This window comes from Esox lucius, chromosome 11 (genome assembly GCF_011004845.1).
Source record: "Esox lucius isolate fEsoLuc1 chromosome 11, fEsoLuc1.pri, whole genome shotgun sequence".
Classification (NCBI taxonomy): domain Eukaryota; kingdom Metazoa; phylum Chordata; class Actinopteri; order Esociformes; family Esocidae; genus Esox; species Esox lucius.
The window spans coordinates 22,961,169-23,075,941 of NC_047579.1; the positions used below are offsets into that span (position 1 = coordinate 22,961,169).

A 114,773-nucleotide genomic window follows, 5' to 3' on the forward strand; every position below is an offset into this window, starting at 1 on the left:
TCTACAAGATGAAACTCAGTGTGAATTTCTCCAAGTCTCTTCTTATTATCCTAGCACATCAAAGACACTGTAATCCTGTCATAAATCATGACCCCCCCCCCCATCTCCCCAGAGCTCACCCTGGAGTGGGGGAAGGTCTACTAACCTAAGGATAAATCCAATCTCATAGGACAGAGTGGTGTTATCTTGAGGCCAGACAATAGCAAGCCGACCTTACACCTCAAAGAAGCTTCTGTTAACATTAACATTCCAATGATTGCCTACTAGGACAGAAATTAAATTATCAAAATTGGATATTCTAATTCTAATTTCACCAGTATGTCTGTTTCTCTTCTAAAGAGTTCAAACAAGTTAAAAACCCATCTCAAACAGCCCCCCCACCCCCACCATAGTGAGTGGAGTGCTCCAGGGTGTCTGTTCCTCTCTTTACAATTTAGACTATGTAAGACTTCTCAACTTGGTTTTCTAGAATACAACGTGATGCAGAATTACTTTCTCAGTATCAATTAAAACATGGCAAAATTTTGTAAACATGTAAGGAATAACAAAATGTGCTCCCTGCACATTTTTACCTACTTTTTCCATAATTCAAGAGCTTAATATGATGACTTCTAATCAAATATCAAAAGATACTGAACAGTAACAATCCCATAGTCACTTAGTCATCCCATCAAATTAGTTATTTCTTAACTAAACCAAGTTAAAATGGGAAGATGTATTCTACTCAACCATAATCATGTTAGATTTAGTATAAAACAAACTTTTCAAAAACCCAATTAGACAAACACTGTGAACGGACACTTAAGGGATGTTGATTTTAACAGATGCCAATTTTCTGTTATAACAATGGAAACAGAAAAACAAAATTCTTCATGTAACTCTTTAAATACCTATTTATTACGCTTTGAACTCTAAGTTCAACTCATTTTCAATATAGATAATCATTTCATACAATCCACCCCTGCCTTCACAACAGAGTCAACGGAAAATGACTCCAAGCGTGAAAGCAGAACCATAACAGGACGGACATGAAAAGAAAATAGATAGTTGGGAGGAATCTAACATTCATTCAGTAAAAAAGTCGCAAACTGAACATCTAACAAAAACAAATTTGAAAATAATAAAAACATCCACAAATGAAAAAAAATTAAATAAATGTGCCACACGGTCACTCGTGTGAAGGAACCCATAAAACCTATAGCCCAAATCAGCATATTAAAATGTGCATTTCCACAGGCAATGCCCAAACTAAGTGGAGACCTAGAGTCATCCAAAAAAACACCATGACTCAATTTACCTCCTAACGTCTAGGGAATTTTCTCAACTTTCTCAACAGAATCGCTACTTTCATGCAGATGTCATGCAAAGACATCAAGATTGTTCTAGCAATTAACAAGGTTGGATGACTCTAGGTCTCCACCCTTACAACAATTGATTACAAAATCATAAATTTTAACATTAAACCTATTGAAAGGAAAATGCATTTAGCTTTCACTTAATGTTTGATTATCCCAAAACTGAATACGCTTGTCCTGGTAAAATTACCATAGATGAGACCAGTCTGAACACCCAAATTGAACCTGTTAGAAATCGGCCATTTCGTATAGTGGTTGTAATAATTAGCATACCCGTTTGTCAAGGGAGAGAGAAAGTATATTATTTATTGCAGCATTAGAAAGTCTTGTTCATGAGGTTACGGACCTGGTCTTCCTTACACAACCTCAATCTCATCTCAGTCAATCTCTTCTCACTGTAATGTTGGTTACCAGCTAGCCTATACATTAAGGGCGTTTCTAACTTTTTAGAAGTCAATGCCATATGGCCATCGTAAACATTCCTGTAGAGCGCTACCTACTGAGAGATAATCTAAACAGAGGTGTTTCTGTTGTTCTCATTATCTAGGCACATTCACTTCCAATGAAACGTACATACATATTGTAATTGTTAATGCTCAGATTCTACAGTCCCCCCTATCAAACATTTAAAGAAAAACATTACATGTTTGATAAAACATTACAAGTACAATTCAATTCCTAATGAAAAGAAAAGGCCCATACACTTATTTTACAAATGACTAAGATGAAACAACAGAAGGAGTATCTGACCAATCAGGTCATATTGTTCCTCAAATGAAAATTAATGTAAACAAGATAATTGACACACCACACTCCGACACATAACTCAATGTATGACAGTCATCAATCCTGTCCCCACCTCAGATTATAAAGGTCAAGAAACATTGACATCAACAGGTTATTATCAGTGTTAACGGTGTTCAGCAGAAAACCAGACTCAACATGACATCATGATTAAAACATTTCCCCCAAAGTCCATTGAACAATCAAAACCCCCCTTGTCCGTATCATGATCCATGCGACAAAATCATACAAAAGACTTATGCATATCCTGTTGTACCTGTGACAGATTTCTACCTATAAAATAGGGAAAACATCTACCTTTGACAGGGACCACCTATAATAGGGAACACTTCCCTGTCCAAACATACCATGATAGTCATCATAATGTAGATCATTAAGCATCATCAAAAATATGCTGAAGTCCAATACTGGGATTGTCATCGTACAGAGTTTCCCACCTGTCTTGCGAGAAACAAACCTTCATACATATGAAATCACCATATCAGTTTATTTAGGAAAATCTCAAATTGTAAGGAAAGAAGTTAGTTTCCAATCAAGTGTCCTTCAGTTCTTGTCTTCAGTTGTCTTTGTCTTGCATCAGTGATGAAAGTTCCAATATCAGTTATTGCAGTCAGTGTGATGTGGACCCAGCAAATTGCCTGGTTGTCCTAACAAGTCAGTGTAGGTGTATAATGGAACAGTGAGTTTCCAACACTTCACTTAATCAAGATTAACACCACAACAGTGTCTTCCACTGTGTTGGGACCATGTGACCTTTCCAGTCAACTGGCCCGTGGTACTCTGACTTGTAGTTTGTGTAGTCCTTCAGGACTCCAGTGGATTCTCCTCATCTCGCTGTCGATGATTCAACTAGAAATGGATTGTGAAGCCAAGTGATCTGACCCTGGCATCGTTCTGCCATGTGAGTGGTCAGGAAAATTCGAAACAGATTCAACCAATGTGGTTGTAGAAGTCCTTCTTGAACATGTTGCTGGTGCTCACACACTCAGTTGTCTGTGTCCAGTCAGTGACGTGATGTATCATCAGAAAAGGGGTTGTGATGTCCTGATCTGTTGAAAGTATACCTGCAAAACAACGATTAGTGTGGTTCAACAGTCCATCGGACTTTCATCCACTGGGTATGGTTCCGTCAACTCCCAACAATGAAGACAATAGATCAGTCCTGGAAACTTGTGGATCTCAGAAGTTCCATCATAAGAGTGAAGTGTACACTCTATTCAGACAAGTTTCCATAAAAGTTTATGTCAAAGTTCCTTTCCCATCCAGAACTGGCTTGGTTGTTTTATGACTCCTTGTGCTATATTAATGCCCGATAGGAGCTAGCAGTGGAATCAAATTGTCAGACTTGACTTTGCTTAGCCAAATCAGAAATGGTTAGATCTATACTATTCAACCATTAAAATTTTAGACCTTACATCAAACAAAACAATTTCCAAATAAACCAATTAAAAACATCCTGTAAATGGAAAATGTAAAACATAACAGATGCCAATGCTCCGTTATAACTATGCAAAGAGGAAAAACTAATTTTTTCACAAAACTCCTTATAAATACCAATTTGATTTGCCTTGAGCCCTAAGCTCAACTCTTTCCAATCATAATCAATTATCATATCATACATCCCCCCTGCCTTCACTTCATTAAGTCAATGGAAAATGACACCATGAGTGAATGCAGAACAATGACAAATAAGGCTACAGGAGGCGCCATCCTGAACCCACACTGGCCATCTTTTCAGGACAGACATGAAAAATAGAGATTTGGTAGTAGGGATGGATCTATAATTCGATAAGGAGTTGCATCCTGTATATTCATCAAAACAAAGTGAACAAGTTAAAAAACACAAACATTCACTAATACAAAGACATCAATGTGCAACACGGTCGCTTGTGCGAAGGAATTATAAACCATATAACCCATTAACAAATTTTACCACATAGCTAAACAGCTCTCAAATGTGTCTTTGCCACAGTACCATCACACAGGTCTGTGAAATTGGCTATCATGCATTTATAATATCCTGTAGTTTCTTGGCACATGCCTAAATAAATTGTTTGGCCCACAGGGGATGAACTGTGTAACTAAATTGTAGGAGTGAAAAACTCCAGCCCATGTGCAGTGGTTTACCTGTTGCAACCACCAGGGCAATTGTATTAGCATAGCGACAGCATACAACTTTAGAATTTTTATAGGCAATGGCCAAACTACCTAGTGAAAAACACAGTGTCTTGAGCAACCTCCTAAATTTTTGGAAATTCGCAAAGTTTGATTCATTTTTATTCCAAATAGTGGCGGTCAGCTAAACCTTAAATCACAACTTTATGCTTTTTCTTTGTTCTATCATCAACAATGGGGGATGACTTTTGGTCTCTACCCTCACTTCAGTTGGTTTCAAAATCATACATTTCAACATTAAAGCTAATGAGAGAAAAATATATTTAGCTTTCACTTAATGTTTGTTTATCCCAAAACTGTATATGCTTTTGTTGATAAAATTACCATAGATGAGACCAGACTGAACACTCGAATTTAACCCTTAGTAATAGGCTACTCTGATGTAATGGGAAAGGTTGCTACTATGAGCTCCACCCATTTATGGTAATCCATTAAAAAGGCCAAATGTTAGTTTATGGTCCTCAGACTATCCTATCAATTTAGCCAACATCCTTTGTTAACTGGAGATTTTGATTTAGTGTCCAACCCATCTAATATTTTCGCAGTTTGTAAAAATGTGATCTATACAACAACTCAACATTAGGGTGGAAATTAAGAAACTCTTAAGAATGGCAATCCAGACAGAAAACAGATGTATGACGTCACTACAATCAAGGTACAATAAGTAATCCAAAGGAAACTCAATGTAGGCCTTAAACACGGTTACATCAATACTCTATTTGTTCATTAGTCAATTTACCATTTTAGAATTTGAACTCCATTAACGAGTATCAGGTGTTGGTTTTGAAAACAAGCATTATCCCAGTTATCGTTGGTAAATACAAATAAGAGAAACTATATTATTTAACCAAACTCAATTCAGCATTTAAAATACATCTAATTGTTATGTTGGGGAATATACTCGCTTCAGCTGTATTACCCTTTTTTTTTAAGGCTATGACTATATTGGATTCAAATTCAGTCCTCATGGGACACTGCATGTTTCCTTAACGTACAACTCTATCACCATGTGGATTCTCCATCCTACAACTTATACAATATATAAGGAGAGCGAAAACACAATACGTTAACCTTTTTGTAAGACAACCTTGAGACTATTTTACCAGATTAGAAAATCATTGAACAAAATCCTAATTCCTCATAGGTTTCAGACATACTCACTTGTGCTAGCGAACAGCTCAGCAAGCAACAGACAAGTACCACGTGGTGGGCCTTGATTAAGGCCTACCTACATTGTCGTGAGACACCCCTTGAGGCCTTACGGTTTTAAACATTATCATCAACGCAGTAAATACGTTTGACTCAAAATTACATAAGTACACATGACAAAGCACAACAAAACAGGTTATTCCTTGAATACCTATTAAAACATGTTCAAGCATGACAGAACAAAACAGGCTATTTCGAATGCCTATTAAAACATGCTATATAACATTCAATTGCTTCTCAAACTACATGTAATATTTAATTAAATAAGCTTGGCTATTACCGAGGAAGGTGATCAGGTTTCCTTGATAAGTTCCAGCTTCATTTAATGATTAAGTACGATACATTTTTAGGAAATAAACATTTAAGAACTCTGAATCAATGATTATGAAAGCTCACGTCAGTTCCTAGTATTGTCCATGATTCCAGGATCCCATAAGAGAGACTCCATCTTGAGACTACTGTCGGTCAGCCAGGTGGTCAAACAGAATGAATCTTCGTCCATTTCGATTGTCTCCTTTTGCGCCTTTCGACTGTTGTCCATTCTCGGCCATCTTAACTTTCCTCTGTCTTCTCTCTTCGTCTGTACCACACTCTCCATCTGTCCATATACAACTTCCTCGGAATCCATCCTGTTTAGCCGGAAAACTTTATTTTTCTTTCTGTCCATTTCGAGTCCAGGCATCGTTGTTATTGATCCTTTTCGTTCTTGATGATATCCTATTCGCGCCTTGCTTTTTAAACATGAACGCATCATGCGCGTCAGAGGCTGCAGTCCTCTTGTTGTATTTGTACAACTGGACGGCATTATATTTTTACTTGTACAAGTCACTGTATAATTGCCGAAAAATACAATATCACACACTAATCCCGAAAAGGAAAATGGAGTGTCATCATACTATGGCGACATGGAATACAGTTCAGCCCTGAAGCACACCGGTCAACACCCCAACAAATTGAGACGGACTGTCCGCACCTGCAGACAGATTCCACGCAATAAAAATCACGGCCTAGTCGGGTCGTCATAGGGCTTGTTTGACAAACTAAAGCTTTTTTGCAATCTTGACAGTTCGTTCTATGGCGTAGTTTTAAGTCTCACTGTTCAGGTGTCTTCAGCAACCAGTAACCGGGAAAACAACTTCTTCCTCATGATTGCAAATCGAGCCCCTAAGCTCTCCAACCGAAGTTCAGCAGAATCGTTTAAAACATATCCATCGGGTCGCGGCAGCATCATGTTAGAAATCGGCCATTTCGTATAGTGGTTGTAATAATTAGCATACCCGTTTGTCAAGGGAGAGAGAAAGTATATTATTTATTGCAGCATTAGAAAGTCTTGTTCATGAGGTTACGGACATGGTCTTCCTTACACAACCTCAATCTCATCTCAGTCAATCTCTTCTCACTGTAATGTTGGTTACCAGCTAGCCTATACATTAAGGGCATTTCTAACTTTTTAGAAGTCAACCCCCATGCCATATGGCCATCGTAAACATTCCTGTCATTAGAGCGCTACCTACTGAGAGATAATCTAAACAGAGGTGTTTCTGTTGTTCTCATTATCTAGGCACATTCACTTCCAATGAAACGTACATTCATATTGTAATTGTTAATGCTCAGATTCTACAAACCCTTAGTAATAGGCTACTTCGAGTTAACTCCCCTTCCTGAAGCTCTGAGCTCCACACATTTATGGTGAGCCATTAAAAAGGCCAAATGTTTGTTTATGGTCCTCAGACTATACTATCAATTTAGCCTACATTGTTAGTTAACTGAAGATTTAGAGTTAGTGTCCAACCCATATATACACTCACCTAAAGAATTATTAGGAACACCATACTAATACTGTGTTTGACCCCCTTTCACCTTCAGAACTGCCTTAATTCTACGTGGCATTGATTCAACAAGGTGCTGAAAGCCTTCTTTAGAAATGTTGGCCCATAATGATAGGATAGCATCTTGCAGTTGATGGAGATTTGTGGGATGCACATCCAGGGCACGAAGCTCCCGTTCCACAACATCCCAAAATGCTCTATTGGGTTGAGATCTGGTGACTGTGGGGGCCATTTCAGTACAGTGAACTCATTGTCATGTTCAAGAAACCAATTTGAAATGATTCGAGCTTTGTGACATGGTGCATTATCCTGCTGGAAGTAGCCATCAGAGGATGGGTACATGGTGGTCATAAAGGGATGGACATGGTCAGAAACAATGCTCAGGTAGGCTGTGGCATTTAAACGATGCCCAATTGGCACTAAGGGGCCTAAAGTGTGCCAAGAAAACATCCCACACACCATTACACCACCACCACCAGCCTGCACAGTGGTAACAAGGCATGATGGATCCATGTTCTCATTCTGTTTACGCCAAATTCTGACACATTCTTCCAGTCTTCAACTGTCCAAATTGGTGCAAATTGTAGCCCCTTTTTCCCATTTGTAGTGGATATGAGTGGAACCCGGTGGGGTCTTCTGTTGTTGTAGCCCATCCGCCTCAAGGTTATGCGTGTTGTGGCTTCACAAATGCTTTGCTGCATACCTCGGTTGTAACAAGTGGTTATTTCAATAAAAGTTGCTCTTCTATCAGCTTGAATCAGTCTGCCCATTCTCCTCTGACCTCTAGCATCAACAAGGCATTTTCGCCCACAGGACTTCCGCATACTGGATGTTTTTCCCTTTTCACACCATTCTTTGTAAACCCTAGAAATGGTTGTGTGTGAAAATCCCAGTAACTGAGCAGATTGTGAAATACTCAGACCGGCCCGTCTGGCACCAACATCCATGCCACGCTCAAATTTGCTTAAATCACCTTTCTTTCCCATTCTGACATTCAGTTTGGAGTTCAGGAGATTGTCTTGACCAGGACCACACCCCTAAATGCATTGAAGCAACTGCCATGTGATTGGTTGATTAGATAATTGCATTAATGAGAAATTTAACAGGTGTTCCTAATAATCCTTTAGGTGAGTGTACACTGACAGGGAAGGCTGCCTGTCACAAGTCCCTGAGGAAGAGCTTAAAGCCGCACAGCATGCAAGTAGGGAAAGATGATAGATACTGTAGATACTAGCAACATTGCTAAGAACTTATTCTGTAGGACACTAATTCTGGTCAACATATGTAGGAGACAGTGTTTACCTTTCATCTTATCACTATATTATCGTATCACTCTCTTGAGCTCACATAACTGAGGGTTGTTGAACAAGGAACAAAACCTTTAACCTGCTCCAGTTGTCCTTATGGCCTACCTTGAGGGCCTGAGTTGTGCACCTTGTCAGTCTTAACCCAGATACATTGTGGTAAATTACATGTGCTTTACCACTACTCAACTTCTCACTACTCAACACTCTTGCTGCACCACCTGCTCACAGCTGCACAAAGACAGAACAACGTTGGCACAAGCAAAGAACACTTGTGAATCTTAACAGTGCCCAAAACAATGCACATACATAAGTTATCCTATGTAATAGTAAGTCTGTTGCAAAAGATCGTTACTCGTTGTTCTTTAGGGTGTGAAGCCTGGTCCGGTTGATAGCATGGAGGTTCAGAAAACCAACTAACTTGTGTGCTGATAGAATAAGGTAAGGTTAGATACACCTCAAATTGATGTTTTAGAAATGTTCTATTTGGAGTTTGTAAATCTGTTATAATGCATGTTATTTCATGTTCACTGAGCTTTTACCCATTTAAGCCATCAATTATGCCCCAAAAAATGCTAAAAATGTTTTGCAGGAGTTCCTTCTACAAAGCTCTCCATGGAAAAATGCTTGACATGGACCTTCTCCACATCTCAGAAACATATGCTAACTTCACTCCACTAACTGCCCCTTGTGTGACAACTGTGGACATGCCAGCCAACTGATTAAGTCTGCCTGTGGGCCAGTGCAAGCTGGCAGTGTCTTATCAACCTCTACTGGCAAAAATACATTAAATTGTGAAGATACCTGATGCCCCTTCTACACCACCACTTCCATTAGATGGCTGCAGGCTTCCATCTTCTCAGTGTGTCTACATCCTTATTCATCAAGAGCAGCTCCATGACTAAGCATTAGAGACAACCTACAAGATGTCACATAAAAGACATTCTAGTTGAGAGGATATATAAAGTTCTTAAGGTTTCAAACACTATTAGAGAGAAGGCTGAACACAAATTTTTGCTTGCAGAAAAGTCTGTTTCACAACTGAATGTGTCCCCCTGCTTGGGTGCTAGTTCAGTTATTACAAAATAATATTAAGAATTAGTATTTGTTTGAAGTTGTTATATTTTAGCACCTGTTGAAACTCAGTTTTCAAAACAAGTATTGGTGTTCCTGTAAAGAAAAATAAATTATGGATTGTATGAAGAATATTTTAATGTGTATCATTTCAACAGTTCAACAAATAATAGTTAATATTCATTAATAAATGTAAATCTTCTGTATTCCATTGACATGCTGTTGAATCTTTCATTTTTTCTGTTCGGTGCTTACTAAAACAAATTTCCTTATTAAGGCCAATACAAGATCAACACAAACAACTAATATGCATTGAAGTGTAACAAGTTATTAATACATTTAATCCACAAATTATACATTTCATATTTTGACATTTGTGAAGTTTACCTGATTTGTGGTAGGCACACAATCTGGGAATATCCAATAAACATTTAATTATAGGTAACTATTGCTTAATGCAGTTGGTTATCTTTGAAAAAAGAACCTGCATGGTCAGAGTGACCCAAAGCAAAAACAAATGTACATTTATACCAGCTTGGTCCATGCTCTGACCAAAGGTCCATTTTGATTGACCAGCAAGCACGACTGCAAATAGTTAGTTGATGCTTCCTAAGACAATCAGAGGGATGACTATGTCAAACAGCTTGTGCTCCTTTACTCTCTGAATCATTCTTTTAACATGCATCCTTTGCCTGGCACAGGATAGGGCCTCCCTAACCTCATGCGCTGGCATCTGTGGCGCCTCTGCAGAAAAGCTGGCTGACATATCCCGCATGGAACAAGATCATCCACGAGGTAGCCCTCATCCACCATAAAGGCCATGATCAGGGATAAGTAAGGAAAGAATTCCTGGCTGCATAACAATCTCATTGTCACTCACAGAACCAGCATACAAAGAGGACACAAAAGTGACAACTCCGTGTGGTGACGTTCCCAACATGCCCTTGAAGGTACAGAGTGAAGAAAACACCTCACTTTGCAGGAGTAGGGAAGATGGTGTCTGGCAGCAAAGTTCAGTGCAGTTGATCACAACTTTGGTGTCTAGATAATTAGATCATTGAACTTGGGTGGCATGTTGGCTTTGATGTTATCTTTGGGGATCCTTATCCATACTAAGCCAAGCAGGAAGTAGAAGAAGTTGGCACAAGACATGATTATCTGGATCACTGTTGACTGGTGGATGTAAAAAAAAAAGAAGCCCAAATCCTTCTGTTTCAGACCCAGACCCAACAAGAAAAACTCATTGATTGGTGGGAGTGACTAGACAAAAAGAAAAACGTTTTAGTACAATATATTCCCCTTGCATTGGGTTAGGTCCATAACACAAATGAAGTGAAGAATAATAGATTTAAACAGAAGGAAAAATAACAGTATGATACATATTCCATATAAAGTAATGTATTCAATGGAGTTGTCACTTAATGTTTTTGGTCAAGGAACACTTATCTTGGACGTGTTTGCACTGGTGACTCTTAACTTGGTGTCTGCTGACCTCAATCAGATCCCAGTATGCCACCAGGAGGGTGTAGGTCGCAAATGTACAGTAAACCATTGTACACGAAAGTGGCGTTGTGTTGTCAGGTTTTCCAGCTTTGTTTGAAGCTCCTGATTTTCTCCTGCTTGCTCCTAATTCACCAATATTAAGGCCATATCCAGGGCTGCGGAATTCTGGCCTGCACAGTAATCATGCGTCTAGATTGGATCAGAAACTGCACAGTCCATCATTGTTAGCGAACATTTCTCGCTTTGTTCGTCTTCCTATGTAGGGGCAGGGGGGTTCGGTCACCTAGTGGTCTGGAGCACTTCTGTTGAGAGTAATTTGAAATGCTGCATTTCTGCAAATGTTGGTGGGATTTGGGCTGTTGCGGTTGTGTTCTGGGCTGATGCTGTTGTGATCTGTTGTAGTTTTCCACATCACCTCAGTCCATCTTAAATGAGCTTGGGCCCAGAGAATGCGACAGTGTTTTTGGATCTTGTTTATATATGTTTTTTTCTTTGCATGTTTTTAAAAAGTTCTAATTTGCATTTGTGGATGCAGCGACATCCACAAATACTCACAGACAATGGATTTTGGATGTGTTTCTGAGCCCATGCAGTGTTGTCCACTACAGAATCATGTCTGTTTTTAATGCCACTTTAGGGCCCAAAGATCACAGCCATCCAATATTGGTTTTCGTGTACAGAGATTTCTCTTTTAATGAAGTTTTGTGTTGTAGATGATGAGATCCCCAAACTCTTTGCAATTTTAGGTTGAGAAACGTTATTCTTAAGTTGTTGCACTATTTGCCTGTGCAGTCTTTCACAGAGTGGTGAACTACGGTGGCCCACGGGTGCACAACACAACAACATTTGCAATGCAAACAAAAGACAGCAACATAAAAAAAATGCAAAGAAAAAAGAATATATAAACAAGATCCAGAAACACTGTCGCCTTCATTGGGCCCAAGCTCATTTAAGATGGACTGACGTGAAGTGGAAAAGAAGACCTTGCTTATTTCAGCAAGACAATGCGCCAACACATTCTGTACATATTACAACAGCATGGCTCAGTAGTAAAAGTGTCCGGGTGCTTAATTAACTGGTCTGCCTGCAGTCCAGACCTGTCACCCATTGAAAACATTAGGAGCATTATGAAACAAAAAATACAACATAAGAGACCCTGAAATCATTATCAGCTGAAATCCTATATCAAGCAAGAATAGGAAAACATCTTCCTTTCATAACTACATCAATTGGTGTCCTCAGTTCCCTTACAGAATATTGTTAAAAGAGGTGATGCAACACAGTGGTAAACAGTGGTTGTCACCTCCTACCCACCACACCTAGACTCCATTTCCTTAAACAGGAAATCAAAAGATACAGCGAACAACAACTCGTCGGATAATGATCAGTCTTATTTAATGTGTGGTATCCACAAAATACACAGACCAACATCACTATTTCTCTATTGTCAATGTAAGTAGATACAGCATATATCTACATTTAGAGGTTTAATGTGCTTTATTGTAGCAGTAGCCTTTGGTTACATTGATTTGACTTAATCAACACAGAATTCCATAGCTGTTTTGTTATTTCTGTTCTGTTGGTGATGTTTCACAAGACAAAGTGTTTCTGTCTTTAATGAATTTGTTGAGAGCATGTCTTAATCCTTCAGTGAAGTAAAAAAAAAAAAGTTATTCCACTCTCGGTCTTCCCGCTGAAAGGCATACTCAAACCTCCTAGGTTATTTAATTAATTAGCAGTTACACACAAAAGTGCAATTATTATGGATAGTCAGATTCATTTATGACTTTGACTTAAATAATGAAATACTCTGAAAAAAACAACGAAGACCAGTGCACCTTTTTATTTCCTTTCCAAAAAAGTTGAAAAAGTATGTTTTGAGTGAGTAACAGAAGCGTTCAGTTTGCAGTCTCTTAATTTCAACCTTTCTCTTCCATACTCAAAACCTTAATTTTTAAGGCCCCACTGAAAAAGGTGCAGTGGCCTCTTAATTTTTTTCCGGAGCTGTAAATATTTAAATAATAATCTCGTTTAATGGACACAAAAAATCTGCCTTTTCAGTGGGGCTTTGTTTGGGATTAACCCCAATTTATACTATCTGAGAACATATTCACATATAAAGAAATGAAAGATCCTGGGCTGGATGTTTTCACCTTGTTGCTCTGTGATTCGATTTACGAGATGCAGTCTTGGCTGGAATTACAAGATCTACACAATACAATATCTACACAAACATTAATATGCATTGCAGTTTTACAAGTAATTGATACATTTAATCCACAAATTATACATTTCATATTTTGACATTTGTGAAGTTGTGGTAGGAACAAAATCAGGTAATATCCAATAAACATTTCATTACTTGTAACTATTACTTAATGCAGTTGCATGTCTTTAAAAAAAATTATGCATGGGTCACCAAAGCAACTCACTAACAATTGCTCCAAGTCACAGTGACCCAAAGCAAAAACAAATGTACATTTATAGCAGCTTGGCCCATGCTCTGACCAAAGTCCATTTTGATTGACCAGCAAGCATGACTGCAAATAGTTAGTTGATGCTTCTTAAGACAATCAGAGGGATGACTATGTCAAACAGCTTGTGCTCCTTTACTCTCTGAATCATTCTTTTGACATGCACCCTTTGCCTGGCACAGGATAGGGCCTCCCTAACCTCATGCGCTGGCATCTGTGGCGCCTCTGCAGAAAAGCTGGCTGACATATCCCGCATGGAACAAGATCATCCACGAGGAAGCCCTCATCCACCATAAAGGCCATGATCAGGGATAAGTAAGGAAAGAATTCCTGGCTGCCTAACAATCTCCTTGTCACTCACAGAACCAGCATACAAAGAGGACACAAAAGTGACAACTCCGTGTGGTGACGTTCCCAACATGCCCTTGAAGGTACAGAGTGAAGAAAACACCTCACTTTGCAGGAGTAGGGAAGATGGTTTCTGGCAGCAAAGTTCAGTGCAGTTGATCACAGCTTTGGTGTCTAGATAATTAGATTGTTGAACTTGGGTGGCATGTTGGCTTTGATGTTATATTTGGGGATCCATATCCATACTGAACCAAGCAGGAAGTAGAAGAAGTTGGCACAAGACATAATTATCTGGATCACTGTTGACTGGTGGATGTAAAAAAATCCTTCTGTTTCAGACCCAACAAGAAAAACTCATTGATTGGTGGGAGTGACTAAACAAAAAGAAAAATGTTTTAGTACAATATATTCCCCTTGCATTGGGTTAGGTCCATAACACAAATAAAGTGAAGAATAATAGATTTAAACAGAAGGAAAAATAACAGTATGATACATATTCCATATAAAGTAATGTATTCAATGGATTTGTCACTTACTGTTTTTGGTCAAGGAACACTTATCTTGGACGTGTTTGCACTGGTGACTCTTAACTTGGTGTCTGCTGACCTCAATCAGATCCCAGTATGCCACCAGGAGGGTGTAGGTCGCAAATCTACAGGAAACCATTGTACATGAAAGTGGCGTTGTGTTGTCAGGTTTTCTAGCTTTGTTTGAAGCTCCTGATTTTCTCCTGCTTTCTCCTAATTCACCAATATTAAGGCCATATCCAGGGCTGGGGAATTCTGGCCTGCACAGTAATCATGCGTCTAGATTGGATCAGAAACTGCACAGTCCATCGTTGTTAGCGAACATTTCTCGCCTTGTTTGTCTTCCTCTGTAGGGGGAGGGGGGTTCGGTCACCTAGTGGTCACCTAGTGGTCTGGAGCACTTCTGTTGAGAGTAATTTGTAATGCAGCATTTCTGCAAATGTTGGTGGGTTTTGGGCTGATGCGGTTGTGTTCTGGGCTGATGCTGTTGTGGTCTTTTGTAGTTTTCCACATCACCTCAGTCCATCTTAAATGAGCTTGGGCCCAGAGAATGCGACAGTGTTTTTGTATCTTGTTTATATATGTTTTTTTCTTTGCATGTTTTTAAAAAGTTCTAATTTGCATTTGTGGATGCAGCGACATCCACAAATACTCACAGACAATGGATTTTGGATGTGTTTCTGAGCCCATGCAGTGTTGTCCACTACAAAATCATGTCTGTTTTTAATGCCACTTTAGGGCCCAAAGATCACAGCCATCCAATATTGGTTTTCGTTTACAGAGATTTCTCTTTTAATGATGTTTTGTGTTGTAGATGATGAGATCCCCAAACTCTTTGCAATTTTAGGTTGAGAAACGTTATTCTTAAGTTGTTGCACTATTTGCCTGCGCAGTCTTTCACAGAGTGGTGAACTACGGTGGCCCACGGGTGCACAACACAACAACATTAGCAATGCAAACAAAAGACAGCAACATAAAAAAAATGCAAAGAAAAAAAGCATATATAAACAAGATCCAGAAACGCTGTCGCCTTCTTTGGGCCCAAGCTCATTTAAGATGGACTGACGTGAAGTGGAAAAGAAGACCTTGCTTATTTCAGCAAGACAATGCGACACCACATTCTGTACTTATTACAACAGCATGGCTCAGTAGTAAAAGTGTCCGGGTGCTTAATTAACTGGTCTGCCTGCAGTCCAGACCTGTCACCCATTGAAAACATTAGGAGCATTATGAAACAAAAAACACAACATAAGAGACCCTGAACTCTTTAGCAGCTGAAATCCTATATCAAGCAAGAATAGGAAAACATCTTCCTTTCATAACTACATCAATTGGTGTCCTCAGTTCCCTTACAGAATATTGTTAAAAGAGGTGATGCAACACAGTGGTAAACAGTGGTTGTCACCTCCTACCCACCACACCTTTACTCCATTTCCTTAAACAGGAAATCAAAAGATACAGCAAACAACATCTAGTTGGATAATGATCAGTCTTATTTAATGTGTGGTATCCACAAAATACACAGACCAACATCACTATTTCTCTATTGTCAATGTAAGTAGATACAGCATCTATCTGCATTTAGAGGTTCAATGTGCTTTATTGTAGCAGTAGCCTTTGGTTACATTGATTTGACTTAATCAACACTGAATTCCATAGCTGTTCTGTTGTTTCTGTTCTTTGGGTGATGTTTCACAAGACAAAGTGTTTCTGTCTTTAATTAATTTGTTGAGAGCATGTCTTAATCCTTCAGTGAAGTAAAAAAAAAATGTTATGCCACTCTTGGTCTTCCCGCTGAAAGGCATGCTCAAACCTCGTAGGTTATTTAATTAATTAGCAGTTACACACAAAAGTGCAATTATTATGGATAGTCAGAATCATTTATGACTTTGACTTGAATATTGAAATATTCTGAAAAAAACAGCAAAACCAGTGCACCTTTTTATTTCCTTTCCAAAAAAAGTTGAAAAAGTATGTTTTGAATGAGTAACAGAAGCGTTCAGTTTGCAGTCTCTTAATTTCAACCCTTCTCTTCCATACTCAAAACCTTAATTTTTAAGACCCCACTAAAAAAGGTGCAGTGGCCTCTAAATTTTTTTCCGGAGCTGTAAATATTTAAATAATAATCTCGTTTAATAGACCCAAAAAATCAGCCTTTTCAGTGGGGCTTTGTTTGGGATTAACCCCAATTTACACTATCTGAGAACACATTCACATATAAAGAAATGAAAGATCCTGGGCTGGATCTTGTTGCTCTGTGATTCGATTTACGAGATGAAGTCTGGGCTGGATGTGTAATATATTGCTTGCATTTGCATAATCTATGACTTGAAACACTGATACAGTATATCTCACTTTATTCACATGTTGTTGTGTAATAGAATTCATTTATAATTGATAGAATTTATATTTTCTACCAACAATCTACACACAATACAAAGCAAAAACACATTTTCTTTCTAAACTACTTAAATTATTGAATTCCAAGCCACATATTGTGATTGTTAAGCTCATTGAAATATATTGGACAAGGAGTTACGGTCCTCAAATAGGACAGTCACATCTGAATTTAGACCCCACCTTACACTGGTGTGTGTGACTCTGACAGCTAATATGCCTTTATAGTCTGAAATCAGATCCTCTATTTGTGTCTGTAACCATGTCTATGTTCTGTTTATCTGTACTGTAATGGGCCTGAAATGCTGGCTGCCTGTTGGATAGGTTATATAACATTTGGATCATAAATAGATTTACATCACTTAAAAAAAAGAAATGCAGCAACTCAGTTGTCCCCTCCTACCTAACACACCCCAGACTCCATTTCCGTAAAATGGAAACTGAAAGTTACAGTGAACTACTAGTATGATCAGTCTTGTTTAATGGGTGGTAGCCAGAACATTCACGGACCAACATCACTATTTCTAGAGCACAGACTGTCAGTCTGAGTAGATACAGCATTTATCTGCAATTTGAGGTTCAATGTGCTTTTTTTGTAGCAGTAGCCTGTGGTTACACTGATTTGACTTAATCAACAAATACTTCCATAGCTGTTCTTTTGTTATTTCTGTTCTTTTGGTGATGTTTCACAAGACAAAATTTTTTTGTGTTTATTGAAGTTGTTCAGAGCATGTCTTAATCCTTCATTGAAGTTAATTACTGTTTATTTTTATTTGCCACTCCAGGCGGTTCGAATGTTATCATTTGATTGAATGGGCGTTATCAGTGGTTATCAGCCTCATAGATATGGGTCAGAAGGGGCCTGCTAGCCTACTGGTAGGCTCAGAAGGCTGTTATCATCCATTCACATGGTTAATTTAGTATTTAGATCATTTAGTATTGACGAAATCATCACAGTTTAAAGGCTCTCATTTTAATGGTCTTGCCTGTAGACTTACCCTAACACTAACCCTGATCCATTTTAATGGTCTTACCTGTAGACTTACCCTTACCTTAACCCATTTTAATGGTCTTACCTGTAGACTTACCCTAACCCTAACCTTAACCCATTTTAATGGTCTTACCTGTAGCAGCGACCTGAATTCGTCTGGGATTGGATCTGGAGTCTTCTCGTGTATTTTTTCGTGATTTACCATGCGAATGGATGATAACAGCCTTCTGAGCCTACCAGTAGGCATAGCAGGCCCCTTCTGACCCATATCTATGAGGCTGATAACCACTGATAACGCCCATTCAATCCAATGATAACATTCGAACCGGGTGTCCACTCTCGGTCTTCCCGCTGAAAGGCATGCTCAAACCTCCTAGGTTATTTAATTAATTAGTAGGAACACACAAAAGTGCAATTATTCTGGATAGTCAGATTCATTTATGACTTTGAATTTAATGTTTTAATGCTCTGAAAAATACAGCTCCGGGAATAAAAGTTGTAAAAAATGTTGCAAAAGATTTTTACTCCTTGTTCTTTAGGGTGTGTAGCCTGGTTCTGGTTCATAGCATGGAGGTTCAGAAACCAACTAACTCATGTGCTGATGGAATAAGGTAAGGTTAGAGGCACCTCAAATTAATGTTTTAGAAATGTGCTATTTTTTGTAAATCTGTTATAATCCATGTTATTGTCATCAATTATGCCCCCAAAAATGCTTGAAATATTTGGCAGGAGTTCCCTCTACAAAGCTCTCCCTGGACAAATGCCTGACATGGACCTTCTCCACGTCTCAGAAACATATGCTAACTTTACTCCACTAACTGCCCCTCATGTGACAACTGTGGACATGCCAGCCAACATTCCCCTGATTAGGTCTGCCTTTGGACCAATGCAAGCTGGCAGTGTCTTAACAACCTCAAAAACACATTAAATTGTGAAGATACCTGATGCCCCTTCTACTTCAACACTTCCATTAGATGGCATGCTAGCTTCCATCTTCTCGGTGTGTGTACATCTTTATTCATCAAGAGCAGCTCCATGACTAAGCATTAGAGACAACCTACAAGATGTCACATAAAATCGAGGATGGTACAAGGGAGCAGAGCAGCATCACAGAATGGCATCAGCTCATGTTTTCCAGAGGTTTGCCATGTACCAGGGGAGACATCCACTGACCACCTAGTGGAACAGATGTCCAAGGGTTCTAGTATGCAGACCATGGAGATGAAAAGGTGGCTGCACATTGAACATTTTTTACTTCTTCCAATGTGGCTTTGTAGTCCACCAAGATGACCCATGGTTAGGATCGCCTCCAGGTGGCATCCTATTTGTAAGTTCCCACTTTGGTGTCTTGGAGGCTAAGTGGGCAAGTGTACAAAGTTATGTGCCTTACCTGAAAATACAGAATGGAGAGCTTAAGTTGAAGAGACCACATGTGCAAGGTGCAAGGTCAAATCTTTCTAACAGGTTGTAGCTGATGTGACTTTGTCATCTGTGCTCAGGAGGACATTCTAGTTGAGAGGATATATAAAGATCTTCAGGTTTCAAACACTATTAGAGAGAAGGCTGTACACAAATTTTTACTTGCAGAAAAGTCTGTTTCACAACTGAATGTATCCACCTGCTTAGGTGCTAGTTCAGTTATTACAAATTAATATTAATTATTAGTATTTGTTTGAAATTGTTATATTTTAGCACATGTAGAAACTCAGTTTTCAAAACAAGTATTGTTGTTCCTGTAAAGAAAAATCAATTATGGATTGTATGAAGAATGTACTTTAATGTGTATCATTTCAACAGTTCAACAAATAATAGTTTATTAATAAATGTATATCTTCTGTATTTCATTGACATGCTGTTGAATCTTTCATTTTTTCTCTTCGGTGCTTACTAAAACAAATTTCCTTATTAAGGCCAATACAAGATCAACACAAACAACTAATATGCATTGAAGTGTTACAAGTTATTAATACATTTAATCCACAAATTATACATTTCATATTTTGACATTTGTGACGTTTACCTGATTTGTGGTAGGCACACAATCTGGGAATATTCAATAAACATTTCATTATATGTAACTATTACTTAATGCAGTTGGTTATCTTTAAAAAAAAAAATCTTCATGGTCAGAGTGACCCAAAGCAAAAACAAATGTACGTTTATAGCAGCTTGGCCCATGCTCTGACCAAAGGTCCATTTTCATTGACCAGCAAGCATGACTGCAAATAGTTAGTTGATGCTTCCTAAGACAATCAGAGGGATGACTGTCAAACAGCTTGTGCTCCTTTACTCTCTGAATCATTGTTTTGACATGCACCCTTTGCCTGGCACTGGATAGGGCCTCCCTAACCTCATGCGCTGGCATCTGTGGCGCCTCTGCAGAAAAGCTGGCCGACAGATCCCGCATGGAACAAGATCATCCACAAGGTAGCCCTCATCCACCATAAAGGCCATGATCAGGGATAAGTAAGGAAAGAATTCCTGGCGGCATAACAATCTCCTTGTCACTCACAGAACCAGCATACAAAGAGGACACAAAAGTGACAACTCCGTGTGGTGACGTTCCTAACATGCCCTTGAAGGTACAGAGTGAAGAAAACACCTCAATTTGCAGGAGTAGGGAAGATGGTGTCTGGCAGCAAAGTTCAGTGCAGTTGATCACAACTTTGGTGTCTAGATAATTAGATCATTGAACTTGGGTGGCATGTTGGCTTTGATGTTATCTTTGGGGATCCATATCCATACTGAGCCAAGCAGGAAGTAGAAGAAGTTGTCACAAGACATGATTATCTGGATCACTGTTGACTGGTGGATGTAAAAAAAAAAGCCCAAATCCTTCTGTTTCAGACCCAACAAGAAAAACTCATTGATTGGTGGGAGTGACTAAACAAAAAGAAAAACGTTTTAGTACAATATATTCCCCTTGCATTGGGTTAGGTCCATAACACAAATAAAGTGAAGAATAATAGGTTTAAACAGAAGGAAAAATAACATTATGATAAATATTCCATATAAAGTAATGTATTCAATGGAGTTGTCACTTACTGTTTTTGGTCAAGGAACACTTATCTTGGACGTGTTTGCACTGGTGACTCTTAACTTGGTGTCTGCTGACCTCAATCAGATCCCAGTATGCCACCAGGAGGGTGTAGGTCGCAAATCTACAGGAAACCATTGTACACAAAAGTGGCGTTGTGTTGTCAGGTTTTCCAGCTGTGTTTGAAGCTCCTGATTTTCTCCTGCTTGCTCCTAATTCACCAATATTAAGGCCATATCCAGGGCTGGGGAATTCTGGCCTGCACAGTAATCATGCGTCTAGATTGGATCAGAAACTGCACAGTCCATCGTTGTTAGCGAACATTTCTCGCTTTGTTCGTCTTCCTATGTAGGGGCAGGGAGGTTCGGTCACCTAGTGGTCACCTAGTGGTCTGGAGCACTTCAATTGTGAGTAATTTGAAATGCTGCATTTCTGCAAATGTTGGTGGGTTTTGGGCTGATGCGGTTGTGTTCTGTTGTAGTTTTCCACATCACCTCAGTCCATCTTAAATGAGCTTGGGCCCAGAGAACGCGACGGTGTTTCTGGATCTTGTTTATATATGTTTTTTTCTTTGCATGTTTTTAAAAAGTTCTAATTTGCATTTGTGGATGCAGCGACATACTACAGTATGCTCACAGACAATGGATTTTGGATGTGTTTCTGAGCCCATGCAGTGTTGTCCACTACAGAATTATGTCTGTTTTTAATGACACTTTAGGGCCCAAAGATCACAGCCATCCAATATTGGTTTTCGTGTACAGAGATTTCTCTTTTAATGATGTTTTGTGTTGTAGATGATGAGATCCCCAAACTCTTTGCAATTTTAGGTTGAGAAACGTTATTCTTAAGTTGTTGCACTATTTGCCTGCGCAGTCTTTCACAGAGTGGTGAACTACGGTGGCCCACGGGTGCACAACACAACAACATTTGCAATGCAAACAAAAGACAGCAACATAAAAAAAATGCAAAGAAAAAAAGCATATATAAACAAGATCCAGAAACACTGTCGCCTTCATTGGGCCCAAGCTCATTTAAAATGGATTGACGTGAAGTGGAAAAGAAGACCTTGCTTATTTCAGCAAGACAATGCGACACCACATTCTGTACATATTACAACAGCATGGCTCAGTAGTAAAAGTGTCCGGGTGCTTAATTAACTGGTCTGCCTGCAGTCCAGACCTGTCACCCATTGAAAACATTAGGAGCATTATGAAACAAAAAATACAACATAAGAGACCCTGAAATCATTATCAGCTGAAATCCTATATCAAGCAAGATTAGGAAAACATCTTCCTTTCATAACTACATCAATTGGTCTCCTCAGTTCCCTTACAGAATATTGTTAAAAGAGGTGATGCAACACAGTGGTAAACAGTGGTTGTCACCTCCTACCCACCACACCTAGACTCCATTTCCTTAAACAGGAAATCAAAAGATACAGCAAACAACATCTAGTTGGATAATGATCAGTCTTATTTAATGTGTGGTATCCACAAAATACACAGACCAACATCACTATTTCTCTATTGTCAATGTAAGTAGATACAGCATCTATCTGCATTTAGAGGTTCAATGTGCTTTATTGTAGCAGTAGCCTTTGGTTACATTGATTTGACTTAATCAACACTGAATTCCATAGCTGTTTTGTTATTTCTGTTCTGTTGGTGATGTTTCACAAGACAAAGTGTTTATGTCTTTAATGAATTTGTTGAGAGCATGTCTTAATCCTTCAGTGAAGTAAAAAAAAAAAGTTATTCCACTCTCGGTCTTCCCGCTGAAAGGCATACTCAAACCACCAAGGTTATTTAATTAATTAGCAGTTACACACAAAAGTGCAATTATTATGGATAGTCAGATACATTTATGACTTTGACTTAAATATTGAAATACTCTGAAAAAAACAGCGAAGACCAGTGCACCTTTTTATTTCCTTTCCAAAAAAGTTGAAAAAGTATGTTTTGAGTGAGTAACAGAAGCGTTCAGTTTGCAGTCTCTTAATTTCAACACTTCTCTTCCTACTCAAAACCTTAATTTTTAAGGCCCCACTGAAAAAGGTGCAGTGGCCTCTTAATTTTTTTCCGGAGCTGTAAATATTTAAATAATAATCTCGTTTAATGGACACAAAAAATCAGCCTTTTCAGTGGGGCTTTGTTTGGGATTAACCCCTATTTATACTATCTGAGAACATATTCACATATAAAGAAATGAAAGATCCTGGGCTGGATGTTTTCAACTTGTTACTCTGTGATTCGATTTACGAGATGCGATCTGGGCTGGATGTGTAATATATTGCTTGCATTTGCATAATCTAAGACTAGAAACACTGATACAGTATATCTCACTTTATTCACATGTTGTTGTGTAATAGAATTCATTTATAATTGATAGAATTCATATTTTCTACCAACAATCTACACACAATACAAAGCAAAAACACATTTTCTTTCTAAACTACTTAAATTATCTAGCAATTTGGTTTGAATTCCAAGCCACATATTGTGATTGTTAAGCTCATTGAAATATATTGGACAAGGAGTTACGGTCCTCAAATAGGACAGTCACATCTGAAATTAGACCCCACCTTACACTGGTGTGTGTGACTCTGACAGCTAATATGCCTCTATAGTCTGAAATCCGATCTTCTATTTTTGTCTGTAACCATGTCTATGTTCTGTCATCTGTGCTACAATGGGCCTGAAATGCTTGGATAGGTTATATAACATTTGTATCATGAATAGATTTACATCACTTTAAAAAAAGAAATACAGCAAACTCAGTTGTCCCCTCCTACATAAAACACCCCAGACTCCATTTCCTTTAACTGGAAAGTGAAAGTTACAGCAAAATAGTAATATGATCAGTCTTATTTAATGTGTGTGTAACGTTAGGTACACGGAAATAAATGCCCGTTCGGTAAGCTCCGACTTTACCTGCGGTGGTTGCTGCCTGGTGTGCATTGTGTGCTGTTCTGCTGCTTGGTTCGAGGTTGACGCTCTGTGTGATTCACTGGAGGAGACAGCCAAGGTACTCTTCCTTTGTTTGATTGTCACCTTTACTGTATGTTTTGCCATGCCGGGACAGATCTTGACTTTTGTATTTGTTCTGTTCGTGTAGTGCACAGCGCCGCTGCTGTTTTGCCTAGTTTGAGTTTACACTTACTCATTTAGGTTACATGTTTTATTTATTTACATTTATCGGGACTGGAACCTTTGCCTGTTTGTGTATAGTGATGATTTCGTTTTATGTTTGTATTGAGGAGAGGTCATTTCTTTTGGAGGTCTTGCTTAAGGTTAGTGACTTTTATAATCTGGTTTAGTTTATAGAAACTTAGTGGTTGCTTAAATTATTTGTAGAGGTGGTGACATATAACTGGCTCATTTTATTAGGAACCTTGCATGGTTTTAGTGTGTTATTTGGTTTTCTGTTGATAAGTGCATGTTGTGTACATTTAACTTCCTTGTCTTTTGTTATACATCCACCCATGATGATCATTGCACCCACTTAAATAGTTTCCACTTTAATATCTTTACAATAGAAATTCTCCTCTCCTGTTGTGTTTTGTATTGTTGGTTGTTTTGTCTCTTTTTACATTGGTTCTGCTTTTCACTTATTTTTATGGTCAAATGAATATTGTCTTTGGAGTGTAATAAATACTTAGTTTAGTGGCTCAAACCCACCTTGTCTCTGATCATTTATGTGGGTTTGCCTGTGTAGTGGGAGTCCCCGTAATTGGTACCAATTGATATCAAATTACATTTGCAACTCTTTGGGTGAAAGTGGTGTTGTCGACGTGTTAAATTGCTAAATTTAGGCTAAGCCCTCTTTTGGTCCCGGTTACATGTGGTAGCCACAACATACACGGACCAATATCACTATTTCTGGAACACTTGTTGCAATTATTCTGGAAAGTCAGATGAATTTATGACTTTGACTAAAATGTTTAAATGCTTTGAAAAATACAGCTCTGGAAAAATGTAAGTGACCACTTTGCCTTTTTCTTTCCTTTCCCAAATAGTTGAAAAAGAAAGTTTTGAGTGAATGACAGAAGCGTTCAGTTTGCAGCCTCTTGATTTAAACCTTTTGTTCCTCACTCAAAACCTTACTTTTTGAAAGCAATGAAAAATGTGCAGTGGTCCCTTACTTTTTTCCGGAGTTGGAAATATTTAATTGATCATCATGTTGCATGGACACAAGAAAACGTCAGTGTTTTTTTTGGGGGGATTATCCCCAATTTATACTATCTGAGAACACATTCATATTTAAAGCAACATAAAGATCCTGGGCTGGATGTTTTCACTTTGCTGCTCTGTGATTTGATCTAAGAGATGCAGTTGTGGGCTGGATGTGTAATATGTTGCTTGCATTTGCATAATCTAAGACGTGAACTACTGATATACCTCACTTTATTCACATTTTGTATGGTACTTCACTATCTTGTGCTAAGTGAGGTACTGTATAGCAAACAGCTCTATAATTGAGAGGCCCCCTGACAACCAGAATATATGTGTGTGTGGAGCCAAATACTCAAGAGGGGACAGTATATACACTTACGTGATTGAAACACAGACAGATTGTGCAGGGGATGTGCAGAAGGTTTGGTCTAATATAAGTATGCTGTTAAAGACATTTGGAGAACATGTAAGAACTACGCAAGATTAACATCTTGGACTCAAGCTAAAAAAGAAGGCCCTCCCCTGACGTCAGGTTTTATGACTTTGAATTTGATGCCAACAACGCATTTAAAAACAAGCTGGGACAGGGACAATAAAAGACTGGAAAAGTTGTGTAATGCTAAAAAAGACCTGGTGGAACATCTCAAAACTAATTAGGTTAATGGCCTCAGGTCAGTCTTTCAGATGTAGAAATTGAGGGGTTCATCACTCTGTGAAAGCCTGCACAGGGAAAATAGTGCAACTATTTAAGAATAACGTTTCTCAACTTAAAATTGCAAATCATTTGGGGATCTCATCATTTACGACACATAACATCATTAAAAGATTCAGAGAATCCAGAGAAGTCTCTGTACACGAAAACCATAAACCATAAACTCTGTCGCCTTCTCTGGGCCCAAGAAAATTTAAAATGGACTGAGGTGAAGTCAAAAACTAACCTGTGATCTGACAAATCAAAAATTGAAAATATTTTTGGGAATTATGGACGTCGCGTCCTCCAGATTGAAAAGGAGACGGACCATCCGGCTTGTTATCAGTGTGGGGTATGGGGGTGTATTAATGCACATGTCCTTGGTGCCTTGCACATCTGTGAAAGCACCTTTAATGCGGAACAATAAATGCAGGTTTTGGAGCAACATATGCTGTCATCCTGACGATGTCTGTTTTCAGAGAAGGATTTGCTTATTTCACCAAGACAATGCTACACCACATTCTGTATGTATTACAACAGCATGGCTCGGTGTTAATAGTGTCCGGGTGCTTAATTAACTGGTCTGCCTGCAGTCCAGACCTGTCACCCATTGAAAACATTTGGCGCATTATGAAACTAAAAACACGACATAGGAGACACTGAACTCTTTAGCAGCTGAAATCCTATATCAATCAAGAATAGGAAAACATCTTCCTTTCATAATTACAACAATTGGTCTCCTCAGTTCCCTTACAGAGTATTGTTAAAAGAGGTGATGCAACACAGTGGTAAACATGCCCCACTCCTAACTTTTTTGAAATGTGTTGTTGGCATCAAATTCAAAACGGGCATACATTTCTCAGTTTCAACATTTAATATCTTGCCTCAATTTAAAAATTACCTCATTACCTAAACAATATTTTCTCTCCTTTATAGTGAAATCTCTTGGCATCTTCGTCTTTTGTCAGAGACCTGTTAACAAACTGGGGGCTCAGTGAATGTATTAAGAATTTTGAAGGTGAACATTTTAATCTATACATTGTATAATGGATTGTTTAATAAAACATAAATAATTATTTTAATATGTTTTTACTGTACATTGTATACCTACACAGCAGTAAAGATATCACCTCAAGTGTAAACAAATGTTTCATTGTTAATTTGATGTAATTATATTTTGAGATGCCTAATCATATATTCACTGAATTTTAGATCACAAAATTGATGAAGAAAGTTTGCGATTACTTGAGAAGGAAGACATACGTGAATTGATTCCAGAAATAGGACTAAAAACTTAAAGAATACGTAAGTGTATAGATAACAAATTATACCGTATGTACATAACTAATGTTACACAGACTGAGTACGGCCTGTATTTATAATGTATCCATACAGTAATGCAACATTAGCTGTTGGCATTTGTTGTAGTTCATGTCCCCTGCACTAGAATATATATTATTTGCCTAGATAATGTCTTAGCACAAGCACAGGTAATTTTATGTTACAACCATGTTTATATTGTGTTCTAACCACATTGTAAAATGTTCTTGTCCATCTCTTATATATTGACTTACAACCGAGAGACTCACTAATGTTTTTTACTTGCAGAAAAGGCAGAACATTCAAGAGGCCACATTATCATCAGCCTCCTTTATTATGGCCTGCAAAACTTCTTCAGGAAATGTATAATCTTTACCCTATATAAACATTTTCTCAACTAAGGACTATTATAAAATCACAATGCACAATATTGATCAGTTACCTTTGATACCCCTTTTAAACAAAGCTTCTATCTCCAGGCACAGAAACGTTGTCAAAAAGCCATTGTAACCCCCATCAGAAGTCCTAAAAAGGCTAAAAGGTAATCAACACATCATTCCTGCATTCATTATTGACTATAAATGTCCTATTGTTGGACATAATTACAATTGTTTTCACTCTTTTTCACCAGGATGATGGTAAACATGGGAAGTTTACCCAAAACCACCAAATCTGGAGTGGGAGAAATAGACAATGATCTGGTGGGTAAAATCTAGATATAATTTGTCCATGATCACAGGAGTAATACAATCCTGTGCTAAAGTCTGTGGCCACTTGAAAACATTGTTTAAAGCTATTTGTCTGGACAATAAGTCTGTATTTGTTCATAAAACACTATACAACATTGGAATAAGTACAAATAAAAACATCAATACAATAAAAAGTAATATAAACTATCCGTGCTTTGTCCGGTTGTCTTGACCAGTGCCTGTGACACACGTGCATAGCAGCATGAGATTAAATCTGGTCCAAATTGCTCCCTTCAATTTTTCCACTTTTCTGGCTAAATATGCCATACTATTTCTTGAGAAAAAATAAGAAAACTTTCTAGGGAGTTACTTGATATCATAGGAGATGGCTAGATACTCTACCTTCTCATCACCCCAGAAGACAGTTCCTTCTTAGTCACTAGGTTCCTTCTCAGTCACTCGGTACAAGACATACAGTGGGGAGAACAAGTATTTGATAGACTGCCCATTTTGCAGGTTTTCCCACTTACTAAGCATGTAGAAGTCTGTCATTTTTATCATAGGTACTCTTCAACTTTGAGTGACGGCATCTAATACAAAAATCCAGAAAATCACAATGTATGACTTTTAAGTAATTAATTTGCATTTTATTGCATGAGATAAGTATTTGATATATCAGAAAAGCTGAACTTAATATTTGGTACAGAAACCTTTGTTTGCAATTACAAAGATCATACGTTTCTGTAGTTCTTGACCAGGTTTGCACACACTGCAGCAGGGATTTTGGCCCACTCCTCCATACAGACCTTCTCCAGATCCTTCAGGTTTCGGGGCTGTTGCTGGGCAATACGGACTTTCAGCTCCCTCCAAAGATTTTCTATTGGGTTCAGGTCTGGAGACTGGCTAGGCCACTCCAGGACCTTGAGATGCTTCTTAAGGAGCCACTCCTTAGTTGCCCTGGCTGTGTGTTTCGGGTCGTTGTCATGCTGGAAGACCCAGCCACGACCCATCTTCAATGCTCTTAATGAGGGAAGGAGGTTGTTGGCCAAGATCTCGCGAAACTTGGCTCCATCCATCCTCCCCTCAATACAGTACAGTCGTCCTGTCCCCTTTGCAGAAAAGCATCCCCAAAGAATGATGTTTCCACCTCCATGCTTCACAGTTGGGATGGTGTTTTTGGGGTTGTACTCATCCTTCTTCTTTCTCCAAACACAGCGAGTGGAGTTTATCCCTGATGTCCTTACACAGCTCTCTGGTCTTGGCCATTGTGGAGAGGCTGGAGTCTGTTTGATTGATTGTGTGGACAGATGTCTTTCATACAGCTAACAAGTTTAACCTTTTAACGCGTGAGTTTCAAATATTCATTACCAACCCCCCACCGTGAGTTTTTTTGCACGTGACTTCAGTACTCTCCAGCATTTGAACTCACGCCAGCATTTGAACAGTCACCTTGCTAGGTAAGGAACACTAAATGCATTGCATTGCAAGCTTCTCTTGTTGACTTGAATTCTAAGAGCTGCAAAAGTTGGTTGATTTATAACTGTAGCTAGCTAGAAAACTTCAGCTGCCCGCTACCTTACAAATCGTGACCAGTTATTCAGTGCAGTGAAAATGAATAAACTATATAAAATGCATACAACAGGTAACGTAATTTCTAGAAAGTTTTTGCAATGGTTTTGATTGATAGTAGTCGCTAATATAATTCGTTGTTGTGTACTAGTGTTGGCTGTCTGTTGGTACGTAAGTAACACTTCTTGTCCCGATTTGAATGCTTTCGACCTGGTTAATATCATAGTGTGGCCTTGAAACAATTACAATCAGGAAATAAAGTTATAAACACTGTTTGAGCTAAATGTGAGTAAATAACAGCGCGGTCTGACCAGCCATTGTTACGTTACTTGTAGCTAGGCATGCTAATGGTGCGTTCTAAACACGACATTCTAATCACACCGGTGTGATCGTATGCTTCAGGGACCACTCTGGTGTGATTGTACGCATCAAACGGTTAAACGGGTGCAGTTAATACAGGTAATGAGTGAAGAACAGGAGGGCTTCTTAAAGAAAAACTAACAGGTCTGTGAGAGCTGGAATTCTTACTGGTTGGTAGTTGATCAAATACTTATGTCATGCAATAAAATGCAAATGAATTATTAATAAATCAATCAATGTGATTTTCTGGATTTTTGTGAAGTCTCACTGTTGAAGTGTACCTATGATACAAATTACAGACCTCTACATGCTTTGTAAGTAGGAAACCCTGCAAAATCGGCAGTGTATAAAATACTTGTTCTCCGCACTGTACTGTGCTGTGAAAAAGAACAAATAAGACATGCACCAAACTTTGGTGTCTTTTTGAAACCGAAATCTTTTGCCAAAAAGACACCAAAGGAGTAAATGTCCCCGACCGCCCGCCCGCCCATAAGAAACGTTACTCAGTTTAACACAATGTTTAATAGTGTCTAGCGACATATTCATACAATGTATAGCTACACGCTGTAGTGGTTGAAGACTCAGCCTCTTACAGGGAGACCCGGGTTTGAATCCAGGGTGGATAACAACAAATATTGCTTTTTATTGCAGGCCGGCTGAACTAGGCTTGCCTGGTTTTTAGTTTCTCTTAGAATCCCTTTATATATTACTAAAAGACACGCAAAGATGTGAACAAATTCAGTATGGAATTTTCTCAATTAATCATAAAATCAGATGGGGGGTTATGTTTCACTGCATGTTATGGGGAATTAATGCTTTTCATCTCACTGGTCAAAAAGTATCATGTTTTCTAAATGTTTACCTTAAGTCTGCTTCACCCCCTGCTTTTTAGGTTTATCTTAAATGTAGACTAATGTGCATCTGGTCAGACGTTATTGCTAAAGGCAGTCATGGTGAAACCTTCTCTAAGTTAATTCACATGGAATTGTTGACTGAATTTTAGGTTCAGGTTGTGGGCTGTGGTGATAGCTTGAGTCAACCCTGTTTCCTCGTTGAGGGAACCAGGGTTATAGACATAAAATAACATTTTCATCGAAAAAGAGATTTCTATGTGATTATTCTAAAACCTGCAAGATGAAAATATGAACATCTCCCACCAATGGTGTTTCCAGTAAATGTACTTGCAAAGAGAGTAAGCATTCTGTAACTACACAGTAAATACATCATTTTCTTTTTTCTTATTCTATTGAAAACCTCTTTAAAACTTGATTCTCATTTCAACCAATAATTCTGTTACAAAACATTTACGTTAGATGGCTAATATTCCCATTCTGGTCTTTGCTCCTTTGCTTTAGCCAAGCAGCTCATAAATGCAATGAGGGTTGCATGCCAGAACTATCAACATTAGCATGGCAGCCACGCATGATCGGCTTTAACAGAATATGTCTTCTCAGTGCAATTTCTCTACCCTGTCATCCTCATCGTAACTTGTAACCCATCCAACCCAATTGTGATAATTTAGGGGTTGTACATGTTTTTTTTAATAATGCCTTAACCATGATGAATATTTGTGTTTCTTCAGTGTCAGCCCTCAACCAGTATGGGACCACCTTCTCCAGGTAAAAAAGCACAAATGTTTCAGATTTCCATATACACTTACAAATAATGGTTTCTTGAAAGGAAGATATTTCACCTAAATAAAAAAATGACACAATGGTTTTCCTAATTAGTAAGAGGTCCATGGAAAAGATCCATGCTTTGATTTAGTATCCCTACAATGGTTTCTACAAGCTAATGTGTTAGTAATTGTGACATACATAAAATTCATGGTTTGCAGATTAGAAATTTTGGTGAATGTGAAAAGACATGCTAATTAGTAATATAACTTCAATGGGATTTGTTCCAAAAATGTTTTGGCATGTAGAAACTGTGTCAAAGAAACTAAACCAATCCTTTGCAGTAATACATTGTCCATAGACTTTACAAGGAAACCAATATATTGATTTCTAATTTGGGTGAAATATCCCTTTAAAGATCCTTGAATAATTTTGGGCTGATAAAGAACATTTGAGTTAAAGAGCCACCATGTGGGATCCCGCCTCTAACATTGATGAGACTGAATTTAAACAATAACATGTCTTCTAGTCTTCCTTTACCGAATATGAACAGAATATTACGTCGTCCAGGGTGGTTTAGGGTGGGGGATATTACATTGATGATCCTTCAGAGACCCTAACAAGTGAGGGCGAAACTTTGGTTTTAGAAGTGGGCAGACAGCCTGGCGGGGTTTTGCTATATAGCTGATTACAATAGTTATTGTTGGGTGCCATGGGTCAGTACGGGTCACTACGTAGTTGTCGGGTGCCATGTCACAATAATTTCATTGTGCAGGACGACGCTGTGTTGTTCAGTACATTTGACAAAAATAACCTTGAAACTTCATCAGATTTCTATTGGGCAGGACTGACCCATTTAAAAACTGTAATATAATTACCGTTTTGGAAATTTCTATGAAATTAAGTCTTTAAATTAATAGAGTTAGCGTGCCTTGACATTGATAGACAATTGGTATTGCTTCTTTGCAAGTCTTGCCATCCAATAGACACACAGTACCTGTGGAGAACCATACGTTCATTAACAATGATATTAAAACTTAATGGAGAATTAATCCACACTAAAGGTCCAAACAACCATTTATGTGTTCCTGATTGATTTGTCTAATAAATAGTTTTACTCTCACGGTTTGAAGTGGGTACCCTTAGTATCAAATGAATCCTGGTTTAGACTCTTAATTTTAACCCTGGATTAGTTAAACTAGTTTAACTAATAAAATATGATTTGTTAATGTTCAGTAATTTTTGAACTAATGTCTCGTGAACTTGCTACTTTTTCAAATAAACGCTGTTATTATTACTATTATCACTGCTGACCAACTAGATTTTCAGTAGATACAATATGGCACGGCAAAGGAGTTCAAATGTTTCGGCATTTGAAAAGATATTGCTAACTGAGCTAATGGAAGAGTTTGGCACAGTAATTGAGGACAGGCGAACTGAAGCAATTCAGTGGACAAGAAGGACGAGACCTGGCTGTTGTTAGCTGAGCGATTTAATTGCTCAACTGGCATTAAGGAGAAGAGGGACAGGTTCAATTTAAATCCTGCGGGAAAAACTTAAAAGCTAAAGCAAAAAAAATATGCGGGCAGAAGAAAGATGAGGAAAGTTTCCGACCGGCGGAGGACCACAAAAAGAGATGTAATCATATCATTGCATTTATTTGTAAAAGTAAAATGTTTATTTCAATCAAAATGGAAGTCTCTTGAGATTAATTCCTCCCTCTATGGATGGGAAAATAAGAAGCATATTAGTTATGTACGGTTTAAGTTAAACAAGCGCACATACATATCAATCAAAATATAATGCTTACCTTAATTAAGCTTCAAAGTGGTTTTCAATCAGTGTTCTCCTGACAGCGTTGCCATTTGCATTTACAACATTCTGTACTTGAGCATCTTCCAGATCCTCATCCTCAAGTGGGTCCTTATTTTCCTCTGGTAGCTCGTCTCCTACTCTCTTCCCAAAGTTGTATAACACAGCTACTGCTACAATGATGTTCAAGGTAGTGTCCAACTTGAGTCCCAACTGTAAACATGGAAATCTCAGCTTCCACACCCCAAACACTTTCTCAATTAGCCCTCTTGTTTTAATGTGAGAGTAGTTGTAGTTTTTCTCTGCCTGGGTCTGAGGGTTCAAAAGAGGAGTCATCAGGTATGCCTAGCCGTTGTCACCCACTAGGTATCCACTGATCTCCCCTCCTTCCAGCAGGGCACCAAGTTGACTGTTGTCAAAGATTCGACTGTCATGTGTGGATCCTGGCCATCTTGCAACAATGGGTGTGATCTTGGCCTGGTTATCAATCACAACTTGGACATTAATTGAGCAGTAGCTCTTTCGATTACCAATAAGTTCCCCATTCTCCCCACCAGGGTTAGTAATTGGAATGTGGGTGCAGTCAATAGCTTCAATTACTCCAGGAAAACCTGCTCTCCTGTATAATCCAGCTGTTATCTCCCTCCGTGGTTCGAATCGAAAATACTGACCCTTCAAACGTGCAATGCTTTTGACACTCTGCTGACAATTCTGCAGACTGTGGACTTGTGAACTCCAAAAAGATCCCTGGCAACCATTTGAAAAGACTCTGTAGCGTTCCTCTCACTTCCATGCTTGATAGCTGGTCCAACCTTCCCATTGAGGTAGATAGAATCTTTTGTAAATCTATACCGCTGGGAAAACTCATTATTGTTATAAAATTCCATTGGGTTTAACCTGTTTAACCATCCTTCAGTTTGTGCAAAATTCTGTTGGTTGTACATTAACTGAAACATTTTGGGAAACACTGGATACATGATCGTGTAATGGCAGTGAGTTACCCCTGAGGAGTAGAACCTAATGCCAAGACACAGCATGTACATTGATGTGCATTAGTGCATACCTTCTCAAATAAATGGTTAAAAGAAATACGTGTCATTTTCTGTCTGAACTGTTATTAGTTATATTTTGTGATTTCTGTGGTCCCCATGGAAAGTTCCTGCTGCTTTGGCAAAAGCTATTCGGGATCCAATTTAATATAAAATGATGTAACAGATCTAAATTCCACTGTGCATTCTTATCTGTGGTAAGGCCAAAGGCACTACCCCTGTATGGGGATGTTATTGTGGCTAATGGGTGTGTAGAAAAGGATGGGATACCACAGGTTCAATTCCAAGCTTGTAGTATTTAACTTGTTAAAAAATCAAGTAATCGGTTTCAGAGACATAAATGCTTGACAAAATCCAACAAAGGATATCCCAGGATGATTGTAAATGCAAGTTTCCTGAACTTAACAACAATTCCTCAGCCTTGTGACAAGTGGTTCCTCAGCCTTGCAACAAGCTGTTCCTTAGCCTTGAAACCAGCTTTTTCTCAGCCTTACAATAACCCGTTCCTCAGCCTTGCAACAGTCTGTTCCTTGGTTTTGCAACAAGTTGTTCCTCAGCCTTGCAACAAGCTGTTCCTTAGCTTTGAAACCAGCTATTTCTCAGCCTTGTGATAACCTGTTCCTCAGCCTTGCAACAATCTGTTCCTCAGCCTTGCAACAATCTGTTCCTCAGTCTTGCAACAAGCTGTTAATCGGCCTTGCAACAAGCTGCTCCTCAGTTTTGGAACAAGCTGCTCCTCAGTTTTGCAACAAGCTGCTCCTCAGTTTTGCAACAAGCTGTTCCTCAGACCTGCAGCAAGCTGTTCCTCAGCCTTGCAACAAGCTGTTCCTCAGCATTGTAACAATCTGTTCCTCAGCCTTGCAACAAGCAGTTCCTCAGTCTTGCAACAAGCTGTTCCTCACTTCTCTCTAGTCAGAGCTGAAATGCCCAAAAATAAATATTGTAAAATGTTTCAGATTGTAAAAGAAAAACTGAGGTCAAGAAGATCATGGAAAGTCTCAGAAGCAAACTGCAGAAAATGACTTCTACAAAACTCACAGACTTCCTAAGGTATGTTTAATTTTGTAGTATTATATGGAGCGACGACACATGAACATATTCATATAGGGCATTTCTTAAATAAAAGTGTTTGTTTGTCTTTCACTTTTAACAGAGATAAATTTGAAACATTGGAAAAAGATAAAAAAAAGATTGTTGGTGTTTTTGGGAAGACAGGAGCTGGTAAGAGCTCTTTAATAAACACCATCTTGGGTGAGACAAAACTGCTTCCTTCTGGAAACCAAGGAGCGTGTACCTCAGTGATGATTCAGGTGGAGGCCAATATGACTAATGACAAATACATTGCAGAGATCGAGTTCATTACAGTGCAGGTAATAGTATATGTTCCTTCTGTTTATGTCCTATCACACACTGTTTTTAGATGTGGTGCCAAGGAATAATACCTTGATGAAAACCAAGGCACCATAATAATATTAATTCACCTTGTATACGGTTTACAGTGCTTTCAAAAATAATTTAGAGCCCTTTACTTTCTCCACAGTTTCTTTTGTTATAGATTCAATTAAAAGATTTTTAAGGATATTTTTGCAATTAATCTACAACACATCTCATAATGATGAATTGAATATTTGTTTTTATAAATTTGTGCAAATTTCATTACAATTGAAAAAGAAAATCTCATGTTCCTAAGTATTCAGATATTCAGTGGATATAAAAAGTCTACACACACTCTTGTTAAAATGCCAGGTTCTTGTGATGTAAAAGAATGAGACAATGATAAATCATGTCAGACATTTTTCCACCTTTATTGTGACCTGTAACGAGAACAATTCAATTGAAAAGCAAACTGAAATCTTTGAGGGGGAAAAATAAAAAAACTCACAATAACCTGGTTGCATAAGTGTGCACAACCTTATACTAATACTTTGTTGAAGCACCGTTGGATTTTATTACAGCACTCAAGTCTTTTTTGGGTAGGAGTCTATTAGCATGGCACATCTTGACATGGCAATATTTGCCCACTCTTCTTTGCAAAAGCACTCCAAATCTGTTCAATTGAGAGGACATTTCCTGTGCACAGCCCTCTTCAGATCACCCCACAGATGTTCAATTGGATTCAGGTCTGGGCTCTGGCTGGGCCGTTCCAAAACGTTAATCTTCTTCTGGTGAAGCCATGGTTTTGTGGATTTGGCTGTGTGTGCTTTGGATCATTGTTGTGCTGAAAGGTGAAATTCCTCTTCATCTTCAGCTTTCTAACTGACGTCTGAAGTTTATTAGACAAAATTGCTCAAAACCTTCAGGAGTCCGTTAGAAAGCTGTTCATAATTCTCTGCACTGTTCATAATTCCCTCCACCTTGACTAAGGCCCCGGTTCCAACTGAAGAGAAACAGCCCCGAAACATGCTGCCACCACCTTGCTTCACTGTGTGTATGGTGTTCTTTGGGTGATGTGCAGTGTTGTTTTTGCGCCAAACATACCATTTGGAATTATGGCCAAAAAGTTGAACCTTGGTTTCATCAGACCATAACACATTTTCCCACATGCTTTTGGGGGACTTGATGTTTGTTTTTGAAAACTTCAGCCGGGCTTGGAGGTTTTTCTTTGTAGGAAAAGGCTTCCGTCTTGCCACCCTACCCCATAGCCCATTCATACGAATAATACGGGAATTGTTGTCAGATGTAGCACACAGCCAGTACTTGCTAGAAATTCCTGCAGTTCCTTTAATGTTGCTGTAGGCCTCTTGGAAGCCTCCCTGACCAGTTTTCTTCTTTTCATCAATTTTGGAGGGACCTCCAGTTCTTGGTAATATCTCTGTTGTGCCATATTTTCTCCACTTGATGATGACTGTCTTCACTGTGTTCCATGGTATATCTAATGCTTTGGAAATTATTTTGTACCCTTCTCCTGACTTATATCTTTCAACAATGAGATCCCTCTGACGCTTTGGAAGCTCTCTGCAGACCATGGCTTTTGCTCTGAGATGCAACTAAGAAAATGTCAGGGAAATCCTACTAGGACAGCAGAACTTTATTTGTGATTAATCAGATTAATCATTTTAAATGATGGCAGTTGTGTAATGACTTCTATTTAACATGAGTTTGAATGTGATTGGTTAATTCTGAACACAGCCACATCCCCAGTTATGAGAGGGTTTGCACGCTTATGCAACCAGGTTATTTTAAGGTTTTTATTTTAAATTTTTCCCCCTCAAAGATTTCAGTTAGTTTTTTCAGTTATTCACATTATAGGTCACATTAAAAGTGGAAAAAGTTCTGACATGATTTATCAAAACCTGGCATTTTAACAGGGTAGTGTAGACTTTTTATATCCACTGTATAACCAAGTTTCTTTAAATTTAGTTCAGATGCATCCTGTGTCCTATATTATCATTTGTAGCTAAAACTTGATTGGAGTCTACCTGTGGCAAATTAAATTAGTAAGGCTCACTTTATAAGGTCCCACACTTCATAGTGCATATTGTAGGAAAACAAAGACAGGAAATCCAAGGAACGCTCCATAGACCTCCAATATAGAGATATTAAGGCATAGATTTGGGGAAGGTAATAAACAATTGCTAAATCTTTGAAAATTCTCACAAGCACTTTGGAATCCATCACTATGAAATGGAATCAGAATCAGAGCGATTTGTTGCCAAGTAAATTTCACAACAAGCAAGGAATTTGTCATTGGAGCAACAATTAATCCAAAAAGAATAGGGGAAGTAAAAACAAATAAGAACATTGGACTTAGAATAAAAATACTAGACTGTGAAAGAATTACAAAAAGTATATGTCAGGTGCGAAGGGGCCGGTGCGAAGAGGATCGGGCGGCAGTCGAAGGCAGGGGCCTAGACAACCCGATCTCTGGACACGGAAACTAGCTCTAGGGACGTGGAATGTCACCTCGCTGGCGGGGAAGGAGCCTGAGTTAGTGCGTGAGGTTGAGAGGTTCCGATTAGAGGTAGTCAGGATCACCTCTACGCACGGCTTGGGCTCTGGAACCACACTCCTTGAGAGAGGATGGACTCTTCACCACTCTGGAGTTGCCCATGGTGAGAGGCGGCGGGCTGGTGTGGGTTTGCTTATAGCTCCCCAGCTCTGCCGCCATGTGTTGGAGTTTACCCCGGTGAACGAGAGGGTCGTTTCCCTGCGCCTACGGGTCGGGGATAGGTCTCTCACTGTTGTTTGTGCCTACGGGCCGAACGGCAGTGCAGAGTACCCGACCTTCTTGGAGTCTCTGGGAGGGGTGCTGGAAAGTGCTCCGACTGGGGACTCTATTGTTCTACTGGGGGACTTCAACGCCCACGTGGGCAACGACAGTGACACCTGGAGGGGGGTGATTGGGAGGAACGGCCCCCCTGATCTGAACCCGAGTGGTGTTCAGTTATTGGACTTCTGTGCTAGTCACAGTTTGTCCATAACGAACACCATGTTCAAGCATAAGGGTGTCCATCAGTGCACGTGGCACCAGGACACCCTAGGCCGCAGGTCGATGATCGACTTTGTTGTCGTCTCATCTGACCTGCGGTCGTATGTCTTGGACACTCGGGTGAAGAGAGGGGCGGAGCTGTCAACTGATCACCACCTGGTGGTGAGTTGTATCCGATGGCGGGGGAGGAAGCTGGACAGACTCGGCAGGCCCAAGCGTACTGTAAGGGTCTGCTGGGAACGTCTGGCCGAGTCTCCTTTCAGAGAGATCTTTAACTCCCACCTCCGGCAGAGCTTCGACTGGATCCCGAGGGAGGTTGGAGATATTGAGTCCGAGTGGACCATTTTCTCCACCGCCATTGTCGAAGCGGCCGCTCGGAGCTGTGGCCGTAAGGTCTCCGGTGCCTGTCGAGGCGGCAATCCCCGAACCCGGTGGTGGACACCGGAAGTAAGGGATGCCGTTAAGCTGAAGAAGGAGTCCTATCAGGGCTGGTTGGCTTGTGGGACTCCTGACGCAGCTGACGGGTACCGACAGGCCAAGCGGGCTGCAGCCCGGGTGGTTGTGGAGGCAAAAACTCGGGCCTGGGAGGAGTTCGGTGAGGCCATGGAGAAGGACTATCGGCTGGCCTCGAAGAGATTCTGGCAAACCATCTGGCGCCTCAGGAGAGGGAAACAGTGCCCTACCAACGCTGTTTACAGTAGAGGTGGGCAGCTGTTGACCTCAACTGAGGATGTCGTCGGGCGGTGGAAGGAATACTTCGAGGATCTCCTCAATCCCGCTGTCACTTCTTCCATTGAGGAAGCAGAGGATGAGGGCTCAGAGGTGGACTCGTCCATCACCCGGGCTGAAGTCACTGAGGTGGTCAAGAAACTCCTCGGTGGCAAGGCACCGGGGGTGGATGAGATCCGCCCTGAGTACCTCAAGTCTCTGGATGTTGTGGGGCTGTCTTGGTTGACACGCCTGTGCAACATCGCGTGGCGGTCGGGGACAGTGCCTCTGGGATGGCAGACCGGGGTGGTGGTCCCTCTTTTTAAGAAGGGGGACCGGAGGGTGTGTTCCAACTATAGGGGGATCACACTTCTCAGCCTCCCCGGGAAAGTCTATGCCAGGGTTCTGGAGAGGAGAATACGGCCGATAGTAGAACCTCGGATTCAGGAGGAACAGTGTGGTTTTCGTCCGGGCCGTGGAACACTGGACCAGCTCTATACCCTCTACGGGGTGTTGGAGGGTTCATGGGAGTTTGCCCAACCAATCCACATGTGTTTTGTGGATTTGGAGAAGGCATTCGACTGTGTCCCTCGCGGCATTTTGTGGAGGGTGCTTGGGGAATATGGGGTCCTGGGTCCTTTGCTAAGGGCTGTCAGGTCCCTGTACAACCGAAGCAGGAGCTTGGTCCGCATTGCCGGCAGTAAGTCAGACTTGTTCCCAGTGCATGTTGGACTCCGGCAGGGCTGCCCTTTGTCACCGGTTCTGTTCGTAATTTTTATGGACAGAATTTCTAGGCGCAGCCAAGGGCCGGAGGGTGTCAGGTTTGGGGACCACACAATTTCGTCTCTGCTCTTTGCAGATTATGTTGTTGTGTTGGCCCCTTCTAACCAGGACCTTCAGCATGCGCTGGGACGGTTTGCAGCCGAGTGTGAAGCGGTGGGGATGAAAATCAGTACCTCCAAATCCGAGGCCATGGTCCTCAGTCGGAAAAGGGTGGCTTGCCCACTTCAGGTTGGTGGAGAGTGCCTGCCTCAAGTGGAGGAGTTTAAGTATCTAGGGGTCTTGTTCACGAGTGAGGGAAGGATGGAACGGGAGATTGACAGACGGATCGGTGCAGCTTCTGCAGTAATGCAGTCGATGTATCGGTCTGTCGTGGTGAAGAAAGAGCTGAGCCGCAAGGCGAAGCTCTCGATTTACCAGTCAATCTACGTTCCTACTCTCACCTATGGTCATGAGCTTTGGGTCATGACCGAAAGGACAAGATCCCGGATACAGGCGGCCGAAATGAGCTTTCTCCGCAGGGTGGCCGGGCGATCCCTTAGAGATAGGGTGAGAAGCTCGGTCACCCGGGAGGAGCTCAGAGTAGAGCCGCTGCTCCTCCACATCGAGAGGGGTCAGCTGAGGTGGCTTGGGCATCTTTTTCGGATGCCTCCGGAACGCCTTCCTGGGAAGGTGTTCCGGGCCCGTCCCACGGGGAGGAGACCCCGGGGAAGACCTAGGACACGCTGGAGGGACTATGTCTCCCGGCTGGCCTGGGAACGCCTCGGTGTCCCCCCGGAAGAGCTGGAGGAAGTGTCTGGGGAGAGGGAAGTCTGGGCATCCCTGCTTAGACTGCTGCCCCCGCGACCCGGCCCCGGATAAGCGGAAGAAGATGGTATGGTATATGTCAGGTGTTAGATTTTGTCCAGTTGATGGTTGGTTTTGTATGTGGGAAGGCGTAATAGATTTGTCCAGTTGAGGGTTGTGTGTGTATGTGGGCGAGGTTTATAGATTTGTCCATAGAAGGTTGTGTGTGTATGTAGGGAGTGGGCAATAGTCTATAGTTTGGTTCCAGGGGCATGTTTAGCCTACTGCTGTAGGAAAGAAACTGTTCTTGTGGTGGGAGGTTTTGGTCCTGACAGACCTCAGCCTTCTGCCAGAGGGTAGAGCACTGAATAGTCCATTGCTGGGGTGAGAAGGATCAGCCCCAATTCTTTGCTGATCTCCAAGTCCTATAGGTGTGTAGGTCGTGTAGAAATGGCAGATTGCAGCCAATCAGCGGATGATGCTTTGCAGCCTGCCCTTGTCTTTGGCAGTGGCTGCAGCGTATCAGACGGTAATGGAGGTCAGGATGGATTTTATGATGACAGTGTAGAAATGGACCATCATAGTCTTTGGCACGTTGAACTTTTTCAGCTACCGCAGGAAGTACATCCTCTTCTGTGCTTTCTTTGTAAGATGTGAATGTAAGAGGTGATGTTTAGCTCCCACTTGAGGGCCTGGGCAATGGTGGTGCCCAAAAGCAAGAGGAATCCACTGAGTTGACTGGGGAGCCACATAGCATGATGGGGGGAAGGGCAGCTGGGCTTCTCCTGAAGTATTTTGGGTGTTGAGCTCCAAGTTGATCTGATTGCAAAGGCCACTCTAAAAGAGCTTTAGAGTTTTTCTGCAGCACTCAATCAATCAGGTGTTTATCGTAGAGTGGCTAGGCAGAAGTCTATATTTAAATTTCAGCACGACCACGACCAAAAGCAAACAGCCAAGACAACGCTGGAGTGGCTATTATCTGCTAACATCAAGGCAGTGACTCACTCCTGCAGGTTCATGGTCTGCATAATTCGTAGAGTACGACCTCAACTCACTCAGGAATCGGCCCAGGTACTTGTCCATCCACTTGTCATCAAGTCTGGACTATTTTCTTGGTGGGACTTCCGGTGTGTGTAACTCAACTCATTCCGAATGCAGTGGTTCATATGGTGTTCAACCTTCACCCCGTTTCTTCGCACTCAACATTGTCTTCCAGCTGAATCTCGAATCAGCTTCAAGGCTATGGTTCTTGCCTACAGAGCAACAAGACAAGTCAGGCAATGCTCAAACCCTACATCCATCAAATGTTTTGTGCACCAAAACATCTGACAATTTCACGAATACGGTCTAACAGTGTCACAAATGCCAGGAATGCCAACAACGCAGCCAGGCATAGCAATTTCATATACAAAACTGTTTCCAAAAAAGCTGTGAAGCTGTGTAAAATGCAAATAAAAACAGAATGCAATGATGTGCAAATCATTTAAAAGACATATCAAATGTTGAAACTGAGAAATCTTATAAATATATTTGCCCCCTTTCATTTTGATGCCAGCAACACATTTCAAAAATGCTGGGACAGGGTCAACAAAAGACTGGAAAAGTTGTGTAATGCTAAAAAAAAAAACACTGGTGGAACATCTCACAACTAATTAGGTTAATTGGCAACAGGTCAGTAACATGATTGGGTAAAAAAAATAGCATCTCAGATAGGAAGAGTCATTCAGAAGTAACGATGGGGAGTTGTTAACCACTCTATGAAAGAATGCGCAAGTAAATAGGGCAACACTTTAAGAATGTTTCTCAAAATAAAATTGCAAAGAGTTTTGGGATCTTATCATCTTCGGTACAGATTATCATTAAAATGATTCAGAGAATTGGGAGAAATCGTTGAATGCAAGGGACAAGGCAGAAAACCAATATTGGATGGCTGCATTAAAAACAGTCACGATTCTGTAGTGGACATCACTGCATGGACTCAGGAACACTTCTGAAAACCATTGTCTGTGAATACAGTAAGCCACGGCATCCACAAATGCAAGTTAAAACTCTACCATGCAAAGAAGAAACCATATATGAACAAGACCCAGAAACCAGTGGGAACTGTCAGGGCTCTCTATGCCCTCGCAGAGGGCCTTAGGATAGATATCTGTATCTATTTATGTATGTTATAATTTTCAGTTGTAATGATCTTCCAATTAAATGTCTTCAGTTTGTATTGGAAAGAGAAGGGTTAATAGCCAAGAGTAAAAATTTAATATTTGGTAGTGTCTTGATAGAAATGATCTAGTTGTGTTCAATGCTCATTGACTAGGCCCTCAGACTTTGCATAGAAGGCACCAGCCGACATCAAATATATTGACTTCAATTAGAGCTGCATTTTGTAATGACAGTAGAATCAACCAATCCCAAATTGTCTTGTAATAGGTGGGACAATTGTATGATGACAATTGTATAATGATCCTCTAGATAGCCTAAGTATACATCTATAATTCAGAGCCAAGAACAAGCCTTATCTAGTTTTCTCATGCTGGAGCCTCGCTAGCTAGCTAGCTTTTTGCAGTGAGTGTTTATAAGGTTGGCAATGGCCCGGCTGTTTGCCCTCAATCGAAAATTTAATTATTTCGGATTTAAAATCAAAAGACAAGCTACATGAACCTGCCATCATTCATTTCATAAACATTGGAGAATGGAATTTGTTTTTAAATTATAATCATATTGGTGAGTGGATTTTGTTTAATCTAGAGCTTGCTTATTGTTGCCATCTCATTCATATCATTTTAATACAGTGTGCAAAATATTATTTAATAATTACTTTAGATGCAAATGTTTCTTTGAAACAACACAAGCGTATTTTCTTCTAAATTGGTTCCTGCTATCAATTTTTGCAACTGCTGTGTACATTTGCTGCTTCTGTGAGCCACAGCCAAGGCGTGGCTTAGGTCCATTTGACTTTTTCATCAAATGATTCCTTCCCCTACATAAGTCTGCAAAAGAAAGGTCTCAAGTCATGTTCTGTACTGTATACACCAGTATCCGAGTTCTCTACATGTATGATGTCAGATGTTTTTCCACTTCTGAGGACCATAGTCAAGGTTCGCCACAGCCAGAAAAACTGTCGCCTTCTCTGGGCCCGAGCTCATTTAAGATTCACTGTTTAAGATGGACTGAGGTGAAGTGGAATACTGTCCTGTGGTCTGATGAAACAAAATATCAAACTCTTTTAGGGAATCATGGACACCACATCCTCCAGGCTAAAGAGGAGAGGGACCATTTGGCTTGTTTTTAGTGCACAGTTCAAAAGCCAGCATCTGTGATGGTATGGGGGTGCATTTGTGCACCATAGGTGGCATAGGTGACTTGCACATCTGTGAAGGCACTATTAATGGTAAACAAGAAGATTTTGGAGCAACATATGCTGCCATCCAGACTATTTCTTTTTCAGGGAAGGCCTTGCTTTTTTCAACAAGACAATGCCAAACAACATTCTGCGCATAATACAACAGCATGGCTCCGTTGTTAAAGAGTCCGGGTGCTAACCTGTCCGGCCTGCAGTTCAGACCCGCATTATGGAATGAAAAACACAACAAAAGAGACCCCAAACTGTTGTGCAGCTGAAATCCCAATTTTGAAATCAAGCAAAATTGGGAAAACATTTCATTTTTCAAATCTATGGCAATGTCCTCAGTTTCCAAACACTTACAGGGTATTGTTCATAGAAGAGGTGATGCAACCCAATGGTTTTTGAAACGTGTTGCTGGCATCAAATTCAATATGGGCATGGATTAAAACAATAACATTTCTCAGTTTTAACATTTGATATGTTTGTACTGTTTTCAATTAAATATCAGGATATATGATTTGCAATCATTGTATTGTGTATTCATTTGCATTTTCCACAGCGTCCCAACTTCTTTGGAAACAGGGTTGTAAAACAAAAGGATGGTGGTGCTGGTGACAAATGAAGGGATGTTCCATAGTCCAAATGTGTGTATTTGATGTGCACTAAAATACTGTTTATTAATGCCTATAGTTTTTTTTAAATAATTGTACCTTTATTTAACTAAATCCCATTGAGACACAATGTTTTCAGGTATTATCAGATTCAATATAAGACTTGTCAGCTAATTATCATGCCCCTGATTAGTGAATGTACATTTTCAGGGCTACAATGAAATTGTAATAGGTCTGCAGCAGTTGCGTCGTTAGGCCTGGGCAACAGGGGCTATAGCCCCAGATCTTTTATGAATAGCCCCGAATCTCAAATTGACCAAAAATAATAATAAAGAAATAGTACCTGATCTATTCATCAATAATTCCAATCGTGCATTATGACAATGCAGACGTGTAGGCCGCTAGTGAGTACATTGAAATATTCTGCATGTACATTCAAAACCCTCTACTTTCTTTCCCAGGCAGGGCAGGGGGGTGGGCTAAGCCCCGAATGTATTGAGATCTTAGCAACACCTCTGGTCTGTAGGTACTTGGGGAGTTGGTTGTATAACAATGGTATAAGCTATTAGCAAACGAGAGCCTATGCTGCAATACATATTATACATTTACGTTTTTTTATTGTTTAGGAATGGGAAGATGAGCTGTCATCCATCTTCATGGCCAGAACTTGTGAGTTGGGAGATGATGAAGACATGGATGACAGCAATGATGATGAAGATGAAGACATTATAACAGCTTTCTATGGAAATGTTGGTAGAGGGAAAAACTTAGAAGAACTGATGGATAAGAGGTGCTTCAGCAATATTCCAGAGTTTCGTTCAGCTTTGAAAAAATGTTTTCTTTGTGACACAGTAAGTAACTTTGACCAAAGTTCATAGACATTTAAATATTTCTGAACTAACTCATACTGAGCTTTTTTTCAAATATAAAAAATAAACAGCTATTTATTAAAAAAGAAATTTAAATGCAGATATTTCAATATTTTTCAGTATATCATGAAACTTTACATTCTATTATATTGAAAGATAGTTAGACTTACGGACACCATATTCTTTCCTTGTTCATCTTAATTAAAGAAATATACTGTAGATATGTATATTTTCATATAAAATATATACTTCACATATGTATGTTTTTATATAAAGAAATATACTGTATTATAGTGCTGCTTGAAAGTGTGTGAACACCTTGTTCAATTGTAGATTTTTGGATAGTTAGTTAGTACTCTCATAGATTGTGTCAAGCTTAATTCAATTACTTTTCATAGCCAATATCTATCACTGTCAATGTCTCCAGTAAAAAAATTGAGGTATGTCCGTTGGTGCCCCGCTCTGTGTTTTCCTGGTAAAAGAAGGGTTTGAGTTTGATTAATTTACACTTTTATTCATATTTACACTTTGCACACTAGTTTGTTATTAAGTAACATTAGGGTCACATCTTCAAGAAGGTATTTCTGCAAAAAGACAAATTGTCTTTTGAGTTGTTTTTAGCTAAAGATTTTATTTGTTTATATTAAAATTTTATACAAAATAATGACCATCCCTGTCGGGTTCACATACCTTTAAGCAGAATTGTATATATAAATGTTTTTGTCAATACATGTAATATGATTCCTGTAATTCCTAAAATTGCAGGCTGAAGAACTGTCAGAAAACATCTGTTGTTTTACACGGAGTGACACACAGAATGATGAACCACAGTATTGGCCCCTTGTGAAGTGTATAACCGTCAAGGTGCCAAACTCTAATGATTTACTGGAGCATGTTGTGCTGGTGGATCTTCCAGGCAATGGAGACTGCAACAAGAGCAGAGATGAGATGTGGAAAAAGGTAATTATTTTGAATAGTTTTTTGTGATCCAGGGTTCTGCTAATCATCGTAATCATGTTATTTTTATTTGGTGTATATTACAAGACTAAGGGAGTTTGTATGTCAACTCATACTTCTATACCAGTGAAACAGAATGTCACAGATGATAACTTAAGTGTTCCTAATTACTCAGATTATACTATACAGTGTATTCGGAATGTATTCAGACAACTTCACTGGATTGGAAATGTTGCTGCATAGCCAATGAGACAATCGGGTTCAAGTTTTGGCTCAGACTCTTTCTTCTGATGGCCCTTTCAGGTGCCTTTTGGAAAACTAATTGAGCTGTCTTGTGCGTTTTACTAAGGAATATCTTCTTGCCACTTGGCCTTTTGGAGGGTTCTCCCATCTCCACACAGGAACTCTCTTCTGTCACAGTGACCACTGGTTTCTAATTCACCTTCCTGACCAAGGCATTTTTCCACCGATTGCTCAGTTTAGCTAAGTTGTCAGTTATAGGAAGTGTTCCACATTCCTTACATTTAAGAAAGATGAAGGCCATTGTGTTCTTGGGGACCTTTGTTGGAATATATTTTTCGTATAGTGTTTATTTTAGTTAGAACGTACTCGGTAGAAAATCAAGGGAGAAAGAGAAGCTAAAAGCACTGCAGCAGAGATGTCTGATGTTTAATCGAACTCACTGTAAAGATGGTTGCTAGCGGTTATACAGTATACATTGAATGGCGTGTCTACCTAGCACAGTTCAAATTTCCACAATAAAAAACCATGCCAAATGGTCAATGTAAACATTCAACATTCCTGAGGTTGGCAGAGCGTGACCTACAGAGAGAATCTAAACACAGATGTTTCTGTTGTTCTCATTATCAAGGCACATTTAACTTTCAATGAAACATACACCGATCTGCCATAACTTTATGACCACCTGCCTAATATTGTGTAGGTCCCCCTTTTTGCCAAAACAGCCCTGACCCAACAAGGCATGGACTCCACTAGACCTCAGAATGTGTGCTGTGGAATCTGGCATCAAGACATTAGCAGCAGATCATGTAAGTCATGTAAATTGCCAGTTGGGGCCTCCATGGATCAGACTTGTTTGTCCAGCACATCCTGCAGATGCTCGATTGGATTGAGATCTGGGAAATTTGGAAGCCAAGTCAAAACTTTGAACTTGTCATTGTGTTCCTCAAAACTATTCCAGAACCAGGTTTGTTTTGTGGCGGGCCGCATTATCCTGCTGAAAGAGGCTAATGCCATCAGGGAGTACCGTTGCCATGAAAGGGTGCACGTGGTCTTCAACAATGCTTAGGGAGGTGGTACATGTCAAAGCAACATCCACATGAATGGCAGGACCCAAGGTTTCCCAGCAGAACATTGCCCAAAGCATCACACTGCCTCTGCCGGCTTGCCTCCTTCCCACAGTGATTCCTGGTTCCATGTATTCTCCAAGTAAGCGAAGCACATCCACATGATTCATCAGACGTGATTCATCAGACCAGGCCACCTTCTTCCATTGTTCCATGATCCAGTGCTGATGCCCATGTGCCCATTGTAGTGCGCTTTTGGCAATGGACAGGGGTCAGTATGGGCACCCTGACTGGTCTGTGGCTACGCAGCCGTTTTGGAGATGCTCTGATCCAATCGTCTAGCCATCACAATTTGGTGCTTAGATCCTTACGCTTGCCCATTTTTCCTGCTTCTAACACATCAACTTCGAGGACAGAATGTTCACTTGCTGCCTAATATATCCTGACAGGTGCCATGATAACGTCATTATCAGTGTTATTCACTTCACCTGTCAGTGGTTATAATGTTATGGCCTATCACTGTATATTCATAGGATTCTACACCGTCAATGCACATGCAGTTTTTCAGTACTTTTCCCCAGATTTGTGCCCTAACCCTAATACTCAAGACTTATTTTCCGCTTGGCAGCAACTTTTCCATGAAGACTTTCTGACAAGACCTCTCTGGACTGTAGAGGGGTTTACTATGGTTCCAGAGGTTTCTGCGGGTTCAGGGTAGATAGCAGTGCCAGACTATGAAATACTGGATGTATCTTTAATCTCCTGTACTCCGTTTCCATGGTCCACCACTGCATATCTGGTCCTGCATCTTGCATAAACAGTATTTGTACTTGTTTAGAAGAGCTTGGACAGCACATCTTGAAACTCCTGTCTCCCACAAAATTTCTGCTTGGGAGAGACCCTGCTGATGAGGAATGACCTCTTTGTGCCTTGTTGTTACGCTCACTCCATGATGTAATAATAAACTATTTGAATGTTACACTGTCACATGCAAATTCCTACACCTGTTTCAATAATCAGTTTCGTTCAGCTTATTATTGATCATTTGCCCTGAGCTAAACCTACAAGGTAATCATGTTTATATCTGAAAAGTCACCTATAACATGTTACTTTCATTTACATAATACAGGGATGGGTAGTAACGCGTTACAGGTAACGCAAATTAGTTAAAGAGTACCGTTTCAGAGAAACAAGTACTTTTGTAGTTACTTTCGGGGGGCTGAACTCTTTACTTTTACTCAAGTATTTTTTTTTTTTATAAATTGTGCTCTTTACTCCGTTACATTTCATCTACTCTTTCGTAACATTTTAGTCGTTTGTCAATTTGTTTTGAGTTTATTCGTTTCGTGATTTGATTTGAATTTGGGTGTTCCCACCCGCTCCTTAAATCTTCATCGGAGTTCGAGCACAAACATAGCTAATTAAATTACAGACACTGACATGGGAAGTTGTCAATTGGAGGACGTTGACGAGTGAAATTCCAATCCCTGGCCACAGTTGCACAACATGTTTCGATTTAAATTTGAAATAGGCAACACAGTGATCATGAAATGTTGTCTTTTTATTCCCAAAGAAGCAACCATCTATGCTTTTAAAAACTCATCATAGCTCCGCAAGCACATCTTCTTTTTTTTTTATTCAACTTTTTATTCATTGAACAAGTACAAGTACAGCATAACGACGTAATATATCGTAATGATAATTTAATATTCTAACTAACCTACAATATATATTAACCTACAACTTGTTAGTATATTTGTATTAGTGGTTCATTGGGCTTGACTTTATTATTTAGTAATCCACTTTAGTTAGCAGCCAATCTAGCTAGCTAGATTTTAGTTGAAAGCAATTGCTGCTCACTTGGTGGCTTAGTTGCAATGCAGTCAGTAATTCCACCCAAGACCTGAATTATTAACAACAAATATTTGATTGACAAAATGTACTGAGCATTACTACATGTATGATGGTCTTAATTTGCAAGAATCATATTTGCAACACAGATTAATAATAGAAATACAGTATTATTTTACTTTTGCAATTTATTTAGTTTTTCTGTTATGCATTGCTATGGGCTCTAGAAAACAAATGCCTAGTCAAACATAAAAAATGCTGTTTGTACTTTCTTAAATAATTTTTCCTTGTTGTTACTATCGCGTTATTATGTCTTGAACAAAATATGTAACTAGTACTCAAGTAGTTTTTTGACCAAGTACTCTTTTAGTCTTACTTGGGTAGTGTTTTCAAATTGTACTTCAACTTTTACTTGAGTACATTTTAGGATGAGTAATAGTACTTTTACTTGAGAACAGATTTTCAGTACTCTACCCACCCCTGACATAATTAAAAATATTTCTGTAACATTGCATTTAAAGGCAAATTAATGTTTGGAAATCAAAAAGAAATGCTTTTTTCTACTGACAAACAAATGTTTAGATAATGCAGACAAAAAACTAGATTTGTATAAAAATTCAGGGTACAAAAGACTTTTGCAAAGTTCCTTTGTAAAAGCTGTTACATGTTATATAACCTTGGAATGTAATTCATATGATTTTTCTGTAACCATTTTCAAATCATTTTAATAAAGTATTGAGAACAAAAGGGCATTTATTAAAATAAAAGTACAAACTAGGAACAATCTGAACATCTACCAACATACATATAAATAATTAAATAAAAGATGGTATTTATCGATATCGAAATATCACAATTATATTTATGCTCTTTTTTTATATAGTATGCATATATAATTTCTAAAATGTACTCTATCTATAATTTTTAGTTAGGTACGGCAACACTTCTGCACTGTTACACATGTCTAACTAAATTTGAAAAACTCTGAATACACATTTGCATTTCTTTCCAACACCAAAGTCACACAAGCTCTCAATAATTACCCAAACAAAAAAACTTTTAAATCCCATTTTCAGTCTGTAGGTGACTGCTCTGCTGTGTGGATTGTGAGCGACATTTCACGAGCAACTTCAGAAAAGGAATGTTGGGAGATTCTTAACAGCACTGTTAGCCTCTTTGGAAATGGTGGTGAATGTCAAAGCCTCAGTTTCATCTGCACCAAGACAGATGTCATTCAGATGAATCAAAAGGATTCACACACCCGTATTTTGACCAGAAATAAAACAACCAAGAAGAAAGTGAGAGACAAATTCCAAAAACAAAAAGAAGTAAAGGTATGCCACATCTGACAAAAACAAGAACTCTTTGATATGTCATCAAAATGTAATAGATACATTGAGGGGAAAAATGTTTGATCATCTGCTAATTTGATCCCCTGCTAAAACATATTCGATTTTGTATGTTTGCCCACAGACAACGAAATGAGCAGTCTATAATTTTGATGGTAGGTTTATTTGAACAGTGAGAGACAGAATAACGGATGTCAAAAATGTTATGAATTGATTTGCATTTTAATGAGTGAAATAAGTATATGATCCCCTCTCAATCAGAAATATTTCTGGCCTCCAGGTGTCTTTTATACAGGTAATGAGCTGAGATTAGGAGCACACTCTTAAAGGGAGTGCTCTTAATCTCTGTGTTACCTATATGAAATACACCTGTCCACAGAAGCGATCAATCAATCAGATTCCAAACTCTCCACCATGGCCAAGACCAAGGAGCTGTCCAAGGATGTCAGGGACAAGATTGTAGAAGGCTAGAATGGGCTACAAGACCATCGCCAAGCTGCTTGGTGAGAAGTTGACAACAGTTGGTGCGATTATTCGCAAATGGAAGAAACACAAAAGAACTGTCAATCTCCCTCGGGTTTGGGGCTCCATGGAAGATTTCACCTCATGGAGTGGCAATGATCATGAGAACGGTGAGGAATCAGCCCAGAACTACACAAGGGGGATCTTGTCAATGATCTCAAGGTAGCTGGGACCATAGTCACCAAGAAAACAATTGGTAACACACTATGCCGGGAAGGACTGAAATCCTGCAGCGCCCGCAAGGTCCTGGTGCTCAAGAAAGCACATGTACAGTCCTGTCTGGAGTTTGCCAGTGAACATCTGAATGATTCAGAGGAGAACTGGGTGACAATGTTGTGGTCAGATGAGTCAAAATCAAGCTCTTTGGCATCAACTCAACTTGCTGTGTTTGGAGGAGGAGGAAGGGTGTCTATGACCCCAAGAACACCATCCCCACCGTCAAACATGGTGGTGGAAACATGCTTTGGGAGTTTTTTTCTGCTATGGTGACAGGACTACTTCACCGCATCAAAGTGATAATGGACGAGGCCATGTACCGGCATATCTTGGGTAAGAACCTCCTTTCCTCAGCCAAGGCATTGAAAATGGGTCGTGGATGGGTATTCATACCATAGAAAACCAACATCAGCCTCGAAACCTTAATGACTTGGAGAAGATCTGCAAAGAGGATGCCTCCTTAGATGTGTGCAAATCTGCTGGCCAATTACAAGAAACGTCTGACCTCTGTGATTGCCAACAAGGGTTTTGTCACGAAGTACTAAGTCATGTTTTGCAGAGGAATATTTATTTCACTCATTAAAATGCAAATTAATTTATAACATTTTTGTAATGCGTTTTTCTGGATTTCTTTGTTGTTTTTCTGTTTCTTACTGTTCAAATAAACCTACCATTAAAATTATAGACTGATCATTTCTTTGTCAGTGGGCAAACATCCAAAATCAGCAGGGGATCAAATAATTTCTTCCCTCACTGTAGGCTTTTTGATATTAGCAGGTATGTCAGACAGATTACATTGTTAAGTATAGCCATTATTTGCAAATCTTGTCTCATATCACAACAACATTCTAAAAACTGTTAAATAATATGTATTCTATTTATGATAAGGTAAGACCTTTCTATCTTATCTGGTATTTCTCAGTAGTGTTCTTATTGCCCAAGCACAACCATAGAGCTTGAACATTTTGAATGTGTTATTTCTTGTCATTGTCTCATACATTTGTTTCAGAAACACTTCAGTGGCGTAAAGGACTTCTTCAAAGTGTTTACTGTAAGTTCCAAGGAATACAGAATGAGAAAGCATTTGGAAAAAGAAGAAACAGGTGCGTCAGCTGAACATGTTCCTTTCCTCTACAAAATAAGCAGGGTTTAAATCCCATTTGCAACACATTGTAAGGGGAATAATGTGTCAATTATGTTGAGCCTTATTGCTATTCTTGACTATTTAACAATAGTTATAGAGTACTTAAACTATATGTAGTACTTGTAAATGTTCTGCCCACTTCAATATGCATTTCTGGTTAGATGCTTACTCCATTTCGTTGTACTGTACTTGTACTGTTCAATGACAAAATGTTATCTAATCTAATAATCTAACCAGAATAGTAACCAGGCAAGCCTAGTTCAGCTGGCCAGCAATTAAAAGTATTGTTGACCTCTCTGCACTCACCCACATGAAAGGCTGCGTCTTTAACACCTACGCCACCATGTTATACATCTGCCCAGTCACTAGACACCATTAAGCATTGTGTTAAACTGACTAATGTTTCTTAAATTTACCGCCACCACAAATAGCATCTATGACTTATATGGCTTCTGCCACTGGCCATATTACTTATATCTAATAACTTACTACTTGGAATAGTCATGAGAATTGAGCAATTGCTAGCGAAACTGAAGATGACCTTTTCACTGACAGAGCAATTTCTAAAACATTTGTTTTTCATTCATGAATGACATTGATACAATAACTATTAACGTAGATGACAATAACTGCGGTCTATCATTTTTTTTTTACATTTTCTTTCATACCAGTGTTTTACTAGGTTCAAGGTAATAGAAAATAACAAATAGAAACCAAAATACAGGAACATTGAAAACACGAAAAGCAAAACAACAGAACAGGCAGACAAAGAACTTCACAGTGTATTTAACTCAAATAGTAACACGTCTGACTACTATTTAACAATTATAATTAAAAGACAAAATGTAATTGTAATAAACTTGAAAAAGTGCTAATTTCATATTACCAGAACACAAATAAATTAACTTGTTTACTCAATAACCTAATATTTGTTAATTGTCTTGACATATGAGTCTTGACATATGAGTCTTGACATATGAGTTACTACCACTTTTATGTTTCAAGTTCTACTTATGTTTATAGATGTTTTAGTACTCACTACCCAGTTAATTTAACGAGTTAGCCTGTTGCATAATAGCATAAAACACTTGTGCTAATAGCACGTTTTTAAGTTTCAAAAGGTTGCAACCCCCCTTCCCTTTGCCTCACAATGGTTTGATCCACTGCCCCCCCCCAGCCCTCACACTGTGCCAAATACCCCTGTTTCGTAGTCCTAGTTATCTTGACACCTCTTACGAAGGTTGGCAATTTCAGGCCAGTCGTGAGAGCTACAGTCTTTAATTACTCAACACACCAAAGACGGTTTATGTTGCGACTTTTCACGAAGAGGAACTGCAAAGGAACTATCAACAGTCAAAAACAGTTAGAATCCTGACTGGCAAAAGCTCCAGCATATGATATTCTTCTACTCTTCCCAACTTTTAACAAAACCCCACCACTGGGCATTAGGACATATCGCGACACACATACCTCACCATTGTTACAACCCACCCCCTGCTGTGAGGTATTAACATATCAATGGAGGATAGATTGTGATTGGCAATGATTCCAGACCTTGACTTTTAACAAGTGTCCACCAGTAAAGACATTAGGAGATTTTGCAACTTTTACCCCGTAACCCCCCCCCCTCCTCATCCCCCCGTTCTTTTTCCTATCCCCCCATGTTTATTCAGCCACAAGCATATACCAGTAAAATGGTTTTAATTATTTTTATGCAAAAAATACAGTATTTTACAATGAATGTGTACATATAAACAGATGTACAATTGTCAAAGTAGTGTAAACAAGTTCGACAAGACAATGCTTGTATGTACCCTCACAGCGATGTAGCAACAGAACGTTCTTTAAAGTTCACGAACAATTTAACAGGGTTACAAGGAAATATGTTACGTAAATTAATCAATAAAATAGTGGGACACATTACTTAAAACAGCAATTTAATTAAAGATGGTTTATATAAAAAATTGTTGATATAAAAAGTCTACACACCCCTGTTAAAATGCCAGATTTCTGTGATGTAAAAGAGTGAGACAAAGATAGATCATGTCAGATCTTTTTCCACTTTTAATGTGACCCATAATGTGAACAATTCAATTGAAAAACAAACTGAAATCTTCGAGGGGGAATAATTTTAAATAAATAATAAACTGGTTGCATAAGTGTGCACATCCTCTTATAACTGGGGATGTGGGTGTGTTCAGATTTAACCAATCACAATGAAACTAATGTTGAATAGAAGTCATTACTCACATGCCATCATTTAAAGTGACTCTGATTAATCTCAAATAAAATCAGCTGTTCTAGTAAGATTTTCCTGGCATTTTCTTGGTAGCATCTCAGAGCAAAAGCCATGGTCTGAAGAGAGCTTCCAAAGCATCAGAGGGATCTCATTGTTGAAAGATATCAGTCAGGAGTAGGGTTCAAAATAATTTCCAAATCATTAGATATGCCATGGAACACAGTGAAGACAGTCATCATCAAGAGGAGAAAATATGGCACAACAGAGACATTACCAAGAACTGGACGTCCCTCCAAAATTGATGAAATGACGAGAAGAAAACCGGTCAGGGAGGCTTCCAAGAGGCCTACAGCAACATTAAAGGAACTGCAGGATTTTCTGGCAAGTACTGGCTGTGTGCTACATCTGACAACAATCTCCCCTATTCTTCAGATGAATGGGCTATGGGGTAGGGTGGCAAGACGGAAGCCTTTACGTACAAAGAAAAACATCCAAGCCAGATTGAAGTTTGCAAAAACGAACGCCAAGTCCCCCAAAGGCACGTGGGAAAATGTGTTATGGTCTGATGAAACCAAGGTTGAACTTTTTGGCCATAATTCCAAAAGGTATGTTTGGCGCAAAAACAACACTGCACATCACCCAAAGAACACCATACCCACAGTGAAGCATGGTGATGGCAGCATCAAGCTCGGGGCTCTTTTCCTGAAGTTGGAACCGGGGTAGAGCTGTGGTGGTCATTCTGGCGACGCCTCTTCTCACTATTAGAGGGGTTGGCTCTCCTTCATTCATCAGCTGATTTGATCAGGTACTCAAACTCAGCAGAGTTCCAGCTAGGAGAGGAATCCAAAAATCCCCTGGGGTCAGACTCCATATCAGACCATGTCCTCAGTTGCCCTGGCAAACTGCAACTTGTCTTCAGCCAAGAGTTCTTTTAGCCAACTAGCCAAAGCATGTATAGTAGACAATAAATTGACATTCACATTTAATTACTCCAGCTAAAGGTGTTAGGATAAATGCAAATACATATTAGAATAATCAAGGTAATACAGCGACATATGTTTTTATTGGTAAAATATGTTACACACGTGTAAAAAAGATCTCCAAACAGGTAATTGCTTTTGTAGTTGTATAAAGAATGTGCATTCTTGTAACCAACTTAATATTTAGAATCATTAATAACACTTGCCAACGTAAAACACGGACACTCAGATATAAAGTGATAGTCCATGCACACCTGTCACTTTATATCATGCACATATGCCACTTATATTATGCACACCTGTCACTTTTACATTACACTACAGTTGTATAGTTATTATTATTGATGTGTGTTTTTGTATAGTGTTATTATTGATTGATTGTGTTAGTTTTAAAAATATATATAATTACTGTTACTTTTTAACTTGTAACTGCACTGTCGGGAGTAGGAAAACTAAGCATTTAATTTCCGTAACTTGTTATTGCAAATGACAAACCTTTTGAACTTTGAACTTTTGTCACTAAAATCTTGCTAAAACTATGAGGAAAATAATTTTTATTTGTAAATCACAGTCTGCGATAGTACGTTTCACAGCCTTTGCAAGTGGATATACCCATGAGGACTCATGATTGGCAGGCCAGAGTTTCAACCGGTTTTAACTCATAATGATGCAGAGGTAGAAAGACACGGCCAAGCACGGTTGGCTTCTCGTACCTCAGTTTTTGATGTGATAACAAACCTTTTAGATGATTTTCCACCTAGCTAAATCAATGCACAAAGTCTACTAGACAGATGTAAATGTCATTTAAAATGTAAATCTAGCAACTAGCAAGGAATAGACATGGCTACTTAATGTTTTGCCTTTGACATTTACCATGAGAATAATAGAAATTCACTTTCCAATAATAATAATTACAATTCATATTTTGTATTAGACTAGTTTTGGTGTATACATACCAGTTGAATATGGTTTTGTTTATCACTTGAAGTGCTTGCATTTGTTCTACACATTTGTTTGATCTGCTAAGACTGTCATCAGTTTTTAATTTTTTTCACTACATGCAGAATTATTAGGCAAATCGTGTTCCTCCAGATTAATTTTATGGTAGAACAAACACAGTGCTCTCAGTCAATCCAAAATATAACTGAACCTCAAACCTGAATGTTTAACAAAGGAAAAATTAGTTTTGAACTTTCTCAGGGGAATACATAAGTGTTATTATTAGGCAACAATTATTGTGCAGAATTATTTGGCAACTAAATTGCAAAAGTAATTTTTCCAACTCATGTTTATTCTAATTTTGAAGTGTAACAAATAAGTAACACACAATGAAAATTAAATAACATTTCTGGCCTTTCAAAAATATCCAGTGACCGATATAGCCACCCTTCTTTTCAATAACTGCCATAAGCCTTCCATTCATGCAGTCTGTCATTTTCTTGATCTGTTCATGATCAACTTTCGCTGAAGCAGCAACCACAGCCTCCCAAATGCTGTTCATAGAGGTGTATTGTCTTCCCTGACTGTAAATCTCACATTTGATAAGGGTCCACAAGTTCTCAATAGGTTTTACGTCAGGTAAGCAAGGGGGCCAGTTCATTATTTAGGCATCTTTGAAGCCCCTTGCTTGCTAGCCAAGCAGTGGAGTACTTGGATGCATATGATGGAGAATTATTCTGCATAAAGAACATGGTCTTCTTAAATGCTGAGGACTTCTATTTGTACCACTGCTTGAAAAAAATATTTTCCAGAAACTGGCAGTTGGTATGGGAGTTGAGTTGGACCATTTTTGGACCTTTTCGGGTTGAAAAGGTCCAACTACCTCATCGTTAATGATCGCAGCCCATACCAGTACCCTTCCTCCACCTTGCTGGCACCTGACTCGAAGTGATGCCCTGTGTCCATTATTTATGCCCACAGGCCCATCCATAAAACCTTTGAAAAGTCTGTCTTCAGGTATTTCTTTGCCCAATCTATACGCTTCAACATGTGAATCTTATTCAGTGGTGGTCTTCTTTCAGCGGTGTTGACCTTGGCCATGTCTCTGAGCACTTGACACTTTGTACTTCTGGACCCACCAGGTAGGTTGCAGTTCTGGAATATGGTGGCACTGGAGGATAATGGGTTCCTGGTAGCTTCATGTTTAATTATTCTCAAGTCTTTTCCAGTTGTTTTGCATATTTTCTTCCCCATAAATATTTTCACCCCAGTTGACTATTCCCAACAAAACGTTTGAGTGTCCAGTTGTCACGCCTCAATAGTTTAGCTAGGGTTTGGCATCCGTCTGAATGGCATTTTACAATTTAGGAATTTTCAGTGTCAGTTAAATCTCTTTTTTGGCCCATTTTACCTCAGGTCATGAAGCTACCTAATAATTATGCACACCTGACCTCTGTGATTGCAATTTTTTAATTATAGACTGATCATTTCTTTGTCAGTAGGCAAACATACAAAATCAATAAAAAATTTCCCTCACTGTAGTTTGCTAATATAATCAAAATCAGAAATTAGATGCATAACTAAGCCGTTTGGTGTTTCTGGAAAGCTGTGGATTAAATGTTTTGTGACTTCATAATCACATTCTAGAATGAGTACTGAAATCACATGCAAAAAACTCACTCTTGGGGGTAATATTTGAAACGTACTCATGAAAAGGTTTATCACTAGGATGGCTCTTCTCCATAAAAAATATAAGTAAAATATAAAACTGCACAGGTACGGCTAACCATAAACATAAACTAGATTTAGTAAGGAAAGCCAGTTTGTTTGATCTCTCATTTCATTGGTCCATTCATCTGGGTCATGCAATTCTATAGGTCACTCTCATTGTCTTTATTTAGTGCGTGGTGATACTGTCAAGTCATCAGGTTTGCCAGCATTGTAGGAACCCAGGGTGTGACAGCTGGCAGGGATGACAAGAGGAATGCAATTAATGACTTGGGCCAAACGACACTGGGCAAACTCACTGAAGCTGCAGGGAATTCACATTTATGATGGTGAGCATGGTACAAGACAACTATTTTGGTTGTCTATTCCGGTGGTCGATTGTCAGCTGGTGGATAAACTCTGTTTTATTCACTTGGACAGGATACTATCAACTTAGCCTAGTACTGCAGGTAGCAGGTTTGGTTTAGAGCATTTGTTGCTAAGCTTTCTGATCATGCTATCAATGCCCTTATCTGTGTTCCTCACCCACTTTTAACTTCTTAGATGTGTGCTTATTGGTTCAGGGAGGTAGGTCAATGTAAATGGCAAACAGTAATCTCTAATTGCAATGGTAGTCCATTCCAATTATCACATCAGATCACATGCAAAAACAAGGTTACATTTTTATTAAGGTTTAATAAAACATTAACATTTAATAAAAAGGCACTGTAGGTTATAAAACACTAAAGCACCTGAAACAGGATAATAAAACATATCAATGTTTATAAAGCTATAATCAATCAAAATAAAGTCAGTGTCATTTGTGAGAATGATATCAAAAGGACACTGATGTAATTTTTACTGATATATTACAGAAATACCTCACCTTCAGGAATTTCTCAGAAATCTCAATGGTCATCACACAAGAACTTCCGATTATATTTCTGGAGCATATGGGATACTGTCTTTGATCCAAGGAGCAAAAAACAGCAACATGGTATTGTACTTTCCATTTAATAGAAGTCTTCCTCTTTTTTATGTAAATACCTGTTTACAATACTAACTATGTGGAGTTGGATTCCAGACAGACAGCAAAGAGTTGTGCCAGATTTTGGAAAAGAAGCTGAAGGACAACCTTAAATCCATTGGTGATTCTATGGACGAATCTTGGGAGGTTTTTGACCGCTGCCTCTCACAAGGAGTTCAACAGTCAGAAGATTCACACGAGGAATTAATTAATAAAAGGATTTCACCTGTAAGCTAAGGACAAATTAAAACAATAGACTCATTCCTGCCATCACACATCTGTTTGAGCTAATTGTGCTAACACCAGAGGAGCTTAAAAATTAAGAAACTACAGCTATATTAGTGGCCACCACCACTTAGATTGTTAGATTGTTGGCCACTTTACATACCAAACATGCACCAATCATTAAAGACTGCTCACTTCACTAAGAATGAGTATCCAGAAAAAAGCCAATCATTGAGTATGCCAAGAAACTTGACATTTATCCTCATTCTTTTTTAAACATAATAATAGTTATAATATTTAAAGGAAGTAATAGATGAGAGTCTTGATTTAAACATTGATCTGTTGATAGCACAAATTGGCTCATGCAGAAATTGTCTCATTGGGTATGTGAAAAGTGGCCACTGAAGAGATCCTCAGCCAGGCTAGATTTCCAAAGATGTTCTGTAAAAACATTTGAAGTATTTCCCTTTTTTTTAGAGGGGGAAAAAACATGGTGGATACCATCAATTAGTAAAGTCCCTCTGCAAGCATGATGGCATTTACAAACCAAAAAGGAAGAAGAACAGAGGAAAGAAAATAAACCTAAATGAGAGTCTAGCCTCATGTATGCGGAGTTCCATTGATGAAGAGTTTAAATACTTTTTTCCGTAAGTTATTTAATCAAAAAACATTCAATAATTAAAACAAAACTTCCATCCACATGTAATGATAAGGTACAATCTAGTCTTGTAACCATAATTCTGATATGAAAATACTGTGTTTCAGAAATGACAAATGGGGCCCAATAAGGGAGCAGATTGAGAACTTCACCCTTGAAGCAACCAGCTTGATTAGGGACCACCCGATATGGTCACTGCATCTGAGATTCCTTGAGACGGAGGTAAGCTTTTCTCAAAAATCAGGAAATACAAAATTAATTGTTAGCATTTAAAAGATACCTTTTATACAGAACCAAAAATAATGGATAAAGGTTTTATCCTGGAAATAGACTGCTTTTAGGGTAAAGAAACCTATTTTTGTAGTTTTACCTAGACTTAAACTGAAATGTCAGGGCTTCTTGAAACCTACTTTTTATTTTGAAGGAGAGGGAGTTGAAGGCAGAATTAATCTGTGAACTTCGCAAGAAAAAGAAAGAAATCTACTTCACTCTAACCAAGTCAATCATGGACTCTATGCATTCATGCTATAAAAGTAAGTTCTGAAATAAAGTAATTAAAATAATGAGAATCAATAGAGACTATCATGTTTTCCAAAATGTTTAGAATGTACTAAAAGCATGTAAATGATAATGCAAACAATATCACTGTTTTAGGGGCATCACTGCATACAGGAAAAGATTCTCTGAAAAGGATGAAAGATGAGATACATCAGCACGTGAATAATGTGAATATTTTCCGGAAGGCCAAGGACGATATGCTGGTCCGTTTAACCGAACTGAAGGTTTGACACATTATAGTATGTTGGCATTAACATGAAGTACCATTGTGTAATGCCTGTATATACACTGCTGCTAAAAAAGTATGTGAATCCTACAGAGATTGTCATTATTTTTCTAGAAAATTCATAAAATTTCTATTTGAACCCCAATTTTCAAGAAAGTTATTCCAAATAAAGGGCACAAAGAAAGTATATGATATTTTCATTGTTTATTTAACAAAAGTGGTCCACTTTACAATAACTCAGATTTCTTGAGTGCAAAAATGGTTACCCCTTCAATCAATAGCAGTAGTAAATATAGGATTGCTCCTGTCACTTTCCCCCCCAATAGATTTTTGACCCTACTGGGTGGGACTTCTGGTTTGATTTGACAGGTGGGCGGGGCATCCTGTTTGGTGAGTGGGACTTCCTGTGTGACGTATGCTACCTGTATGGTGTGTGTTAGGGCAGAACTTCCGGTATGACGTAGACATGTCCGGTGAATTAAATAAAAGGTTTATAGCTGCTTCTTTTGTGTTTGATGATTAACAAGGGTTCCAGTTTGTCAAAATTCCCAGACAACTGCTACAGTTAGGTCCAGAAATAACTGGACATTACACAAGTTCTGTTATTATGGCTGTTTACCAATATATATTCAAATTATAGTAAAATAATCTCTCATCTTTTATAAAAAATCCATCCAAGAGATAACAGGAACATGTGGCCAAATAAACCGTTTGTTACATTCTGATAAAAAGAAATGCACTGTTGAGCTCTGCAACACAAAAAGGCATTTGACGTCCACAGAACACAACAGTGGTTGATGATCGTAGGACCTTTCTATGGCAAATACAGAGGGTGCACCTCTAGGTGTGCACCTCATAAGCCTCAAGTCTAGGAAGTCCAGATTTTGCCAAAAAACATCTAAAAAAAGCCATCCAAGAATTCTGGAACAGCATTCTTTGGACAAACTACGTTCAAACTGTACCAGAATGGAAAGGGAAGAAAATGTATGGAGACAGTTTGAAACGGCTTATGATCCGAAGCATACCACATCATCTGTAAAACACTGTGGAGGCAGTGTGATGGCATGGCCATGCATGGCTTCCAAGGGCACTGGGTCACTAGTGTTTATTGATGATGTGACAGAGGATAGAAGCAGCCGGATGAATTCTGAAGTGTGTCGGGATATATTGTCTGCTCAGATTCAGCCAGATTCAGTTAAACTTGATTGGACTTCATTGTCCACTTTACAGATGGACAATGACCCAAAACATACTGCGAAAGCGACCCAGGAGTTTTTTAAGGTAAAGAAGTGAAATATTCTGCAATGGCCGAGTCACCTGATCTCAACCTGATCGAGCATGTATTTCACTTGCTGAAGACAATACTTAAGGCAGAAAGACCCACAAACAAACAACAACTGAAGACAGCTGCAGTAAAGGCCTGGTAAATCATCACAGAGGAAACCCAGCGTTTGATGATGTCCATGCATTCCAGACCTTCAAGCAATCATTGCTTGCAAAGGATTCTAGACAAAGTATTAAAAATGATAATTTTATGTATGATTGTATTAATTGGTCCAATATACAGGTGCTGGTCATATAATTAGAATATCATCAAAAAGGTGAACTTGTATATTACATTCATTCATTACACACAGGCTTATATATTTCAAATGAAAATCCAAAATTTAGTATCTCCAAAAATTGTAATATTACTTCAGACCAATACAAAAAAAGGGTTTTTAGAAATTTTGGAAAGTATGAGCAAGTACAGCACTCAATACTTAGTTGGGGCTCCTTTTGCCTGAAGTACTGCAGCAATGCGGCGTAGCATGGAGTCGATCAGTCTGTGGCACTGCTCAGGTGTTATGAGAGCCCAGGTTGCTCTGATAGTGGCCTTCAGCTCTTCTGCATTGTTGGGTCTGGCGTATTGCATCTTCCTCTTCACAATACCCCATAGATTTTCTATAGGGTTATGGTCAAGCGAGTTTGCTGGCCAATTAAGAACAGGGATATCATGGTCCCTAAACCAGGGACTGGTAGCTTTGGCACTGTGTGCAGGTGCCAAGTCCTGTTGGAAAATGAAATCTGCATCTCCATAAAGTTGGTCAGCAGCAGGAAGCATGAAGTGCTCTAAAACTTCCTGGTAGACGGCTGCGTTGACCTTGGTCCTCAGAAAACTCAGTGGACCAACACCAGCAGATGACATGGCACCCCAAACCCTCACTGTCTGTGGAAACTTTACACTGGACTTCAAGCAACGTGGATTCTGTGCCTCTACTCTCTTCCTCCAGACTCTGGGACCTTGATTTCCAAATGAAATGCACAATGTACTTTCATCAGAGAACATAACTTTGGACCACTCAGCAGCAGTCCAGTCTTTTTTGTCTTTAGCCCAGGCGAGACGCTTCTAATGCGACAGAAATCCATGTCTTGCATATGTCTGTGCGTGGTGGTTCTTGAAGCACTGACTCCACCTGCAGTCCACTCTTTGTGAATCTCCCCAACATTTTTGAGTGGGTTTTGTTTCACAATCCTCTCCAGGGTGTGGTTATCCCTATTGCTTGTACACTTTTTTTCTACCACATCTTTTCCTTCCCCTTCGCCTCCCTATTAAATGTGCTTGGACACAGAGCTCTGTGAACAGCCAGCCTCTTTAGTAATGATCTTTTGTGTCTTGCCCTCCTTGTGCAAGGTGTCAACGATCGTCTTTTGGAGAGACCATTTAAAGGCCTTTGCAGGTGTTTTGAGTTAATTAGCTGATTAGAGAGTGGCATCAGGTGTCTTCAATATTGAACCTATTCACAATATTCTAATTTTCTGAGATACTGAATTTGGGGTTTTCAACAGTTATAATCATCAACATTAAAAGAAATAAACATTTGAAATATATCAGTCTGTGTGGAATGAATATATACATTATACAAGTTTCACTTTTTGAATGGAATTACTGAAATAAATCAACTTTTTGATGATATTCTAATTATATGACCAGCACCTGTAAATATGCATCTCTGAAATTAGTGGACTGTGTATGAAAATGGTTCATACAATATTTTGGTTCTACCTCTTGAATTAAAGCTGAAAGTCTGCACTTCAATTGCATCTCAGTTGTTTCATTTCAAATCCATTGGGTTGGCATACAGAGCCAAAATTATGAAAATTGTGTTAGTGTCCAAATATTTCCAGACCTAACTGTACAACCATGAAGCCCCGCCTTAAGCTAACACAATCCTCAACACAGCACAAAAAACTCAGTCGGCCTGTGACTATTAAGCAGCCGACAGACTTGGTAAAACATGTCTCAAGAATACAACCAATCAGAATCTAAAGAATTACAAACAAATCGAAGCTGGTGGACTGGCTGTGTGATGTCTTGGATGACAACGCAGAATTTGGCTATGCTGATCCATACCCAAATGCCTTGACTCAACCATCTTACCCACCAAGAAACTACCATTGGCTTGACTGGTTTGGCGCTGAGCTAAGACCTCTTAATTTAACATACCTGCCAAATGTTGACAAGAGTAATGAATCGGACAACTGTCTCACCCTTGGTTTTAATGATCATCAAAGCAACATTGTGTTAGATCCTGGAAGTGGTCATTGCCGCCATTGGGTGTGAAGTGGATTATTCGTGTCAAAGAAGACATTTCTGCCTTGATTATTTTTTTGAGATTCATTTTGATGACTTTGTAGAGAGTTTTAACAACACGACTTAAACACGTGTTGGCAAAAGCTTTGGATGTATCTGGTTTTCAGGTGTAAATGAGCAAGATTCAGGTGGCAGCTGCAGTAAGAGGTTTCTGTTGGAACTTAAGAAAAAACTATACATCATACAGAGGTTCTGTGAGAATAGGGATAAATACATGGATGAAGAAAATGTGGAAGCAGTATGCAGTGTATCAGTGACTTGACTGTTGTACAAAGATAGGTAACTGTAGTTGTTGTTCAGGAACATAAAATTAATGTTAACATATACAGTGGGGAGAACAAGTATTTGATACACTGCCGATTTTGCAGGTTTTCCCACTTACAAAGCATGTAGGACTCTGTAATTTTTATCATAGGTACTCTTCAACTGTGGGTGATGGAATCTAGAAAATCACATCGTATGATTTTTAAGTAATTAATTTGCATTTTATTGCATGACATCAGAACTTAATATTTGGTACAGATACCTTTGTTTGCAATTACAGAGATCATACGTTTCCTGTAGTTCTTGACCAGGTTTGCACACACTGCAGCATGGATTTTGGCCCACTCCTCCATACAGACTTTCTTCAGATCCTTCAGGTTTTGGGACTGTTGATGAGCAATACAGATTTTCAGCTCCCTCCAAAGATTTTCTATTGGGTTTAGGTCTGGAGACTGGCTAGGCCACTTCAGGACCTTGAGATGCTTTCATACGGAGCCACTCCTTAGTTGCCCTGGGTGTGTGTTTCGGGTCGTTGTCATGCTGGAAGACCCAGGCACCACCCATCTTCAATGCTCTTACTGAGGGAAGGAGGTTGTTGGCCAAGATCTCCTGATACATGGCCCCATCCATCCTCCCCTCAATGCAGAGCAGTCGTCCTGTCCCCTTTGCAGAAAAGCATCCCCAAACAATGATATTTTTCAACACCATGCTTCACGGTTGGGATGGTGTTCTTGGGGTTGTACTCATCCTTCTTCTTCCTCCAAACACGGCGAGTGGAGTTTAGACCAAAAAGCTTTATTTTTGTCTCATCAGACCACATGACCTTCTCCCATTCCTCCTCTGCAACTTTAGACATTTGTTTTTCTGGATTTTGTTATTATTTTTCTGTTTCTCACTGTTCAAATAAGCCTACCATTAAAATGATAGACTTATTTCTTTGTCAGTGGGCAAATGTACAAAATCAGCAAGGGAACAAATACTTTTTTCCCTCACAGTAGTTGGTGTGCCTTTTATAGGATGCATCTTGTTCTAGTGTCAGATGTGCACACAAATGAAGAAATAAATAGTTGGTTGACTGAATGATGAGAGTTTAGGTGACATCTTAGGAGTTCTCATCTTGTTATTGGAAACAATTGTGTGTTTATTTTTTTGTCTTGTTATAGTATTTTTTTTTTAAATGTTAACTTATTTCTGGTAAATGCTAAGTCATGATGAAAGCTTACTACATAATATTTTGTTTTCCACTTTAGAACTTCATTGTGATGCAGCTGCAGTCTAAACTAGAAAGATCCATTGAGATCTCACTCAAGACATCTGACAGCCTATTCCTCCCAGGTAAATGAAAAAACTGCATTTCTTTACCTATTCCATACAACTAAGACCAGGCACCACAGTTAAAAAGAGTGATTTTGCATCCATTTCTTAAATTGTTAATTTTGGGATATTTTGCAACTTTTTTTTTCTATTAGCTTGAAAGTAATTCATATAAATACTTGATTTATATAATGTATTCTAAACTATGTCAACTACACCTAGCATAAATGTTGTTATTGTTAGCATGTTTCATATTTCAATCACTATTTCTAAAACGTTCCACAATGAATCATATATCATTCAAAAGCTTTTTTCCAAAGCATATCGTTAGCTAGTCCATTCGTATCTATATCCTTTGTAGATGAGGTGTTTTGTGCTGAAAGATGAGTCATTCTAATTTCTGGAAAATACATTCTATTTGCATTAGCCTATCTTCATTGGTCATTTTCTCAAAAAGGTTTTTCCCATGTGCCAGCCAATTTTCAACAAAACTACATTCATAATATTCCACGCACAGGTTGTTTGGTCTTAAAGACAGAAATATATAGAGGCTTTTTTTCTTTCTTGTATCATTTTGATTTTAAGTGTCATTTTATCGGTAAATATAGGCATAATATGAATCTGTCATACATATGAAAAGGTTTTACCATTGGGTGTCTTATCACAAAAGAAAAACAAAAAACATTCTGCGTCAAAATAATGTGTTGAAAGACGTATGCAAATTAGCATATATTTAAGGACATTTTGCCTCTTGCTTTCTATAGTTAAATAAAAATAAATAAAATAAATAAAATTTTATTTATGAATACTTTCATATGGTAAAGTTTCAGTCTGATAAGATTAAAGGGAAAAAAACACAATTTCAGGGTGGTGGCTGGCCTTAAATCAAATCAAGCACTAGTCCAAACTCAACAAGTTGTCCGAACTCAACACTGTACCAAGCACTGGTCCGAATTCAACACTGTACCATTCCAAGGTGTGGAATGGTACAGTGTTCTAGGCCACTGACTCCAGTGTACATATACTGCAGCAGCATGGGTTCATGCACGACCCACTGCTCTTTTCACTCTCCTCCTTTTAATCACCACTATCTGTCCACCCAAAGAAGCAATAAAAAACAAATATATCTTAAAAAAAGAAAAACGCTAAGTCTGCAAACTATAACAATTAAATGTTTAGCTACATTTAGCTTATTTCATAATTTCTCCTGAATCCCTTTTTTTTAATGCAGATGATGTCACTGAGGATTATAACAAGATTAAGAAGTTGATGGATTGCTCTAGTACAGTGCCGTTCACTTCTATGTTGGATCCGCAGCCAACAACTACTGCATTTCAGTCCATGTCGGGGAATGGAAAGAAGCATGTGCAGGTACGTTGGTGGAGAGTTAACAACCTTCACATCTCAATCATAGGAATTTAGGCTAAGAGTATTTCATCCTATGTAGTGGGATTGCCTTGTCATATCTCATACAGCAGCCAACAATGGTTTCTCCTTTACATAACTGTCATGACAAACACCCATGCATACAATGCCTAGCAAAGGTTTTCAAAACCCTGAACCAATTTGCTTATATTACTAGATTACAAATGGTACACTGAAATTCTGTTAAATTAACTTTTGTCTTTTGCAGCACTGAAAATCAATTATTGTAACTTAATATTGGTTTTATTTAGGGAAATATTTGTAAGAAAAAAAAATGAAATGTAATGATTGCATAACTAAATCCCACTTAATAGGGGCTATGTATCTGAAAGAAAATGTAAACCACAGAGAAGTCTACAGAAGTAGACTACAGAAGTTAAAGTAAAACAAAAAATTAATATATATAGCAAGCAGAATGAGTGATGAAACAAACAGTTTATCCTGCTTCAAACAATGGAAAGAAGCAGGAGACTGAAGTCAGAAACTCAATTTGAAACTTACCAGAAATGTAATGAGACAACCAAATCAACTGTTCACAGAAAGAAGTCACAGAATGTCGACTTTGGCAGCAGAACTTAAGGCTACACTGAAAGATGCAAGCCTCTCTTCCAGCACCTAATATTGAAAGGCCAAAATAGATTTATTTCTATATTGGCTGCCATAATAGAAAAAAATGCCACCAAACTCATTGGGCAGCACTTTACAATGCAACATGACCATTATACAAAACACACTGTCAATGAAACGAAGTTGTTATTGGAGTTCTGTGGTTTTGACTGGCCAAAGTCAATCTTTAATCTTTAATTCTGATTCAACAAGCATTTTACTTGTTGAACCAGAGACTGAAGTCAGAAACTCACCAGCAGTAGCTCCAAATGCCTGAGGAAAAGCTTGGCAAAGCATCTCAAAGTATGATACCATACGTTTGGGGGAGTCAATTGGTCAAAGTCATTGCATGCACGGGAATAGCAACGAAATACCAGCTTTTATAAATCTTACATTTGGTTCAATTTGAATTGTCTCGATACTTATGCTTGCATGAAATGGGTGTTAGGCACTGTAACTGAAATCCAAAGCTATTTCTATTGGAACGTTCTATAGGATTTGCTAAATAGTTTTTGTAGGGCCCTGTCATAGGTCTAAATTATGCTCCAATAACCTATTGGCTACTGTTTAAAACTGTAATATAACCTCTCACAAGCCCAGACAAACATAACTGTTCATTAACAGGTGTTTAGCTCTCTTTACGAGAGATACATTTTGACCATGGTGACTGTGTCTCAATTTGGTAATCTTGTCTTTCACTACTCCCATGCTCATTGGCTTTTTTCTTTATCTCATGGAACTGTGACAGGCTATCCTCATGGTGACCTGAACTTGTGAATGCATTTTCCTTTAACCATTCATAAGAAACAACCATATCACATTTTTTATTCTTTCTATCTCCCATGCCATGCCCTCAATGTTTGCTAAACAATGGTGAAGATCACAGCACCCATTGATCCTGACCCCCTGAATTTGCAACCTGCGCTCTTGGACAGCGAGAGTAACGATCTGAGAGGGTCAGAGTGTCTAGTTCCAACAGGTCAGTAAAATAACTTATTTTTATTAACCTTGTCCCCACAAAATAAAACTGTATTCAGATTTCATTATAAAAAAAAACTCTTAATGAGGTTTTCTTCTTATATTTTGAATCGCCTGAAATCCAACTGTACCTCTCAGGAATGATTTTCAGTATGAACATAAATCGGTGCAATTACAATCGCTATTAACATATGTCCAGTGCTATTGGTCCTTAGTGACTTACTATTACGTTGCTCCTTAATGTTTCATTAATATGTTGGTCCAAAACATAATCGATTGAAAATGAAAAATGCCTGGTTACGTATAACATTTAATGTTAACCGTTAGGGTTAAGGTTAGGCATGACCGTACTGGCGTTAAGGTTAGGAGAAAGGTTAGGTTTAGGTTACATAACAGAAAATGCCTGTCTAAACAACAAAAACATGTCTCGCCTCTTGCTGCAACCGAACTCGCTACCATTGGACTGAAAGTCGGTTGCGGAAACGCCTCTCACCATCCCTGACCTCAAAACCCTTGCAAACAGCTACTCTACTGAACTATTAATGCATTCATAACTGCCCCTATTGTACAGTTTCTGATGTTCAGCAAATGGAACTTCTCATACATTGACACTGAACGTGGTCTCGAGTCATCAAGGACCAATAGCACTGGGATATGGTGATATTCAACATAAAAGCACTGCTGATATGTTCATACTGAAAATAATTGCAGTTTACAAGTTTGTTACATATTAAAGTAATTCCTACAATGCGGGGTTGCTAAAATCAATTAGATCAATTATATGATCTTGTCATAATACTGACCTTGCATTTTATTTTCTGACATCAATCACAGATGCTGGGACTGAACTGAACCAGCTCTCTGATGTAGCATTTGTGAAAAAGAACAGAAATGCTCTTATTCAGAGGGTGAAAATGGTGGATGCCATAGCAGATTATCTGCTTCTGCATGATATGATCCAGGACGAAAAGTATGAAAAAATCTCTAAGGGTTCTACCAATCAGGAACAAATGAGAATTTTGATTGGAGCAGTACAAGCAGGAGGAAGAATGTCTACATCTGCCTTCTGCGTAGCTCTCAGAAAGCATGAACTTCGTCTTGTTGAGGACCTGGGTAAGATCAAACTCCTCTGTAGCTCACTTGGTAGACTAGAGAATAGTGACTGCAATGTGAGGATTGTGGGTTTGAGTTTTGGGACCACCAAAATGCAAATATATCCTGTATGTTACTTTGATAAAGAGCAGCTTCTAAATGGAATACATTGTATAGTCTGCTTGCAACATAGAGACGGATGACAAATTAAAGGAAAAATCAACATAGTGTCTGAGTAAGATGTTCAGCAACGAGCTGCCAGAACAGCTTCAATGTGCCTCGGCATTGGTTCTAAAAGTCTGATGAACTCTACAAGAGGAATGGAACACCATTCTTCCCAAAAAAAATTGCATTAGTTGGTGTTTTGATAATGGTGTTGGAGTACACTGTACATGTCAGTCCAACATTTACAATGGATGTTCAATTCGGTTAAGACCTGGTGACTTTGAAGGTCATACAGTAGCATATGTTTCATATCTTTTCATACTCATCAAACCATTTACTGACTCCTCGTGCCCTGTGGATCGGTTTCAGGTCCTGGCTGTAGGGAGGCCCCTAGCCCTCTATATGTTGGTCTAGGGGCGATAGTCAGGACCTGGCAGATGGGATGCCTCTAGGCATCTCTGCGCGTTACTTTTGGTTGTCCCAAATTAGAGGCACCTGCCCCGCATGGCCTCAAATTGGGGATCCTATTTAAGTTGAGTTTGGCCACACCACGATGTGGATCATTGTTTATGCCTTTTGCGTTTACGTTGCAGGTTGCTACTGCTCCTTTTCATTGGTTTTGCAAGTCTACATTAAAGGATTGTCTTACTACAACTCTGCGCCCGTGTCCTGCCATCTCAACCATGACAATCAGGGACAATCAACTAAAGTCACTTAGCTCTTGCCACCTAGATCCAAAAACGAGGTCAATTGAGCCGGCTTAGCATTTTTATATGTGCCACAGGGCATGATCATATGCTAATTGTATCATGCAATTCACCTGTATGGAAGCATCTTAATTCATTATTTTCCACCACCCATTTATTTAGTTTTTTCATTTAATGCAGATGATGTCACTGAGGATTATAACAAGATTAAGAAGTTGATGGATTGCTCTAGTACAGTGCCGTTCACTTCTATGTTGGATCCGCAGCCAACAACTACTGCATTTCAGTCCATGTCGGGGAATGGAAAGAAGCATGTGCAGGTACGTTGGTGGAGAGTTAACAACCTTCACATCTCAATCATAGGAATTTAGGCTAAGAGTATTTCATCCTATGTAGTGGGATTGCCTTGTCATATCTCATACAGCAGCCAACAATGGTTTCTCCTTTACATAACTGTCATGACAAACACCCATGCATACAATGCCTAGCAAAGGTTTTCAAAACCCTGAACCAATTTGCTTATATTACTAGATTACAAATGGTACACTGAAATTCTGTTAAATTAACTTTTGTCTTTTGCAGCACTGAAAATCAATTATTGTAACTTAATATTGGTTTTATTTAGGGAAATATTTGTAAGAAAAAAAAATGAAATGTAATGATTGCATAACTAAATCCCACTTAATAGGGGCTATGTATCTGAAAGAAAATGTAAACCACAGAGAAGTCTACAGAAGTAGACTACAGAAGTTAAAGTAAAACAAAAAATTAATATATATAGCAAGCAGAATGAGTGATGAAACAAACAGTTTATCCTGCTTCAAACAATGGAAAGAAGCAGGAGACTGAAGTCAGAAACTCAATTTGAAACTTACCAGAAATGTAATGAGACAACCAAATCAACTGTTCACAGAAAGAAGTCACAGAATGTCGACTTTGGCAGCAGAACTTAAGGCTACACTGAAAGATGCAAGCCTCTCTTCCAGCACCTAATATTGAAAGGCCAAAATAGATTTATTTCTATATTGGCTGCCATAATAGAAAAAAATGCCACCAAACTCATTGGGCAGCACTTTACAATGCAACAGGACCATTATACAAAACACACTGTCAATGAAACGAAGTTGTTATTGGAGTTCTGTGGTTTTGACTGGCCAAAGTCAATCTTTAATCTTTAATTCTGATTCAACAAGCATTTTACTTGTTGAACCAGAGACTGAAGTCAGAAACTCACCAGCAGTAGCTCCAAATGCCTGAGGAAAAGCTTGGCAAAGCATCTCAAAGTATGATACCATACGTTTGGGGGAGTCAATTGGTCAAAGTCATTGCATGCACGGGAATAGCAACGAAATACCAGCTTTTATAAATCTTACATTTGGTTCAATTTGAATTGTCTCGATACTTATGCTTGCATGAAATGGGTGTTAGGCACTGTAACTGAAATCCAAAGCTATTTCTATTGGAACGTTCTATAGGATTTGCTAAATAGTTTTTGTAGGGCCCTGTCATAGGTCTAAATTATGCTCCAATAACCTATTGGCTACTGTTTAAAACTGTAATATAACCTCTCACAAGCCCAGACAAACATAACTGTTCATTAACAGGTGTTTAGCTCTCTTTACGAGAGATACATTTTGACCATGGTGACTGTGTCTCAATTTGGTAATCTTGTCTTTCACTACTCCCATGCTCATTGGCTTTTTTCTTTATCTCATGGAACTGTGACAGGCTATCCTCATGGTGACCTGAACTTGTGAATGCATTTTCCTTTAACCATTCATAAGAAACAACCATATCACATTTTTTATTCTTTCTATCTCCCATGCCATGCCCTCAATGTTTGCTAAACAATGGTGAAGATCACAGCACCCATTGATCCTGACCCCCTGAATTTGCAACCTGCGCTCTTGGACAGCGAGAGTAACGATCTGAGAGGGTCAGAGTGTCTAGTTCCAACAGGTCAGTAAAATAACTTATTTTTATTAACCTTGTCCCCACAAAATAAAACTGTATTCAGATTTCATTATAAAAAAAAACTCTTAATGAGGTTTTCTTCTTATATTTTGAATCGCCTGAAATCCAACTGTACCTCTCAGGAATGATTTTCAGTATGAACATAAATCGGTGCAATTACAATCGCTATTAACATATGTCCAGTGCTATTGGTCCTTAGTGACTTACTATTACGTTGCTCCTTAATGTTTCATTAATATGTTGGTCCAAAACATAATCGATTGAAAATGAAAAATGCCTGGTTACGTATAACATTTAATGTTAACCGTTAGGGTTAAGGTTAGGCATGACCGTACTGGCGTTAAGGTTAGGAGAAAGGTTAGGTTTAGGTTACATAACAGAAAATGCCTGTCTAAACAACAAAAACATGTCTCGCCTCTTGCTGCAACCGAACTCGCTACCATTGGACTGAAAGTCGGTTGCGGAAACGCCTCTCACCATCCCTGACCTCAAAACCCTTGCAAACAGCTACTCTACTGAACTATTAATGCATTCATAACTGCCCCTATTGTACAGTTTCTGATGTTCAGCAAATGGAACTTCTCATACATTGACACTGAACGTGGTCTCGAGTCATCAAGGACCAATAGCACTGGGATATGGTGATATTCAACATAAAAGCACTGCTGATATGTTCATACTGAAAATAATTGCAGTTTACAAGTTTGTTACATATTAAAGTAATTCCTACAATGCGGGGTTGCTAAAATCAATTAGATCAATTATATGATCTTGTCATAATACTGACCTTGCATTTTATTTTCTGACATCAATCACAGATGCTGGGACTGAACTGAACCAGCTCTCTGATGTAGCATTTGTGAAAAAGAACAGAAATGCTCTTATTCAGAGGGTGAAAATGGTGGATGCCATAGCAGATTATCTGCTTCTGCATGATATGATCCAGGACGAAAAGTATGAAAAAATCTCTAAGGGTTCTACCAATCAGGAACAAATGAGAATTTTGATTGGAGCAGTACAAGCAGGAGGAAGAATGTCTACATCTGCCTTCTGCGTAGCTCTCAGAAAGCATGAACTTCGTCTTGTTGAGGACCTGGGTAAGATCAAACTCCTCTGTAGCTCACTTGGTAGACTAGAGAATAGTGACTGCAATGTGAGGATTGTGGGTTTGAGTTTTGGGACCACCAAAATGCAAATATATCCTGTATGTTACTTTGATAAAGAGCAGCTTCTAAATGGAATACATTGTATAGTCTGCTTGCAACATAGAGACGGATGACAAATTAAAGGAAAAATCAACATAGTGTCTGAGTAAGATGTTCAGCAACGAGCTGCCAGAACAGCTTCAATGTGCCTCGGCATTGGTTCTAAAAGTCTGATGAACTCTACAAGAGGAATGGAACACCATTCTTCCCAAAAAAAATTGCATTAGTTGGTGTTTTGATAATGGTGTTGGAGTACACTGTACATGTCAGTCCAACATTTACAATGGATGTTCAATTCGGTTAAGACCTGGTGACTTTGAAGGTCATACAGTAGCATATGTTTCATATCTTTTCATACTCATCAAACCATTTACTGACTCCTCGTGCCCTGTGGATCGGTTTCAGGTCCTGGCTGTAGGGAGGCCCCTAGCCCTCTATATGTTGGTCTAGGGGCGATAGTCAGGACCTGGCAGATGGGATGCCTCTAGGCATCTCTGCGCGTTACTTTTGGTTGTCCCAAATTAGAGGCACCTGCCCCGCATGGCCTCAAATTGGGGATCCTATTTAAGTTGAGTTTGGCCACACCACGATGTGGATCATTGTTTATGCCTTTTGCGTTTACGTTGCAGGTTGCTACTGCTCCTTTTCATTGGTTTTGCAAGTCTACATTAAAGGATTGTCTTACTACAACTCTGCGCCCGTGTCCTGCCATCTCAACCATGACAATCAGGGACAATCAACTAAAGTCACTTAGCTCTTGCCACCTAGATCCAAAAACGAGGTCAATTGAGCCGGCTTAGCATTTTTATATGTGCCACAGGGCATGATCATATGCTAATTGTATCATGCAATTCACCTGTATGGAAGCATCTTAATTCATTATTTTCCACCACCCATTTATTTAGTTTTTTCATTTAATTTGTCATCAGTCTGAATTTCCCCAGTTTTTTGTATTATCATTATAATTTTAAGCGTTGTTCCATAAACAGTTACTGCTTTTATAGATATACAATTTAAGGTTTTAGCTTTGAATCCTGGGCCATAATAGGACTAAAGAAATATCAACTAAAAGGCAACCAGTTTAAAATGGCTTTCTTAATTGGACAGTATAAACATATAGTGTGTAGCAAACCTGCTCACTTTTAAGTAGTAGAATTCTGGATAAAATGGACCTGAAAATGAGTTAGGAATTGTACACAATTCATTTAATATGGGCCTTTCATGCATTATGAAATACCAGTAGCCTTCTGTTAAATTGCCAAACATATGGTATATATTAATATATTGTTTGGACTTATTGCTTTTCTAGACACCCAATGTGCTTTTTCATAGCATGAACGGTAAACTCACCCCACCAATGTTTAAAATAACTTGCAGATTGAGAAATCTTCAAGTGATCCATAAGTAAAACAAAGAGAATACAATGTTAAAACACATGAATTTAACAGTGACCAATTAAACTAAATGTTTTTCAATATGTTGATATTCAATTCAATTGAAACCTACACTACAATTCAAAAGTTTGGGGTCACTTATAAATATCCTTGTTTTCAAAAGAAAAGCTAATTGTTTTGTCCAACAAAATAAGATCATATTGTTTAGAAATACAGTGTAGACATTGTTATTGTTGTAAATGACTACTGTTGCTGGAACAATTTCAATGGAATATCTACATATCTACATTGAATGGGCCTTCTTTAGACTAGTTCAATATCTTCATCATCAGCATTTGTGGGTTTGATTACAGGCTCAAGAACCTTCTTCTGAAACTTGTCACTATGCCTAGAAGGACAGCATCCCGTAGTCGCCTCTTCAATGTTGAAACTGGTCATTTGCAGACTGTACTAATTAACCAAGCTGCCAGTTGAGGACCTGTGAGGGATCTGTTTCTCAAACTAGACACTAATGTATTTAATCTCTTGCTCAGGGATGCATCCACACCTCTTTCTATTCCGGTAAGAGCCAGTTTGCGCTGTTCTGTGAAGGGAATAGTACACAATGTTGTATGAGATCTTCAGTATCTTGGCAATTTCTCACATGGAATAATCTTAATTTCTCAGAACAAGAATACAGTGATAATTTTCAGAACAACATTAGTCATTTACAACATTAACTAAACTGTATTTCTGATTAATATGATTATATTTTAATGGACAAAAAATGCTGTTCTTCAAAAACCAGGACATTTGTAAGTGACCACAAACTTGCAAACGGTAGTGTATATTCAAACTGTGCATTCTTATAGTGTGTTTTAATATAACTTACATGTATATGAAGATTTCTAATCACAATTTTCTACCTGTGGCAGAATTTGCTTAACCATTGTGAAGTTAGTGGCTTGGATTGGTCCTCAACTGCTTGTCAAAAGATGGGCCCTCTTCTAGAACAACTTGTGAGAATGCAACAGTCACTCCTTGGACAAGACTCTAAACACTAAGTGGACAGCCCCTAAGCTCTGCACTCTTAGCCCTTGATTGATATATTAGACAGTCACATCTGAGTGTACTTGCAAGTGAACTAGCCCAAGCAAGAGAGTGGTATATTCAGACTTAACTAACTCACTATGGACTTCACTAACTAGCTACCCACCACAGTCAGATAAATGAGATAAATTAAGTCTTGTTTATTAAATGTTTATTAAATGTGACACTGTGGCTACGGGAGTGAAAATGTTAATTGAATGAGCATCATGTTACCTGCAATAGAGTGAAGTTCTTCACTCATCTCCTGAAGCTAAATCAAAGGACGAGGGAGAAGATTTAGTAAATTGGACAAGCACTTAATGCAAATACAAACTGTATCTGGATTTCATGGGACTTCCCCAGAAGGACAGTGTTTAGGGCAAGTGCTTAGGGAATATCTACTTTGTGTTTAGGGTCCAGCCACTATCATCTTTATCTTTTTGGTAGGTACTTATAAAATAAAGGTGCACTCCAGTCACATGATCACCATATTGAAATTGCCTAGCTCCTCCAAAAACACATCATCTTAAAAGGTGATCTCAGGTGAAGGGTGATCTTAAAGTGATGTAACCTTTTCACACATAAGTTTTCGAAAATCTCTTAAAAGCCCCCTATATGATTTCTCAATGCATGTGATGTCAGTACACACTGACTGTTCGCAATTTTGATTATGACACCACAATACATTTCATCCACAGCTCCCTACAAAAACCATAAATATTGATTACATTATGAATTCTGATTCTTGCATATTTGGTAATGGACAATACAATCAAATAAATAATGTTGAAGGTTACATTGTGCTACTTTACCCAATTACTGTCGATGTGCAGACATGTTTATTTACATTGCACTGAATTCTGTGAGTCCTAAGGTATATCAGATTAAATATCTAAAAAAGGCCATCAACAAACCTGTCTGGAAGATGAGCAAATGTATATGACCATTCGATCTCAGAGTGACTCATCTTATCGCCTTTATCTTTGGTGGATTTGGATAAACCAACATAACAGCGCCCATGAATGTAAGCTACCTTCCTGTACAGGTGTGCAAAAGGTCGTTTGGGAAGGGGGGTACACTGCTGTGTCTGTTTTCATTGGCTAGAATTGAATGCCACTTTTTGTCTTCTAAACCAATGATTAGTTTGCAAGGTCAGACTTTTCAGCTGCAAAGATATGAGTTATGTCATGTGATTGGAGTGCACCTTTAAGGATTCTTATGACATTTTTTTTCTGTTATGTGAAATAATGTGTTTGCCTGGAGGATTCCAGTCTCTTTGTGCTTACATTCCAGTACACCTCCATTAACATTCCACAACTTGCCAATGAATCTGACAAGGAGTGAAATGTTATAAATGTTAGAACAACCCCACAGGATTCCTGCCAGCTAGTGCGTAATGGATTTTCTAATCATGTATCTTTTAAAATATATATTTTGCCCTCGTTGTTAGATTGTATTTCTTGTTATAGAGAGACATATTTTAAAAATGTTCTCAATTAATCATAAATTGATTTAGTGAATATAATGTACAATTTAACGTCGTAATGTTTTTAAATTGAACACAATTTAGTTTCTACAAATGTGGTGAAATAGTGGGAGAGGGGTCATGTTATAAATTGGATGATACATTTGTGAATCATGTTAAAATCATTGTTGAGTACTAAAAGATCTATTTGTTTTCCTTATATATTCCCTTACTTTGTGGATAAAAGTGTAATGAATTTATAAATTTTTTTCATTTTTAGTCTCCTGTTTGCCTCATTGGTCTGTATTTTAGAGGCCTTTATTATGCTAATAATTACCACGTTAATCTGCTGATGAATTATTTCATGTATTAATTTAGGAATTGTAATCATTTCTTTCATATTTTCTTTTTTAGTATACTAATGATGTGATTTATGCAGAATGTTTTAAAGATTTTGTGGACTGTCCTACTTAGTCTATATGTCAAGGATAGGGACACTGGAAAATCATGTTCTCTTATACAGTAGGTTTATTTCTAAATGTATGTGGGTAAATGTGGGTTATATAAATAGTTGGAATGTGATTTCTTTTAGGTAATTAACAAGATTGGTTAGGGGAGCAGTTTTAATGTTCAGCGTATTTGAAGTGAACAGTTAGGTCTGTAAATATTTGGACTATGACACAATTTAATTAATTTTAGCTCGGTATGCCACCCCCATGTATTTGAAATGAAACAACCGAGATGCAATTGAAGTACAGTCTTTAAGCTTTATTTCAAGGGGTTGAACAAAAATATCGTATGAAACTTTCATTTTCATACACAGTCCCCTTACTTGAGGGGCTCAAATGTAATGAACATAATCTTAAATAAAATTTTTGTTTTTAATACTTTGTCGAGAATCCTTTGCAGGCAATGTCTGCTTGAAGTCTGGAACACATGGAAATCACCAAATGCTGGGTTTCCTCCTTTGTGATGCTTTTCCAGGCCTTTATTGTAGCCGTCTTTATTTTTTGTTTGTTTGTGGGTCTTTCTGCCTCATGTTTTCTCTTCAGCAAGTGAATTGCATGCTCGATCAGGTTGAGATCAGGTGAATGACTCGGCCATTGCAGGATGTTCCACTTCTTTGCCTTAAGAAACTCCTGGGTTGCATTCGCGGAATGTTTTGGGTCATTGTCTGTAAAGTGGACAATGAAGTCCAATCAACTTTTTTGAATTTGGCTGAATCTGGAGAAGGAAAATGGAGAAGGAAAACTAACCCTACCCCCCGGCACAATAAAATAGCAGTGTAATACCTTGGGGCTGAGACAGGGGTTCCAGGTTCCTGTAACCCTATCCGAGGTTAACCTCATTATAACCAGTTAAAACTGCTAAAAAGATAACTTATTTTAAAATGACACACCAATAACAATATACAAATGAGATATAACTGCTGAAAGGATACCTTATTTTAAAGTGACTGTTACGTTGTGTGATGTGTGTGCGTGACTGGTGAGTGTTTGTTCGCAGGTGCCGGCGGTTGTGGTGATACGGTGGGCGTGGCAACCAGACCTCTGAAGCGGCCCACCTGCCAGTGATTTGCTGTGCACCTTATATAACAAATCCATTTGCTGTTTGCTCGAGAGAAACAGCGCCTTTTAGCCCGTTGTTTACTGCCATACACTGTCCTCCATGCCACTCATCTGTTGTCACCTGTATGCTACTCTTTTGTTACCTTCTGTATGCTCCTCGTTTATGTCTACCCCTTAGGAGAAGGGTCAGGTAAGACACCCTGGGGTTTACAGGGTACAAGCCACAAGAGAGCTAAAATGGCGCTGTTCTCTCTCCCTCCCCTGTTGAGCAGTGACACACCAATAACAATTTACAAATGGCGGATAACCACTTATAACTGCTGAAAGGATACATTATTTTAAAGTGACACACAATTAACCATTTACAAATGAGTCAAAACCAGCTATAACTGCTAAAATTAAGACCTATTTTAAAGTGATGCACCAATAACCATTTACAAATGTCTTAAAACCAGCTATAACTGTTGAAAGGATACCTTATGTTAAAAGCACCTGGCTACCTCGCCCCTTACCACAGCAAACATTGACGTTAACAATAACGTTAGTAATGATGAACGGCTAAACAGTTCATTTCTATAAGTATGTGAAAATCCTATTCTTTATCACTAACAGTGTTTGTCATCCCCAAAGGTTTTAATGATTGCTGAACTTATGCTACCATCAAAAATCCAATCAGATAATATAACTTAATTGTCTACTGTTTCTTAAATGTACAATACAATGTTTGTAGTTAAAGCAAACATGAAATTTAGACATCAATAGGAATCATTTAAATATGCTTGTTTACCTAAACAGTTACATGACCTATGTATTTCTGATTAGGAAGCCTTTGGATGCCTGCTAAAAATGTATGGCCATCTGCACAGCTAAATGCTCTCTAATTTCCTTTCTATGTTCCAGTGGTGTAGTGCAGGTTATACACTGGTACATGCCGTCAACCCACTTTTCCAGGCATCGCTACACCATTGCTTCCGCCTGTAGTTGCATGGTTACTGTGTTGCTAGTGGGAACAATAGTAGTAATATGGATCATGGCGCATAAACAAATACTGGTACTGTGACAAAATGTTTCCTGTTGAGCCAAAGCAAACTGTAACCATGCAACTATAGGCGGATGCAATGGTGCAGCAGTGCATGGAAAAGGGGGTACTTGGCATGTACCAGCGTATACCCTGCACTACACCACTATGTTCCTCTGACTCTTCAAATGAAACACATTTTATCAAGAATTAATGGTTTGATAGTTGATTCCAATCCCAACTGGTTATTGGAATCTCAAACATTGCTTTCATGAGTTAAAACTGGTAATAATGCCACTTTAATAAAGGTATCCTTTTGGTATGCCACTTTTTAAAAAGGTTTCCTTTCAGCAGTATAACGGGTTATAGCTCATTTGTAAATGGTTATTAGTTTGTAACTTTAAAATAAGGTATCTTTTGAGAAGATATAATTTTTTCTAACTCATTTGAAAAATTATTATTTGTGTGTCACTTGAAAATAAGTTGTCCTTTCATGAGTTATAAACATTTGTAAATCATATACAGATGGTCATCAACGTTTCAATAAATAAAAAAAGAAGAAAAATTAACACCAAATGAAAGGATCAGAAACCAAAGGTATGTAAAGTTACCATTCATTAGTGTGCACAATATATTTGGATTATTGAGTAAAACTGTTGAGATGTGAACAATATAGTGAAAGGTAACATAATGATTACATAATGCCTGTAGTAAATTTGAGCAAAGACACGTAATTTAGATATGACCATTAGTTGAAAAACCAAGCACTCTTCATTGGAAAACACCAACATGTCCAGCCCAAAAAGTGTGAAACTAGCAGCATAGAACTGCATTGTCCAACTGCAAGTATTCACAATGTGGTATGTAAGGGTTCATCATAGAAACAATTGTAAAAGCTTTATAAATGCTTATAAACTAAATAAAAATTGTCTCAGTATTTGGCAAGAACTGACATGCTTGCACACTATTTCAAGCAACGTGTTATAATGTTTTTATATATGATGTATAATTCATTAACAAATGCTTCAATAATGATTACTAACATGATTATGAAGACTTTTTAAACCCTTTACAGATGGTACCTTATTAGATACCGTATTATCCCCACTTGGGAAACATTTAGCCACATAAAGTACAAAGAGTTCTACAGGTGCTAGTCATATTATTAGAATATCATCAATAGGTTGATTTATTTCAGTAATTCCATTCAAAAAGTGAAACTTGTATAATGTATACATTCATTCCACACAGACTCTATATATTTCAAGTGTGTATTTCTTTTAATTGTGATGATTACTGACAACTAATGAAAATCCAAAATTCAGTATCTCAGAAAATTAGAATATTCCTTAAGACCAATACAAAAAAAGGATTTTTCGAAATGTGTGAACATGAAAAGTATGAGCATGTACAGCACTCAATATTTAGTTGGGCTCCTTTTGCCTTAATTACTGCAGCAATGAAGTCGATGCACAAGGAGGGCAAGATACAAAAGGTCATTGCTAAAGAGGCTGGCTGTTCACAGAGCTCTGTGTCCAAGCACATTAATAGAGAGGCGAAGGGAAGGAAAGGATGTGGTAGAAAAAAGTATACAAGCAATAGGGATAACCGCACCCTGGAGAGGATTGTGAAACTAAACCCATTCAAAAATGTGGGGGAGATTGACAAAGAGTGGACTGCAGCTGGAGTCAGTGCTTCAAGAACCATCACGCACAGACGTATGCAAGACATGGGTTTCAGCTGTCGCATTCCTTGTGTCAAGCCACTCTTGAACAAGACACAGCGTCAGAAGCATCTTGCCTGGGCTAAAGACAAAAAGGAATGGACCGCTGCTGAGTGGTCCAAAGTTATGTTCTCTGATGAAAGTACATTTTGCATTTTCTTTGGAAATCAAGTTCCCAGAGTCTGGAGGAAGAGAGGAGAGGCACAGAATCCACATTACTTGAAGTCCAGTGTAAAGTTTCCACAGTCAGTGATGGTTTGGGGTGCCATGTCATCTGCTGGTGTTGGTCCACTGTGTTTTCTGATGTCCAAGGTCAACGCAGCCGTCTACCAGGAAGTTTTAGAGCACTTCATGCTTCCTGCTGCTGACCAACTTTATGGAGATGCAGATTTCATTTTCCAACAGGACTTGGGACCTGCACACAGTGCCAAAGCTACCAGTCCCTGGTTTAAGGACCATGATATCCCTGTTCTTAAATGGCCCGCAAACTCGCCTGACCTTTACCGTATAGAAAATCTATGGGGCATTGTGAAGAGGAAGATGCCACATGCCATATGCAGGAGCTGGCAGAGGAGCAGGAGACGGGGGAGCCGGCGGAGGGTCGGTAGCTGACGGAGGAGCAGGAGCCGGCAGAGGGACAGGCGCCGGCAGAGGAACAGGCGCCGGCAGAGGGACAGGCGCCGGCAGAGGGACAGGCGCCGGCAGAGGGACAGGCGCCGGCAGAGGGACAGGCGCCGGCAGAGGGACAGGCGCCGGCAGAGGGACAGGCGCCGGCAGAGGGACAGGAGGCAGGAGAGCTGTCGAGGGTGCCGCTGAGGCCGGGACAGGCGAGGGCGCCGCTGAGGCCGGGACAGGCTGCGGCTCCCGGGCAGCGCGGGGCACTGAAAACACCCGGCATCTTGGGACTGGCACCGGACGTAGGCCAGGCGTTTGCCGCACCAAGCTGGCCGTGGACTCGTCCACTGGCGGCGAGAACCCGTACGGCGGGTCCCTAAAGCCCCACCAGTCCTTACTTCGCCTTACATCCGGGAAAGCCCCCACCGGCGTTGTTGCCCAACACCTAGGAGCTGGCACCGGGCAGGGCTGGGGCACCTGGACCACCCCGCACGTGAGCATAGGTGGCAAGGTCTCGTCCTCCCACCCCTCCGGGGATGGCGGCCACGCCTCAGGGTCCTCCGAGTGCCCCCACAGCAACCCCCAAGAAATTCTTGGGGCTGACACACAGAGGTTCGATTGCGCTGCCTCTGTCGACGTCTCCTCCTGGGTCGACGCTGGGTTGGCCCGGTGTGCCGCAGGGGACGATAGGGGTTCTCCTCCTCCGTGTCACTATCAGGCAGAGATGGGGACAAGTCACACATGATCAAGTCCAAGCAAGTCTCAACCATCAAGTTTCGAGTCAAGTCTCAAGTCACAGTTCAGGTAAATCAAGCAAGTCAAGGGTTCAACCTAAGCAAGTCAAGTCGAGTCCTTATAAGTTTCAAGTCAAGTCACAGTACTAAAGAGATGAACACACACACTGTCCTCTGTTTCTGACGTGCGCTCTGTGCAAAGCTCGATTTCAAAATCAAATATTTTTCTCCCACGCTGTACAATTTTTTGGGGGGACGAAGCGGAGGGATCTTGAATCAGCCTGAAGGGGTTGTATTCGCTATAACAACCGCCTCGCTATACCTTAGCCCGCTTATTACATGGCTACCTACCAAATAAATCAACAATTTGACACAAAATATTGATTTCAAAAGGAATTTATTGATTTAAAAACGATTGCTTCTTCTAAATAAAATAGTCCGTTCCGTCTCTGGTTAGAATCCTGCTGCGTCCATAGCAACGCGCTGTTTTTCATGGCAACGGTCTGTTATCAAGAAATAACACGCATTCTGCACTGGAATTCAGCCAATCCATGTAATAAGGGCTAATAATAACAACCTTATAAACTAATTATTGTGACTGAAAAACTGCCTAATATGTAATTACGCTGTAATTATTCTTGTCTGTATGAGTAAAAAAATAAATAATAAAACTCTTCGAAATGTTTAGGTGCTAGTAATCACATCGGCGCCTCCATGTTAGCCTTTCATGCAGTAAAGTTAACTTATGGTGTAAGCACAATGCTTTTTAGTTTCCACACGCAGTCCACAAACACTTGAAAATGCGCACATTTAATGCAAACATTATAGCCTAGGTGTAATAATATACATGCCCGCTCATTTTAAGATGCCCATCAACATTAAAATTCAGGCTATGCCACTGTTAGTCAAATTCCCTTACATTTATTTACCAGACGTATTTAGTAATGATAATGGTCACATTTCTAACAAGAAAAAAACAAAAACATAATATGCAACCAAGGCCAAATTATGACAAACAAAAGATTCATTCATTACATTAGTAACTTAATCGTTATAGATCTTAGTGAAACTGAATATAAAGAGATTACTTTCTTACCTTTCCTTGTGGTTCTTAAAATGAAGAATGACATTTGACGTTGTAGTGTCAGATACTCTTGTGTTGCATATTTTGCATCTGGCAAATCTTTTTTTATTCACACGGTCCAGTTCAAAGTCCTTGTATCCAAACGATACTATTTGTGGAGCTCAACTAACGTTACGGTCTGCCATGTTTGGCGCGGTTTGAATTGTGCAGCGTTAAAGGCAGCGTTGATTAGTGGTGCTGATTAGTGGTGCTAATGTCACAACATATAAAATAATTGTATTGCTGTTTGTTTATTATAAGTTGAAGTCATTGTCGAGTCTTCCACTTCAAGTCAAGTCTCAAGTAACTTGTTCTCAAGTCAAAGTCAAGTCATTTTCATACTTTAATCAAGCAAGTCACAAGTCCGGAAAATTGTGACTCGAGTCAAGTCATATGACTCGAGTCCCCCACCTCTGCTATCAGGCCAACAGAGGAGTTCCCCTACCGTCCATCTCTGCCGTGTCTCTTTCAGGTGGTTCATTCTGTCACGTACGAGGTTGCGGTAGGACACAGGCGCAGAGTTGAAGTTGTTCAAATAATCCATGTTTAATAACAGAAAGAATCAAACAAAACAAAACGCAGCAACCAGTGACGTGGGTTGAAAATCTTCAACAGGGGAAAAAACCAAAATGAACCACATCAGCATGGCCAACACAATGAACTTAAATAGGGTCCCCAATTGGAGGCAATGACCAACACCTGCCTCCAATTGGGGAGACCAAAAAGGATTAGAGGTGGCTAGATGCCACCTCCTGTCCTGTCCTGGCTATGCCCCGAGCCCAGCGCAGAGATGGCTAAGGGCACAGCCAGGACGTGACACAAACATTAATATTGCTATTTAATTTAAGTGCAAGCTGACTGATTACAGTCAGCTTTCATTCACAGTGATTGTCATTATGAGCAAGAGGAAGGGTGGCATTTTTTGGGCAACCTCAGAAAAGTTAAGAGCGGTGAGAAAGTGAGTGCCAGTCAGAGGACAGAACTATACAGCAGTACAAGAGATTAGTCTGTTTCTTGATATAATAATCATTACCATTCAGATCAGAAATGTTTAGTAATCCATTCCAGAACTTCATGGCAAGAAACACCACTTGTTTACTGATAATATTTATTTCATGTTCACTCTGGGGTGTTCAGAGTAAAGAGAGAGAGGATGAGGATGCCAACAGGGCAGGGAGAGCAGGTGACATGGGGGAGAGCGAGAAAAGGAGGAAATATTGATGACTTTGATATACCGCCGTGTTGGTATTGTTCCTACAACATCATAATTAATGTTGGCACAACTGAGGTTAGATTTAGGCACAGGTGTCTCTTAGATTAGGTAAAACATGGCTTTACATGTGCACTCAGTTTGATTTTAATGTATGTTATAATTTGGTTTTATTCAAAAGAAATTATAGCAGAAAGGGTGAAAATAGCAAAAAATTAGTTTATCCCATAAAATTAAATATACAATTTTATTGTAAGTGCTAAATTGGCTAGGGTTAATTAAGAAAATTTGTATATGTTTTTTTTATGTTTCTCTAGTTAGAGATGACATTGTGTTTTATAGAACAAGTTAGAAACTTGTCTCAGTTCTGAAAAGGTTAACTGACAAAAATAGTCCCACCCTTGGTTCAAAGAGCAGCGCAGGGGGAGTGCTTGAGCCAATCCCCCCACACACTGCCCTGGGTTAGAAGAAGACATATGCGTAATTGGGTGGTCATATCTGTTTTTAGTTTATTCATTATTTTTATGAATGTTTTGGAATCTCCACAATAACGTTAAGTTACTGTGTAGGTATGGGAGCACTCTTTACAACTTCAAAAGCATTGGATAGGATAGAATTTAAACCTTTGGTTAACATATGTCAATTAAGTTGAAGAAGAATAACATGTCTTCCAACAGGCATGGTGAAAATGTGCATTAAATTATAATTTAGTGTTTGGCTGACCGACAATATTTAAGAATAAAATTGCAAAACGAAACAGAGTTGAAGAATTTCCCTACAATTTTTGTGGTTCATTTGTGTTTCTCATGAGGTAGTTGGCCCATAACCTTTAAAAATGCTAAATTTGGGTGCTCTAACTGTCATGATGGTTGTGGGGTGCTGGATAGGAACCAGGCGCAGGCATGTCTCACGTTCATGGGTTTATATTTTAAAAGGAAACAAAACCAAACAACAAACGGAAACTATACCTTTTAACTGATAGAAATAGAAGTGCGCAACACTGCGTCTTATACATCCAATATTCAACACAGTTAATACAAAGGTTGACACTCACCAAATAAACTCAGTGACATGAAACAACACACACGAAGGGAGTGAACTAAATAGACAGATAACGAGACTAACACAAGACAGCTGGGAGTGAAGCACCGGTGTTAGACATCAACCTAATTAACTAGGGTATGGACAAGACAACAACATACAAGGACCACAGGAGAGCAGGACAACACGATAAACAACCTGCCCTACTCATTACACTATGCTAATACAATTGCCCTGGTGGTTGCAGTAGGTTACACATCGCAATAATAGTTAAACAGACATTCCCCTAGAGGGCAATTTGCTTATTTAGTTAGGTATCTGCCACCAAACTACAGGAGTTTATAAATACATGATAGCCAATTTCATTGATCTGAGAAAAGATTCTGAAGTGTAATTAAAAATAAGAGCTGTTTAGCTTTAAAATACATTTTTCAATGGGTTATATGGTTTATAAATCCTTCACACAAGTGACCAAGTTACACATTTGATGTCTTTGATTGTGTTTGTTTTCATGTTGATTTAGTTTTTTTAATATGAATATACAGTATGCAACACCTTCTTGAATGAATTCCAGATCCATCCCTATTACCAAGTGTCTACTTATCATGTCCGTCCTGAAATGATGGCCAGTGCGGCTTTAGGATGGGGCCTCCTGTGGCCGTATTTGTCATTTTTCTGCTTTCTCTCATGGTGTCACTTTTCATTGACTTAATGAAGGGAAAGCAGGGGGGGATGTATTATATGATAATTGATTATGAATGGAATGAGTTGAGCTTATGGCTCCAGGCAAATCAAATTGGTGTTTGTAAGGGGTTGCATGAAAATTGAGTTTTCTTCAGTTTGCATAGTTATAACGGAGCATTGGCATCTGTTATGTTGTACATCTTCCATTCACAGGATTTGTTTTTAATTTGTTTATTTGAATTTTGTTTTGTTAGATGTAAGGTCTAACATTTTAATTATTGATTATTGAGCATAGATCCACAAGTTTTCAAAACCGATCTATTGTCTTCATTGTTGCGAGTTGACGGAACAATAACCAGTGGATGAAAGTCAAATGGACTGTTGAAGCACACTAATCGTTTGCAGTTATACTTTCAACAGATTGGGACATCACAACCCCATTTCTAATGATGCATCACGTCACTGACTGGACACAGACCACCGAGTGTGAATACCAACAACATGTTCAAGAAGGATTTCTACAACCACACTGATCAAATCTGTTCCAAATCTTCCTGACCACTCATATGGCAGAACGATGCCAGGGTCAGATAACTTGGCTTCTCACTCCATTTCTAGATGAAACATCGACAGCGAGATGAGAGGAAAATCCAGCTGAGTCCTGAAGGACTCCACATACTACAGGTCAGAGTAACATGGGCCAGTTGACTGGAAAGGTCACATGGTCCCAACACAGAGGAAGACACTGTTATGGTGTTAATCCTGAGTTAGTGAAGTTATGAAACTCACTACTCCACTACACACCTACACTGACTTGTTAGGACATCCAGGCAATTTGCTGGGTCCTCATCACACTGAATGCAATAACTGATATTGGAACTTTACATCACAAGACAGAGATGACTGAAGACTAGAAGTACAAGACATTTGATGGGAATCTAGCTTCATTCCTTACAATCAATAGTTTCCTAAATTGAATGGCATTTTGATCTCATATGTATGTATGTTCATTCCTCATAAGTCAGGTAAAGGACTACATATGATCAATGCCCAAACATTGGTCACTGATACTTGTCTGACCAATTACATTAATTTCATTAATATTTCATTAATCATGTTAGGTCTGTTTCTGATGGACACGGGTTGGACTGATAGTAATCTGATACTTGATGTGTATGGTGGAGATCAATCATCATGATCGCCACGACTGCAATGCCATAGTGTTTTGTCAGGGCAAGGTGTGTCGATTGCATTTTCATTTCATTTAAGGAATAATAAAGCCTCATAGGCCAAATAATCCTTTTTATTATTGTTTTTTATTGTTAAGTGTTTGGATCTTTTCAGTTAGTTTGGAATTGGATTGTACTATTATTTTGCTAGTTTTATCAACATGTAATGGCTATTTGATTTAATAATGACAACACAACCGGGACGCCTCCAAACGTTTATGGCTCTTAACTTTGTCATTGGTTATGTGTCATCGTTCTTCATGTTACAACTATACCAGTTACATTAATTAAAATTGCGATATGGATACAGCTTAACTTGTTAGTTCAGGTAGTTGTATACGTTTGACAACCACATTGATACTCACGGTGTGGTAGAAACACTGTTCTTGTTAGTTATCGCAGCTCAGCCATGACATCAAGTCATTTAATTGTATCTATTAATGACAAACTCGTCTGCTTAGATACACTAGCCAGTGTTTATCATAATAAATCACTTCAAACATCATTTAAACATATAGTCCGGAATTCAGCAAAGAAAAATCGGATTTCACAAAATGCTTCAAATCATTACAAGAATGCAACACATCTTACCCAGAAGTCCTGCATCCACACACACACACACACACACACACACACAAACAAGGTTTCTCGAACTCAGAAATACTACAGTTTATAAGCCTTGTTGTCTGTTAAAAAATTATATCAATTTGAAGAAAACAATCTCGCGTTAATGCTTGTACATTAAAGAAAACACACTTACAAAAGTTTTGTTTACCTGAAATAACAGAAACTATCAACGAATCACCATTGTTCATTCAAATTTAAATTCAACCTTCAAGGTAACTTTGTAACGTTTGCCATATAATGCAACTCAAAAGTTAATACTGACTTAAAATACCCATTTTGATTTCACAAATCATCATTACTCATACATACACATAATTTTTATATTTAACAATATTTTAAACACAACCACAATACAATCCACCTAGCCATAATGTCTGCTCGATCCAGGCATAGTTTGTTCCTTCAGAATAACAACATCACGCGCACTATGTGTGTTCAACGTAGTGCTATGGTGGATTAAAAACCTAGTGAGAAACATGGGATGTTCATCAACCTGCATACACTACAGTTTGTACTAATGGTGATTTTAGTAACCATTACAATGGATGGATCTGATCTTGAGACACATTTCATATAAAAAAGTTTTTTGGGCAGAAACTCTCCTAAATCGTAAGTCCCGACCCCTTATATCTTACACAAAACAGCAAGATTAAATAAATGCTCTCACACATGAAATTCTATACACCATGTTAATCAAACACTGTAAAAAAAACATGAAAGTTTGACATCTATTACAAACCCACTTATGGTAACATCAACATATCAAAAATGTTTACAACTGTTATAACACTTCTGGGGTGTTTATCACTCGTTGTAAAACACCAATCATGAACCCAACAATGCAATCATAAGTTACAAAGTCACTGGACATGCATACATCATTCCGGAAGTTCCACCCTAACACACGTGATAAAGGTGGTCCATACGTCACACAGGAAGTCCCACCCATCAAACCTACAAAACCGGAAGCCCTGCCCACCTGTCAAATCAAACCGGAAAGCCCTGCCCAAATAATATTAATAGTTTCACAATTTAGGTACCTAATCTGTATTTCTGAGGGCTATAACAGAGGTGTCAAAATGGTTCCATGGAGGGCTGAGTGTCTGTGGGTTTTCGCTCTCACCTTGTACTTGATTGATTAATTAGGTCACTAATTGGTTAGTTTCTACCCTCACCTGGTTGTTTAGGTCTGAACTGGGAAACATTTATGTACATTTATAGGAAAAAACTAAAACCTGCAGACACTCGGCCCTCCATGGAACCGTTTGGACACCCCTAGACTATAACATTGCAGATAAAGGTTGGAAGGACATTGTTATGTGTCCAGCATATACATATCTATATCAATATATTTGGAGTGTTGGAGTTCGAAGAACTGCCTATTTTTTGGATTTTTTTGGATCCTTTCTTTTTGTTTTCTCAGTTCTCATGGAAATTCTAATTGAAGGAAGTCCAGTGGTGTGTGTCTGTGGTGGTTATTGTCCAATAAAGATAAGGTTAAAGTATAGACTGTCAGCTTCAAATTTGACAGCATTTTACTCCATATTGAATGAACCATTTAGATATAATTGGCACATTTGGTACATAGATCCACCATTTAAAGTTATCACAATTACATTTGCTGTATATTCTTAAGTAGCATTTTAGTTTTATTACATTATTGCTTGCACAAGAAAACTCTCAATGTGTAGTCATGATTATAGGCTTTGCATATGCATTTGAAGTTCATTGCTGGTGCCTGACAACATGCAACGTGATCTCATTGGAGGTCGTAGGTAGCCATAAGTTATATTATGTCCCCGCATATGTACACACACTTATACCGATCAGCCATAACATTAACAGCCCTGATGCACAGGCATGGACTCCACGAGACCTCTGAAGGTGTGTTGTGGTATCTGGCACCAAGAAGTTTGTAGCAGATCCATTAAGTCCTGTAAATTGCAAGGTGGGGCCTCCATGGATCGGACTTCTTTGTCCAGAACATCCCACAGATGCTTGATTGGTTTGAGATCTTTGGAATTTGGAGGCCAAGTCAACACCTTGAACTTGTTTTTGTGTTCCTCAAAACCATTCCTAAAAAAATTCTGTTTTGTGGCAGGGCGCATTATCCTGCTGAAAGAGACCAATGCCATCAGGGAATACCGTTGCCATGAAAGGGTGTACATGGTCTGCCACAATGCTTAGGTAGGTGGTATGTGTCAAAGTAACATCCACATGAATGGCAGGACCCAAGGTTTCCCAGCATTGCCCAAAGCATCACACTGCCTCCGCCAGCTTGCCTCCTTCGCATAGTGAATCCTGGTGCCATGTGTTCCCCAGGTAAGCGACACACATGCACCCCTCCATCCTTGTGATGTACAATAAAACGTGATTCATCAGACCACGCCACCTTTTTCTATTGCTCTGTGTTCCAGATGCTTACGTGGCAACTTTAGTTCTACCTGATGTCCCAATAGGTCCGGCTTACCTGGAAACAGTTCAGAAATGTTGATCTGCTAAACACTAGACATGGTGGCATTTTGTGCATCAGCATCTTGCTCCAGAAAATGGACAAACGATAGTAGTGAAGTTGGAATCATTTTTTTTATTATTAATGGTCTCAGCAATCTTGCAACAGTAAATTATGAATGTATGTTGCACACAAAAAATTATTACACATTATTACTGGATATGACCAGTATATGGCGTTGGGTAGCTTTTGTCCAGAAAAAGTAGCCTAGCTATAGCCTACTCTTATTTCTGCCCTCAAATTACCACACTACAGTTAGCATAACAAATTCAGTTAGCTAGCTAGCTCTGTTCAACTTATTGTAACTAAAATAGTAATATGTACATTGAAATTAAATTATAATATTTAAATGAATTTAGATAACATGTGTTATAATGTAGAATCACAGTTAATTGTCATCATAGGAAATAAATAAAAATTATATTTTTGCCCTGTTTTTAAAGTACTATTTTGTGTCTTCCTACATTAACTACAATATAGCCATTTGTACTTTCAAATGAACAAATTATTTAAAACAATTTCAAATGGATTAGTTTGTTAATATTCTGAAAATCAGAGGAATTGCTCTGCATGACAGTGGTTATTTATATAATATTAAGGAACTACAAGTGTATCTTTTATTGCTGTTTTAGAAAAGGTCCCAGGTAAGATGGCTGCCAAATTGCTCCCTTTTGATGAATAGTGGTTCTATGACATCAGCCAATTCTATTATCTATCCTTTTATGTACATACATTTGCCTATAAGCTACAATTTGGTAAATTCTGATTGGATGGCTTTGTTAGAGCAGTTAGCCTACTGCTAACAATAATGTTACTGGCTGTACTTCATGGAACTGTTGCCTGTGATATGACCAAACATTTATGGCCTACATTGAGGGCCTGAGTTGTGCACCTTGTCAGTCCTAACCTGGATACATTGTGGTAAATTACATGTGCTTTACCACTACTCAACTTCTCACTACTCAAGACTTGTGCTGCACCACCTGCTCACAGCTGCACAAAGACAGAACAACGTTGGCACAAGCAAAGAACACTTGTGAATCTTAACAGTGCCCAAAACAATGCACATACATTAGTTATCCTATGTAACAGTAAGTCTGTTGCAAAAGATTGTTACTCCTTGTTCTTTAGGGTGTGAAGCCTGGTCCGGTTGATACCATGGAGGTTCTGAAACCAACTATCTTGTGTGCTGATGGAATAAGGTAAGGTTAGAGGCACCTCAAATTAATGTTTTAGAAATGTGCTATTTTTTGTAAATCTGTTATAATCCATGTTATTGTCATCAATTATGCGCCCCAAAATGCTTAAAATATTTTGCAGTAGTTCCCTCTACAAAGCTCTCCATGGACAAATGCCTGAAATGGAACTTCTCCACGTCTCAGAAACATATGCTAACTTTACTCCACTAACTGCCCCTCATGTGACAACTGTGGACATGCCAGCCAACATTCCTCTGATTAGGTCTGCCTTTGGACCAGTGCAAGCTGGCAGTGTCTTAACAACCTCAAAAACACATTAAATTGTGAAGATACCTGATGCCCATTCTACATCACCACTTCCATTAGATGGCATGCTAGCTTCCATCTTCTCGGTGTGTGTACATCCTTATTCATCAAGAGCAGCTCCATGACTACGCATTAGAGACAACCTACAAGATGTCACATAAAATCGAGGATGGTACAAGGGAGCAGAGCAGCAGCACAGAATGGCATCAGCTCAGGAAAAGGAGAATAACAACCTCATGTTTCCCAGAGGTTTGCCATGTACCAGGGGAGACGTCCACTGACCCCCTAGTGGAACAGATGTTCAAGGGTTCTGGTATACAGAACATGGAGATGAAAAGGTGGCTGCACATTGAATATTTTTAACTTCTTCCAATGTGGCTTTGTAGTCCACCAAGATGACCCATGGTTAGGATCGCCTCCTGGTGGCATTATATTTGTAAGTTCCCACTTTGGTGTCTTGGAGGCTAAGTGGGCAAGTGTACAAAGTTATGTGCCTTACCTGAAAATACAGAATGGAGAGCTTAAGTTGAAGAGACCACATGTGCAAGGTGCAAGGTCAAATCTTTCTAACAGGTTGTAGCTGATGTGACTTTGTCATCTGTGCTCAGGAGGACATTCTAGTTGAGAGGATATATAAAGATCTTCAGGTTTCAAACATTATTAGAGAGAAGGCTGTACACAAATTTTTACTTGCAGAAAAGTCTGTTTCACAACTGAATGTATCCACCTGCTTGGGTGCTAGTTCAGTTATTACAAATTAATATTAATTATTAGTATTTGTTTGAAGTTGTTATATTTTAGCACCTGTAGAAACTCAGTTTTCAAAACAATCATTGTTGTTCCTGTAAAGAAAAATCAATTATGGATTGTATGAAGAATGTACTTTAATGTGTATCATTTCAACAGTTCAACAAATAATAGTTTATTAATAAATGTATATCTTGTGTATTTCATTGACATGCCGTTGAATCTTTCATTTTTTCTGTTCAGTGCTTACTAAAACAGATTTCCTTATTAAGGCCAATACAAGATCTACACAAACAACTAATATGCATTGCAGTGTTACAAGTTATTAATACATTTAATCCACAAATTATACATTTCATATTTTGACATTTGTGACGTTTACCTGATTTGTGGTAGGCACACAATCTGGGAATATCCAATAAACATTTCATTATATGTAACTATAACTTAATGCAGTTGGTTATCTTTAAAAAAAAAAATCTGCATGGTCAGAGTGACCCAAAGCAAAAACAAATGTACGTTTATAGCAGCTTGGCCCATGCTCTGACCAAAGGTCCATTTTGATTGACCAGCAAGCATGACTGCAAATAGTTAGTTGATGCTTCCTAAGACAATCAGAGGGATGACTATGTCAAACAGCTTGTGCTCCTTTACTCTCTGAATCATTCTTTTGACATGCACCCTTTGCCTGGCACAGGATAGGGCCTCCCTAACCTCATGTGCTGGCATCTGTGGAGCCTCTGCAGAAAAGCTGGCCGACAGATCCCGCATGGAACAAGATCATCCACAAGGTAGCCCTCATCCACCATAAAGGCCATGATCAGGGATAAGTAAGGAAAGAATTCCTGGCTGCATAACAATCTCCTTGTCACTCACAGAACCAGCATACAAAGAGGACACAAAAGTGACAACTCCGTGTGGTGACGTTCCTAACATGCCCTTGAAGGTACAGAGTGAAGAAAACACCTCACTTTGCAGGAGTAGGGAAGATGGTTTCTGGCAGCAAAGTTCAGTGCAGTTGATCACAACTTTGGTGTCTGGATAATTGGATCATTGAACTCGGGTGGCATGTTGGCTTTGATGTTATCTTTGGGGATCCATATCCATAATGAGCCAAACAGGAAGTAGAGGACATTGGTCCAAGACATGATTAACAGGATCACTATTGACTGGTGGATGTTAAGAAAAATGGCCCAAATCCTTCTGTTTCAGACCCAGCAAACAAGAAAAACTCATTGATTGGTGGGAGTGATTAAACAAAAAGAAAAACATTTTAGTACAATATATTCCCCTTGCATTGGGTTAGGTCCCTAACAAAAATTGTGAAGAAAAATCTATTAGAAGTGAAGAATAATAGATTTTAACACAAGGAAAAATAACAGTATGATAAATATTACATATAAAGCATATATAAACAAGATCCAGAAACACTGTCGCCTTCTTTGGGCCCAAGCTCATTTAAGATGGACTGACGTGAAAAATAAGGCCTTGCTTATTTCACCAAGACAATGCGACACCACATTCTGTACGTATTACAACAGCATGGCTCAGTAGTAAAAGTGTCCGGGTGCTTAATTAACTGGTCTTCCTGCAGTCCAGACCTGTCACCCATTGAAAACATTTGGCGCTTTATGAAACGAAAAATACGACAAAAGAGAACCTGAATTCTTTAGCAGCTGAAATCCTATATCAAGCAAGAACAGGAAAACATCTTCCTTTCATAACTACAGCAATTGGTCTCCTCAATTCCCTTACAGAGTTTTGTTAAAAGAGGTGATGCAACACAGTGGTAAACAGTGGTTGTCACCTCCTACCCACCACACCTAGACTCCATTTCCTTAAACAGGAAATCAAAAGATACAGCGAACAACAACTCGTCGGATAATGATCAGTCTTGTTTAATGTGTGATATCCACAAAATACACAGACCAACATCACTATTTCTGAAACACCTATTGTCAATGTAAGTAGATGAAGCATATATCGGCATTTAGAGGTTCAATGTGCTTTATTGTTGCAGTAGCCTTTGGTTACATTGATATTACTTAATTAACACAGAATTCCATAGCTTTTCTGTTGTTTCTGTTCTGTGGGTGATGTTTCACAAGAAAAAGTATTTTTTATTGAGTTTGTTGAGAGCATGTCTTAATCCTTCAGTGAAATTAATTCTATTTTTTATGCCACTCTTGGTCTTCCCGCTGAAAGGCATGCTCAAACCTCCTAGGTTATTTAATTAATTAGCAGTTAAACACGAAAGTGCAATTATTCTGGATAGATTAATTTATGACTTTGACTTAAATGTTTAAATACTGTAAAGACCACTGTACCTTTTTCTTTACTTTCCAAAAAAGTTGAAAAAGTATGTTTTGATTGATTTGCAGTCTCTTAATATCAACCCTTCTGTTCCATACTCAAAACCTTAATTTTTGACTTTTTTGGAAAGGAAAGAAAAAGGTGCAGTGGCCTCTTAATTATTTTCCAGAGCTGTAAATATTTAATTAATAATCTCGTTTAATGGACACAAAAAATTCTTTTCAGTGGGGCTTTGTTTGGGATTAACCCCAATTTAGACCATCTGACAACACATTCACATTTAAAGAACAAAAGATCCTGGGCTGGATGTTTTCACCTTGTTGCTCTGTGATTCGATTTACGAGATGCAGTCTGGGCTGGATGTGTAATATATTGCTTGCATTTGCATAATCTAAGACTTGAACCACTGATACAGTATACCTCACTTTATTCACATGTTGTTGTGTTATAGAATTCTTTTATAATTGATTGAGTTTATAATTTCTACCAACAATCTACACACAATACAAAGCGAAAACACATTTTCTTTGTAAACTACTTGAATTATGTAGCAATTTGGTTTGAATTCCAAGCAACATATTGTGATTGTTAAGCTTATTGAAATATATTGGACAAGGAGTTACGGTCCTCAAATAGGACAGTCAGATCTGAAATTAGACCCCACCTTACACTGGTGTGTGTGATTCTGACAGCTAATATGCCTTTATAGTCTGAAATCAGATCCTCTATTTGTGTCTGTAACCATGTCTATGTTCTGTCATCTGTGCTGTAATGGGCCTGAAATGCTGACTGACTGTTGGATAGGTGATATAACATTTGGATCATAAATAGATTTACATCAATTAAAAAAAAGAAATGCAGCAAACTCATTTGTCCCCTCTTACCTAACACACCCCAGACTCCATTTCCTTAAAATGGAAACTGAAAGTTACAGCAAACTACTAGTATGATCAGTCTTATTTAATGTGTGTAACCGGTATGTTAAGTACACTGTCACGTGAGGTACACGGAAATAAATACCTGTTAGGTAAACTCCGACTTTACCTGCTGTTTTCGCTGCCTGATCTGCATCGTGTACTGTTCTGCTCTTTGGTTCGAGATTGACGCTCTGTGTGATTTGTGGGTTCGCTGGGGGAGACAGCCAAGGTACTCCTGCTTTGTTTGATTGTCACTTTTATTGTATGTTTTGCCATGCCGGGACAGATCCTGACTTTTGTTTTTGTTCTGTTCGTGTAGTGCACAGCGCCGCTGCTGTTTTGCCTAGTTTGAGTTTACACATACTCATTTAGCTTACTTGTTCTTTTGTTTTTTTTGCCTGTTTGTGTATTGTGACGATTTCTTTTTATGTTTGTATTGAGGAGAGGTCATTTCTTTTGGAGATCGTGCTTTCGGGTTAGTGACTTTTAATTCTGCTTAGCTTTTAGAAACTTAGTGGTTGCTTAAATTATTTGTAGAGGTGGTGACGTATAACTGGCTCATTTTATTAGTAACCTTGCCTGGTTTTAGTGTGTTATTTGTTTTTTTGTTGTGTACATTTAACTTCCCTGTCTTTTGTTATACGATCCACCCATGATGATCATTGCACCCATTTAAATAGTTTCCACTTTAATTGTCTCTACAAGAGAAATTCTCCTCTCCTATTGTGTTTTGTGTTGTTGGTTGTTTTGTCTATTTTTACATTGTTTCTGCTTTTAACTTATTTTTATAGTTATGGTCAAATGAATATTGTCTTTGGAGTACAATCAATCTTTTTTTAGTGGCTTAAACCAACCTAGTCTCTGATCTTTTATTTGGGTTTGCCTGTGTAGTGGGAGTCCCCGGAATTGGCACCAATTGATATCAAATTACATTGCAACTCTTTGGGTGAAAGTCCCAAGGTGGTGTTGTCTACCCTGTTAAATTCCTACACGGACCAGCATATATCTGCAATTTGAGGTTCATTGTGTTTTTTTGTTTTGTTTGTTGCAGTAGCCTTTGGTTACACTGATTTGACTTAATCAACCAAAATTTCTGTAGCTGTTTTATTTCTGTTCTGTTGGTGTTGTTTCACAAGACAAAGTGTTTTTGTCTTTTTTGAAGTTGTTGAGAACATGTCTTAATCCGTCATTGAAGTTAATTACTGTATATTTTTGTCTGCCACTCTCGGTCTTCTCGCTGAAAGGCATGCTCAAACCTAGGTTATTTAATTAATTAGCAGTGGTCCCTTAATTTTTTCCGGAGCTGTAAATATTAAATTGATAATCTTGTTGCATGGACACAAGAAATCTGCCTTTTCAATGTGGCTTTGTTTGGGATTAACCCCAATTTATATTATCTGAGGACACATTCACATTTAAAGCAACATACAGGTGGTGGTCATATAATTAGAATATCATCAAAAAGTTGATTTATTTCAGTAATTCCATTCAAAAAGTGAAACTTGTATATTATATTCATTCATTACACACAGACTGATATATTTCAAATGTTTCAAATTCAGTCTCTCTGAAAATTGGAATATTACTTAAGACCAATACAAAAAAAACATTTTTAGAAATGTTGGCTAACTGAAAAGTATGTACAGCACTCAATACTTAGTTGGGGCTCCTTTTGCCTGAATTACTGCAGCAATGTGGGCCCAAAGATCATGGCCATCCAATATTGGTTTTTGGCCTTGTCACAGATTTCTCTAGATTCTCTGAATCTTTTAATGATGTTTTATATCGTACATGAAGTCAAATGACAACATACCCTTTCTGTTTTATTGTTAATGACAACATTTTAGGAGTGTTCTATTCATTTTTTCCAGAGCTGTATTTTCTAAGCAAAAATAACATTTCACAGTTTCAATAATTGGGCCAATTATTTTAAATGTTCTCTTTATAGCAAATCTATGTCCAGGAAAATGAGGTCAACTTTTTTCCTATGTTACGGAGTTTGTGTGTGTGTTTATGATCCAATACTGGTGTAGGAGGACATCATGTCTTATGGAGACGTTTAAGCGTTCATGATTAGTTGAAAAGCACAAGTCTAGTTTAATAGTATAATACTATTGGGCTACTGATTTTTAATGTCCTCTTCCTCTTTATAACAAATCCATGTCCAGGAAAATGCAGTCACCACACATTGAAAAGTTGCTTATTTTATTTAAATAATTTTATATATTATAAGTACAGATGTATATATTGTATATTCTTGGATGTTCTCAGTGTTCTTGTAATCAGCAAGGCTCAAGGGGTATGGTATATGACCAATATACCACGACTAAGAGCTGGTGTTCGGCACGATGCATCGTATCGATGCAGTATTTTGGCAATATAAAAAGGTTACTCCCTTAAAATGGTTACCAAATCAACTACAGAATTAAAGTCATATCATTGCTGTGGTATACAGTCTCATACATTGCATATCAGCCAATCAGTATTCATGATTCCACCCACCCGGGCTTTTCAGAGACCGTATAACATGGGTATGATGTCAGATTCCTTTTTCCTGCTCGCCTTGGTAACCAATTTAATAGAGCAATGAGGCATCTCTTGGATTTGTGAATTAAGCACTGTGTGCTGGCACTCTGCGTTGTGTCGTGCATAAGAACATTAAATATTATGATGTTTGTACATCTGAGGTTATGTTACTGAATTGTCTTTTTTACTATTGACATGCTTCCTATTCATAATATTCCTTATGGGTTTAACGTTGGCATGTGTTTTTTAGTAAATACTTAAGAAAATAACTCATTAAAGTTGGTAGTAACAGTTCCCATAATGTAACGAGTTACGTTACTTACAGTGGGGCAAAAAAGTATTTAGTCAGCCACCAACTGTGCAAGTTCTCCCACTTAAAAAGATGAGAGAGGCCTGTAATTTTTATCATAAGTACACTTCAACTATAAGAGACCAAATGAGAAAATAAATCCAGAAAATCACATTATAGGATTTTTAATGAATTTATTGGTAAATGAGGGTGGAAAATAAGTATTTGGTCAATAACAAAAGTTAATCTCAATACTTTGTTATATACCCTTTGTTGGCAATGACAGAGGTCAAACGTTTTCCATAAGTCTTCACAAGGTTTTCACACACTGTTGCTGGTATTTTGGCCCATTCCTCCATGCAGATCTCCTCTAGAGCAGTGATTTTTTTTAAAGTTTTTTTTTTTTGGGGCTGTCACTGGGCAACACAGACTTTCAACTCCCTCCAAGGATTTTCTATGGGGTTGAGATCTGGTGACTGGTTTGGCCACTCCAGGACCTTGAAATGCTTCTTACGAAGCCACTCCTTCGTTGCTGGGCAGTGTGTTTGGGGTCATTGTCATGCTGAAAGACCCAGCCACGTTTCATCTTCAATTCCCGTGCTGACTCAAAATCTCACAATACATGGCCCCATTCATTCTATCCTTTACACGGATCAGTCGTCCTGGTCCCTTTGCAGAAAAACAGCCCCAAAGCATGATGTTTCCACCCCCATGCTTCACAGTAGGTATGGTGTTCTTTGGATGCAACTCACCATTCTTTCTCCTCCAAACACGACAAGTTGAGTTTTTACCAAAAAGTTATATTTTGGTTTCATCTGACCATATGACATTCTCCCAATCCTCTTCAGGATCATCCAAATGCTCTCTAGCAAACCTCAGATGGGCCTGGACATGTACTGGCTTAAGCAGGGGGACACGTCTGGCACTGCAGAATTTGAGTATATACCAGTTATAATGGTCTGTTCAACTACAGTTTTTACCTCAGTATTTTTATATATATGTGTGTGTGTGTGTGTGTGTGTGTGTGTGTGTGTGTATATGTGTGTATATGTGTATATATGTGTATGTGTATGTATATGTATATACACTCACCTAAAGAATTATTAGGAACACCATACTAATACTGTGTTTGACCCATATTGATAGGATAGCATCTTGCAGTTGATGGAGATTTGTGGGATGCACATCCAGGGCACGAAGCTCCCGTTCCACCACATCCCAAAGATGCTCTATTGGGTTGAGATCTGGTGACTGGGGGGGCCATTTCAGTACAGTGAACTCATTGTCATGTTCAAGAAATTAATTTGAAAGGATTTGAGCATTATCCTGCTGGAAGTAGCCATCAGAGGATGGGTACATGGTGGTCATAAAGGGATGGACATGGTCAGAAACAATGCTCAGGTAGGCCGTGGCATTTAAACAATGCTCAATTGGCACTAAGGGGCCTAAAGTGTGCCAAGAAAACATCCCCCACACCATTACACCACCACCACCAGCCGGCACAGTGGTAACAAGGCATGATGGATCCATGTTCTCATTCTGTTTACGCCAAATTCTGACTCTACCATCTGAATGTCTCAACAGAAATCGAGACTCATCAGACCAGGCAACGTTCTTCCAGTCTTCAACTGTCCAATATTGGTGAGCTCGTGCAAATTGTAGCCTCTTTTTCCTCTTTGTAGTGGAGATGAGTGATACCCGGTGGGGTCTTCTGCTGTTTTAGCCCATCCGCTTCAAGGTTGTGCGTGTTGTGGCTTCACAAATGCTTTGCTGCATACCTCGGTTGTAACGAGTGGTTATTTTAGTCAAAGTTGCTCTTCTATCAGCTTGAATCAGTCGGCCCATTCTCCTCTGACCTCTAGCATCAACAAGGCATTTTCGCCCACAGGACTGCCGCATACTGGATGTTTTTCCCTTTTCACACCATTCTTTGTAAACCCTAGAAATGGTTGTGCGTGAAAATCCCAGTAACTGAGCAGATTGTGAAATACTCAGACCGGCCCGTCTGGCACCAACCACCATGCCACGCTCAAAATTGCTTAAATCCCCTTTCTTTCCCATTCTGACATTCAGTTTGGAGTTCAGGAGATTGTCTTGACCAGGACCACACCCCTAAATGCATTGACGCAACTGCCATGTGATTGGTTGATTAGATAATTGCATTAATGAGAAATTGAACAGGTGTTCCTAATAATCCTGTAGGTGTGTGTGTGTGTGTGTGTGTGTGTGTGTATAACAAGTTTTGTTTATCACAGATACTAGATATAGATACAAGAGACACAGATCTTATTGCAGCACAGTGTAAATCTTGTGCCCCAGGTCAGCAATGCCATTATAATGGTCTATTCTACTCCAGAGCTTTACTTTAAATTATTACAACTTATCCTATTGTAATAAATGGCTAGAAAATGTGATGTTATATCGATTTATTTGGTATCCTGCACATTCTTTGGTACCAAATATCCTCATTACTTGTTGAAATGTTTACTGGTAATTATTTTCATCCCAGAGCTGACCTCTTTATATTATTAACAATTATTGTGTTTAAGTCTTATAAATTGCTTGTAAGACATTTTTTTTTTGTTGACCAAAATGTAATTGGAAACCAATGGGGGGCCGTCAGGGACATTATTCAGAATTACCTCTAACAAACATGTGAAATGTTCTTACATACACTACTGAACCACTCTCACATAAACAACTGGAAGATTATTCGCTCGCACACACTACTGACAGGCTCTCACACATACAAGTGAAAGATTTTATATACACTACTGAAACACACTCATACATACAAGTAAAACGCTCTTATATACAGTACTGAAAAGCTCTCACACATACATGTGAAACGCTTCTATATACATTAAGCTGATTAGTTGTGCTTGTGTGCTAAAGCTGCATGCTGTCTGTTACTCCGCATTTGATAATATTAAAATTAGCCATGTGTTGATAGATCGGTGAAAATGTAACCAATGAAATTACTTATTTTGACACAGCTTTTTTGATGCGCATTTTTAGCCAATGAGTATTTAACTTACAAGGTAATGTGCCAAAAGGCGGACCATTTTGTTATTTCCTTGAAAGTAGGACAAATGAGTGTCAGGCTTAAGGCTGCACCTGCAGCCTGACTGTCCAGCCTAAAGCCGGAGGAATGGCCACCCTATGGGACATATATAATATACATACAGTATTCCCCCAGCTGTCCGCGGTTCCACATTGGCAAACTCAAGTATCAAGGGAAATTTTTCAAGAAGTCCGAAATTCTAAAAACGCGCTAATTTCAGCCATCCAAGCTTCGATTGCATGAAGTCTTTCTATAAAAAAACATAAAAAAATAATTATGTATATTTAATGTATTTAAGTGTTTTATATCCTCGGTACTATAATCATCTGTCGCCCGTTTATAGTGACTTGTTGAAAGACAAAGAAACAGCGATCTTAGTTGCCAATCACAATGTTTTTACAATATTATCGTGCAATAAGACCATGGAAAGGGTAATGGGGAAATTTGTGTTGGGTAACTGGGTGTTAGACAGTCATTTTAAAGGTGCGTCACTTATCCGCGATTATCCACATCCCCGAGGTTTCGCAGTATAATAACAGGGGATAAATAGCATTTATCCCCCCTGGCCCGCTAGCATTTTGTCGCTGCGGCCGTCAAGCGTTTCTGCAAAGCATTCGGCAGCCGCTTTTTTCTATAGCGCGCGTCGCAGTTGGGCCGCTTTCATGACAATGCCTTCTAACAATACCCTGATAAGCAGCTCACCAGCAGCCCAAAGGCGGCTAGCCGCTTTTATGCAATAAACCCAGCGGGATGCCTCACGCCCCAAAATTAGGTTTTATTTATAATAATCCTTTATAATAATTTTGGTCATATAACAAATGACAATGAACTGAATAAAAACTAAACAATTTATTTCAAATAGTGCAAGATGCATACAAAAAATAAAACATGTGCAAATGAATTGAAATAAAAAGGTTACCAAATCAAATAGTGCAAGAAAACGTGTCCAGCAACAGGTAGTAAAAGTACAGTATTTGAATTTGAAAGTACAAAATAAACATAATACAATACAAAATAAACACGGGCTAGAATGGCAGTAATATACATAAGTATGACCTAGCAGATACATCAGTGATACAAGCTTATGAATGGTGGCATGACACTACAACTAGTCAGAATTAAGAACATTCACAGAGCTATAAATATATTAAGAGGATAATGCAATCATATTTACATATAACACTGTACACAGCAGCAGTAAAAAAAAAAAGAAATCGGCTACAGTAGTGCAGCTTAGCAGCAATATTGGTTGTGCTGGAGATGTCATTCATATTCACGGCAGGTCCCTTGTACCGCCGCGACATCTCACACCTGCACGGTCAGCTGCCTGTTTCTGGTACCTGGGGACCTGGTTCTGGACAGCCTCGTCAGTGGCATCCCGGTTAGAAAGTTTCTTCCTTATGGCTCCTGTAATACAGTAATCAGATATTGTACTTAAATGGTCTGACATGATTTTGAGAATTGCATGACATTCAAGACACATGAAATGTTTCATGAAGACAACATGCTAGCGCAACTATAATCTTGTTTTTACCTGATTTGTAAAGGCAGCTGTGCCCTCGGCTTGACATTCTTTTCAGTCAGACGTTTATCAGAAGCTAAAAAGCACAATGAAATGTCAATAACTTAATAGTGAAATAAACAAAACTGCCATGTACATGTAATTTCTGAAAGGCTGTACAGTATTGCATTTTAGTAATGGGCACACATTCAGACAAATGCAGTTTCATTAAGACAAGATGCTAGTGTAACTATAGTCTGGTTTTTACTTGATTGTACAGCCAGCTGTGCCCTCAGCTTGACCCTCTCTTCAGTCAGCCACTTGATCTTCTCCAAATGTTCTGAAAGTAAAGACAGTTAATTATTCAGTCCTAAATATCTGGTTATTTTACAATCAAAACTGAAATTGCAGTGTACACCAAAATGATCATTTTTACCTTCATGTGCAGAGCTAAAACTTCCCCCCTACCTCTGCCTTCTTGCCCTTAAAAATAAACTGAAATTGACAAATAAAATTGGAAGCAACATGCTTTAATAACAAGTTTAAGCATCTGGGTTAAGTGAATGAACCCAGACTTACCTATGTAGCCATCCTCTACATGGTGGCATGGAGTACCTCTCTGGTGCCTTGGAGTACTGTGCTTGCCCCATCCTAAAAATAAACATACAATTTGGTGAACAGGTAAATATGGTGAAACCAAGTAAACATTGCAGCAATTACGAGATCAACATGTAATTCACATACCTGGCGTGGAACTGCTGCCACAGTCTTCCTCCTCCGGGAACAAAACTACAGGAAACGTCATCACCTGAAAGCAATGTTTAGAAAATAAGTTAAAAAAACGGCAGCATAAGACACACACAGGCTAGCTAAGAACAATGTGGATACACAGACAACAGGTCCAGCTAATCAAAATGTACTACCAAGAGTAACGTTACCCACATGAAGTGGATAACGTTACACAAAGAAACACGATTTAGCCAACGTTACGTATCAGTTGATAAAACTTACAAGGAGTAAGTACATATTATAAAATTCTGACTTGTTGATAAACTAAGAAACACGATTTAGACAAGTTAGTTAACGATTTTACCTGTTCAACTGTTGATATGCGAAGAGGCACAAAACATCTGAACTTGAGGGTTAACAAATAAACAAAATATAGTAAGCAACCAAACGTGTTAGTACACGAATAAACAAGGGTTACTGTAGGTATTTAATCTCAGGACAACGCTGTTTTTTTCAAACTCAGTTTCTCTAACTTTCTTTTTCCCACCAACGGTTTAAAACTTGCGTTCAGCTAGTAACTTGACTAAATAATTAGAATGTTAATAGAATATTGCAAACAGTCATTGTTTAATACAAAACAGTCATTACGTTCTTACTCAGTAACCTAACAACACTTCACGCTAGTTATTTATAATAGAACAGAACTCACCTTAGATGTAGGTGACTCGGCGTTCAACAATTTTCGGTCTGATGTCAGAAAAATCCTTGATCTTCGTTTGTTTCGGGAGTTCATCAAATTGTAGTAAAACAATGTGATAATCCACATGTTGTATTGTCCAATTCAGAGCATATAGCTTATACACTTTGAACAAGAGTTGACGAATGAACCAAGTCGCTAAAATGAATGTTCTAGTTTGCACGGTACAACAGTGTGGAATCCAAATGGCATCAAGATGCCCATATGGTCTTGCCTTAAACATGGGCAATTTGTTACTATAGCACCATCTACGGACACGGCGGTGTTTAAACACAGTAAAGAACTGTCCCCCATGAAGCAAAAGTCGAGGCTATAGATCAAGTTGAGCTATGGTACCATTTAGTGAAAAATGGCCATTAGTTCGTGAAAATATTATGGTAAGCAATGGCCAGATGTGTTTACTGTACATGTCTACACAAAGTCCTTTACACAAGCAATAGTGTCAAAGTCTATTTTATAAAAAAATGACCAATGTTGACCAAAATTCTGTACACTAAGATTTAACAATATTAAAATAAATCAAATAATCAGTACAAGAATAAAAGGGGTACAATAGCATCTCCGCCGGAAGAAAATGGCAACACAAGCAGACTAAAGCGCACGCCCTCTTTTCGGCGGCAGCAAAACGCCGGCGGTTCGCCAGCGATTGCCCACTGGGTATAGTTAAATATATAATATTTAACTATAATGTGTGAAAGGATTTCACTATATTGTGTGAGAGGTATTTCAGTAAAACTGGAAGGCCTTCCGTACAACAAAAATGCGCGATTCACGTGTTGATCGTCTCGTTGTTCGCAACACTAACACAGCCGAGGCAGCAGCGTTACTTCACAATGTGCTGGCGTCAGCGGAGACCATCAGAACCTTGTCAAATGCAAAAGCAGTCGGGCAGTTTTTCAGTAGTGTATATAAGAGCGTTTCACTTGAATGTGTGAGAGCGTTTCACTTGTATGTATGAGAGATTTTCAGTAGTGTATATAAGAGCGTTTCACTTGTATGTATTGTTGAAGTCTAACACATCCCCGAGTTGGTTTGTTGGAAAGGAGAATAAAACACCAGGAGTCAGGGCAAATACCGTATCATACGTCCATTTATTACAGAAGCTTCTGGAGACACGTGTCGCCGCACAATGTCTAAGGATCAACAGTCAAAACATCATTTTTATACTTCTACTACGCCCAAAAAGATAGAGGCGTTAAGTTACAAAGCAAGTGTGCCATTGGCCCAATCCCAGTTCTATTCCTTATAGGATAACTGCAAGTACCCCCTTGCCCCCCTTGTGGTTTCTGTGTTGTCTGTCTGACTGTGTGTGTGCCTCTAACCTGTGACCTGTTTCTCACAAAACAGACATACTAAATCTTTCTCTCCCCGGCAACCGCTTGAACAGGGTTTCCTATTCTCCTACTTGCTCCTTCAGTTTCAGCTCATATTACAAACAATTAATATTCTGCTTCATTGGTTACAACAGCTTATAACAGTTCACTAACTAATACAATCAATACATCTACAGTATGTATGTATGTATGAGAGCTTTTCAGTAGTGTTATATAAGAGCGTTTCACTTGTACATATGAGAGCTTTTCAGTAGTGTATATAAGAGCGCTTCACTTGTATGTGTGAGAGCGTTTCACTTGTATGTGTGAGAGATTTTCAGTAGTGTATATAAGAGTGTTTCAGTAATGTGTGCGAGCTAATAATCTTCCAGTTGTTTATGTGAGAGTGGTTCAGTAGTGTATGTAAGAGCATTTCACATGTGTTTGTGAGAGGTATTTCGGAATAATATCCCTGACGGCCCCTCATAGAAACCTTCAGGTACTGTAGTGTGTGTCATGGGCGAGGCTAGTCCCTTTTTAGGGGTGCACCCCTAAAACTTGGAGTAAGAAATTTTTTTATTCTAACATTTTTGTTCGTCTTTGACATTAAATAATGTCCAAAACATACTCTGTAGTTTGTGGTTTAAAATGTATGTGTTCAGGATGAAAATGAAAACATCCCTGCTTAGCAGATGGTGTCATCCTCTTCTCTTCTACTTCTCCTCTGTACCTGCACCGCTCAGCACGACCGTCATCCAGCGCGAAACACGCAGAGTGAGAACCCGTTATGTAGGGTTGTGAATCAACTAAGTTGCTCCAAAGCTGTGTCTCACACTTTCCTTTTACCAAGAGTTGTTCCGATTCCGAAACCATATTGGTGAGTCAGTATCCTGAATCACGGTACATATATTATATGCTGTGGAGTAGCCCAGGACCTGGGTGACTCGTCCATAGTCATAAACGGAGAGAAGTAGCGCCAGTTACAATGTTCTTCCGCAAGACGCATGCAGTTCTGTTTATTAACTGCTAGAGCGTGAAACAAAAACAGCAGCGCGATAAATGAACTGCGTACATCACGTGCGTCTTTTCTGGTCAGTCGTCATGGAAACATGAAGCCCTGGCGTTTGGACCAGAGTGAAAACAAACATATCACTGTATACCACCAGTATGTGTGAAAACACTCACTGTGGCTTTTAAAATGAATTGTTATTCATTCCTAGATTCATATCTGTTATTTTTCAGTTGTGGCTGACTATCAAACTAGACAATAAAAGAAGGTTTAATGTTTTTCTGCAAAAAAAATTCTGAAGCGCAAGAGTGAGGCTGGTACAGTTCAAGACATGCTAGCAGTGTACAAACTCCTAGATTCGGATATGTTCCCTTCACTGAAAGCTGTTATGCAGGTTGCCTTGACAATACCTGTTAGCAGCTGTACATGTGAGCGGTCTTTTAGTGCCTTGCGTCGGCTCCATACATGGCTCAGGAGGACCACAGGCCAAAGCAGACTCCAGCACCTAGCTGTGATATCTATTGAGAAGAATTTGCTTGAAAAAATGGAACACCCAAGGGTCATTGACAGGTTTGCCACCTTCAAAGTGCGGCGAAATAGATTAACTCTCCTAAAGTAGAGCCAAATGGGCATTCAGGGGAAGTATTTCAAAGATTTCCCTCTCTCTTTTTTTATATTACTTTCTAAGTATTTTCAAGACCTTATCTTTTTTTTTTTTTTTTTGCTCTTGATGTATTATTATTTATTGATGACTTATATTGGTTTATGAAAGTTCAGACAGGCGTGCAACCAGATATGTTAGAGATGGCCATTTGTAAATAATTTACAGAAGATGAATTACATTTTGTTGTCCAAGTACCTGTTACTTTATTCAATGACAATAAAGTTGAATCTAATCTAACCACTCTGATGACTGTTGATACAAAAGGAGGCACATGGGGTTAACGGTCAGGAAAACCAGCTGAGGGAAGAAGGTTTTGTGTTTGTTACAGGGGGCTGTATGTGTGAACTCTTACAATTAAGCTAGTGCTCTGAAAAGGTCTAAAAAAAAAAAGAAAAAAAAATATTTTGGAGTTAGTTGAACCAATGTTAAAATGATAGTTATTCTTCAATATACATTTTTTTGTTTTTGTGTGAAAAGAGGGTGGTTGGTGGTGTCGTGGAAAATCAACTCCACAACGACTAAAACAAAAAGCACTTAAACTCAGGAACTTGTGAATCCAATAGACTTTAATGAAAATCATAGGAGAATGACAGACATTAAAGCCCTTCTGCAGATACACCCAAATTCTAAGTTCAGGACCATGGACCTTATTCACCGCGCCTCCATCTTGAAATCCAAAACGAGGCTGGGGGGTACACTCTAACCGGAAGTTCATTGACAGAGCGCAGCAGCGGGCGTCTATCATCATGGCGATACCTTTGTGGACATCAAATCTTTCATGTCTTCCCAACATAACAGTGGACTATGTCGAAAAATGGGCCAATAAGGACTGCATGATTCCCCGGGCTGTTTTGCTTAAAGGAATCGAGGGATATGTGCACGTGGAAGGTAATGCACGGACGATCACAGCTTTTTTTCTGAAATCAGCATTAGTTAACTTTACTGTTGAAGTTAGCTTGTTAGCTAGATAAAACAACAGGACGTGACAACATTACAAACTGATGCAAAGCATTGTTAAGATATATTAACCACGCCAGCCTGACTGTTATTTTCAGTGTTAACAATAAATTATTTTGCCAACAGTCAAGAGGAGCGAGACAGTCAGTGTGAGAGCTAAGTATTTTCGCTCAATCATGACTGTGGATAAACTGCTCGGTTTGCGGAGTGGTGCCACTGAACAAATACGCTTGCTGTTTATCCACTGTTTATACGTAGTTGTGTGCTTAAGATGGTCTAGATTAGCAATGGTTATTATCATAAACAGGCACAGATCACGTCTTGTTTATATTTTGCTGTAAGACACGCTACCCACGGCAGGACGTTAGCTGACCAGGTTAGTAAAAAGAGCAACTACTTGCTTAACGTTACCCCCGAATCAGCCCTTCGCTTGTTATAACTTAAAAAGGACCGGTTCGTGGCTAATCAAGTCATGTCTATTTAGCCAGAAGGTTTAGCTAGCTTTCTCTATGACAGTTAACATAAAAATGGCTAACGTTAGCATCGTAAACTAATGTTAATATCTTACCTTGAAATGGCGACCGGGATCTCTTCTTATATTATAAATCCGTTCACGGCAAAGTACAGGATCTTTTGGGAAACGATGGAATGTTTGACTTGTATAGGATTTCTTTCTCTTTGAAGATGTACATTTGGGAACACAACAATGCGGCAGCATTGTAGGTAACGTTATGACAGATGGGCAGGCCAACGTTACTTCCGTACCCCACAGCCTCGTTTTGGTTTAAAGGAAGTGACGTGGGTGAATAAGGCGAATGGCTTTTACACAAAATCTTCAAACATCACGTCATATGATCATCACTTTTGGAAGTCCCCTTTAAGGCGCGGTTTATCTCCTGCCCCCTATCTTTATACCAAATCTTCAAACATCATGCCATCTGACCAACCATCATGCCATCTGACCATCCTTCTTTGGAAGTCCCCTTTAGGGCAGAGTTTACCTCTTGCCCTTCATCACTTCCTGAGTGTCCTTAACTTAACTTGAAGATCTCATGGTTCATGTTGGGGTCACACTTTCATTGAACTCAAAAAGCCACACATTTCAGGGCCATGAATATCTGGACACAGGATGCTGTTCTGCTGAGTCGCACTATTACTGATAAACCCCTATGTAGCGTCAAGACCAACTGCCCCAATCTCAAGGCCATATGTTTTCTGAGGCCTTTCTGTCTGTGTGTGCGCGTGGGCTGCATCATCTAAGAACTCATAGTTTTGTTGGATCACTCGTTAATATATTTCCTAAAACGTGTGATTACGCATGCATATTGATATATTCATAAAATGTGTGATTATATATGCATATTGATTTATTCATAAAACGTGTGATTATATATGCAATTTATAGAGAATTCCCTCACAGTGGCAGTGGGGCTCATTGGGTGCTCAGCACCCCTAAAGCTCTGACCCTAGAATCGCCCCTGGTGTGTGTATTTATTTATATATAATATAATATATATATTTTTTTCTGTTATTTATATTTCAGTGATCTGACACATCTTGTTTCAATGACAGTTACTGTACTTTGAAATGTGGAATTAAAACGCCAAATGGAAATTTGTCTGGTTTGATCAATCATTATTCTTGATAAACTGTATGCTATAAATATTAAATATTTTATATATATACAGTCCCTGACAAAAGTCTTGTCGCTTGTGTACAAATTGACCTGAAGTGCCGCTGAAATATATTTCTAATCAAGATGTCTTTACAAGAAATGGCTCATTTTAATCCCAACAGCTTTTGTAATAATGTTTCAGTGAAAAACTAAACTGTCAAAAAGTATTCTAATATTCACAACTTGGTAAAGCCCATTGAGTAAATTTTTGCAAAGACATAAGTGTTGTCGCCTTGTCATATGAGCTTCACCTGTGACTAATAACGGATCAATTAGGTCTCAGGTGTGTATAAAAACAACCCCAGTACACTAGACCTTCACATCAACTGCAACTAGACCTCTGCAAACATGCCTAAGATTCACCCTGAGACCAAAGTTTTGATTATCAAGAGGCTGAAGATCAGATCCACTGCTGATGTGGCAGACACCTTCAATGTGTCTCAGCGTCAAGTGCAGAGGAAAAAAAAAACATTTGAAGACACTGAAAACGTTTTTGACAAGCCCAGGTCAGGCAGACCCCGCAAGACAACTGCTCGAGAGGACCGTTTGTTGGCTCGAAAATCCAAGGCCAGCCCCTTTTCCACTGCAGCAGAGCTCCACGAGACCTGGTCACCTGAAGTCCCTGTGTCAACCAGAACAGTTTGTCGGATTCTGTCTCGAAATGGCCTCCAGGGTCGAATCAGTGCCCAGAAGCCAGCACTAAACAAAAGACAATTGAAAAACGTGTGGTATTTGCCAAGGCCCACAGCCTGCTAAAAGGATGGATGCTGGAATAGTGGAAGAAGGTGGATTTTTCAGATTAATCTTCTGTTGAATTACACCACAGCTGCCGCAAATATTGCAGGAGACCTACTGGAGCCCGCATGGATCCGAGATTCACCCAGAAAACAGTGAAGTTCGGTGGCGGAAAAATCATGGTCTGGGGTTACATCCAGTATGGGGGTGTGCGAGAGACCTGCAGGGTGGAAGGCAACATCAATAGTCTAAAATACCAAGAAATCTTATCTACTTCTTATATTCCCAACGATAAAAGAGGCCAAATTCTGCAGCAGGATGGTGCTCCAAAGCATACTTCCATCTCCACATCAAAGTTCCTCAAGGCGAAGAAGATCAAGATGCTCCAGGATTGGCCAGCCCAGTCACCAGACATGAACATCATTGAGCATAGGATGAAAGAGGAAGCATGGAAGACGAAACCAAAGAATATTGATGAACTCTGGGAGGCATGCAAGACTGCTTTCTTTGCTATTCCTGATGACTTCATCAATAAATTGTATGAATCCTTGCCAAACTGCATGGATGCAGTCCTTCAAGCTCCTGGAAGTCATACAAGATATTACATTTGGATCTCACAGCACCACTACTTAATTTGCTGACGTATTTTTGTATTTGCAGTAAATTTGTTCAATTTCTGTATAGGCGACAAAACTTTTGTCTTGCCAAAATTTGACCTTTCTGTCTTGATTTTATTTCAGTGCATTAAACATCATTTGGGAGGGTTTTAGCTTTTCATATTAGCTATTTCTAACACCAATTGATTAATTAAAAGTCAGGTTAATAGCAGGTGTTTCTACAAAATTGATAAGTGACAAGACTTTTGTCAGGGACTGTATGTGTATATAAGCCTGAAATGTGGCAAAAGGGGGCCGAATACTTTCGCAAGGCACTGTGTACTTTGTAGCTTACATTTCAAGGA

The 114,773-nt window shown here is 38.9% G+C and overlaps 2 protein-coding genes and 2 long non-coding RNA genes across 11 annotated transcripts in view; 3 read left to right on the top strand and 1 right to left on the bottom strand.

The window, feature by feature from the left end:
• Positions 1-12,585: 12,585 nt before the first annotated feature.
• On the top strand, positions 12,586-19,550 carry LOC105007552. Its single transcript, XR_003782494.2, has 4 exons — positions 12,586-12,705; positions 13,910-14,158; positions 18,530-18,601; positions 18,720-19,550. It is a non-coding gene; the product is annotated as an uncharacterized LOC105007552 (long non-coding RNA).
• Positions 19,551-19,861: 311 nt separating this feature from the next.
• LOC114840220 lies at positions 19,862-24,043 on the bottom strand. Its single transcript, XR_003782493.2, has 3 exons — positions 23,958-24,043; positions 21,036-21,151; positions 19,862-20,873 (listed from the first exon to the last, which is right to left on the bottom strand). It is a non-coding gene; the product is annotated as an uncharacterized LOC114840220 (long non-coding RNA).
• Positions 22,272-79,904, top strand: LOC105007553 (nuclear GTPase SLIP-GC-like). Of its 4 annotated transcripts, XM_034295196.1 has the most exons (27): positions 23,964-24,051; positions 26,827-26,908; positions 27,103-27,195; positions 27,499-27,573; positions 27,690-27,751; positions 27,842-27,911; positions 31,411-31,447; positions 35,262-35,355; positions 35,459-35,675; positions 45,589-45,813; positions 46,597-46,791; positions 51,023-51,280; positions 53,043-53,136; positions 59,918-60,039; positions 60,127-60,297; positions 60,772-60,941; positions 61,060-61,174; positions 61,377-61,485; positions 61,607-61,734; positions 66,885-66,969; positions 68,180-68,319; positions 69,859-69,958; positions 70,792-71,070; positions 72,102-72,241; positions 73,781-73,880; positions 74,714-74,992; positions 77,409-79,904. In XM_034295196.1, the coding sequence occupies exons 4-27, from the start codon at positions 27,547-27,549 to the stop codon at positions 77,417-77,419; spliced, it is 3,228 nt and encodes a 1,075-aa protein (XP_034151087.1). In that variant the 5' UTR covers positions 23,964-24,051; positions 26,827-26,908; positions 27,103-27,195; positions 27,499-27,546; the 3' UTR covers positions 77,420-79,904. The 4 variants fall into 4 exon arrangements, with proteins under 4 accessions (XP_034151086.1, XP_034151087.1, XP_034151085.1 ...); XM_034295194.1 differs by lacking the exon at positions 77,409-79,904 and having other exon boundaries at positions 74,714-76,638; XM_034295195.1 differs by lacking the exons at positions 23,964-24,051; positions 77,409-79,904 and adding an exon at positions 22,272-22,561 and having other exon boundaries at positions 27,499-27,751; positions 74,714-76,638.
• Positions 79,905-97,221: 17,317 nt separating this feature from the next.
• Positions 97,222-114,773, top strand: part of LOC105031099 (nuclear GTPase SLIP-GC-like) — a 106,185-nt gene continuing 88,633 nt past the window's right edge. For all 5 annotated transcript variants that reach the window (XR_004576417.1, XR_004576418.1, XM_034295202.1 and 2 more), the window contains exon 1: positions 97,222-97,326. The gene's annotated coding sequence lies outside the window, so the exon portion shown is untranslated. The remainder of the gene's footprint in view (positions 97,327-114,773) is intronic.

Excerpts from the sequence above, each read along its gene's own strand:
- LOC105007553 (XM_034295194.1), top strand. The coding sequence starts at position 27,547 with ATGGCCTGCAAAACTTCTTCAGGAAAT. Across the intron at positions 35,676-45,588 it reads TCGAGTTCATTACAGTGCAG|GAATGGGAAGATGAGCTGTC; the intron begins GTAATAGTATAT and ends TTTATTGTTTAG. Across the intron at positions 60,298-60,771 it reads TTAATAAAAGGATTTCACCT|AGGGGGAAAAAACATGGTGG; the intron begins GTAAGCTAAGGA and ends CCTTTTTTTTAG.